The sequence below is a fragment of the Diceros bicornis genome, chromosome 36 (assembly GCF_020826845.1).
Source record: "Diceros bicornis minor isolate mBicDic1 chromosome 36, mDicBic1.mat.cur, whole genome shotgun sequence".
NCBI lineage: Eukaryota > Metazoa > Chordata > Mammalia > Perissodactyla > Rhinocerotidae > Diceros > Diceros bicornis.
The window spans coordinates 71,788-211,025 of NC_080775.1; the positions used below are offsets into that span (position 1 = coordinate 71,788).

Consider the following 139,238-nt stretch of genomic DNA (forward strand, 5'->3'; position numbering starts at 1 on the left):
TTTCAGATGATATCTTTGGGACAGATTTCTAAATATGGATGTCTGGGGTCAAAGATATAAATATTTCTAAGGTTCTTGGTATTTCAAGAGCGTTCATACCAATTCAATTTCCTATCAATAGTACATGACAGAGTGTCCATTTCACTAATTCTCAATAGCATTATCATTGAAGAAGAATTGTGCCATTCGAAGAAAAGCAGTGTTGTGTTGTTTTGTCATTTTGTTATTAGTGAATTTGAACACTTGTCAATATTTATTAATAGTCTATATTTCTTCTTTTGTAAATTATCCATAGCCTTTGTCCTTTTGGGGGGGGAGGATGTTGGCATTTATCTTATTAATGTGATATAGCTTTTTTATATTTAAAGACTATTACCCTAGTTCTTATTTCTTACATATATATACATATATATATATACATATATATATATATGTATATATATTCTCCCAATTTGTTTGCCTTTTAATTTTATTTGTACAATCTTCCCCACCTTACAAGGGTAATTCGTTATGGAAAAACCATTCTTGTAAATTGAAAATGCAGTTACCATTACTTTAAATTAGAAAAAATGCTATGCATTTCTGAGTCCCCATAAATGAAAAACACCAAGTCTCACTGAAATGGACCTGCTTACTTTACTAGTTTGCATTACTTATAATAACCCAACATAACACTTTCTATTCACTAATTTCTCTATAATGTGATGCTCATCTGCATTCCTGAAGATTTTTCACAGTTATTCTGCCTCATACACTTAAGACTATGTTCTCAAACAAAGCATACACACAGTACTCAATGTTTATGTAATTTAACCTTTGATACAAAACAAAAACATAAAACCAAACATAATAGTAAAGGCAAAATAAAGAAACAAAAACAATGTATTTTAGGAGCATGTGTAGCAGCTTATTACTGCTACATATTAGCAAACCAGAAACACCCTGAGAGGAGAATTTAAGAGAAGATCCCTACTCTATACAGCTGGGAAGCCAGGACTAAGAAATCCGAATTGGTCCTCATTATGTGAAGAAAGTGGGAGAGAGCATATTAGAAAAAACTCCTTATAAGGCGTAAAAGTTGTAACCCTAATGAACATATTTTAATGTAAGTCTATATTTGGTTTTGACATATAGGATTCATAAAATTTTATATAGTCAAATTTATCACTCTTTTCTTTTGTGATAAAAATCATTGCTATAGAGCTTAGGATATTCTTCTCCACTCTCAATCTTACTAATATTCACCTATATTTTATTCTACCTTTTGAAAAATGATTTTCGGTTTTTACAATTATAGTATTTAAGTCATTTGAATTATTTTTAAGTGTGAAGTGTACAGTAAGAATATAATTTGATTTATTTTTTAAATAGACAAATTTTCCAGATCAATTTGTTGAATAATCCATGCTTCTCTATTTACATAACATTTCTTAAATCAGAATCTGGAAAAAGTGATATGCTGATCAAGTCAGGTATTAGCTAAGTGTGGAGAGTGCTGGTTGGGGTTACACAAGAACAGGAATGTTGTGTGGGGTCCTTCCTTGGGTGGTGCAAAGTCTCTGAAACGTGTAAGTTGATGCAAACCATTCCTCACTGCCCACCACTCTTCCTTTTCTTCTCTTATCCCTCACACGTTGGCCCCTTGCCTCTTCTTGGCAATCTGACAGATAACTTCATGGTGTAACTTAAGTTGTACAGAAGTAACTATTTTGGTCTTCTCCGCCTCCCCCCAACTCCCAACCCCAAACCTTTGACCTCCAGACCACCTCCTGTCCCCCATATTCACTCAGATGAGGGAAAAATGAGGTAAATAAAACTGTTCTGAAGGGAAAATAGAGCCAAGGGTTAAATTCTAGGCAACACCAATAGATAAGCTATCTAACTTACCTTAGATAGAATTAGAGACAGTATCTGGAGACAGTACAAAAATTGATGCCTAAGAAATTTAATTGGAGAAAAATGTAGAGTTATGCAGTCACTTCTTTCCTAAAAAGTAAGCTTCGTTTTATACATACATGATGTTGTCTGACTTGAGTGGTCTTCATGAACTATATAGAACCATGTAGTCCTCTATTTTATAGATGACTGAAAAAGAAAAAAAAAGGTGATTTACTTAAAGCTATTGTTAGAATTCCTGGTCCAGCATTCAAACCAGATATGACTTGATTTTTTCTGACATCCTTTAACCCCTCTGCTGGATTTTAATGGCATATGTTCATCTCCAAAATTAAAATGAGTTAAAATTATTTCATGATGTCCCTTGAGATAAGCAAAAACTCTCAGGGCTATAAATGGCTGAAAGATTATGTTTCTTTGACTCATGTACATCATAGAACACATATTCAAGTACCACCCATTTCTAAATTCTAACTTAGTCTTAGAGAAGATTGATGAATTGGATTAGAATCCCAAAATTTCTTGGACAGATTCTTTCCAATGATTTTCAGGTACATATGTCCAATGAGAATCAGAGTAAGAAATTTTGGCTGATAGGCCCTTCCTTCCAAACTCCTAGTAGAGAAAGGTCATTAGGGAAAATATGTGAAATCCATAAAAGTATGCTTATCTCTGAGACTTCTCTAGTTAGATCTAGCATCAAACTAAAAAAGATAATCTACTTTTCCTTACACAAATTTGTAGTGTTTTCGCTAAATTTATAATGGGTGGTCCCGTCCTTTTCGAAGTCCTATTTGTGTACGTATGGATGAGGAATTTAGCATACCCCTGCAATTCCTTTTGATGACAGAATTAAAAAGATATTAAACCACTTTACCAATTTTGTTAATTCAAAAACTAATGCTTCTCAAAGACTTCGCATTCCCGGACGGTGCACATTACAGAACAGGTACGTCCCACGTGAAGACAGCCGTCGGCCGGGCACTGCCCTCAGCCCCGCGGTCCGAGCCTAACAATGCTGCGAGCGCCGGGACCTTTGTGCGCTCGGCTCTTGGCTCCCGCGTGCCGGCAGTACGTCGCTTTCACGTGTGTACTGCCATGAATGCCTGTGTGGATATGTAGGAATATGCTGAAACAAATCTGGGGAGGCACGGAGGACAGGACCGAGGGAAGGTGGGTGTGGGCGTGCACGGCGCCGGCCCGGCCGGGAGGGAGCCCGCAGCCCGCGGCCCGGCGGGCCCGCGCCCGCGCCCGAGCCCCGAGCCTTCGGCGCGGCCGGCCGGGCCGCACAGTACACTCCGGGGGCGGGCGGAGGTGGAGGAGGCCGGGCCGGGCGAGCGGCCGCCCCGCGCAGACACCGCCATGTGAGCGGGCCGCGGCCTCGCAGGACGCAAACTTTCCCGGCGGCGGCGGCGCCCCAACTTCCCGCCCCCGCCCGGGCCCGCCGCTCGGCGCGGAGACACCGTAAGTGCGGGCGGCGGCGGGGCCTCCTGCGGCCGCCGCGCCTTCCCTAGTCCGGGCGCTCGCGTGTGATGTGGTGGAGGGTTGTAAACATGGCGCCCCGGCCCCGCCGGGCCGGGCGGAGGGCGGCGGGGAGCCGGCGGGGCGACGACGGAGAGCCGGGGAGGGCGGCGGGGAGATGAGGAGGCCGGGCCCGCGGAGCCGGGGAGGAAGGCGGGGAGATGAGGAGGCCGGGGCCGCGGAGCCGGGCGGAGGGCGGCGGGGAGCCGGCGGGGCGACGACGGAGAGACGGGGAGGGCGGCGGGGAGATGAGGAGGCCGGGCCCGCGGAGCCGGGGAGGAAGGCGGGGAGAGCGAGCCCGCAGATCCGGAGGCGGGGAGGCCGGGAGACGGGGAGCCCCCCCGCGCCCCGCCGGCCCAGGCCCGGGAGGAGGCGGCGGCGGCGGCGAGGAGGAGGCGGCGCGGAGGGGGAGGGCCGGGCGCGGCGGCGGCGGCGGCGAGGACCGGAGCATAATGGTGGGCAGAAGCTCGGCGGGGGCGCGGGCGGGGGCGTCTGTGGCGGGGACGCCGCCGCTTTGTGGAACCCGGGCCCGGCTGCAGCCTCTCGGGCCGGCGGCACGGGTGTGACCGCCGCTCGCCCTCCCGCGAACGGCCCGAGTTGCCCGCGGAGCTTTGTGAGGGGCGGCCGGGGCCTGCGGGGCGGCGGGGCCTGCGGAGGTCCGCCCGCGCCCCCTCGCCTTCTGCGGGCCCGGGAGGGGGAGGCCCCGGAGGAGGAGGACCGCGCGGGGCCTGCTCGGGCCGGGAAGCCAGGGAGTCGCGTGAGCGCCGCCCGCCGGCACGGCCGTCCCCGCACGGCCAGGCCTCGGGGTCCGCGGCCGCGGGTCGGGGTCCGGCGGAACGCGGCCCCGTGAGTGTGGGGAGGGCGGGAGGGAGCTTTCGCGGCTCGTTGTTTGGGAGCGGTGGCCGCAGCTGGGCAGGGCGGTCCCCCAGGACCAGGCGCGGCTCGGTCCGCGTCCCCCGCGGCTGGAACCGGCGGCAGCGAGGCCTCCACCTCCTCAACAGGTCCTCCCGGGCCCCTGGGACCGCCTGCGGGGTCCGCCCTCCTCCCACCCGGCGTCCCGTCCGCAGAGGAGCTGCTCTGCGGGGCCCAGCAGGCCGGCTTGGGATGCGGGGCTCCTGGGGGGGCCCGGGGACCCCAGCTTCCACGTAGACTGTCCTTCACGTCTCTCTGGGTCAGCTGTGGAGGCGCTTACGGTGTGGGCCTGGTGCTGTGTGTCCGTGGTGCCCAGTGTGCGCCTGGTGCTCGGTGTATCTACGGTGTGTCCATGGGGCCCGGTGTTATATACGGCGTGCTCATGATGCTTGGTGTTACATATGGTGTGCCTGGTGTGATATATGGTGTTTGCGTGGTGTCCGGTGTGCACGTGGCACCTGGTGTTACCTACCGTGTGTGCATGGTACCTGGTTGTCCGCGGTGCCTGGTGTGCGCACGGTGTCGGTTGTCCGTGGTGCTGGTGTTAAATACGGTGTGTACATGGTGCCCGGTGTGCGCCTGGTGCCCAGTGTTTATATACGGTGTGCTGTTGATACCCGGTGTTATATGTGGTGAGCCCAGTGTTATATATAGTGTTCGCGTAGTGCCTGGTGTGCACGTGGCACCCGGTGTTACGTACGGTGTCTGCATGGTAGCCGGTGTGGGCAAGTGATACCCCGTGTTACTTAAAGTGTGTGCATGGTGCCCCGTGTGCACATATACGGTATATACTTAGTACCTGTGAGCTCAAAGCAGGTGGCCAGGTAGCCTCTTTAGGGAAGGGTGCCGGAAGGTTGGAGGAGCCCGCTGGGGTCAGATTTTTAGGGACCCACTGGGCTTGCTGAGGTTTAGGTCTGCGGTCCTCCGGTCTGCCTCACCTGGGTGTTCTGCATCCTACAGTAAACCGTGTCCTATGGAGGCAAGAGCCTGCTTAAAAATAATTTAATGTTTGTTGAAAGGCAGAAATTGAAACGTTTACTTGTTTTCTTTTAAACTGAGACATGTAATAGTTGTAGCTTAGTAATTATGGGATGCATAACCTTTTCAGGTTTTCGGGTCATTGATTCTAATGAATGGTTGAAAGTTGTTGGTGCGATAGTCTTGATTGTACTTTAAAAGTTTGAGTGCTTTCTGGTAAGCAAGGTCACCTTCGTGGTTTTTCTGAATTCTTATTGTACAAGCAAGAGATAAAATATGAATTTTGTACAGTTGTGTTATCGGCTAACTGGTGCTGGTTACGGTCATTATTTTGGTGGACTCTTCTTTATAAAATGGCCAGGCTAGAGAATCAAAGATCAGAAGATATGGGATGTGATTAGGACAGAATCAATAAAATATTTTTCCTGCTTAACTCTATCTGTGGTTAACAGAGGATTTCTATCTTTTTTACGTGGTAATTTTTTCATAGATGTTCATATGAAAACTGAATCTCCCTTTTACATTCTGTCAATTGGGCAGTTTATTTTACAGTTACCTATGGCAAGGTGTTTAAGTAAACATACATGTAAGTGCTGGCAGCTTTACGAAGAAAGGTCAATTAAAATGTTAAAATTTGGCTCCTTAGTTCATACTGAATATTCCTAGGATATCATTATGTTGGCACTTTGAGTGGATGTCATCTTGCGTGTTTCTGAGAATTGACATGTGTTTGTTTGAACTCATACCCTTTTGTAACCCCTTTTCATTTAAAGGGTGTTCAGATAGTCTATGATTGAGACATTCATACCCTTTGGCATACCTTAATTGAAGCTAATTAAGAATTTTAACATTTTAATACATGTATCAAATGCTGTCCTAATATTGTTTAAAGCCCTAAACCTCTGGTGTCATTTTCTTTACTTGCCTTTACCATCCTTCGGTTGAATTCTACATGGAATATATCATTTAAACAAAGAGGATGTATCTTGAAAAAAAAATTAAGGAGAAAATGGACAGTCAGACTTAGTCTTATGATAGTTAAAAGCTTTTCACTGTTTGAAAACTTTAACTTGGACTTGACATTGCATTTTTTGCCCAAAGGGTAATTAGATTTTTTGTTCTTAGAGAGGTCCATGGCAAAATGACTTTGCGGCCAGATGGCTTGGGTCTGAATCCCACCTCTGTCATTTACTAGCAGAATGACCTCAGGCAAATTACTTAAACTTGTCATGCCTGGTCTCAGTTTCCCCATATGAAAAATAAGGATGATAGTAATTGTACCTATCTCACAGAATTATTGACTCATAAACCACTATTAGACTAATTCAATTCAGTTGAGTCAAATTCAATTCAGGTTAATAATTAAACTAGTATGGAAAGGGGTGAAGCTCTGAAATTACGGTTTGGCATGCTCACATATGCCTTGTCTTACTAAGTTGTGTTTGACTGTCGTAGCTACCTCTGAATCTCTGGATTTTCACTTTAGTTATCTCAGAAGGTTGGAAAATAAGCATTTGTTATATTCCTCAGGGCTCATTTACTTGAAGCAATTTAAAGGACCTTTCTATCATTACTTTTTTTGTTTTTTTACTTTATTCATTGTGGTAAAATATATATAACAAAATTTACTATCTTAACCATTTTTAAGTGTACAGTACAGTGATATTAAATACATCCACTCTGTCATGTAGTCATCACAACCATCCATCTCCATAGTGCTTTTCATCTTGTAAAACTGAACCTCCATACCAATTAAACACTAACTCCCCATTCCTCCCTCCCTCCAGCCCCTGGCAACCACCTATCTTTACTTCTTTATCTTTGATGAAGAATATAGGTAGTTGAAGTACACAATGTGAGAGTTCTTATTTTAACCATTAGTTTTAAATTAATATTTTTATCTTTTCCCACATGTCACCCTGTCTGTAACTGCTTCAGGTTGTATGTTTTATATTTGCTTGAAGCAGATAGACTTTCTGAATAAAGAAACACTGCTGGTCACCTGTTCATTTGATCATTATGGAACTAATCCCTCAACAACATGTTTATTAGGAATTTTGACAAGAAGTAAAAAATAACTGATTTGAGTTTAATTTCTACCTGTATCTCTTGCATGATAACTTTCAGTTACTTTCCTGCAGTGGCATTGTCAACATTTCAAAACAATTGAAATCTGCTTTGGTGCAGTGATTCTGTGAAGATCATTAGTGATGTGAAGGTTCTCCACATCATCAGTGGTCTGTCCTCCTTTGGTCTTGTTGTTGTTGTTGTTATTATTTTTTGCGAGGAAGATCAGCCCTGGGCTAACATCCATGCCAGTCCTCCTCTTTTTGCTGAGGAAGACTGGCCCTGGGCTAACATCTGTGCCCATCTTCCTCTACTTTATATGGGACCCCGCCACAGCATGGCCTGACAAGTGGTGCACCGGGCGGCCAGCAGCAGAGTGTGGGCACTTAACCGCTGTGCCACAGCGCTGGCCCCCTCCTTTGGTCTTGATCTTAGGAATATTGGTATCCATAAGTTTATAACATAAATGAATACCATGATAATATGTATCATATATCGTATGTTTACTATGTCTGAGCCACTGTGCCAAGTTATGTATAAAATCCTGCACATGGAAGGTCCCACCTCCTCATAGCACACCCTTAACCCAACACACACACACTCCCCCTCCCTCCCTCCCGTTTTCCCCTCTCTCTCCCCTTTTCCCCCTCTCCCTTTCCTTTTTCCCTCTCTGTCTCCCTCTCCCTCCCCTTTTTCCCTCTCCCTCTCTCAAGGAGAAGTGGGTAAACTAGGAGTTTTGTGTGATCCATATAATGTAAAAGTTTGAGAATCCCTGTAATAAGAGGTAAAATGATAGAAATGAAGATAAAGGGAGGGAGATAAAAATCCAAATCCTAAATACCCAGTAGTATACTCTTTTTGAATAATCAAGTCTTAGCTGTAATATTTTAAACATATGAGCTGCCTTAAGGAAATATTTCTTTGAGTGTGTGTGTGTGCCTGCTGTTACTGATTTTCCACTTAGAAAATTCTTAAAAAGGTATTTATTAAAATACCTTAAAATATCTTAAATACATTAAAATATCTTAAAAAGGTATTTGTATTGTGAAAATGCTGTGCAATATTTAATATCAAAATTACTTAGAAATGCAAGTAAATAGTCTGTAAAATAAAAAATATTTATTTGGAAATTAAAAAAAAAAGTTTGTATAGTCCATTATGTATTTAGTAGGGAAATTTAGCAAATTGTTAGACTTAGATATTTAACAAATAATCTAATTTATGTGGCACTACTAAATATTTAGACATTTAGTTAATCTTTTATTGTATTTTTAGGGTATATTTTCTATTCAGTAAATAAATGGCTAACTTTCTGTAAATTAAAGAAATAGGAATGACAAAGGTGATGGGATACTGTTATATTAGCATTTTTAAGGGATCATATTGACTCTTATCTATTCTTCAGAGATGAGAGTAATATATTTAGCAGATCGCCTCATGTGTTCTTACACATTAGGAAAAATGTGTTGCTGAAAACTTGTACATGGTGTTTTATTTTTTTGTAAACTTAGCAATATTTAAGTATGGTAAACTAGTTTTGTTTTGAATAAAAGCTTTTATAGTTCAAGTTACTCCATAATTAATCTGTTCCATAAGATCATATTAAAATATTATATTTATTTTCTTACAATAAGTAGCATATGTTTTAATATCTTGAGTTCATTTATTAAACATTGTTGTTTATTGAAACTCTACTATGTACTAGACACTTGCTAGGTAACACAGTTACTGAAGCAAGCTCAATAAAGTGTAACAGGAGAAAGTAAGTACAGGTGCTGTGAGCAATGTCTGTGAGTTAAGGTACATTGTATTTGAGCTAAGATTACTTTTGATGTCTTAACACTGATGATTTCAAATTTATTCTAATTTGTGACTTCATGATTTTACTATATTAACTGCCTGAAGATTTTTAAAAGCAACTTTGTTATGATTAGTAATTTTTTATGTTGTCCAGATGTTATTTAAGCATTTAATTGAAAAGTAGACCAAATTAAAATTTTTAATATATTTTCCTAGTTTTATCTGCTTATATGCTAAGTAAATTTAAAATATAATGAAGAAAGAATCTTCTTTCCCAGTTCAAGCATTTATCATGTAAACACAAGAGAAACATATATACAAGTATTTTTAAGCGGATTTGTATTGAGAGTTTGTCACCTAATACTAACTCTCACAATTGGGATTAAAAATGCTGTTTTTTATTTATTTTTTTACTTTTTATTTTTTCTGTTTTTTTATTTTTGTGTGTGTGTGGAAGATTAGCCCTGAGCTAACATCTGTTGCCAATCCTCCTCTTTTTGCTGAGGAAGATTGGCCCAGGGCTAACATCTGTGCCCATCTTCCTCTACTTTATATGGGATGCTGCCACGGCATAGCTTGAGAAGCGGTGCGTTGGGTCTGCGCCCAGGATCTGAACCTGCGAACCCCGGGCTGCCACAGTGGAGAGTGCGAACTTAACCGCTACACCACCGAGCCGGCCCCAAAAATGCTTTTTTTTAAAATCAGGTAGATACTGTGGTTTATTGCAAGAGAATCTGTCATAAATGCATTTTGACTGTGTATGCACGTTAGGTCCCTTTAGAAGTTTACTTTGTAAGCGGTTTTTAGAAAGCAGAGTTTCATCATAAACATATTACTTCTGACAGCACCGTTTTTTAAAAGAAGGTGTCACTCATTGAGCACCTGCTCTACTAGGTAATTTACATTCTCCGTTTAGTCCTCACAACAGCATAATGAGGGAAGCATGATTATAATATTGTAGTACAGTTAGAAGTATTATGTAACTTATAATAAGAGGACAGACTCAGAAGGGTTAAGTTACCAGTACCTGAGGTCACGCAGAATACATGATTAAATGGATATTTATTTGAATTCAAGTGTATGACTACCAAACCTGAACTCTATTTGGCTACTTTGTAAAACTCACAACTTCTTGGATCTTTGTACTGATATGTCTTCATCTTCCAAATGTACATTTAAAAGTCTGCAAAAGTATGAAATAATAAAGGAATGTAAAACTGTGCTCATTCTTCTGACAAAAGTAAGAGGTGGAAAGAAAGAAATATTAGAGACCTCCTGGTAATCAGAACGTTCCATATATAAAGTTCTAGTTAATTCTAGTTTCACTGGTGATGACAGCTAGTAATCTAAGAACAAGCATCAGTAATTGGTTCATTTTCTTCCTGTCATGATTGGCAGCTCACATTGTGAAGACAACTTGTGCAGGGTCAGGGCGGGGGGACCTTCAGTCTTTATTTTAATACTTATGTATATGAGAAATGTTTGAAAATATTCAGAATTAACTCCCACACTAAAGTATTCTTGTTGTATTGGAAGGGGAAGTCCTTGTCATGAAGAATCTGTTAGCATTCCCTCTGCTGGATAAGTTCAATTTGGATTCAAATAGCTAATTTCTTGAAAGTTGCTCTAAGTGCAGAGGCTTCAGAATTCGGTAGCTGTTGACTGTCATCTAAAATAATATGAGAAGCATATGGTGAAGACAGAAATAGATCAATTGAGTTGGAGCATTTACAGATTCAGACCATCCTGATACTCCATCAGTGGGGATGTTGCAATGGAATATTAAATATGGTTTTCTCATATTTGGTAGCTATGGAAAGACTTTTAAAAAGAAATAATCTTTTAATGAAGGTTAAGCATGGGGAAGGCTCTGCATGGGGAAACTATCTCAACTTAAAAGCCATTATGAACTTTTTAGCTTTTTTGTAGATTCTTGATTTATCTGCCTCTTGATTGCTTTTCTGTCTCAAAACTGCGTCTGAGGAATGCTGTTTGGGAGATCGTCTTTAATTTTCAGTTGAGTTTTGACATGATGCCCTTCTTGAGTAAATATAAAATATACCTACTTAACTACCAGTTCTTATGGTAGAAGAAACAAATGAGATTAATTTATTTGGGATTTCCATTGTTATTTAAAAGATTTTTCGGGCATTTTATTCACCATTAGAGATGTTGTCTTTTTAAATTATAGAGGATATAAAGTTTAAGGTGATTTATTTTTCTACTGTACTTAAAATTTAATGTTTTTCTTATGATTAAAAATATCACATTTAATATCACATTGTCAAAATACCGAATATCTTTTATTTTGAAATAACTACTGATTTTATTATTCTCCACATATATATTTTACACACATAGTCTTAAGAAGCCTTTCGCTTGTCATCAATATTCATGATGGATTGTTTCAGGTAAGAAACTTCCATTTGAATAATTTGAAAGTTAAATTTATTTTCTAAGGATTATTAAAATAAAACTAGCTTTAGTCTCAGTTATTTTCAGGTCAATTAAAAGCTGAACAACCACCAGTCCAGTTTAAAGTTAGACTTTCTCTTGGTTCATTTGCCTATTTTAAACAAATACTAGTTAAAATTATACTATTGCAGGGGCTGACCCGGTGGCATAGTGGTTAAGCTCGCGAGCTCCACTACAGCAGCCCAGAGTTCGCAGGTTAGGATCCTGGGCGCAGACCTACGCGCTGCTTATCAAGCCATGCTGTGGGAGGCATCCCACATATAAAGTAGAGGAAGATGGGCATGGATGTTAGCGCAGGGCCAGTCTTCCTCAGCAAAACGAAAAGGATTGGCAACAGATGTTAGCTCAGGGCTAATCTTTCCCACACACACACACACACACACACAAAATATATATGTATATATACACACACTATTGTAAGCCTTAGTTGCAGTAGTACTTAGATCTTATTTGTTCTTTTAAATAAATTCTTTGGGATTTTAGATAGCACATTAGGAACCAAGAGTGGCTTGGCGTACTCTTGATAGTACACCCGTTCTCATCGTGACTGAGCATCTGAATTACTTTTTTTTTTTTCCTTAAGAAAAACATTAAATCAGAATCTCTGGGGATGGGTCTGGGCTCCACTTTTTAAAATTCTACAGTTTTCTTTTTTTAACTTTTCAAGTTTCAAATTTTTATTTTTATTTTATTAAGTAGGCAGTGGTTATATGCCTTTTAAAAAATATTTCTTTTTGGAATAGCTCATAGAAAATGCAGCCCCTAGACTTGGCTTATAGAAAATGTAACCCCTAGATGTTTAGCTCTGTGTCTCAGAAATTCTTTCAAGAATCACATTTATGAAGTTTCCTAAAGAGGCTAATCAGAACAGCTTGAAAAATAAATGCATCCCAGAAGAAAACCTGAAGTCTTTTCAGGTTCCTCAAAAATGCTCCTGTATTGTTGGTCAGGGAGGGTAGCTATCAAAGGTAGGGTTGGTTGGTGTTTCCTGTTGGTCCCACGTCATGTCTGAGATAAAGGGTGTTCCGAGGATAGACTGCCATCCGGTTTCAGTGTCTCTGGGCTTTCCCGTAATTTGACTGAGCAGCGGCCTCTTGTTCTTGAGGGTCCTGGAGAAGCTTGCAACCCTGACAGGTAGGGGAAGAACTTGGATGTCTTTCCATAGGCAGTCATGCAACCCTTGGTGGGGTTGCGTCTGCAGGTGAGAGTGAGACCACCTGAGAAGGTTTTTTGGGTTCTGTTTAGCCATCTGGCTAGCCATGGCCTTTGTCTGGATTTCAGGTTATTCTTGATACTTCCAGATTGGGGGTGTCATTTCCACTTACAGGTTGTTCCCCAGAGATAGGGCCATCACAGGAGCAGATGCAGTGTCTGAGCTGAGTACCAGAAGAGTATGAGGAAAGAAGCTCTTGAGCTCTGAGATTCACTGTGACTCTGACCACTACTGGCCAGTATCTGCATTCCATCCTCAGTTACTGTATTTCTCACTCAAGTGTACTGAGGCTTCGTGGTGGCCCCTGGGGACCTGTAGAGTGCCTGATGATTTCCACGGGCTTCTCTTTGGTCCTCTCTAATGCGGTGTCCGTTAGCTCTGCAGAAGCCAGGGTGCCTGGCAGATGGGCTTTAAAGGAGGAGGGAGCCGCCCGGGGAAGCCTCACTCGGCCTGGTGCTGCCTGTGGGTGGTGTCTCCACCTCGGTCTAAGCAGTGTTGCATTTGCTCTTCTGATCATATGGCACAGCCCCATCCACAGTTGATTTCCCACTGGTATCAGTCTCTTGCTGTTTTTTCTAGTTATTCCTCAGGTGATAAAACATAACGTCTTATCTGTTTTTCAAGTATGTCAAGTCAGATTTTCTTAAATATACATAATTTTCTGTTTTAGATTACCAGGTACATTCAAGAGTTATATTAATTGCTGTTGTGAGAATTGCATTTTAAATAGAATATTCTTATAAAATTTGACTTGAAAGAATAGAGTGGAAAGTGTTAGATGGGCTTATTATTATGAGTCATTATTTGTTCTTAAATAGAAGTACCATTTCATAGAATGATCCTAAATATTGTAAATAATAGGAAGGGAAGAGGATCTGATTCTGGATATGATTCTGATTCACAGAAAGTAGCTGACAAATTTGAATTCTACCAAATGAAATAGTAAACTCAAAACCAGCCAGTTCAGTCTCTGCTCTCAGTCTCATCTCAGGGAGACCGCAGGCTCCATTCGGATTCTCTTTCCCTGCAGTGTGGCCTGAAATTTGCTACTAGGCAATAAGCTGAGATAATTGTAAAGCTCTCCTCATTCATTTTCCTTCTGTCAGGGATTATAATCCTGTCATTCAGGAAATTTTGGAGTCTTTTCTTAGTCTAACTTTCTAGTCTAATCTCCTCCTGTTCTCCTAAGTAAAACTTTTACTTCAACCAGTCATTCTGTTTATTCTTTCAATAAATATTTTTAATACACAAGTAGTACTAGTTGTATTAATATTTTATAAGTTTTGCTCTGGTATCCTTCTTTCCCCTCCTCATTCCACCCCCAGTGCTGAAGTCAGTTTAAAATTTGTTGTCATTTGAGATCTATCAGTTTTCATCTTCTCCATCTTATTGCTCTCTCACAGTGATCTGTCCCCTCAAATTAACTTCTACAGCATTTAGTTTGCCTGACTTATTGCCTTTTACTGTTATTTAAACTTTACCCCTATAATTATTTTCCCAGTTTCTTGAACTAAGAACACTGACTTTTAAAATTTCTTTATAATAGCTAGTACAGTGCTGTACATAAAGTAGGTCACATAAGTGTGTATAGGTAGACAAAAGAATGCCCCTTATCTTTTCAGTGCCAACACGGTATAGGCAAAACCCAAATATTTACCCTAACAGTCTCCTTGCCTGTACACTGGTGGAGGAAAGCTATAGAGCTGGTCGGTGACACTGTATAACTGTATATGGGTTCTTGGAAACCAACATACATGGTCATCTGGATTCTCAGTCATACTTTATTTCTCGGATCAGCTCATCTTCCTCTTTCATAATGACTTATTAAACTTTCTTCAGTTTCCTTACCCCCCTCTCTCCCACTCACTCACGTAGACCACTTGGGGCTCTTTTTCTCAAGAGACAGAAGGCATCTTGTGGGAAGAAACAAACTACTCCAGATCTGCTCTTGCCATTCCCTTTTGTCATTCTTTTGATCTGCCTTCTACAGATCATTCCCTCTAGCAAACTCTTACCTATTTTCTTGTTATCCCTTCCATCTGCATTCAGATATACTCAGACGTCTCCCACCATTCCAAGCAAACAAAACAAAAACAACAATAATCTTTTCCTGAACTCCACACCCACCTGGGTTTCTTTGCTCTCCTTTATAATCTTTCTCCTTTCTGAACACTCATCAAGAGAATCATCTCTCCTGTTGTTTCTCCTCTTCCCAGTCCAGCTTCTTCCTCCTTGGGATGCTTGAAGCTTCTTCAGAGAGGTCACCGTGACCTCCCAGCTGCCAGGTCCAGCAGAGCCTTTCTGGCCTCGTTCTTGGCCTTTCAGCAGTTGTCCCCTCCTGGAACACTCCTTTTTTTTTAAATTTTTTTGTGAGGAAGGTCAGCACTGAGCCAGCATCTGCCAATCCTCCTGTTTTTTTTGCTGAGAAAGACTGGCCCTGGGCGAACATCCATGCCCATCTTCCTCCACTTTATATGGGACGCTGCCACAGCATGGCTTGCCAAGCAGGGCATCAGTGTGCGCCCGGGATCCAGACCGGCGAACCCCAGGCCGCTGCAGCGGAGTGCAAGCACTGAACTGCTTGAGCCACCGGGCCGGCCCCGGAACACTCCTTTTTGTTTTTCGTTTCTGTAATGCCACACTCTTCTGCTTTTCTTGAGAACCTTTGGCTGTTGCTTCTCTGTTTGCCAGCTGCTCTTCTCCTACCTAGAATTAAAGGTGAGGTGCCCCACGCCGTGCCCTAGGACTCCTATTCTTACGTTACTGTCTGCCTCCCTCCAGAGTTTCATCCCTGCTCATGATTTTAGTTACCACCAACATGGTAATAATTATTACATCACCCTAGATGCTTTCAGCTGGAACTTAACAGAAAATCTTGACTCAGACTAGCTAATGCAATCTTCTTATCTCATCTAACTAGAAGTCCGGAGAGAGGATGGACTCCAGGTGATACAGTCAGCAGCTCGAAGGACCGTCTTTCCTTGGTCAGTCCACCACCATCAGCATCAGCTTTATTCTGAGGCTAGTTCTCCTCGTGGTTGCAAGATGGCTGCATCAGTTTTGGGCATCTTATCTAGACCTAGTGATATTCAGAGAAAGAAGAGACTATTTTTTAGGAGCTAGGACATCTGTCCTAAAAGTAGCCCTAGCACACTTCTCCCTCATTGAGTCACATGGCAGCTGCTGAACCTGATGTCAGCTGATAAGGAAGATGGAATTACCATGATTGGTACAGAGACAATTCTGAGCTAAATAGCTGTTGGGAGTCTAGTTACTCTCTTCTGCTGAAAAATTCTTCAGTGACTTTCCATTGCCCTTAGGTTAAAGTCTCAAGTCCTTTATAATGGCTTATGAAGCTCTACATACTCTGGTCCCTGTGCACTGGGCCACCTTTGTCTGGTGCTACAGTCTTTCTTTGCTTCAACCTTGCTGGCTAATCCTAAATGTCCTAGAGGCCTCAGGTTAAGTGTCACTTCTTCAGGGAAACCTATATTGATCCCCCAATTAAGATAAGGGAACACAACCTCTTCTGTAGCATTATTAGCTCTCATAGCACCTGTACTCAAAACAAGCAAAATTTTTGTTTAATGTAAATAGAAGTTGACTGATTAAATGGCCTGGGTATTCTAACATAGAATAATCAAGAGAATTGATGGTATGGAGCTATAAAATGCCTTTCACTGTCAGTTAATTATGGTTAAAACTAGTATTACATGTGCTCAAATAACATTTTTATTAGCTCATTAGGTTACTATTTTTTAAATATAAATACTTATAGAGTTTACTTTTGGAAGAACAATATAATAGTAAAGTATAACTAAATATATTGTTAGCTTACTCTTTTTAATATTTCTATATTAAAATCTGGGTATGTTTTGGTATATTTGGGAACAAATTTTATACTTTATCAAGTATTATACTTTAAATAGATAATGTATCCTTAGGAGGAGGGCAGTTACTTTACTGTGGGAGAGAAGAAAGGCTAAAGCAAAATCTAATAAAGTGAATTATTTTCACCCTTATTTCTCTTCCTTTCTATGGAACCCTGCTCCTCAGACTAGAGAGTGATCTCTAATTACCCTGCCTGCCCCATCTTCAAAGAGAGAGAAGGAGAAAGTTGAGAAATGTAGTCATTTGAAGGAAGTTGTTTGCTAGTTTGCACCTAAAGTTAGCCTGAAGGCATTATGGATATGAGCTAGCTCAGTGCCGTTCTGGCAAGTTTTAAAGGCTAGCCATGTCTCTGGCTGTGGCCATTTTTAATCCTGATGAGACGGGATTATTTTAGAAAACTGTGTGCCTTCATAAACTACAATTAATAATTATATACATTTTTTAGTTTCCTGGAGACTTACTCCCTCCTTCCCAGTAATCTGTAAATTTACGCCTTGACCTCAAAATCCTTCTTAACACAGTGCCCTAGGCAGTCGTTAGAAATCAATTAGAAATGTGAAATGAGACCAAACTTTTTTGACACTCCTTTTAAAGATTACGAGAAACATATTTTAACCAAATCAAACTCAATCAGATCAATTTTTTAATCAAATCAAACTTTATAAACAGACATTGTATTAAAATAACAAGTACTTGGCAATTTAGCTATAGAAAGTGCCAGATTGATTGGCAAATGTAGTCGGCATCCACGGTTGCCATCCACTTTGCGAAGTGTGAGATAATTGTAAGATTTCAGACTTTCCTGCATATTTAATAAAATATTTGATATATTTTCAAAGATAGTGTAAACTTTGAGATATTATATCAATTCAATAAGATAATATAGGAAATAAAATAAGACAGGAATGTGTATTCCCCAGTCCTGCTCAGAGGTTGAACGTCAGCCTAAACGCGTGCTGTTCTGGATGATGTTTGCCATGGGTGCAGGAGTGAGGTCGGGAACCCTCATGCTGCATGTCCTTGTCACCCCTTGAGTGTATCTTTGGTCATGTAATTTCTTAGTTCTTTCTTCTCTGGCTCATTTATTATAGTAAAATATATATAATAAAATGAGATTTATTCCTTTGTTGTAGTAAAATATCCTTTTTATTGACTGCTAAATAATTGAGGGTTTTAAAAAATTATAATTAATTCTCATCTAATCAGAATCTAAATAATGGAAAAATTCAATTGCAAACTTTGGTCTAATTTCATAAATTAATGAGATGATAATTTTAAAGATAAATGTATTAGGAAAAAGATGTCAGATTGAGATACCACCTAGATCTTGTCTGTAGAGGACAAGATTGTCTTTGATTATTAATGTACATGAAAGTATAAACCATTCTTTGAGTTGTCTACCTTTTAAATTCATTCACACAGTTATTAAAGCAAGATACATTACTTTTAGTGTGAACTATTTGCATCGGATAAAATTGACTTATTTCCTGTTGTGTCTCTGCTGTTGAATACTTTCAGTGTAGTGCTAATATGTACTCTTAAGTAACTCATATTCCATCAGTTCTGAAGTATAGAATTGCTGTTTGTCGTTTTCTTCAGATTTGAAGTTTACCATTACACAATCTACAAATTATGACAAACTCCTCTTGGAAAAAAAAAGTTTGAGAAATGAAGCATTCTGGTTAACTTAGCATGGGCTAGTATGGTTGCTATGTAATAAAGGAATGGCTAATTAATAATTTTTAATGTAAACATTATATACCTTATTTTGTAGATGTTTAAGTTCCAGGAAGACAGCAATTGTGTCATTTTAACTGACTTGTTAGGAAATAATGTTATGAGCAAATTATAGAATCACAGTAATCCTTGTTCTACCATGCTGGCATTTATCCAGAGTTGACTATATTTAACTGGAAATATCGTAAAAGCTTCAGTTTTCTTCATCTCCCTTCTTAAAATGGTTTTTAGGATGTTTATTTTATAATGTTATTAAAATAGCTATTCACAACATTTAAAAAGTAAAGATCACATTTTGTTATAATTACAGTCCATTCTTGTTATTTGCTGTAGTTATGTTCTGTAGTTGCCACAAACACTGAGTTAGCCAATAACTGACCCTTTGCCCCCAAGGGAAATACAGGGTTAGGTTCCTGTGAGCCTCTAGTCACAATATTTTTATAAACCAAAATGCCGTTTCCATTATATAGGTTTGTTTGCCAACATCCTTGTAAAAACAAGCCAGTCTCAGCGTCGAAAACCCGTTCTTATACATAATCTTTTTCCTGTATAACATTTGCCTGAAATTTAACATTTTTCACATAGTATCACCATTTGAAACATGTGAGCCAGCCAACACTAGCTGAGAAGGGTTTAGCATTTTCCTGACCCTGGGAAATGTGGCTGTAAATGTCTTTGGCTTTGAGCCTCATGACAGTGCTGTCTGCTACACTCCTTATCAGTTGTCATCTCATGAATCCATGAATTTAGCGGCTTTCCGTCTTCTCCGTAGCTTGAGCACTTTCCAAGTGGCCCCAGGCACAGATTGGTTCATCTCTTCGTGCACCATAACTGCCTGAACGAAGATCCTTATTTTCTTCCTCAGGCACATGACAGCCTTCCCATGCTCAGGAAAATAGACAGCACCTCAGCACTACACTTGGGGCCATTTTAAACAGTGAAATCACCCACAAAAAGCACAAAAATATGAGAAATGTGGCACTAAATAGGTTGAGAAAGGACACTGTTTGTAGTCTGAGCTGGACCAAGAAGGCGGAGCAACACCCTGTTCCACCTCAGCTGGGAACCTGCGTATGTCCGCCAGTGACCGCGAGAAATCCATGAGTATTGATTTTGGGGTTACAGATAATTTTAGTAAGTAGGTGAAGTCACAGATATGGAATCTGCGAATAATGAGGATCAACTGTAGATACAGTAGGTAAAGTTTTTCTGTCAGGGATTTTATGATGTTTTTCATTTTCGTATCTTTTAATTCTTATTTCATTTTATAAAAAAATTTGTACTGAATTTCATGGCTAGAAATCAGATCTAAGAAAATTCCTCTTATTTTGTGTTCTAGTAATTGGACATTTTTTCCCTGTAGTTTTATGTGTTTTTCCAACCTAGGTAAATTTGGCTTTACAAGAAAGATTAGGATTTTTTTTTTCGGAAGGCATTTCATATGAGTAAAAAATTAGATGTTCTTTAAAGAGACTGAAATTGTTTTGGTATGTGTTTTTTAAATTTTAAGTTGAGAAAGGTGATTGATACCAAGGGCAAAAATCTTAAAGGAAAAGATTGATGAATTTGATTATGTAAAAATTTAAAACTGAAAAAAACAAAGAAGGAAAGTGGAACAATATTGGCATCATAAATAATAACCCAAAGGGTGTTATTCTTCAGGTGTATAAAGAATTTTAAAGAATCATTAAAAAAATGGCAAACAGTACAATAGGAAATAGAGAAAACAAACAAGCACTTTTTTAAAGAGCCACAAAGGTAAAAAAAACTATTTATTTGAAAAGATGTTTGGCCTCAGTAGCAATCTTAAGAAAAGCAAATTAAAACAGGTTACAATTTTTGCACTTTTGGTTTTGGCTAAAATTAAAACAAGACTAAAATATCTAAAAAGACCACTTAGTTATATCTTAGTTAATATCTGTAATACAGTCAGGTACCGCGTAATGACGTTATGGTCAACAACGGACCACATATGTGACGACGGTCCCATAAGTTTAGTACCACATAGCCTAGTTGTATAGTAGGCTATACCATCTAGATTTCTGTAAGTACACTCGATGATGTTTGCACAACCACACACTTCTCAGAATGTATCCCTGTCATTAAGTGACACACGACTGTAGTTATGATCTAAAAACTCTTTATTCAGAGGAGAGCTTCCACCCTCTTCCACCATGACCAAACAGGTCCTCCCTGGGAGACTATCTGTCATCAGAGTGGTCTGATATTTTGGTGGACAACACAAACAGTTTTAAAAGGAAAAGGGAGTCATTTGAGAAACGTGCAAACTAAAAAGAAATCACTGTGTCATTGAGTGGTAAGCTCAGGGAGGGGATAGGAAATTACAGAAATCAAGCACACAAATGCAGAAAGCCTGACCCTTTGGTTTACGGTGGTGAGTTTGCCCCCAGGGGACATTTGGCAGTGTCTGGAGATGTTTTGATTGTCATGCCTTGGGGGATGCTATTGGCATCTAGTGGATAGAGGCCAAGTATCCACATCCTACAATGCACAGGACAGCCCCACAACAGAGTCCCACGACAGCCCCCGGGTTGGGAACCCTGGTGTAGGGGCAGGCAGCTCCTTTGTAACTCAGTGAGGTGTTGATGTACCACTGCGTTCGATGATGACCCTGGGTTATTAAGAAAATATATGTTTGCTGTACATGCTGTTTAAGCAGCTGTGGCTGTGTCTAATATATGTTAGATTTCCAATCACATTGTATTAAGAAATGTGTAATTCTTAAATCACTTATTTGGAAGATTTATACATCTTATTTTTAAATAAGGATAAACTAGGCATTACTGTATTTTAGTGTTTTACTTATATGAGTCATATAACTGGAACTTACTAGAAAATCCTTTTTTGTTTTCATGTGATTAATTTTTTAACATAAATATGCTAATCACAAATATGATACATACTTGAGCTTAAAGGCCGTTATTTAAGTTAAACAAAACAACTAATTTCCTAACCTTCAGATAATGTGAAAACCATAAATTTGAAGGTAGACTGGTGGATTATATTCATTTGAGAAGTAGGATACTTGTGGAGTGGAGATTTCTGATTGATTGGTCTGGGTTTTGGTAAATGTCCAGGAAATGATTCAGAGTACTTATTTAATAAAGCATAAAATAATTTGAGTCAAATTAAGAATACAAACAAAAAATACCTTTATATTATGTAGTCGACAGTGATTGCCTTAGGGTAGTGGAGTTGGGGTAGGAAGGGTTGTGACTATGACTTTAAAAAAACCCTGTACATGTATTATTTTAATTAAAATGAGAATAAAATTTGAATAAACCACAGACCTTCATGTGACCTCTCATCTCTTTCCAGCTACTTATCCATCACCCCCCTTTCCCTTTTTTTAGTTATTTTCTGGAAGGAGTTCTCTTCTCTATTTCTAGTTCTCCATCTCCCACTTACTCCCTAACCCACTCCAATTTGGTTTTGGGCTTTATTACTTCACCAAAACAGGTCTCGCTAAAGTCATCAGTGACCAAGATTTTGCTAAATCTAGTGGACATTTTCCAATTCTTTTTGCTTTTTGACTTCTCAGCATCACTCCGCACTTCTTGAAATCCTATCATCAATGACTTTTGTAAAGATGGCTCTCCTGGATTTGCTCCTAGTTCTTTGGGTTGTCTTTCTCTCCTCAGGCTAAATCTTCTTAATCTAGTCGTCTCATCATTAGATGTTGGGTTCCTCAAGACTTGTCCAAGGTCTTTCTCTACTGTGTCCTCTCTTGGACCATCTCTACAATGATGGTTTCAGTTAGTGTGCTTATGGAGGTAACTCACACGTGTGTCTTCAGCACATGCTCTCAGCTCCTCAGCACCCTCTCCATGTGCCTATTTGATACGTCCCCTCGAATGTCTAAAAGATAATTAAAACTTTGTAGTTCCAAAACCAGTGCCACACTGCTGCCTTCTGCAAACTGGGTCTTCATCCTGAATTCCTTATCTCAATTGAAAACACCCCAAAACAAAATGTGTAAGCCAGAAACCTTGACACTCACCTCTCCCTCATTCCCCATCCAAAATCCAGTCTGTGTCATCTTTTCTCCTCTCTGATATATCCTGCATGCTGTAGCCAGGGGTAGCTTTAAAAAAACCATTATATTCTCTTTTTAATTAATTTTTTTATTGCAGTAACATTCGTTCATAACATTATATAAATTTCAGATGTACATCATCATGTTTCGATTTCTGTGTAGATTACATTATTTTCACCACCCAAAGACTAATTACAATCCATCACCATACACATGTGGCTAATTACTTCTTTCGCCCTCCTCCCTCCCCCCTTCTCTGGTAACCAGCAATCCAATCTCTGTCTCTATGTGTTCATTTGTTGTTTTTAATTTTCTATTCATGAGTGAGATCATAATGGTGTTTGACTTTCTCCCTTTGACTTATTTCACTTAGCATATTACCCTCAAGGTCCATCCATGTTGTCATAAATGGCAAGATTTCATCCTTTTTTATGGCTGAATAGTATTCCATTGTGTATATATACCACATCTTTATCCATTCATCCTTTGATGGGCATCTAGGTTGCTTCCAAGTCTTGGCTATTGTGAATAATGCTGCAGTGAACATAGGGATGCATATATCTTTATGCATTCATGTTTTCATGTTCTTTGGATAAATACCCAGCAGTGGAATAGCTGGATCATATATTAGTTCTATTCTTAGTTTTTTGAGGAATCTCCATACCGTTTTCCATAGTGGCTGCACCAGTTTGCCCTCCCACGAGCAGTGTATGAGAGTTCCCTTCTCTCCACATCCTCTCCAACACTTGTTATTTTCTGTCTTGTTAATTATAGCAATATCTCATTGTAGTTTTCGTTTGCATTTCCCTGATAATTAGTGATGTAGAACATCTTTTCATGTGCCTTTTGGCCATCTGTGTATCTTCTTCAGAGAAATGTCTGTTCAGATCTTTTGCCCATTTTTTTTTATTGATGTCTTAATAGTTTATAACATTGTGAAATTTTGGTTGTACATTATTGTTTGCCAATCACCATATACGTGTCTCCCTTCACCCCTTGTGCCCAACCCCAACCCGTTTGCCTCTGGTAACCACAATACTGTTTTCTCTGTCCATGTGTTGTTTTATAGTCCGTATTTGAGTGAGATCATACGGCGTTTGTCTTTCTGGCTTATTTCACTTAACATAATACCTTCCAGGTCCATCCATGTTGTTGCAAATGGGACAATTTTGTCTTTTTTTATGGCTGAGTAGTATTCCGTTGTATATATATATATATATACACCACATCTTCTTGATCCAGTCGTTAGTCGAGGGACACTTAGGTTGCTTCCACTTCTTGGCTATAGTGAATAATGCTGCAATGAACATAGGGGTGCATAAGCCTCTTTGGATTGTTGATTTCAGGTTCATTGGATAGATTCCCAGTAGTGGGATAGCTGGATCATAGGGTATTTCTATTTTTAATTTTTTGAGGAATCTCCATACCGTTTTCCATAGAGGCTGCATCAGTTTGCATTCCCACCAGCTGTGTATGAGGATCCCTGTTTCTCCACATCCTCTCCAACATTTGCTGTTTTTTGTCTTGGTGATTATAGCCATTCTAACGGGTGTGAGGTGATATCTTAGTGTTGTTTTGATTTGCATTTCCCTGATGATTGGTGATGTTGAACATCTTTTCATGTGCCTATTGGCCATTTGTATATCTTCTTTGGAGAAATGTCTGTCCATTTCCTCTGCCCATTTTTTGATTGGGTTGTTTGTTTTTTTGTTGTTCAGTTGTGTGAGTTCTTTATATATTATGGAGATTAACCCCTTGTCAGATACATGTTTTGCAAATATTTTCTCCCAGCTGGTGGATTGTCTATTCATTTTGATCCTGGTTTCATTTGCCTTGTAGAAGCTCTTTAATCTGATGAAGTCCCACTTTTTTGCGCATTTTCAAATTGGGAAAAACCCGTTATTTTCCAGAGCTCCTGTTGGCTTTGCTTTTCTTTTGCTGCTTTTTCTGAACTTTCCTCCTTCTCCTCCCCCTCTTCTCCCCTTCTCCCCTCTCCCCCTTTCTCCCCTCCCTCTCCCCTTCTGCCTCCCCTTCTCCTACCCCTCCTTCTCCTGCCCCCACCCCCTCCCCTCCTGTCTCCCCCGCCCCTTCCCTCTTACCCTTTGCCCCTTCCTTCTGCCTCCCTTCCTTCTTCCTTCTTCACCTTAGTGGAGTCAGGTTTGCTCTTCCTGGTTGTAGATGGCCACAGCTGAAATTCATAGCCAGGATATTTTATTTCCTTTCCTGGCTAATAGCAATTGGGGAAGATTTTTTGTGAGTATCATCAGGAATGGTTTGGGTTCTGACTGTGGCTTATGAAAATGGTGGAGGTAAGGATTTGTGATAGAGAGATAGGAATGAGAGGACTGTTTCAGGTTTTGTTCTGAACACGGCCATTGATTTTTATGCAAAGTGAGAGTAAACATAGAGCATAAAGATGATTGTGACTACTCCCTTGACTCTGCAGACTCAGGTAAGAATATTAAGAATTGGTTTTGAATGTGTTTGGCTGAGGACAGTTCTGCAAATACAGTGTTTATCACAGTCATTTTTAGGACTTGACTGGTGTTGACATGAAATTTCAATGCAGCCAGCCCTTCTTTCCTCACGCTGCCCTCAGGATAAGTTGCCCTCTGTGGCTCCCTTGTGTGGCCCCTGCTTATAGCTCTGTCCACCAGCACCAGCCGTAAGCACCTTGAGGGCTCGGCTGTGCCTGGCACAAGCATCTGTATTTCCAGTGTCTAGCCTAGTGCCCAGAGGTGTGCAGTAAGTGATTGTGACCAAATGAATGTGGATGAAAGGTGTAAGTAAAATAATAACAGTGGTATAAAGCCTTGGCTAATGGACTAAATTAAAGCTAAACTTAGTAGGACACACAAATTCTGACATTATCCTGGCACTGACACAGTTTAGTGTTTGATGTATTTTTTATCAATATAAACAGAATTTATATAGACTCTACATTAGTTGCCCATCAGAATTTCTCATTTCCTGTCAGAATCCTTTGTGAAGTTAAAAAAATACAAATATCCAGACTCCATCCCCACGGTCTTGGGCAGGACATGTCATTTAAAAGGAGTCTTAGATTCTATATGTATTTATCTTTATGGCTAAGTATTCTTATTATTTCTCTTATAAGTGGACTGTTAAGTATATCAAATTCCATGAGGCATAAAATCAGGAAAAATATTTGACTTGCTGCTTCTTACATGTTTTCTGCAAAGATCGTGTGCTCCTTTTCAAATTGTGGGTAAATCTCATTGCAGTTCTGGAGGTGCCTTGTTGGCTGTTGTTGGATGATGCATCTGCCCAAACTTGGATCATGATTTTGCTAGTAATGAAGACTAATTAAATGTCATAAAAGTTATACTACTTTAAAATAGGATTCTAAAACTCAAATATAATCATCTGTACCTTTAACTTAATAAAAAAATGAGTCTACGGGGGCTGGCCCGGTGGTGCAGCAGTTAAGTATCGCACTCCGCTTTGGCGGCCTGGGGTTCGCCGGTTCGGATCCTGGGCATGGACCTACTCACCGCTCTTCAAGCCATGCTGAGGTGGCGTCCCACATCGAAGAACTAGAAGGACCTACAATTAGGATATACAACTATGTACTGGGGCTTTGGGGAGAAAAAAGAAAAAAGAGGAAGATTGACAACAGATGTTAACTCAGGGCCAGTCTTCCTCAAAAAAAAACATGAGTCTACTGACAATAAATGATTATTGCAGAGACTACTGTGAAAGGCATTTAAAAAAAAGAATCTATTAAAAGACTCCTTTTTTGACTAATAGACTCCTTTTTGACACCAAAACTGTTACATTAAAAATTTTTTTTATTAAAATACACACAAAATTTACCATCTTAACCATTTTAGAATGTATACTTCAGTGGTGTTAAATACATTCGCACTGTTGTACAGCCGTAAACATCATCCATCTCCATAACTCATTTCATCTTCTAAAACAGAAACTCTATACCTATTTAACAATAACTCCCCATTCTCTCCTCCTCCCCAATCCCTGGCAACAACTATTCTACTTTGCTTCTATGATTTTTGCTACTCTTAAGTACCTCATATAAGTAGAACCATGCAGTGTTTGTCTTTTTGTGACTGGCTGATTTCTCTTAATGTCCTCAAGGTTCACTCATGTTGTAGCATATTGCAGAATTTCCTTCCTTTTTAAGGCTGAATAATATTCCATTGCATGTTTATACCACATTTTGCTTATCCATTCATCCATCGACGGACACCTGGGTTGCTTACCTGTTTTAGCTATTGTGAATAATGCAGCTATGAACGTGGGTGTACAGATATCTCTTTGAGACCCTGCTTTCAATTCTTTTGGGTGTATACCCAGAAGGGAAATTGCTGGATCATATGATAATTCTATTTTTAATTTTTTGAGGAACTACTATACTGTTTTCCACAGCAGCTGTACTATCTAACATTATCACCAGCAGTGCCCAAGAGTTCCAAATTCTCCACATCCTCACCAACATATGTTTTCCGTTTTTTTTTTTTTTTTGGTAGTAGCCATCCCATACGGGTGTGAGTTGGTATCTCATTGTAGTTTTTTTTTTTCCTTTTTCTTTTTTGCTGAGGAAGATTTGCCTTCAGCTAACATCTGTTGCCAGTCTTCCTCTATTTTGTATGTGGGTTGCTGCCACAACATGGCTGACGAGTGGTATACGTCCATGCCTAGGATCCCAACCAGTGAACCTGGGTGGCCGAAGTGGGGTGCGCTGAAATTAGTCACTATGATGCGGGCTAGCCCCCTCATTGTAGTTTTGATTTGCATGTTCCTAATAACTCCATTACATTTTTAAGTGATAGTCTGTTAAATTAATTGGTCCATTTATAGATCTAGCAATCATATGCCAGGAATTAAGTGCAATGTGTACATTTTGAAGGCTTCACTTTCCTTTTAGGCATGGATTCAGATCTTAGAACATGAAGCCAAAAGATTAAATGAACCCAAAGCACCTTAGTGTGAGGTTTTCCGTGTAAGAGCTGTGTGGTGTGCAGATCCAAGTTTCTGGAGGCTCCTGCCATCATCACTTGGCACCTTGCTCTGAGCCCACATCTCCCTTCTTTGTGGTGCATTTCGGTTTTACTGAGTAGAGAAAGGGAAGCACCACTTAAAGGGTACATGCACTATTATGTTAATTCAAAAATTTCTTGAAAGTAGAGTTTTGGATTCCACTTGAAGTAGTATAAAATACAAAGATAGGTGGAGGACAAACGAGTCGATTTGTCTTTGCCATTCCATAGCTGCCCTCACTGTGGAGACTATTTTACCCTCTTTCTTTAGGCACGTATTTCCATGGAATGTGTCGGGTAGATAGCAATTCTGTTTGTAAAAAGCTCAGACAGTCTGGGTTAGCTTTAAAGCCAGTAAGATATACAGACTTATACGCTTTTATTTGTGTATGATTCAGTGTCTTTTTCTTTTATTTTAACATATGTTGTAAATAGATTTCTAATCGGCAAATATACAATCTAGATGAAATGATTTAGCACTATTAATGTAAATTTTTAAGGCATTTTGCAAGGAATACAGAACTACCAATAGCTCTTAAAGGTTTATAAGGCCCAGTTTCTTTCCTGCAGAGTTATGTACAAAGTGCTGTGCATAGAACTATTTCTGATCTACTTAAATAACAAATGTTTTCAATGGATTAAATATAGATAAGGATATTAATTGTTTACATTGTGTGATACTTTCTCCCTCTTTTAAAAACTTTTAGATTGAAGAATAACATCCATATAGGAAAGTGAACATGTCTACATTATCATAATGTATGGCTCAATGAATGATCACTAAATAAATATACTCATGTAATCACAATCCAGGTGAAGACGACTCTTAACAGCATTGCGGAATGTGCCCCAACCCAGATAGTGGGATAGTTCCCTAGTCTATTCATTTCTGTGGTCTTAGAACTTCTCTGATGTTCAGTTATTTTTGAACTTTATGTTTGGTATCATGTATTATTTTGTGAGTGGCTTTAGGGAGAATCATCTACATATACTGCATTTAGCTAGTTCATTCAGTTTCACTGTTATGTAGTTTTTTGTTTTTGTTTTTGCTTTTGTTTTTAGTGAGGAAGAGTGGCCCTGAGCCAACATCTGATGCCAATCCTCCTCTTTTTGCTTGAGGAAGATTGTCCCTGAGCTAATATCTGTGCCCATCTTCCTCTACTTTATATGTAGGACGCTGCCACAACATGGCTTGACGAGCAGTGTGTAGGTCCGCATCCAGGATCTGAACCTGCGAACCCCAGGCCGCTGAAGCAGAGTGCACAAACTTAACTGTTATGCCACTGGGCTGGCCCTGTTATGTAGTTTTTATTATGTTTCATGGTATGACTAAACCACAATAAATTTATCCAGTCTACTGATAGTGAATGTTGAGTTGCTTCCAATTGTGGGTAATTACAAATACTGCTTCTTTGAAATTCTTGTACCTGTCTTCTGGTACCAGGTACATGCATTTCTGTTGAGTATATATACCGAGGAGCAGAACATTCAACTTTTATAATTCCAAACTGTTTTCCACAGCAGTGTACCAATTTACATTTCAATTAGCAGCGTATGAGAGTTCCCTTTGCTCACGTCTTGCTTGTTCTTGGTATTGTCTATAAATTTTTACTGTCCTAATGATATGTCTTTATAAACAAATTCTTAGTTTTAATGTAGTTCTATTTACCAATTTAGTGTTTGTATGTATCCTGTATAAGGAGAACTCTTTTCCTATTTCAAGATCATGAAAATAGTCTGCAATTATCTTCTCTTCTAGAAGCTTATATGTTTATATCTATAATCTACGGAGAGTTCATTTTGTTGTGTGTGGTTAAGAGTTGTCTGATTTTTTTTCCCCCATATGGATATCTAATTGACCCAGCATTATTTATGGAACTATTGCTCTGCAGTACCATCTTTGTCACATAAATCAAGTGTCCATATATGCGTGGGTCTGTGTCTGGATTCTCTATTCCTTTCCATGAATTTATATGACTGTTTTTGTCCCTATTTGACACTGTCTCAATTACTGTAGCTTTACAATAAATCTTGATTGATGTTATCACATCTTCCAATTATATCTTCTTTGTTACTGTCTTATTTGTTACTTATTTGTTGTTTATATCTTATTTGTTAGTGGCTATTCTTGGCCATTTACATTTCCATATAAATTTCAGAATGAGATTGTTAATTTTCACACTAAAAATTCCTCTGGAATATTGATTGGAGTTTCACTGAATTTGTAAATCATTTTGGGAAAGAATTAACAATTTTTGCAGTATTAATCTTTTAATCTGTGAATATGATGTATCTGTCGGTCATTTTTACTTTTTCTCAATAATGTTTTATGGCTTTCTGGAGAGAGATCTTGAGTATTTTTTGTTAGATTTATTCCTAGATCTGACTTTTTTGGGTGACATTGTAAATAATATCTTAAAATTTTTTTTCATTTACTCATTGTTTTTTACTAGTATATAGAAATAAGTAATTTTCTGTATAGACCTTCTGTCCACTAATGTTATTGAAGTCACTTATTAATTTTAGTTATTCATCTGTAGGTGTGTTTTGGAATTTTCTGTAGATAGAAACATGTTATCTCTGAATAATGACAGTTTTAATTCTTCTTTTCCAATCTGTATATATCTTATTTCTTTTTCTTGCCTTATTGCACTGATGAGGTCCTCCGGTACAGTGTTGAATATGGTGAGTATGGGTATCTTAGCTCATTCTCATTTGCAGAGAGAAAGCTTTGAACATTTCATTGAGTATGATTTTTCTGCTGTTGGTTTTATATGGCTACCCTTTTTCGGATTAAGGAGTTTCCCATCTATTTCTGTTTTGCTTTGAGTTTTTGTTATGAATGGATGAAGAATTTTATCCAGTGTTTTTCTGCATTATTGAGCTGATTATATGATTGTTTTCCTTTATTCCATTAATAGGTGAATTGCTAGGAATGTAACAAACTTGGTCAAGCTGTATTTTTCTTTATGTATTGCTGGATTTGATTTGCTAGTATTTGTTTAGTATTTTTGCATTCATGATCATGAATGAGATAGGCGTACAACTTTGTTTTCTCCCAATGTCCTTTGTCAGGTTTTGATATCAAGGTCATTTGTCAGGTTATGACATATTTCCTCTTTTTCTGTTCTCAGAAAGAGTTTCTGTAAGATTGGTGTTTTTTCTTCTTGAAATGTTTGGTAGAATCTAAGGTGAAGCAATCTGGTTCTGGAGTTTGTGGGAAAATTTTAAATTATCGATCCAACCTCTTTAGTAGTTATAGACTTATTCAGGTTTTCTATTTCTTCTTGTGTCTGTTTTGATAGTCGTCTGATAGTTTCACCAGGGGTTTATCAATTTTGTTTGTCTTTTCAAAGAATCAACTTTTCTTTTTATTGAATCTCTCTTTTGTATGTTTCCTAGTTCTTTGATTTCTGTTCGTTATATATATGTGTCTATATACATATATATGAAATTTCCTTCTTTCTGTTTTTTTTTTGGTTTCATTTTATAATTTCTTGAGATAGATGCTTAGATCATTGCTTTTCATCCTCTCCCTGCTTTTCTTCTATATGCATTTAAGGTTATAAATTTTCTTTTAAGTACATTTCAGAACTTTTGATAATTAGTATTTCCATTTTCATTACTTTCATTATATTTCCTGATTTTTATTGTGATTTTTTTTCATTGACCCATATGTTATCCAGAAGTATGTTTTTTAGCTTCCAAAAACTTAGAATGTTTTTGGTTATCTTTTGTTACTGATGTCTTTTTCAGTTCTAACGTGGGCAGAGAGCAGAATGTATAATTTCAATCCTTTGAAATTTGTTGAGACTTGCTATACTCAGTATGTGATCAATTGCATAAACATTCTGTGTGCATTTGAAAAGAATGTGCATTCTGTGGTTATTGGCTGCAGAGGTTTATATATATCAGTTAGTCAAGTTTGTTAAGTATTTTTGTAATTCTTGTATATACTTAGTAATTTTTCCCCTTGTTTTATCAGTTGTTGAGAGAGGTATGTTAAAATCTCCTGCTATGACTGTGGATTTGTCTATTTTTCCTTTTAGTTCTGTCAGTTTTTGCTTTATATGTTTTGAGATTTAAGTACATAAAATTTAGGATATTTCCTAATTAGTTGAACCTTTTTTTTCTTACGAAGTGACCCTCTTTTTCCTTAGTAATAGTTTACGTTATTGCCCTCTTGCCAGCTTTCTTTTTGATAATAATTTGTCATGATTCTTTTTTTTTACCCTTTTCTTTACAAACTTAATGTGTCCCTATATTTAAGATGTGTCTTTTGCAAAAAGCGTGTAGCTAGGTTTTTGTTTTATTGTTGTTGTTTTTAATCCAGTCTCAAAATTGCTATCTTTTATTGAAGCTGCTCTGTTTAGATTTAATGTAATGACTGATGTATTTGGGTTTAAATCTATCATCATAATATATCGTTTTTATTCATCTTGCTCCTTTTTCTTTCATCTTTGTTGGTGGTGGGAGGGTGTTGATAAAGCATTTTGTATTATTCTTTATTCCACATCTAATAGCTTGGTAGTTATGCATCCTTTTACTTTTATTGATTACTCTAGAGGTAGTAACCTGTGTCCTTGATGTATCAAGGTCTAACACAAATTCTTTTATTCTTCCCAGATAATGCAAGGAACTTAAAACAGGCTATTAACCCCATTTACCTCAGTCTTGACTTTAGGCAATTGTGGTCACCTATCTAAATTCTGTATGTGTTGTACACCTAGGAGATGTTGTTGTTGTTGTATACAATTAGTATTTATTTAGATTTACCCACATGTGTACCCTTTTCATTGCTCTTCATTGCTTTTTGCAGTTTCTCAGTTTTCCTCTGGGATTCTTTTCCTTCTGCTTGAGAAACATCTTTAGTTTCTGTATTATGGGACTGCTGGTTATAAAGTTTTGGTTTATATAAACTATATGTTATTTACCTTTCATTTTTGCAGGCATAGAAATTTTTATTTGCAGTTATTTTCTCTGAGCACTTGGAAGATGTTATTTCATTGTCTTCTGACTTGGGTTGTTTTGGTTGAGAAGTCAGCTTGCAGTTGTATTATTGCTCCTTTGAAGGTAATATGACTTTTCCTCTGGTAACTAAAAGTTTTCTCTTTTTCTCTTTGGTTTTAGGCAGTTTTACTGTGATGTGCCTAAGTGTAGTTGTCTTCGTATTCATCTGGTTTTGCTTTCTGGTAATGATCCTTGAATCTGTGGCTTGATGTGTTTTATCAGTTATGGAAAATTATCAGCCACTCTCTCTTTGAAAGTTAATTCTGCTCCATTCTTTCTTTTCTTTGTTTTTGGGATTGCAGTGAAATATAAGTTAAACCTTATTATCATATCCGTGTATCTCTTATGAACTTGTTTCTCCGTGCTTTCTTCTGGATACTTTCTTTTGAAAATAATCTTCAGGTTTACTAATTCTCTTTTCATCTGTATCTAATCTGATGTTAAACCCATCCATTGAGTGCTCTCATTATTGTGGTTTTTTAACTCTCTCCTTTCCATTTAGCTTCTTTATATTGTTTCTTGTTCTCTGCTGAAATTATCAATCTTTTCTTTTAATTTCTCAAACATATCTAGCATAGTTTTTGTTTTTGCTGAGGAAGATTCAACCCAAACTAACATCTGCTGCCAATCTTCCTCTTTTTTTTTTGTTTGAGGAAGATTAGCCCTGAGTTAACATCTGTGCCAATCTTCCTCTATTTTGTATGTGGGTTGCCACTACAGCATGGCTGACAAGTGGTATAAGTCCACGCCGGGGATCCCAACTGGCAAACCCCGGCTGCTGAAGCGGAGCACACGGAACTTCAACCACTAGGCCACAAGGCTGGCCCTCAAGCATATTTTTAAAGTCCACGTCTAATAACTGCATCATCTAGAACTTCTCCTGTAAGTTTGTTTCTATTTTTTTTGTTTTGTTTTCTTAATTTTTGGTGATACTGCCTTGACTCTTTGTATACTTGGTTATTTTTACTTGTGTTCCGTATACTATATATGAAAAATTATAGGAGTTTTAAAAAATTGAGATTCAGGATGATGTTATCTAGAAAGGATTTATGTTTGCTTTTGACCAACAGCCAGGAGTACCAGTAATCCTAGATCACATTAATCCCATCAACAGCTGAGCTGATTTGAAGTTTAAGAATAATGGTAGTTTATTCATTTTGTAGTTAATTATATACTTTTCATTTATTACTAGGTAATTATATGTAAGGACTGAATTCTTTGCAGTTCTCTCTTACTCCTATGGTACAGCCTTTCAGTTTGTCAACTTAAAGTTTGAAGGGGTTATAATATCTCCCTCCTCCCATAGTAGGTACTCAATTCTAATTTTTTTATCCTCTTAGCCTTGTGTCTGTTGAAAGCTTTGCTCATGTTCTTAGCTGCCTCTTATAGAATTGCCAGCTGCCTATATAGGAGAAATGTGACCAGTTTTTCTCTATCTTAATTCTGTAAGTTTCAGCACCTTGTTAGTTCTTTTTTGCTTTCAAAAAGATATATATATCTTTTTTGGTTCAGCTTTTCAAGTTCTCATTGGCAAGTACTCTGCTATTACCAGAACCTGACATTCTGTATAGAAATTTTTGTTTCAGATTTTTAACAATTAATGAACGTGTACCTAACTAGTCATGTACAACTTGATTTTATTCAAAGCACAGTAATTACAGTGTATATTTTTATAAAGGATAGGTATAAATTACTAAGAAAAGTTCATGTATCTCAATTTTTATGGATTTCTTTTTCATAACGTCCAAATATTGTTAACTAAAATATGACTGTAACTCCACAGTTTTTATAATTTTAAGGCAAATATTATTTCTCTGATGATTTATTGCAAACACCTATCCAAAGACTAATAAAGGTCAGAGATAAACTGTGAAATGAGAAAAATGAGAAACAATATAATGAATACTTTTTATGAATCTAAATCTATTCACTTTAAAGGACTTATTTCTGGCTATATGACCATTTTACTTTCTTATTTTAAAATATTTTTTTATTTTATGAAATGATGGTAAAACCAGTGTCTTAGTCTGTTTGGGCTGCTATATCAAAATACCACAGACTGGGTGGCTTATAAACAACAGAAATTTATTTCTCACAGTTCTGGAGGCTGCAGGTCCAATCAGGGTACAAGCATGGTTGGATGAGGGCTCTCCAACAAGTTCCAGACTATTGACTTCTCCTTCTGTCTTACATAGGAGAAGTTGCAAGGGATATCTCTGGGGCTTCTTTTGTAGGGGCTCCAATCCCATCCGTGAAGGCTCTGCCCTCATGACCTAATAACCTCCTAAAGGCTGCACCTCTTAATACCATCACCTTGAGCATTAGGTTTTCAACATACGAATTTTGGGGCGACACAAATGGACACCATGACCAAGTGGGCTTTATACCAGGAATGCAAGGGTGGTTTAACATAAGAAAATCCATCAATGTACTACATCACGTTAGTAGAATGAAGGGAAAAAAATATGATCATATCAGTTGGTGCAGAAAGGCATTTCACAAAATCTAATACCTTTTCAAGTTAAAAACTCTCAGAAAATTAGGGCTAGAAGGGAACTTCCTCAATGTGATAAAGGATATTTATTAAAAACCCAAGCTAATATTATAATCAAAGGCCAAACAGTGAAAGCTTTCCCCTCTAAGATCAGGAACAAGACAAAGATGCTCGCTTTAATTACTGCTATTTAATATTGTACTGTAAGTTCTAGTCAGAGCAATTAGTCAAGAAAAAGAAATAAAAGACATCCAAATTGGAAAGGAAGAAATAAAACTGTATTTGGAGATGACATGATCTTGTTTTAGAAAATCCAAAAGAATCCACAAGAAAGTTATTAGAGCTTATAAGTTCAGCAAAGTTGCAGGGTACAGGGCCAACACACAAAAATCTGTATGTTTCTATATACCAACAATGAACGATCAGAAGAGGAAATTAAGAAAGCAGTTCCATTCACATTAGCATCTAAAAAAAACAAAATACCTGGGAATAAATTTAACCAAGGAGGTGAAAGACTTGTACACTGAAAATTAAAAAACATTGCTGAGAGAAATTAAAGACCAAAATAAATGGAAAGGCATCTTGTGTTCATGGATAGGAAGACAATATTGTCAAGATGTCAATACTACCCAAAGCAGTATAGAGATTCAGTGCAGTCCCCATGAAAATTCCAGTGGCCCCCCCCCCTTTTTTTTTTGATAAATGAAACAGGTGATCTTGAAATTCATATGGAATTTCAAAGTGCCCTGGATAGCCAAAACAGTCTGGAAAAAGAACAAAGTTGGAGGACTCACACTCCCCTATTTCAAAACTTGCTACAAAGCTATAATAATCAAAACTATGTGGGACTGGCATAAGGATAGACATATGGACTAATGGAATAGAATTTAGGGTTCAGGACTAAATGTACAGCTATGGTCAATTGATTTTTGACAAAGATGTCAAGTCTATTCAACTATTCTATTCAAAGAATAGTCTCTTCAAAAGATGGTGTTGGGGTAACTGGATATCCACATGTGAAAGAATGAAGTTGGGTCCCTCCCTCACACCATGTACAAAAATTAACTCAAAATGGATCAGTGACCTAAATATAAGAGCTAAAACCATAAAACTCTTAGAAGAAAACATAGGACTTAGTCTGCATGACTTTAGATATTACATAGGATTCTTAGGTATGACACCAAAAGCAGGAGCAATAAAAAGAAAAAATAAATACATTATACTTCATCAAAACCAAAAACGTTTTTGTGCATCAAAGGACATTATCAAGAAAGTGAAAAGACAATCTACAAAATGGTAGAAAATATTGGCAAAACTTATATCTGATAAGGGATTAATATCTAGAATATATAAAGAACTCCTACAACTCAACAACAAAAAGACAAGCCAATTTAAAAATGAGCAAAGGACTCAAATAGACATTTCTCCAAAGAAGATATACAAATAGCCAATAAACACATGTAAAGATGTTCAACATCATTAGTCATTGGGGAAACCACAAATAAAACACTACTTCACACCTACTAAGATGGCTATAAAAACCCCAAACAAACAGAAAGTAGAAAGTGTTGGCTACGAGGTGGAGAAATTGGAACTTGCATACATTGCTGGCAGAAAGTAAAATGGTGCAGCCACTGTGGAACATAGTTTGGTGATTCCTTAAAAGGTTAAGCATAGGATTACTATATGGTCCAGCAATTCTACTTCGTGGTATATACCCGAAGGAATTGAAAGCAGAGACTCAGATACTTGTATGCCAGTGTTGATTGCAGTTGTTATTCACAATATCCAAAAAGTAGGAACTACCCAAGTTTCCATCAACAGATGAGTAATGCCACTGAACTATACACTTAAAAGTGGTTGGAAGGGCAAATTTTATGTTAAATATACTTCACCACACTTTTAAAAAGTTGGTATTATATACCAAAACCCATGAACTGTACACTTTGAATGGATGAAATGTGCGGTATGTGAGTTATATCTCAATAAAGCTTTATAAAAATAAAAGATTAACAGCCTTTATTTCCCCACCCCTATTTAGTTGTTTAAACAACTATTCTGTCAAATCCAGAAGTCTGGAAACACCCTTTTGCTTTACTATGATAGCTAATAAAATAACTGAAACATGGTTTTAGATATAAGGAACTTTGATCAGTATTTTACATAGTGTGATTTTCTGTTCTTAAACGAATGTAATTTGTTTTTTAAAAAACCCACTCTAAGAAATCTACCTTAAGTGCTGTTTTGCCAGTTCTCCACATTCTGTGCTTGCCACGTATGGAAAGTGGGCAGCAACTGATTGTTTTGGAGGTTCTTGATGGAGCATAGTTGTTCCTTAGTCTTAAGACCTTAGCCAACCATTTAGCATTATTATAGACTAGCTTTATTCCTTCTCCTGTTTTTTTTTTTTAAATCTCAGGACTTATTAGGGAATGTATTCAATCAGTAAGTGTTTGTTTATACTTTATGATAAAAATTGTTAAAGGCCAGCCCGGTGGCTTAGTGGTTAAGTTCGCAGGCCCTGCTTCAGCAGCCCGGGGTTTGTGGGTTTGGATCCTGGGTGCGGGCCTACACACCACTCATCAAGCCATGCTATGGCAGCGTCCCACATACAAAATAGAGGAAGATTGGCACGGATGTTAGCTCAGGGACAGTCCTCAAGCAGAAAGAAGAAGATTGGCAACAGATGTTAGCTCAGGGGACAGTCTTTCTTACCAAAAAAAAAAAAATTTGTTAAGGACATAAGGTAGGTTTCAAATATGGCCTGCTTTCAAAAAAACTGCTAAGATTGGGCAGATAATAACTCATGTATGAAATAATTATAAAGCAGTCAGTGACAACATGAAATTAATTATAACTTTTATACATGTAGCTTATTATAATAGTGGAATACAGCTTAATTATAACTTTAATAACAACTAATAAGGAAACAAGCTATTGTAAATAAAATTGTGCGATACTAACAAAAGACCAAACACCTCAAAGGAACTATTGCTAGTATAGATAAGAATTTAATAAATGATTAGGAATGTATCACATTTCATTAGAGAAGAAGGAGATCCTCTTTGGGAAAACCTATATTTTCGTCTAATGTCATATTCAAAAAGTAATTCTACAGGGGCCGGCCCAGTGGCGCAAGCGGTTAAGTGCGCGTGCTCTGCTGTGGCGGCCTGGGGTTCGCCGGTTTGGATCCCGCGCGCACACCGACACACCACTTGGCAAGCCATGCTGTGGCGGCGTCCCATATAAAGTGGAGGAAGATGGGCACAGATGTTAGCCCAGGGCCAGTCTTCCTCAGCAAAAAGAGGAGGATTGGCAGATGTTAGCTCAGGGCCGATCTTCCTCACAAAAAAAAAAAAAAGTAATTCTACAGTTTCTGGTTGGGCATGTCAGATGCTTGGAAGTTGCCGCTCTATCCTAATAACAAGTAAAAAGCTGAACAACTGAAAAATCAACAGATCTACTGAGGTCCGTGAGAGAAGTGAGGCCACAGGTCAAACTGCCACCACAAAAATTGGAGAAACAGAAATGCAGATAGAATCACAGCTTACTGGAGCAAAAGCCCACCAGCAGAAACCTTCGCAGGAACCAGTGCTGGGTAAGAAAACCTGATTGTGATTGGCAGATTGCTGGAGGCTTAGGGTGGACAAGTCTGAGTTAGAGCTCTAGGGGACCCAGTCATAGGGATCCCACGCTCACTTTTGTGAGGTTTACCTCTAGGAGCTCTACCAGGTCCTCATAGTGAATATTAGGGAAAAAAATCCCCTCATGATTCCTTCAGGGGGAGGGGAAAAAGAACTATTTTAGATACACCAGAGCATTTTGTTCTTCTTAATAAGGTCAGCCGTCAGGTCAGCCCTCAAGAGAAACTATTTTACCAGAGCCTAACCTGCTGGAGTTTTAGCAAAGCCTGACTGACCTGGGGAAGGGAAATACCCACACCAGCCCCCTCTAGCCATCTTGTCCCACCCAATGAGGGAAATGAAAACTGAGAAGCACTTGAGAAGTTCACAGTGCAGGGGCACAGCTCAACAAAACTCTGAGACCTAATCATAGGACTGTAGAAAGCATCTGCTCCCACGCCTTACTGCTGCATTACTGAAGGCCTACTTGCTGCAGATACTCAAAGGCAAAAACACAGTTTGAAGAAACTAAGCATCTGAACCTAAGTCAATAGGGCAGGGATGTTGGAATATCGGAACAGGAATTTTTAAAAAACTGATTAATATGCTAAGAACTTTAATGGAAAAAGACAACGTGCAAGATTAGATGAGTAATGTCAGCAGACAAATGGAAATTCTAAGAAAGATCAGAAAAATGCTAGAGAGCAAACACACTAATAGAAATGAAGAATGCCTTTGATGGGCTCATTAGTAGACTCGACACATCTGAGGAAGGACTCTGAACTTGAGGATATGACAGAAGAAACTTTCAAAACTTTTAAAACTCAACATGAGGAAAATGAACAATGTGATTTAAAAATGAGCAAAAGGGGGCTGGCCCCGTGGCCTAGTGGTTCAGCATGCTCTGCTTTGGCGGCCCGGGTTCAGTTCCCAGGTGCGGACCTACACTGCTCGTCGGTGGCCATGCTGTGGCAGTGACCCACGTACAAAATAGAGGAAGATTGGCACAGATGTCAGGGCGGATCTTCCTCAAGCAAAAAGAGGATAATTGGCAGTAGATGTTAGCTCAGGGCAAATTTTCCTCAGCAAAAAAAAAAAAAAAAAATGAGCAAAAGACTTGAACTGACACCTCACCAAAAATGGTAAAGATAGAAAGTAAGCATATGAAAAGATGTTCAACATCATGTGTCATTAGAGAATTGCAAATTAAAACAACATCGATTTACTATATATCTATTAGAATGGCTGAAATCCAAACCATTGACAACACTGATTGCTGTAGAAGATGTGGAACAACAGGAACTCTCATTCATTGCTGTTGGGAATGCAAAATGGTACAGCCACTTTGGAAGACAGTTTGGCAGTTTCTTATAAAACTAAACATACTCTTATCATACAATCCAGCAGTTGTATTCCTTGGTCTTTACCACCCTAAGAAGCTGAAAACTTACACACAAAAGCCTGCACAGGGATGTTTGTAGCAGCTTTATTCATAATTGGCAAAACGTGGAAGCAACCGAGATGTCCTTTAGTCAGTGAATGGATAAATAAAGTAAGGGTCATCCAGACAGTGGAACATTATTCAGTGCTAAAAAGAAACGAGCTGTCAAGCCATGACAAGGCCTGAAGCAACCTTAAATGCGTATTACTAAGTGAAAGAAGCCAATTTGAAAAGGCTACATAGATCCTATGTGATTCCAACTATGTGACATTCTGGAAAGGCAGAACGATGGAGACAGTAAAAAGATTAGTGGTGGCCAGGGATTGAGGGGAGGAAGAGATGAATAGGGGGGTGCAGAGGATTTTTAGGACAGTGAAATTATTTGTATAATACTTTAATGGTGTATACGTCTCTTTATACATATGTGAAAACCCATAGAATATACAACGCTAAGAGTGAACCCCAAGGTAAACTGTGGACTCTGGGTAATAATGGTCTGTAGGTTCATTGGTTATAACAAATGTGCCCTCTGGTTTGGGATGTTTATAATGGGGGAGGTTGTGGGTGCAGGGACGTGGGACTCTGTATTTTCTGATGAATTTTGCTGTGAACCTAAAACTGTTCTAAAAAATAATGTTTATTAATACTTTTTAAAAAGTTATTCCCAGACAGATTAAGAAGTCAATATTTTAAAAAATTATAAAAAACCAGAGGAAAATACAATTGAATATTTTTCTGACCTGAGTGTGAAAGGAGTTCTAATCATAAAAGCTATCATAAAGGAATACATAGCTAGATTTCAGTATAATTTCACTTAATGTTTACTAAAAGACAAACAGGAAAGTACTTTATGAATAACCTTAATATATAAAGAAATTAATATGTAAGTGGGAAAATGGTATGACTAGACTATCAGTAAAAAGTAATCTAAAATTGCTAATAGACTTTGGGAAAATTTCAACCTAACCTAAGTAGCAAAGAAATGCATGTTATACAATGAGATTAATTTTTAAATTTTATGTAATATTTGAGGTAAATACTTCAAAATACTTATTTATATTTATATTAGGCAACATAATAGTAAAACAGACTTGAACCCATCACCAAAAGTAAAATCAGAAGATGTTTGATGCTATGTACTCTCCCAGCGTGTTCCTCCTTGATGCAGTCTCTTCTCCCTGCCACCAGCTGTTCTCTGATCTCCTATCATGTTTATCATTTCCTTGCAATAAAAAGTTTTCCCACATAGGTATTTATCACCAAGTAATGCATTGTTTAAGTTTTCTTATTTTTAAGTTTTTCCTGACTTGCTTTCTCTTTCATTCTTCTTTTTTTCTGTTTGTAGCATTTGTGTGATGTAAAACAAGATACTTGTATAGATGGAAGAGATTGCATTAAATCTGGATTTGTAGTGATAGAGAGTATCAGTATCACCTGGGGCCTTGCCAAAGTTATTTGGACCAATTGACACCGATTAGGATTGCTAGTATCAAAAAACCAGAAAATTATAAGTGTTGATGAGAATGTGGAGAAATTGGAACCCTTGTGTACTATTGGTGAGAATGTAAGATGGTGCAGCCACTGTGGTAAACAATATAGTGGTTCCTTAAAAAATTAAAAATAGAATTTACCATATGATTCAGCAACTCCACTTCTGGGGCTATACCCCCAAAAACTGAAAGCAGGGTCTCGAAGAGATATTTGTATACCCATTCATAGCAGCATTATTGACAATAGCTAAAACGTGGAAGTAACCCAAGTGTCCATCCACAGATGAAAGAATAAGCAAAATGTGGTGTATACATGCAGTGGAATATTATTCAGCCTTAAAAAGGAAGAAAATTCTGCAGTATGCTACAGTATGCATATTGAGGACATTATGCTAAGTGAAATATGTCAGTCACAAAAGGGCAAATATTATATGATTTCACTTCTGTGAGGTACTTAAAGTAGTCATGATTGTCAAGACAAAGTATAATGGTGGTTACCAGGGGCAGGGAGAGTGGGGAATGGGGAGTTAGTGATTAATGGGTATGGAGTTTCACTTTTACAAGGTGAAATGAGTTATGAGGATGGATGATGGTTGCACAACAATGTGAATGTATTTAATACCACTGAACTGTACTTGTAAAAATGGTTAAGATGGGGCCTGGCCCGGTGGCATAGTGGTTAGGTTGGCACACTCTGCTTCGGTGGTCCAGGGTTCGCAGGTTCAGATCCTGGGTGTGGACCTATGCACCGCTTATCAAGCCATGCTGTGACAGGCGTTCCACGTATAAAGTAGAGGAAGATGGGCACAGATGTTAGCACGGGGCCAATCTTCCTCAGCAAAAAGAGGAAGATTGGCAACAGATGTTAGCTCAGAGGTGATCTTCACCAAAAAAAAAAAAAAAAAAGGAAAAAATAGTTAAGATGGCAATTTTATGTTATGTGTATTTTACCACAATAAAAGAAATAGGGAAAAAAATTTACTGGGAACTTTTGGTTTTATATTTTTATTTTTTAAACTATAGCCCTCTTGAGAATCTCTGCCCAAAGGAGCTACTGTTCCTGAAGGGAGTCTATCAAATTCCTCAGATGTGTTAGAGCCAAAAAAAGATTGAGGCTTATATTAAATATCTCTACAAGTCTTCTGATCTTTCTTTTTGGTGTCTTAATCTTTGATGTAACATAAAGGATGGCTTACTCTGGGACTCTGTTGTTTATATAACATAGCTGGAATAGTTGAATTTCATAATTCCATGTCAAAAGTTTATCATGTTCATAACTATGTTAGGCACCTTGAAAGATAGATGAAAAATAAACAAGACGTGTCCTTTCCTTCTTGAATTAATGGCTTCTTTTGAGGAATTTATAATTATTTGTACAAGGCAATAAATTTCTGCCTGATGTATAAACAAATTGCAATTAGAATACCCGGGAGAGTGAGTTTGATTGAGTTGATTCTGGGAGAAAGGGCTGGTCAGGAACAAGTGCACTGGGGTGAGTCCCAGAAAGAACAACGAAAATTTTAACAGTTAATAAAGGGACGGAAGGGAACATTCTAGGCAGAGAGAACTGTTTATGCAAAGGGATAGAGGTATGAAGTTTTTGGACATATTTAGGAATTTTGAGTACTTCAGTTATACAGTATACATTCAGGAAAGAATGGACTGAAAAGTTTGATTTGGCCACATCAATGCAGACTTTAAATGATAAGCTGTCTGTACAGAGGATCTAAGAAACTCGTTTTCTAAGAGTTTCCTTTTTATTGACAAACACCCAAATTGCTATCCTTGTCTTATATGAAGCCACATTATGAATCATATTTACTAGATATTGGAAGGATTTTTGTCTGTTTTGCTTATTGCTGTATTCCCAGAGCATAGAAGAGTACCTGACATATAACAAGCATGCCTGAAATATGTTAAATGAATGAATGATTTTAGATTTCATAGGAAAGGAGAATTCAATGGTTGTACTTTAAAGAGATCTTGTCCTGATAGGTCAGGTTGTTTTGGGTACTTGTATAACGTGCCTTAGGCTTCATTGTATTTGCCTTACTTGGGCTGCATTCTTTGGGCTTGGGCTCCTATAGCTATGAGCATCTTCTTTACGGTGCACCTTTTTTACAGGGCGTGTCTACCTGTGTGACTTGGTTCAGGTAGATCTCAAAAATCTGTAGTTTTAACTTTACATCTGTTTTCCTGAAATGTAGCATTGGTTAATTCTTTAATCTTGATTTTAACCATTTCTAGGAATTAAGACATCACTTTTAGAGTTTCTGCTACTAGTCCCCACTATATTCTTCTAGTTGTTATATAGTTATGTTTACTATTTACTTAGGTATTATTTTTAAATGTTGGCTTTGCTTTTATGTATTTTATGTAGTTCTGAATAAATTATTCTTAATTTTACATATATGTATTTTGAAAAAATATTTTATAAGTTGAATTATATGTTAACTCTGTACCTGTTTCTGTTCTTTAATGTTTGCTCTAGGGATTATAATATGCTCCCTCAATTTACCGTAGTCCTTGAATTAATATAATACTACTTCACGTCAACTGTAAGAATTTACAATGATACACTTACTGCCCCTTCCCCTCCTTAGTGCAATTTCCTTGTCATCTGTTTTACTTCTACATATGTTATAAACCTAATGATACCTAACAATTATTTTTATCTTTGCTTTAAACAACCAGTTATCTTATAAAGAAATTAAGACGTTTTCTCTTATCTTTTCTCACATGTTTACTATTTTTGGGGTGTTACCTAAGCTAGTGTCTCCCTTGTCTGGCTTTTCACAGCACAGAGTTTGGACCATTTATGTCATATATGACTTTACAATTAGTAGTTCCATGTATATGTCAAATTTCCTCTGTCAGTTTTAGGTTATGTTCTGGTAGAGACTACAGTGTGTACATTTTTAAATACTTCATTGTGTCTAGCACAGTGCCTTACACAAAATAGGAAACTATTTTTTTAAGTATGTAAGAATGACTGAAATTTTGTTCTTTTATGTGAGTATTTGTATAATCTGACAAGTTGTATTATTATAGTTCACCATTAGATGTCACTAACATATTTTATGTTCTTACCAATAAATATAATGCTTATCAAATTTGGAAAGTTGGCACTCCTGTACAATTGCACATAAACTGAGAAATTCATTTTAAAGTGGCTGCTTTCTAAAACAGACACATTCATAAATTATCATTGTAATTTTTATTATCTTTTAGTTATATGTCTAAGTTTATACCGAACCAACTGATTTTCCCTAAGTTTTCTTTAAAACTTGAATGCTGGCATTTTATTTTATTTTTTTATTTTTGGATTATTCTCTCTATGGGGCAAAGTTTGGAACTATTATAAGTAGTAGCAGGAAGAGGTAGGATGTTCAGGAATCCTAAAACATGTTCAAAATTCTTCTGTTAGTGTGATTCTGAAAAACACCTTCTTATTCCAGGAGCCTAACGACAGGTTCACCGGAAGTGAGTCTCTAGATGAGCTTTGATGGCAGCTGCTGGTTTTACTTGGGTTTGTCAGAGAAGGAGGGAGAACTGACGTAGAGGTAGAGAAAAGTGTAATTCACGAGGCTCCAGTCATGGAACACAGTATGAAGTGATGAGAGTGAGTTTCCCTCACTCTTTCTCTTCCCTTAAAAGATAGAAAAGGTCAGCTCAAGGAGACTTCAGCCCTCCCATAAGGTTTAATGTTTACCTGATGCCTGAGATCCTCAGCATCCGAGCCTGTGTGCTTTAGGGATCAGGTGTCTCAGTGGCCGAGGACATCCCTAACAGTCAGGTCCCTCCCCGAGTCGAGAGTCCCCGTGTGCAGGTGGCCTCTTCCTGCAGGGCCATCGATCACCAGACCTGCAGACTGTAACCTCATGTTGTTCCTCAGTCTTGCCAGGACACAGCTAGTGGCCATTTTCCTCAGTTCACTTAGGATATTGAAATTTGAGTAAAATAGCAATGTTGTTTCTTAAAAATGTAATGAACAACTAACACCTAATCCAAGCATGTGAACATTTCTGATCTGGGTCCACCCATGTCATCCTCTGGTATACCAACCCCCAGCCTTTCACACCTAGCCAGAAATAACTGTCTTACATTTTCCGTTAATGGTTTTATTTAAAAAAAAAAAAAGAATGTTGTTTCATTTATCAATATGTCTATATAAAATTGAAATTTTTAAACCATGAGTATAGTAAACTAAAGTACCAAAGAATCAGGGCATTTAAATTCCTTTTTGTATTAATCTGTCAAATTATGCACAGTGTAATACCAAAAAATGAAATATTATGTTGTAATATTTTTGCTTTAGAATAAAATTTAAAGGTATATTTTTTTGATATATTGGCATAAGGTGGCCACTTGTCCTTCTTGGGAAGACCTTTTCAACTTTTTGGTCTTAAAATGTCATTCTTCATGAAGTAATGAAGTGAATGATAATTTTAGTGAAGTAATTGGTGATGTAGATGTTAGAAGTTAAAATGTCATTCTTCATGAAGTCATGAAGTGAATGATAATTTTTATGAAGTAATTGGTGATGTAGATGGTAGAAAATAAAAAGTTGGCCATACTACCTGCTATGTCAGTGTACTCACCAGTAATCAAGAGGTGCTGAATAGTGTTACTCATTTACATTGATAATAATGCATTTTGTAATTCATGCTTTTTTTCCTTATGTTTTTGTGTATCCCTACAGCTAAAGCAGTAAACAGGTCATGGCACGTTTAACAAAAAGACGACAGGCGGATACAAAAGCTATCCAGCATCTTTGGGCAGCCATTGAGATTATACGAAACCAGAAGCAAATTGCCAACATTGACCGTATTACAAAGTAAGTAAACTTAAACAAAAATATCCCTGTGAAATTTCTTGTAATATGTTGGGGAAAAAAGGTCCCCAAATAACTTATTTATTATGCTAAACAACATATGTTAACAAAGTGCCAGTCACTCTTTGCCTTGCAGAAGTATGTAATTGTTAGAAAAACAAATGCAGAAACATACACAAGCAACTTGTGTTTAGAGGTTTTATAAATAAATATTAGATAAGTAAAATATCAGTGTGTACTATTTATAATAGTTTTTTAGTTGTCAAAAATATTTTTTAACTCTTGGAAAAAATCTTTAAGTGTTTTATTAAGAAGGCTTTTAGTTAATCACTTGCTTTTATGTAAACTTTCTGCAGTCTACTGTTCATTATCCATTTTAATATAGGACAAGCATGGTTTGTATAGTAAATAACATCTTATTAGTTCATAGTGCACTAACCAAGAACTTTTAACAATTTCATTCCAGTTTTTAGAAGTTATATTAAATAAATCTTCAGTTAAAAAAAGAAAGTTCTTTTTTCTTTAGTTTCCAATGCTATCTTGGTAGACTAAGATTTAGGATAGAAAAAAATCAGACTACTTTATGAATACTCTATTTACATGTTATATACTAATTATAAGGGCATCTCCAAATAGAACGTGATTTTGTTTTGTTTTATTTGTTTCTCTGGGTAATTTTGAAGGAATAAAGCTAAATTGACCTTTTTTTTTTTTTTTTTGTGAGGGAGATCAGCCCTGAGCTAACATCCGTGCCAATCCTCCCCTTTTTGCCAAGGAAGACCAGCTCTGAGCCAACGTCCATTGCCAATCCTCCTCCCTTTATTTTTTATTCCCCAAAGCCCCAGTAGATAGCTGCACGTCATAGTTGCACATCCTTCCAGTCGCTGCACGTGGGACGCGGCCTCAGCGTGGCCGGAGCAGCGGTGCCTCGGTGCGCGCCCGGGATCTGAACCCGGGCTGCCAGTAGCGGAGCGCACGCACTTAACCGCTAAGCCACCGGGCCGGCCCCTAAATTGATCTTTTTTAAATGTTTGAATATTTTTTGGTAATTTAGGTATAATTTCTTTGTAGTTATTCCTCCCACACATTCTTGAGTTGCTATCTGTAAAAGTGGAAAACAGATGATTTACAAAGGCTCATTTAGTTAAATGCTTATGCTTTGCCCTTATTAATAAGTAAAAAAATTGAGTATCGTATATTTTTGTCCCTTACCGATATTCTGATAGAGAAGATTATAAAGGTTACTTAAGAGGGAAGGGACAGGAGAAAGAGAAAGGAATGATGCTGTGTGTTGCTCTAACTCTGTATTTACCCTTTGAATATTTTAAAGTTGCCCATGTACACCTCCTGGATCCTGTAGGCTAATGGAAGAAAAAAGTAGGTAACACCTATGTGTTAGTACATAATTAGTACATAGTACTAAATAGTACATAATTAAGTTACTTTATTATGTTTCTAAATAAAGCAAATAATTTGAGGTATGGTAACTAAACACAAGCTACAGTGAGGTGATATTGGTATAAGCATGTTTTTTAAAAACCTCAAAGATTAAAAAGCTATAAGTATTTACCTAGAGTTGGGATTTTTTTAAAAAACCATAGTTTATAACAAAATTACTTACGGAAGAATATGGAAATAAAATACTGTTCTTTGGATTTAATTTTTTAAATTAAAGTCATTTAAGCTGACTAAACTATTTCAATTACTTCTTTCTAACACATAGAATCTTTCTCTAAAGGCCTTGGGGACATTCTCTAGGAAGCTATGGGACTCTCCCAGTGTGAGTTTGGCCGTCAAGGTGGCTGTTAGATTAGATTGTAGCAGCCTGCTAACGTGGGAGTCAGAGCATTAACCCCCACAGTAGTGGGTGCAGGTGTCTTTTGGATGATCATAAATCTGTGTGTGTATACATGTGTATACGTGTTAATTTCTAGTAAAAGATTCAGAGGTTGTTAACAGGATTGCATACCTCTTCTCATTTTGCCTTCTGGATTATTAATAAGCATTCTCTTTTCCCCTTTCTTCATCAGTACAGCCTTAAGGGTACCAAGGCTTATTTTTCTTCATGTCCTAAGGCTCATTAAGATAAATATGAATAAATTTATTTACCTATCAAATAGTCATTGTTTTATCAGAATCATCTAAAGATGAAAACGAACTAAGAAAATCAGAGGGTGAGTGAATGGTTTCCAGTGTTTCTTCTGCCTCTTTTTATCTGAGAGTATGTCATATTCCTTTTTATTACAAGAATGTACTTCATAGCATCCTGTACTTTTTTCATAACATTAGTCACATGTATAGTTATTTCCCTGCCAGACCATCAGCCCCAAGAAGAAGCTGAGACAGTTGCCTAGCCCAGTGCCTTGGCTTCTCAGTAGTGTTAATGTCCTTGCTCCTTACCCTTGCCAAGGTAAGTTAGGAATAAGCATTGGACCATGACAGGAAGTCAGATCTTTTGCTTTAAAGCTTAATATTCCTATTCTGTATTCTAAATAGGTAAATACTTTTCAAGCCTTAGATTAATTTTAAATCAAGTTGCTCTGCTTAGTTACAGCCAGGTCTGAACATAGAGGTATCTTTTAATCTTTACAAAGATCTTAAGTTACTGAAGGCTGTAGTAGAGTTATTGTAAAGAATGCATATGTAGTCATTAAGTTTCATTCTATATTATGACTAGTGAGTGAGTCCATTATAAAAATAAAAGCTACATAGCTTCAGTCACACATTAAAAGTTTTGGGCTTTGGGGTCGTGGTTCTTGATAGTATTCGGAAGCCTGGCACACCCTAAACACTGTAGTTTACTTCTGTGTAATGTTTTAGTTCTGCTTGTTTTAGTTTGATATGTCTTTTAAGTCACTTTTAATCTATAGGTTTCTCATTCATCTTTTTTTGTTGTCTTCCTTTGCAATTTATTTATTGAAGAAACTGATTCCTTTACTCTGTGGTTTTCCATAGTCTGGCTTCTGCCGATTGCATCCGTGTGGTGTACTTTAATCTATTGCTCATTCCCCTGCATTTCATGGAAATTGATAGTTGATCCAGAGGCTTGGGAGTGGGGTGAGACTCCCTCATAGGTGGTGATGTGTTCTGCTCTCCGGAGGCCATAATGTCTGTTGTTTCTCATCTGGTGGGGTTAGTAGCCTTGATGCACAGTGGCTAAATCGTCGTTCTTTAAGGATTGCAAAATGGTGATAATCTAATTTTATCTTTCCTTTTTTAACTGGAATACTTCTATAAAGATATAAACTTCCCATCACATACTGTTTGGTTACCCTGTGGTATGGTTCATGTCAGAAAAGTAGAATAACTGTTTCTTTTCCTTTACTTACCGGTTTTCAAAATAGCATCCATTTATGGTAACCAATTAGTTTTTTTAAAATGTCATTTGGAATTCATGCATTTAAATATATTTGGTATATTTCAATCCATTTCTGACATAATTCTTATTGAAGCTCAAATTTTCCCGTCTTTGACTGGTCGGAACTTCTTTAGGTTGGCTCTTGGAGTTCCTTTCTCCTTTCTGATACAGCAGGGCTTTTCAGGCTCCTCTTGTATATGCCCTTCCTCAGATCTCTCCAAGGGGCTCTGGTTTCTTTCAGTTAGAAATTGTATTTCAGGGGTGCTTTCTTGCCCTCAGTGTGCTCATTGCTGCTAGAGTGGTCTCTCTTTCTAGGCCTTTTAGTGGACAGAGTTAGGAAATATATTACTTGAATTTATGGCCACTGAGTATTACTTAAATCTTCTATCTAAAATCTTTATCTCTTTTCTTTCACAGTAAGGATCATGGTTTTCAAGGACATCGTGAATGATAACATTTTAGAATCTCATATAATTACTCAGTTATTTTATCCAACATGATATACCAAGTTATTTGAGAATAACGCCACCCACAGTATAACCAATAATGTGTTTCATGGAAACCACATAATTGCTTTATCCGTTGTTTTTAAATAATTGGACTGATTCTAAACTCTAAGACAATATAGCAATTACATATTATACTTTCTTCCTTACGACTGCCATTTATTCTTACAAGTATGTATGTATTTTATGCTTACCACTAGTCCTTATGTTGATATCTGAAGTTCATTCTCTAGTAGATTTTTTTTCTTTTTTCTGTTTTATTGAGATATAATTGACATATAACATTGTATTAGTTTAATGTGTACAACGCAATGATTTGATACATGTATGTATTGCAAAATGATCACCATAAGTTTAGTTAACATCTGTCACCTCAGGTAGTTACGCATTTTTTTTCTTGTGATGAGAACTTTTAAGATTTAATCTCTTAGCAACTTTCAGACATACAGTACAGTATTATTAACTATAGTCACAATGCTGGACATTATATCCCCATGACTTACTTATCTTATAATTGGAAGTTTGTAGCTTTTGACTTCCTTCACCCATTTTGCCCACCCCACCCCCCACCTCTGGCAAACACCAATCTGTTCTCTGTATCCGTGAGTTTGGTTTTTTTAAATTTCACATATAAATGAGATCATACAGTATTTGTCTTTCTCTGTCTGATTTATTTCACTTACCATAATGCCCTCAAGGTCCATCCACATTGTCACAAAATGACAGGATTTCCTTCTTTTTTATGGCTGAAGAATAATTCCATTGTATATGTGTGTGTATATATACACCATAATTTCTTTATCCATTCATCCATGGATGGACATTTAGGTTGTTTTCATGTCTTGGCTCTCGTAAATAATGCTGCTATGAATGTGGGGGTGCACATATCTTTTTTGTGTGTGTGAGGAAGATAGGCTCTGAGCTAACGTCTGTGCCCATCTTCCTCTATTTTGTATATGGGATGCTGCCACACATGGCTTGATGAGCCGCGCATCAGTCCGTGCCCTGGATTCGAACCTGCGAACCCCAGGCCGCCAAAGTAGAGCGCATGAACTTAACCACTGTGCCACTGGACCAGCCCCTGCAGATATCTTTTTGAGACAGTGATTTTATTTCCTTTGGATGTATACCCAGAAGTGGAATTGCTGGATTATGTGGTAGTTCTATTGTTAATTTTTTGAGGAACCTCCATACTGTTTTCTGTAGTATGTTTTCAGCACCATCTAGTAGTTCTTAATCAAGACTTCATGGGTACAGATTTTTGAGTTCTTGCATGTTAGTAACAGTCTTACTGGTCTGCAGCCTTTTTACTTGAAAGCTAATTTGGCTGGATATAAAATCCTTAGCTTATATTTTCTTTCTTTGGGATTCTTATGCAGTCATGTGCCACATAACGACATTTCAGTCAGCAACAGACCATATATATGATGGTGGTCCCATAAGATTAGTACCATATAACCTAGGTATGTAATAGGCTATACCGTCTAGGTTGATGTAAGTACACTCTGTGACTTTCACACAATGACAAAATCCCGTAACAGACACATTTCTCAGAACGTATGCCCGTCGTTAGACAACGTATGACTGTTATGTATATATATAACGCATTGCTGTCAAAAACTTTGATGACAACTTGATTTTCTTTATGTTACGACTTTATCTTTTTGCCTAGATTCACAAAGATGATTTTTTTCCTTTTTCTTTAAAGTCTAGTAATTTTATTATGAGTCTCAAGGTTGGTCATTCTAGATTGTTTTTCTTGGGTATACAGTGTCCCTTTAATAGGTACTTTGAAATCATGAAAATTTTACTTAAAAACATTATATATATATCATATAAGTAATTATTATTATGTTAGTATTTTATTATATACACACACTTGTTTAGTTTTTGTTAATTAGGGCCTTCTCTTATACTGTGTTGGATCTTCTTTTCCTGTCTTCTGTATTTGTAATTTGCTATTGAATTCTTGTCATCTTTTTTTTTTTTTAGACTTTATTTGTTAAAGAACAGTTTTAGGTTTACAAAAAAATTGAGAGGAAAGTACAGAGATTCCCATATATGTCCTGCCCCCCACACATGCATAGCCTCCCTCACTATCAAGGTCACTCACCAGGTGGTACATGTTTTACCAAGGATGAACCTACATTGACACATCATCACCCAAAGTCGGTAGTTTACCTTAGGGTTCAGTCTTGGTGTTGTACGGTCTATGGGTTTAGACAATGTATAATGACATGTATCCATCATTATAGTATCATACAGAGTATTTTCACTGCCCTAAAATTCCTCTGTGCTCCATCCATTCGTCCCTCCCTTCCCCCAGTCCCTGGCAACCACTGATGTTTTCACTGTCTCCGTAGTTTTGCCTTTTCCAGAATGTCACATAGTTGGAATCATACAGTATGTAGCCTTTTTGGATTGGCTTCTTTCACTTAGTAATATGCATCTTATTAGGATTCCTCCATGCCTTTTCATGGCTTGATAGCTCATTTCTTTTTAGTGCTGAATAATACTCCATTGTCTGGATGGACCACGGTTGTTTGTCTGTTCACCTACTGAAGGACATTGTGGTTGCTTCCAAGTTTTGTCAATTATGAATAAAGCTTCTGTATATATTTTATTTTTTAATATTTTCCTTCTTTGCAACTTCTATTTATGACGTTTTCTGTATTCGCTTTTGTGTACCTTCTAATTTAGACTTCACTTCTGAAGTGGTTTTTTGCGTTTACTTCTAATGTTTAACTCTTTTCTGAGTTGTTCTAATTCTGATTTATATCTTTCCTATGTCTTATGTCATTTTCTTAATATCTTTTCTCATGTTTTGAAATAGTAGTTATAGTTTTCATCTGTCTTGTGGCCATATCTCTCGGACATACTTTCATCGTACGGATGTTATTTTCCTTAGCCACAGTCCTTTCATGTTGGTCATTTTGATGTGAAATCGATTTTCCTGAAATTGTGTCATGGAAAGGTGGTTCAGAATAGATTTTCTAGATTGATGGCTCTAAGCTCCTCCTTGTGTCACTTTTTTTTTATGAAGTGCTAAAAATATGGCCTCATATTACACATGATTTCCTGCTTTTTCTTTACTTACTTCCCCACCACTTTTTTCTGGAACCACCCTTTGTTTCGTACCCATTGCCCTTACATTGAAGATCCTTTTGACTTGACTCCAGTAGTGTTTGATACTTTTATTACTAGTGATTTCTCTACAATATGAGGCTCTGTCCTGGAAGGGAGCTTTGGCTGATTAATTTTGAGCGTTCATAGGGCCCATTATGCTCTAGCTCCTTAAGACTTTGCCGTGAATTCATGAATTACCATGAATCACCTGCAAGTGCAAGTGTGTAAAATCCTAAACAGTTTCAGCTGCTGTTCTCAAATTGGCCCACTGTACTTTCCAATTACTATCTGTTGGCTTTGTATCCTCTTATACTCCCTTCCATTAGATACATTAGATACAGTATCTAATGTATAGATAAGAGGGACTGTAGGGTACAAGTCCCTCTGCTTGTCCTATACAGGTGTCAATAACAATTGGGATTGTAGCTCTTGGAGATTCGTCCTCACCTGCTTCAATTTTGGGATTCGTGGGGATTCCTCATCACTCAATTTTGTTGTTTATGTTGTCCAAGGGTAGAGTTTTTTGTTTGTTTCTTTGCTAACTCTTCTAGTAACTCTGAAATAGAGGTTTGGGACAGATTGAAAACTGTTACCATCTTCCCAGCTCACAACAGACCTGTGATTTTTCTTAAAAAAAAAAAAAAAAAAAAAAAAAGGATAGTTGCTAAAGGTACTGGATGTTTTCTGAAATCCAAAAGCAGAGCTAAAAGCAATAAAAATTCCTTCTAGAAGAAGCAAATCCAAGGAACATTCTTCATGTTTGTGTATAACACTAAAGACATCAGACTCTACAGCAGTATCATCTTCAAACATGGGATTGTTACAATATTAAGATTCATGTAATTTAAAAAGAAATTCCATGAGTAGAAGCCTCAGATCCTCAAAGTTAATTGAACATTTAGAGACTAATAATAATTTCCTTATCTCGGTAGCAAAATAGAATTTTTCTGTGTTGCCAGTGTTTTCTTCCACCTAATCTGATGGTATCTAACTTTCAGGTATCATATCAATAGGCTCCTATTGGTTGTCACTACACACCTTCCTAGGAAAGAGTCCTGAGTCTTTTTTACTACTTTCTTTTAATTTTCCTTTTTTTTTAAACTGCTAGTGTTCTGCTTAGAAAAATAGTATAAACGATACTATAAATTAGAGAATCGCTGCTGAGATTTATTGAATATTTCAAGTATTTAAAAACTATAACTAAAAGAAACGTTTTTAACAAGTTCTGTTATTTGGGGATGGAGAGTATTTTTACAAAAAGAGTCAATTCGAAATCAAAATACACATATGGGATTAAGTTTGATTTTTAATTATCGGTTAAGCTGTCCTGATTTAAAAGCTCATGTTTATAAAATTGATTTAATGATAATATAAAATTCCATAGGTATCCTCATTTGGGAGCTAAATAAGCACAAATAAATTTTCGCCTCAGTAAAAACATTTTACATTTTTAGAAACTGAATGGTGTTTTGTGATGTTTCATCATCATAAAATTGGAACAAGTGAGTCATTTTATCATAAAAAAGAAAATACAGTAATGCAGTTTAGATGAAGATAAGCATAGGCAAGAGTAGCTTCTCTTTTAGTTTATAAGCTATAAATGCTAAATTATAAGTAGCCCATATGAATTCATCAATTTTATGAAATTTGGATAGGTGTCTTGAAATGAAAGCTTTGAAATATTTGATTGCTTATGCTTAAGATCATGATGTTAGCCCTCATTTTACAGTTTTTAAAGCAAAGGAGCTTTAAAAGAGCAAAGAGATGAAGAATCATATGACAATAAAATCAGTAACAAAAATGAAATTTAAACTTTCAATCCCGGAGATTCACAATGTTTCATAACTCATTGTCATACTATTTTTCTAAATGTCACCTATATTTTAGTATTCAATAGAAATAAGTTACATATATCACTTCCTTTTCCTCTTTAAGCCAAACAAATTATTCACATCTGATTTGGTTAATTATAACATGGCATTAGAGTTTCATAAGTATTCTAAGTAATAGTTATGAGATAATTTGAAGACATGCTTTGATGAAGGTATGGATTTTATACCAGTCTCCACCAGCATCATGAGCGAGTCAGTGTCATCATTGTTTGTTGACTGCTGGAAGAAGCAGTTGAGCCTTCATGTTTGTCTTGAGTAACTTGACTCTGTGTTTCTAGAGGTGGTCACATTTGTGACTAGCATGATTAGACTAACATTAGATTGGTAGACTAGTCTTATCAAGTTAATGTTTCAGATTAGGGCATCAATTAATTACGTGTATTGCTTACTTTAGGGTCAAACCCCAGTTAGAAAATGTGACCTCTGACCTCTTGTGACATGTTTGGCATTGAAATTTCTGAGTTCTCCTGGAGTTCTTCCTGTCACTACAGACAGACATAAGCCCAAACTGTAAGTCTTCTTTGTGTGTAGGTTGCCTTTGAAGTTGTAACTAGGTACACATTATTTCTTCCTTTATTTATTACAACTTAATTTTATGAAACCCATCATTTCTAGGAACTGTTTACTTAAGTTATAACTTTGCTTTGTCTCTGTCGATTTCTGTTCCCTCACTAGATTTATTGTAGAGGAGGAAAATGGCCATTGCCTAAGTTACTTCTTTGGAAATAAGTTAGTTTTAAAAAACTACCAGTTAATATGCTGTATATGTAATCCTAAGAATTCTTCACAGAATTACTAACTATATTCTCATTTCACTCTACATTGATTTATTCTTTCTTATGTATCTTCTTATGGTAGCAGATTGGCAGGTACACTTTACCACTGTTACCATTATTATTTTATTTTACATAATAACAATCTTACAGAAAAAGTAACTGATTCTGAATAACCATAATCCATAGTGGGTTTCTTCCAGTATGCCAGATTCTTAAGGCACTCATCTTGGCTGGGATTGTTGTCTAGCTGTTTTCATGTTTGACATTTCTCTGCAGTTCTATGAAGGAAACATAACAGACAAGGCACAGAAAAGTTTAAATAGCCATTGAAGAATAAAACAGTAGTACCAAAAAATAGGAGAGCTATCACAGACAGAAAATGGCTCAGCCTCACGTGGGTGGGATGTCTTAATTAGTAACACTACAGGCCTTATTTGAGGGGGTCACTGTGCGAGTCAGGAAGGCCTCGTAAAGGGTATGGAATTAGTCGGGCCTTGGAAGTTAGATGGGATTCAGTGAGGCAGAGAGGAGAGTCAAAGCAGAGGGCCTGTAGGGTTTTAAGGGAAAGGGGATAAAAAGGCAGAGAGAGCCAGACTAGGAAGGCCTTTAATGCCAGCATTGAGATTTTTATCCTGTAACTAGAGGGGAATGGAATGTGGAAATGGTAAAAGTGAAATACACTCATTTTTTTCCTCCCCAGATAGAGTAAATGGTCTTAGATGTCTCTTGAGTCCACCTGCTCTTTCTTATCCTGCCCTGGGTTTTAGCCATTGTCATTTCCTGCCTGTGCAGTAGCAGCAGCTTCCTAGTTGGGCTTCCAGCCTCCTGGTCTTGGTAGTCTCTGTTTCTTCGTATCACTGGTGTCAGAGATGTTTTTCTGAAACACCATCTTATCAAGTGCTCCATGATTGAAAGCCTCTTTCTGTTGCCCATGAAGTCCAAATTCCTGTGCAAGGTATTAATACCTCGGCTTTCCTCTTCTGCATCATCTCCTCCTACTTCCCGCTTACTGTGCTACAGTCCAGACACAGGGGCTCTCCCCAGGTCCTCAGATCCACAGTTTTCTACGCTCTGCCTGAGATGCTGATACTCCTGGACTTGTCTACTAGGCCTACTCCTCTTTCAAGTCACATCTCCTAGGAAGTTGTTCCTGATACCTTTATATCAACCTGTGTCAACCTGTGTCCCACATTTTATCAGTTTTTTTTCTAGATTTTAGGTCTGATTATGTTCTTAAAATCTTCTTTTGATTTCCCCATTGTGCATAGTGTGCAAATACCTGAACAGGGCATTTGTGCAGAGCCCTTCACAATTAGACCCTGCCCTGCCTCTCCCTACTCAGAGTTCCATCTGATGAGGCTCTTCTCAATTGCCTGAGCGCTCTATTGTTTTGATTCTTTATTTTATATTTTTCCTTTATTAATAGACAGAAAGTTCCCTTTCTTTTAAGATACAACTCAAGTATCATCTCCTTTGAAATATTGATTCATTCCTTACTAGAACCAACCCCATTCCCCTTATTCTTTGCTCATGTAGTAATACATATAAAATATAATTTTATTATTTATTACAGCTTCTTATGATCTTTAAAAAATATTTCTGCTTACTTTGCTCATTGTGAGCACCTTGAGGGTAGGGCATCCATCTTTCCTGTCTTTGGATCTTAGTGTGAAGCATAGTAGCTGGGAATAGGCACTGAGAAAAGTTTTCTTCAGTTGCATTAACTGCGGAAGTAGTTTCAGCGAGGATTATAATAATTCATAACACTGAATCATTATTTTGTGACAAGCACTGTGCTTTATATGATATATCTCATTTAATTTTCACAACAATTCCATGAGGTCTATTGTCATTATCCTCATTTTGCTGGTGAAGGTGGTAAAGCTTAGGCGGGTGAAATAAATTGCCTAAAGTCACACAGGTTGTCAGTGACAGAACTGAAATTTGAATATAGATCTATCTGGTGTCATAGTCCAAGCTCTTAACCATTAAAAGTTTCCTTTTGATATTTAGTAAATTTATATTTGTATCCTTGCAAACTTTGAAGTTTTTCAAACACTGTCATCTACATGATGCTTCCATGTTATTTCATCCTAATGGCAACTGTGACATTCAAATTATAGGTGAGGAATATGAGGCTGTACGAGTAAATTATTTGTCCCAGGTTAAGTGTTAGAGTTAGGAAGAACCTCGTTCTTCATAGTACTTCAAAATCTTTAAATAAATTCATTGATGAAGGATCGACAAAGATGTTGTTTAGGTTTTTAAGTTTATTACTATTTGTTCAATGCAATTTTAAAATAAAATATTTGTTTTGTACCTACCCATCCATAAAGCAACTAGTGGCAGATCATTATTATTATTTTTTATCTTTTGATTGTGGTAAAATTCACATAACATAAAATTTACCGTCTTAACCATTTTTAAGTGTATCGTTCAGTGCTATTTAATACATTATCATTGTTGTGTAACCATCATGACCATTCATCCCTATAACTCTTTTCATCTTGTAAAACTGAAACTTATTACCTATTAAACAGTAACTCCCTATTCTTCCCTCCCCCCAGTCCCTGGCAGCCACTATTCTACTTTTCTGTCTTTATGATTTTGACTTTTCTAAGTACCTCATAGAAGTGGAATCAAGCAATATTTGTCTTCTTGTGACTGGCTGATTTCTTTTAGGATGATGTCCTCCAGGTTCATCCATCTTGTACAATGTTGTAGAATTTCCTTCCTTTTTAAGGCTAAATAATATACCATTATATGTATGTACCACATTTTCATTATCCATTTACCCATCAACAGGCACCTGGGTTGCTTCTCTGTTTCAGCTATCGTGAATAATGCTGCTATGAACATGGGTATACAAATTTCTCTTTGAGTCTCTGCCTTCAATTCTTTTGGGTATATACTCAGAAGTGGAATTGCTGGATCATATGATAAATCTATTTTCAATTTTTTGAGGAGTGTCCATACTGTTTTCCATAGTGGCTGTACCTATTTACATCCCCACCAACAGTGCACGTGAGTTCCAAATTCTCTGTATCCTTGCCAGCACTTGTTTTCTGTTATTTTGATAATAGCCATCCAGATGGGTGTGAGGTGGTATCTCATTGTAGTTTTGATTTGCATTTCCCTAATGATTAGTGATTTTAAGTGTCTTTTCATGTGCTTATTGGCCATTCATATGTCTTCTTTGGAGTAATGTCTATGAGAGTCCTTTGCCCGTTATTGAATCAGATTGTTTATCTGTCGTTGAGTTGTAGGAGTTCTCTATAGAGTTTGGATATTAATCACTTACCAGATATACGATTTGCAGATATTTTCTCACGTTTGTGTGTTGCCTTTTAACTCTGTGGGTAGTGTCTCTCTTTTTTTTTTTTTTTTAAGATTTTTTTTTTTATTTGTTTATTTATTTTCCCCCCAAAGCCCCAGTAGATAGTTGTATGTCATAGCTGCACATCCTTCTAGCTGCTGCACGTGGGACGCGGCCTCAGCATGGCTGGAGAAGCAGTGTGTTGGTGCGCGCCCAGGATCCGAACCCGGGCTGCCAGCAGCGGAGCGCGCACACTTAACCGCTAAGCCACGGGGCCGGCCCGGTAGTGTCTCTTGATGTAAAAAATTTTTAGATTTTCATGAAGTCCAGTTTGTCTGTTTTTGCTTTTGTTGCCTGTGCCTTTGGTGTTATATCCAAGAAATCATTGCCAAATCTAATCTCTTGAAGCTTTTGTCCTACGTTTCCTGCTAAGAGTTTTATTGTTTCAGGTCTTACATTTAGGTCTTTGATCCACTTTGAGTTAATTTTTGTATATGGTGTTAGATGAGAGTCCAACTTCATTCTTTTGCATGTGGATACCCAGTTTTCCCAGCACCATTTGTTGAAAAGCCTGTCCATCTCCCATCAAGTGGTCTTGGCACCTTTGTCAAAACTCTTTTGACTATATATGCAAGGGTTTATTTCTGGGCTCTCTGTTCTAGTCCATAGGTCTGTATGTCTGTCTTTATGCCATACCACACTATTTTGATTACTGTAGCTTTGTAGTAGGTTTTGAAATCAGGAATTATGACTCCTTGTTTTTTCTTCTTTTTTCAGGTTTTGGCTATTTAGGGTCTGTTGAAATTTCATATGAATTTTAGGTTGAGTTTTTCTATATCTGAAAAAAATATCGTTGGGATTTTGATAGGGTTTGCAAGATCGCTTTGAGTGATATTGACATTTTAACAGGATTAAATCTTCCAAACCACGAACATAGGATGAGTTTCCATTTATTTATGTCTTTAATTTCTTTCAGCAATGTTTTGTAGTTTTCATTGTGCAAGTCTTTCACCTTGTTGATTAAGTTAATTCCTAAGTATTTTATACTATTTGCTGCTATTGTAAATGGAATTATTCTCATAATTTCCTTTTCCTATATGGAAATACAGCTGATTTTTGTGTATTAACTTTGTATCCTGCTATTTTGCTGTATTCATTTATTAGTTACAACATCTTTTTTGTGGAGTCTTTGGAGTTTTCTACATATAAGATAATATCATGTGCAGAGATAATTTTACTTCTTCCTTTCCAATTTGGGTTCCTTTTATTTCTTTTTCTTTCCTAATTGCTCTGGGTAGAACTTCCGGTACTATTTTTAATAGGAGTGGTGCATCCTTGTCTTGTTTCTAATCTTAGAGGAAAAGCTTACAGTCCATTGAGTTTGATGTTCACTGTAAGTTATTCATATATGGCTTTTATTATGGTGAGATAGTTTCCTCTATACCCGATTTGTGGAGTGTTTTTATCATGAAAGAGTGTTGGATTTGGTCAAATGCTTTTTCTGCATCTGTTGAGATAATCATGATTTTTATCTTTCATTCTATTAATGTGGTGTATCACAGTTATTGATTTACATATGTGGAACTGTCCTTGCATCCTTAACGCATCTAGTGGCAAAGCATTATTATTAAAAAAATTTTTTATTTATAAAACATAACCATATTGCAGGATACTTGGAAAATAGAAAGCAGAAAAATAATCACCTCTTAATTTCTCTACCCAAATTCAAGTCAGGGACCCATTTTTGATTTATTTCCTTCTGGTTATCTTTCACATGCTTGTTTTTTTCTCAACATTATTTAGCCTTTTTCCATGTTGTTATATGGTCACCATAAATTATTAGAAGAAGTGGTTGCACAATATTCCATCTGGTGAGACTGTTTGTAATATACTTTGGGAGGGAAGAGGGATAAGAAGCAATGTTTATTGTAAAGTTTATATTACATTATCTTATTTGCCTTCAAAACAACCATGTAGGGTTGACACTATTAATTTTATTTTATAGATATGCACATTGAGATGCAGAGAGGTTAAGTAACTTGTCCAGGGTCATACAGCTAGTAAGCTGTAGAGCTGGTGTTTGAACTGAGATCTGTGTGACTTCAAAGGCCATGCTTGTTCCACTGTACTTTCGTATTGCCTCCATATGTCATCTGTTGAATTCTTATAACAACTCTAAGTGTTCCAGTTATACAAATGTCCAGTAATACAATGATGAGACTAAAGCTTAGAGGGATAAACAGTAATTAGTGCAGGAACCATTTATTTAGAATGTATTAAGTGCTAGGCACTGGACTGAGCACTTTACTTTCATTACCTCCTTTAGCTTTTATTACAACCCTATATCTATGTATTATCATCTGCCTTTTGATCATTGTGCTGCCATGGTTGTGTTCTTGGATAACTTGGCTATTTCCCGTTTTTGCACTGAGTTCACTAATGTCTTTGCATTATAGCCTTTCCCTGTGTTTGAGTTGTTTCCTCACCATAGACACTCAGGTTGTCTCCTGTTTCCCTCCACCACAAATAACCATGCGTTGCTCCAACTCTTCACTACGACAGGTAACAGTGTTTTCTTTTTGACCTGTATGAGGAATTCGTTGGTGTCTATTTTCAGGAACAGAATTCCTCCTTGATTACAGGATACGCGTATATTTAATTGACTACCCTTTCAAGAGAAGATGTTCACTCTGCGTGTTCATTAGTGCACCAGGGTTCCCTTTTCGCATATGTCTGCATACACTTGACGTTGTTCAGTTGCACAGATTTTGTCACTCAGATATTTTAATTTGCATTTCTGTGTTTATTAATGATTTTAAGCAGCTGTTGGTATTCTCAGAAGGTTTTACCTTTCTTTTCTGTGAATGCGTATTCCTATCCTTTGCCCCTTTTCCCGTTGGGGTTGTGGTCTTTTTCTGTTGATTTGCAGTAGCTCTTGTTATTCTAGACATCATTCATTTATACACTTCATGCTTTGTGAACATCTTTTCTTATTCTGTCACCTGTGAATTTACTTCGTTAAACAGAAATTTTTAATTTTGATATGATCACATTTAATATTTTTTGCCTAATGTTTTGTGCTTTTGAAATTTTATTTAGGGAATCCTTCTTAATAAGGCCACAAGAACATTCTCCTACGTTTTCTTTTATTAACTTTATAGTTTTTGTTTGTTTTATGGGGAAGATTCACTCTGAGCTAACATCTGTTGCCAGTCTGCCTCTTTTTTTTGCTTGAGGAAGATTAGCCCTGAGCTAACATTTGTGCCAATCTTCCTCTATTTTGTATGTGGGTCGCTGCCACAGCATGGCTTGACAAGTGGTGTAGGTCTGCACCGGGATCCGAACCCGCAAACCTGGACTGCCAAAGCAGAGCACACCAGACTTAACCACTATGCCACGGGACCGGCCCCCAACTTTATAGTTGTACGTTTCACAGTTAGGTCTTTTTTTTTTTAAAGATTTTATTTATTTATTTTTTCCCCCCAAAGCCCCAGTAGATAGTTGTATGTCATAGCTGCACATCCTTCTAGTTGCTGTATGTGGGACACGGCCTCAGCATGACCGGAGAAGTGGTGCCTCAGCACGCGCCCGGGATCCGAACCCGGGCCGCCAGCAGCGGAGCGCGCGCACTTAACCACTAAGCCACGGGGCCGGCCCACACACAGTTAGGTCTTTAATTCATCTATCGTTTTCTTTTTATTTGGTGGCAGGAAAGGATCCAGTTTTATTTTTCTCTCCATAGTGAGTCTGCTGCTTCTTTAGAATTTAAACATTAGAGGCAAAACTTCTTGTGGGAGGTATTTTAGGAGCCCTTATAACATGCCGTTCTAGTTTAATTTTGTATTCGCAGTACCATTCTTTGTTTGCCCTCGGCCCCTGCAGCCTCCTCCCACCACTATGTAAGCTTAATAGGTAAGGATCTTTTTTTTTTTTAATTTATTTTTTATTTATTTATTTAGTTAGTTAGTTAGTTACTTAGTGAGAAAGATCAGCCCTGAGCTAACATCTGATGCCAATCCTCCTCTTTTTTCCGAGGAAGCTTGGCCCTGAGCTAACATCTGTGCCCATCTTCCTCTCCTTTATACGGGACGCTGCCACAGCATGGCTCGACAAGCAGTGCGTTGATGCGCCCCCGGGATCCGAACTGGCAAACCCCGGGCCGCTGCAGTGCAGCGCGTGCACTTAACTGCTTGCACCACCGGGCCAGCCCTAGGATCTTTTTCTGTTTGGTGTATCAGTGTATGCCAAGCACCAAAAAACAGTGACTGGCACATGATATTCACTTAGCAGTCTTCAACGATACTTGTTGAATGTTGAGTGAATGTAGGCTCTTTTCTTGCAGCCAGTTGTCTTTTCAACCAAAATCTTTAATAGACCTAGACTGATTCTAATATCAGCTCTCCTATAACTAGCTGTGTTTTCTTGAGGAAGTCGCTTTCCTTCCTTCATCTGCAAACTAATGCCCCTGTGTAACCAGCATCTTAACCGAGATGTAGCAGTTGCGTCACCCCTAGACGTCCTCTTGTACTTTTTGTGGTCAGTCCACCTGACCTAAGCCCCAGCAATCATTGATTTGCTTTCTATCACAGTGATGAGCTTAGCTTGTTCTAGGATTTTATATAAATGGAATCATACAGTACATTCTTTTTCATGATTATCTTTTCTTGGTCAGCATGTTTTGAGTTTTTTTGTTGCATATATTGGTAGCTCATTCTTTTTCCTTGCTAAGTAGTATTTCATTATATGGACATAACCACAGTTTTTAAAATCCATTCACCTGCTGAGGAACATTTAGGATGTTTCCATTTGGGGGCTATTCTGATAAAAAGCTGCAGTGTGCTTTCATGTACAGGTGTAGATGATGTGTATTTGGATAAACACCCAAGAGTATAAAGCCTGTAACTGGGGTAAGCGTGAGAGGCACTATTAGTAGCTGTACTGGTACAACATACGAACCAGACAATCCAGGAAAAACGGGTGGAAGGTAGGCGGTGTTCAATGTGTGTGTACATGGTTTTCATGTATGTATATCAAATAAATATACATGGTGTATTTTATTAAAACTTCATTTGTTCTGAAAATATTTTGGTGACGATTAGAAAAAGATATGAGTAGGGTAAATAGAGTAAGGTAATGTATTAGAAGGGGGAGAAGGCTGAGGAAAAGAGAAATGAGGTTTGGACATAAAGTTGAGCCAGGAAGAAAGCTAACAGAGGAAGGTTTTCCATGAAGCCCCATAACTTTTTAAGGATGGGTTCCAAACCTGGCTTTTCCTTTTCTAGAAGCTGTTACAAAGAGGAGCCTCAAATGTTAATAATGCCCATTAGGGAATCAGTTGCTTGGTGAACCATAGCTATTTCTAATAGTACTAAAACCAGAAAGAAATTTATTCCTGGAGTTTCCATAATGTTGCAAAGCTCATGGCAGATGGCAGAGGCCAGTCCTGTCTGAGCTCAGAGACAGCTTTAATGAAAGTGTTCCTGTTGTGTGAAGAGTGTGCCAGAATGGTACTCTGGTGCTGCTTGCGCTGTTTTTCCCAAGACGAAGGAAATTGAAATGTAAAACTTGCACTATATTTCCATTTCAGGTGTGAAACAACTACATTATTCTCCAACCTGTGGTGATTTTTTGCATAATTACACAGATAGTATTTTCATTAGTTGTATCATTGTTATAAACTAGTAACATTTTTAAAAGTTGGTAAAATTTTGGGATAGGCCTGATTTAATAATGTAAAAAGAAGGAGCAAGCTGTAAAATGTGTAATTCATCATTATTGAAATTGAGACTTTTTGAATTTAAAATATTTCCCTTTTTATAAAATGGAACCAATGTTAACAATAAAATAAGTAGTATATGTATCATAGGAAAAATGTTTTTCCCCTCAAATGAAAACTTTGCCTGTTATGGAAGTGATATCTAAGTTTCCACCTAACTTTAACTAGATTTTATTTTACTGATTTTAGTTAAAGTCATCGCATAAATAATAGAGGTCAAAATCTAAGCTAATAATTTATGGTGTGCCATTTAGGGTAATCAAAATAGAGCAATTTTTGAAAGAAAAAGTATTTTTAGTGCCTTTACTGTTAATAATAAAAATAATGGAAAGGGACTTTTTTTGGTTATTGTTCATTAATCCCCCCAAATCTTCTGAGTGTGTTTATATTCAGTAAACACTGTGAATTATTTTTAACTAGTTCAGAGATCAGGGGAATTAAGACTTAGCAGTTATGGTTACACAGGAATTATGAAAAGGGTATAGAAAAACTACTAACAAATTTCACCTCTTTGTTGGCTTTTTTCCTAGATGGTCACTCTGTAGGTCTGTGATGAATAAAGAGTTTTGTGCCTAGTGTTTAGCGAGAGGGACAGAACTATGCAAGAAGGATTATTGTATTCTAGCCTAGGACCTGCAAAACAAATAGATGCTTGCATATTGCATGTTCTTGCAGCTTCAACTTCTGTATGCCTGTTTTTATTGTGTGCCAGGTACCCATGTGAAATAGAGATAGATAGAGACGCAGGCTCTAGGGTGATGCTGTCTTCCTCTAGAAATTTGTGTTTGCTTCTGGTGGGCGCACCAACAATTAGAGTTACATTAAACTAATCAGAAGTTGACTTGATCTGGTGCCTTTGTGGACTGGTCTTTTTCTAGCTTCACCCTAAGCATAGTCCCTCAGAATCACAGCCCCAAATCTGGGCTTTTGCCAGGACTCCCTCTCCTGGTGGGCCTGAACTATAGTTTTTGTCTGCCTGGCCCCACAAGGCTGTCGAAAGCTCCGCCTAGCTTCTGCAAGTCTCAGTTGCCTCTTGTAGAATTGGCAGATGCTCCTAAATTAAATGAATTATTTTTTAGTGTTTTGTTGGGTTTTTCTAGTTTTCAATGGAAGGATTGATCTGAATAACCTAATCAACCATCACTAGTAGCAAAACTCTCTCTCTGTATGTATATACCTATATATACTTTAAAATCTTGTCCTTTTTTTTTTTATCTGTAATATTATACTGTGAGCATTTTCTCACAGCATTATGTTTTTTGAAACAAATTGATTAACTGCATTGTATTGTATTGGGTGAATATATAACTTATTTTATATCCATAATTTATTTTACTATTATGGACATTTAGATCCTTTTTTCCCTATAAAATTTTATGATGTGAGGAATATTTTTCTATATAAATCTTGTGTCCCATCTCAGATTATCTCCATAGAAGTGGAATAACTGAGTCAAATGATAGAATCATCTCTAAAGTGTTGATACATAATCCAAAAATGCTTTCCGGAAGATATCTTCAACAGCATCGTGTTGAGATTGGCTGTCTTAATGCATCCTTACCATCACTGAGAATCATTTTAAGTATCTCGCTCACTTGACAGGTGAAAATTTCCTTATTGTTCGAGTTTTGTGTTTTAAGGATTTAAACTCGTTATCACATCTGTGACAAATGCTCTTCCATTTTGTTGTGTGCTTTTAATTTGCAGAATGGAAGTTAACGGTAATTACTCTGGAGGCTAGAGAAAAATGAGTTTGGGATTTTTATGTCGTGGAGAAATTCCACATTTCTTATCTAGTCAGATATTTGGATCCCCTGTTATTTCCATAGCTTTTATACTCAGAATGTCCTTTAACATCAAGAGATTAAATCAGTGTTCACTTAAATTTTTATATCAAATTTTATGATTATGATGTTTTGATTTAGTCTTTTTTTAGCCCCTGAGCCAGTGCACCGGGGCCAGTTGGGAGCCATTAGGTACTGAAATTATGAGGCAGTACTAACTTTATCCAGATCCTCCAGAGTACACTTAACATAAGTGTGTTATATTTCCATCAAAATGAAGGCCTCTAGACTCCGTGATGGTGTAAAGTTGTTGTAAGGGACGAGAGGACAGTACAGGTGTTCATCATGTTTTTTAATGAACAGAACACATATCAGTGCATTTTGTGTTGGTTTTTTCTTCCAATGGATATGATCATATTTATACTGTTTTCATTAGTGCGCCCATCTGCCAATACAGTCATGCACTACATAATGACATTTTGGTCAACGGTGGACCACATATATGACAGTGGTCTCGTAAGATTAGTACCACACAGCCTAGGTGTGTAGTCGGCTGTACCATCTAGGTTTGTGTAAGTACACTCTATGATGTTTGCACAATAATGAAGTCACCTAACGACACATTTCTCGGAAGGTATCCCTGTTAAACGACACGAGACTGTGTATTCATTTCAAACAACATGACAAAAGTTTTTGAGATTGAGTCTTTATTAGAAAGGTTAAAGATAGATAATTACTTTTAGGAAATTATGATGCATGAGATTTATTACTTTTGTAAAAATCTGAAATCAGCAATGGCTGTTACCATTAACTATATTTTCTTGTCTTGAAACAAGCAGAATTATCTCAGGGGAGATGAAGCAACTTAGGGTTTTGCATTCTATTGTTGGATACACTTCAGTGCTCAGCAACACTTAGAAAATAGTATCTTAGGAGAGACATTGGGGGCAAAAATCACAGGAAAGGAAATGGATAAGATGGGAGAAAATTAAAAAGTTATTGAAAAAGTTCAGAGAAATTGAATATAACATTTAAATATTAGACATTTATATACTATTTCATGACTTATGCTAAGTGAAATTAAAATAGGAGACTAGATGGCCACTGTGAATGCATCTCAAACCCAAATTGCTATTTTTGCCTCTTTATTTGAAGAAGAAAAGTCCCTGTGATGGATAAACAACATGTAAGAAAATGAGAGGCCTGGAATAACCTTCACCTGAATTATTAGCATAAGTATTTTCACATGAAGTTAACCTGCCTGAGTTCTTGATGATCTAAGGAAAGGAGTAATGGATTGGGACCTTTTGTGACATTTACGGTATCATATAAATCACTCAATCCTTCAAAATTTATTTATAATTAACTCAGGGCGATCTTAAGGCGATCTTAAGGCTTATCAAACACTAAGCCTGTAATGCTCAGTGAGATGACGTTACTCTTCGTTCACCTACCACCTACAGTGCTCTGGCTCAAGTCTCCTTTTTAGAAAAATGAGTGAGAATCAGTATTTTTTAAAAAGAATAGAAGAGTAGGAAAACCTAAGGAATTCCTCAAGTTTAGGCATTACTTTAAGAGCTTGTGTTTGTTGACACTTGCCACTTTATTGATGGTTTCTGTCATAGTAAGTATTAAACCCAAGGTCTTACTTTGCTCATATAAGTTTTGGGTTTATTTCATAGACCACACATACAAAAAGAAACCTCTGGCACCTCAGCTGTGGTGATAGGTATGTATTTAACCTTTGTCATACTGAGTATGTCTTTTTGCTACTTCATTGTTTCCTGTTTTAGTCTTTTTACTCTTATATTTTGCAATCTTAATTTTATGTGTTCAAATCTATCTTTACTTTGTTTCTTCCGTTGTTATACTTCATAATTGGTCCCCCAAATAGCTGATAGTTTGTTCTAACTTATTTTTCTGTTATATTTAAATCATTCAAAATTTGAATGTGATGTAGATCTAAATTATTTTTCTTCAGATTACCATTTAGTTATTCCACTATTACTTGCTAAATATTGTTAAATTTTCCTTTCTTTTGTAATGCTTACCTTTCATGTTTAGGTTTTTGTGCTTTTGGATCTACTTCTAGATATTCTGAGCTTTTGTATTGCTCTTTTGTTTGAATTTTTGTGTCATACTACATTGTTTTTAAATTGTTAGTACTGTCAGGGACAATCATATTTCATACCAGCCTCATTATTGCCACTGTCCTAATAGAAAACTTTATTATAACGATTTCTGCTGAGCAGCATTAGTCATTACTCACTTTTCTTCCTTATTAAAACATTTTTTATGATATCATCTGTTTAATTTGGGGATGTTTTTTAAACTCATTACATATTGAGAAATCCTGAATTGGTCCCTGAGACAGAAAAAGATCAGTGGAAAAACTGGTGAAACCTGAATAAAGTCTAGTTTAAAGTACCTACGTGCCACATTGTACCATTGTTAATTAAGAAATGTTTGGTTGTTAACTAGACTTACTGTGGTGATCATTTCACAATATATACAAATATTGAATTATGTTGTACACCCAAAACTAACATAATATTATGTCAGTTATATCTCAACTTAAAAAAATAAATAAAATTTTTTTAAAAATTAAGAAATTTTGGTAATTGTACTATTTTATATAAGATGTTAACATTAGGAAAAGCTGGGTAAAGGGTATATGGGAACTGTACTATGTTTGCAACTCTTCTGCAAGTCTAGAATTAATTTAAAATAAAAGATTTTAAAAGATCACATTGAAATTCTCTAATACTCATTTATATAGTCAGCAAACATTTATTGAGTACCAGTTTTATGCAAGGCACTATCTAAAATAATTTATCATCTGCTCCCACTAGTGGTTCCTAACATTGTCTGGATGCAGTTGCAGATAGGTCAGCAAATAGTTCCTGTCAGTCTAAGGCTTTAAAGGGAAGTAAATAGTACCTACCTGTATTTGCAAAAAATTCAAATGCATAATAACAACTATTTTAAATAATGAATACGTGTTCTTAGCCTTTAGACGACACTTTTTTTTTTTTTTGGTGAGGAAGATTGGTCCTTAGCTAACATCTATTGCCAATCTTCCTCTTTTTGCTTGAGGAAGATTGTCCCTGAGCTAACATCTGTGCCCATCTTCCTCTATTTTGTGTGTGGGACGCTGCCACAGCATAGCTTGATGAGCAGTGTGTAGGTCCGTGCCTGGGATCTGAATCCGTGAACCCCAGGCTGCCAAAGCAGAGTGCGCAAACTTTAACCGCTATGCCATGGGGCCGGCCCCTAGACGACACTTTTTAATGCATACTAGATCACTTACTCTTTATTCTGATTTGCGAAACCCAGACTTTTTATTCGGAAAATCAAAGCTCTTAACTCAGATCTATTGCATTTCCAGGTTGAAGCAATACTAGGAGAAAGCACTTCTTTGCGTTGCTGTGGTTCTCATGTTCTAGTTAGTATGAATCCTTCATCCATACCCCCTCCTGATCATCATATCCTTATGAAAAGGGTTCTGAGTCCACCCTGAGTCCTTCCTTGTGTACATCTTTTGTAGTCCTTCAAGACCAAAGGACCAGAATAAATAGCTTTGGTTCTTCATTCTCTTTGAACTAAGGAAATTGAGCCCAACGTGCTATCCTTGAAAATAAAGTAAAACTCTTCTTGTATTGTGTCTTAATCCATGCTCTGTAGCTATTTGAGTGCATAGTAGCTAAGAAGAGCCATTTGTGTGGTGAAATTCAGTGGATTAAAACATATCAAGCGATAATAAAATGTAATGCCATTCTTGTTAAAAAACAAAACAAAACAGCAAACTGGGACTGGAATGGAATTTCCTTAATAAATGATAGCTACCTTTATCCTATAGCAAGCATCCTATTTGTATTTATATTTATCAGTTTACATCAATAAAATATGTCTACCGATAACCTTCAGCAAGTGTCACATTTAATGGTGAACTATTATAAGAATCTCTTGTAAAATCTGAAACAAGGATGCCTCCTATTATACCTAGGGTGTACGTTGTACTAGAGGTCCTAATCAGCACAAAAGGAAAAGACAAGTTCAATAGACTTCACTTAAACAGACACACTTCAAACTACCGAGAGTTTAGCAAAGTTTCTCAGTATATACTAACCACCAACAACCAGAAAATATTATATAAGATAAAATCTCGTTTTCAAAAGAAACAAAAAATATGCAGTATCTAGGAAAAACCCAAAAGATATATAAGAATTTTATGGAGAAAATTATAAAACTTTATTAAGGACATAGAAGATATAAATAAATGAACGGATGTACCAAGTTCATCAGTGGAAAGACTTAATGTAACGATGTTTCTTCTCTTCAAATAAATTAATCAAAATCTCAACAGTGTTTTTCATGGATCTTGACAGACTGATTCCAAGAGCCGAGATGAGTTTGAAAAGGAAGGGGGGAAACTGCCCAAGATTCGCAGCTTGAGGGGGAGAAAGGAGCTATCATGTGTTGCTGGAGAGATGGTGAGGGTAGCTACTTTTTAAAAGTAAAAATAGTTTTTAGCTAATAAATGCCCAAACAAAATTCAAAAGGGCATGCTGTGAAAAAGCGTCTCCCTCCTACCCCTGTGTGCTGAGCCACTCAGTTCCTCTTGGAGGTAACCCCTTTTAACAGTTTCTGGAGTATGCCTCTAGAACTCTTGTGCATATATGGAGATAATTATATAATGGTTTTGAGAAATTGTACCATTTTATACCATCATGTTTATCACTGATTTTCTTTTTTCTATTGAAGTATAATTGGCAAAGAACATTATATTAGTTTCAAATGTACAACATAATGATTCGATGTTTGTATATATTGTGAAATCATCACCATGGTAAATCTGGGTAACATCCATCACCATGCGTAGTTAAAAAAAATGTCTTATGATGAGGACTTTTAAGATCTGCTCTCTTAGCAACAGTCACATATGCAATATAGTATTATTAACTATAGTCACCATTCTGTACATTATATTGCCATGACTTATTTATTTTATAACTAGAAGTTTGTACCTTTTGACTCTCTTCAGCCATTTTGCCCACCCCCGACCCCCCCACCTCTGACAACCACCAATCTGTTCTGTATCTATGATAGCGTATGCCCTCAGGGTCCATCCGTATTGTCACAAAGGGCAAGATTTCATTCTTTTTTTAAGGCTGAATAATATTCCATTGTGTGTGTGTATTGTATATATATATATATTTTTTTTTTCTTTATCCATTTGTCCATTGATGGACACTAGGTTGTTTCCATGTCTTGGCTGTTATAAATAATGCTGCAGTGAACATGAGGGTGCAGATATCTTTTCAAATTAGTGCTTTTGTTTTCTTTGGATAAATACCCAGAAGTGGGATTGTTGCATCATGTGGTAGTTCTATTTTTAATTTCTTGAGGAATGTTTGTACTGTTTTCCATAGTGGCTGCACCAGTTTACATTTCCACCACCAGTGCACAAGGGTTCCCTTTTCTCCACATCCTCTCCAACCCTTGTTATTTCTTATCTTTCTGATAATAGCCATTCTAACAGGTGATATCTCATTGTGGTTTTGATTGGCATTTCCCTGATTAGTGGTGTTGAGCACTTTTTCATTTATCCATTGGCTATCTGTATGTCTTCTTTGGGAAAATGTCTATTCAGGTCTTCTGCCCGTTTTTTAATCAGATTGTTTGGTTTTTGCTATTGAGTTGTATGAGTTCTTTATATATTTTGGATAGTAACCCCTATACCATGATTTTTTAAACATAATATATCTTAGAGCTTATGTCATCTTAATGTCTATAATACTGCTTCATTTCTTTTAATGATTCTAGAATAATCCTTGGTATGGTTATATTATAAATTAGCCAGTGCCCTAAGATGTATGTTTGCATTGTTTCTAGTCTTTTCTTGCTGCCAACAATACTAAAATGAATTTTCTTCCTCATATATATATTATTTCACATGTGTCTAAGTGTATGTATAGGATGAATATCTAGAAGTGGACTTGCTGGTTCGAAGGGTATGTACATTTCTATTTTTGGTAGATATTACCAGGTTGGCCTCCACAAGAGTAGAGCTTATTTACATCTCACCAGCACTGTATTTCCCATCGAGCCCCATCCACCAATGCAGTGTGTCAGACTTGATGAATATGACAGTTAGAAAATGTTATTTCATGGTCTTTCTTATTAATTGGTAGGAGTTCTTTATATACTAGGAATATATATAGGATTTAAGTTAGGTCTTTTGGTTATATGTGTTACAGGTATATTTCCCAGGTTATAATTTGTATTTTGACTTTGCTTATCGTGGTTGTTTTCTGTGTAGAAAGTGCTGATTTTATGTAAATTTTTCAGTCTTTTCTTATATCACCTGGCTTGTGTTTCGTACTGAGAAAGGTTTTTCTCACACCAATACTTTCCAGTGTTCTGTTTCTAATAATTTTGTCGTTTTGTTTTTAATAGTTAAATCTGATTTATCCAGAATTTATTTATAGGTGCAGGCTAAGGTAGGGTTCCATCTTTATGTTTTTTCTGGTTAGCTTGCATGTTGTCCCAACATCATGCATTAATCAATCTTTCCCCCACTAAGGTGAAATGCCACCTTTATTATAATCAAAATGTGTATTTGGGTGTCTTTCTGGACTTTGTGTTTTGTTCCATTGGTCTGCCCTTCATGCACTAGTTCCACAGTATTTTAATTAGGTTGGCACTATAATGTTTTATTTTGTGATATTACTCTTAAAGAATTTTCATGGGAAGTTCTTGTTTAATTCTCTACAGAACTTTGGAATCAACTTGCCTACTTTGTGGTGGTATTTAATTAAATTATCTTAGAGGCAATTCGGGTTTTGTTGTCTTCCATCCAAATGTAGGGCATGTCTTCCCATTTGTTCATCTTCTTTCGTGTCAGTACCATTTCAGAATTTTCTTTATACAGATCTTGTCATTTCTTCTATTTATTAACAAGTATTTTATATTTCTTATTGCTGTTGTAAATAATTGGGGTCTTATTTTAAATCTCCTAACTGGAAATAACTGATTAAATTGTTTGATTATTTAAAATAGCACATCAGCTGATTTTCTTGGGTTTTCTGAATATGAGATCTACAAGTAATGATCATTTTACTTCCCAACTTTCATACCCAATTTCTTTCTCTATTTCAGCTGTGTTGGTTATTATCTTGAGCAGAGGTTACAGACATCTTTGAACATTCCTGATCAGGTTAAGGAAGTGTTTACGCATTCCTATTTTGTTAGGGTGTAGAATTTTACTAAATACCTTTTCAACATGAGAAATCTTTATGATTTCTCACTTTTGATTTATTAATGAGATGAATTATATTTCTAGATTTCTTGATATTAAATCTTCCTAGAAATCCTGGAATTAACTACTTGGTTATGGTATATTCTAATATTTGAGTGTATTAATGTATTAACATTTATTAATTTATATTAATATGTTATATTAGACTGTATATTCGAATATTTTACTTAGGATTTTGCACCAGTATTTCTATGGGACACTAGTTTTCTTTTTTTATGCTGTTTTTGTGGGAGTTTGTTACCAATGTTATGCTAGATTCCTTGCTTCTCCTTCTTTATTATGCCCTAGAAGAGTTTAAATCACATTGGAGTTATCTGGTCATTAAAAGTTTGATAGAATTACCTTGTGGATCTGTCCCTAACTGATGTTTTTCTGGGGATGCTGTTTCTCAACTTCCTTTATTTATTTCTTTGGAAATTGTCCTTTTTAAGTATTCTATTTTTTTGTGTGTTCAGATTTTGGTCATTTATATTTTCCTAGAAAATCATAGTGTTTATCTTATATTTTTGCACAGAAATGAACCAAGTAGTTGCTTATGACTATTTTAATTTCCTCTTTACATACGGTTGTGTCTCTCTAAACATTTCTTAGTTTGTATATTTTTGTGCTTTGTGTCTTCATTGTTGATTGGATTAGCTAATCTCTTTTTTATTTTTCCCTAAGAAGGAGCTCTTGGATTAATATTGTTAGTTTTATAGGTTTTTGTGTGTGTGTGTGTGTGTGTGTGTGTGTGTGTGTGTGTGAGGAAAATTAGCCCTGAGCTAGCATCCATGCCAGTCCTCCTTTTTGCTGAGGAAGACTGGCCCTGGGCTAACATCCATGCCCATCTTCCTCCACTTTATATGGGACGCCACCACAGCATGGCTTGACAAGCTGTGAGTAGGTCCGTGTCCAGGATCTGAACCTGCGAACCCCGGGCTGCCAAAGCGGAGTGAACAAACTTAACCGCTACGCTACTGGGCCGGCCCCTATAGTTTTTGTTTTTTAACTATCGCTGCTTTAGCTTTTTAATTATTGTTTTTAGATTTTTTTTTTTTTTTGCAATTTTTAGATAACCTTTTTGATTCAATGGTTTACAAGAGTTTTCTAGTTTTGTTATTATTAATATCTGATTTAATTTCAGTGCAGCTAGCAAATGTCTTTATCACTTTGGGATTCTATTAAGGTCATTTTTGTGGCTGATTTTATGCTAAACTTTAAAGAATGTTTCTTGGACCTACTGAAGGTATTTTTTGGGTTTCAGAATAAATTCAACTAGATCTGTCTTATTAATTGGGTCGTCTGTATCCATACTTAATTTTGTCCACTAGATGTTTTTGTGGACTGAGAGAAGTGAATTCAAGTCTCATAATTCTGTATTCTCATCAGTATTTCCTTTATTCTTATAGTTTTTGCTTTATAACTATCTGTGCTCTGTTTGTCTTTTTTAAAGTGATTTTTGCCCTCGATTCCAAATGCTCGGCATTGCAGTGTTGACCTGCTTGATTTGGATTGTGTTTTTATGATATGCCTGTGCCCATTCTTTCTAAATCTTTGAGTCACTTTTCAGTGTGTCTCCTGTAGACAGTGTATTTTTTGTTTTGTGATTCAATCAGTTTTTTTCTTTTAATTGTTAATTTTAGCCAATTTGTGTTTATTAAAAAGACAGACTTCTTTGGTTTTAGTCCTCTCATCATATTTAATATCCTTTTTGTTTTTATTCTTTCTTTTTTTGTTTTTATGTTTCACTACATAATGTGTTTTTTATGAGTTTATTCAGATAATTCAGAAGGTTTGTATTTTTGTTCTAAGGGTTACCTTTATAAATTTAAATAGTAAGCTTAATTCCTGAGGTAATTCTATTGGCTCCCTACTGTGAACAGTGAGGAAATTAGTACATTTTCACTTTTGCGCATCTTCCTTCCCCACATTCCAAACTTCAGTTGGTTATTTTTGTTAGTGTTGACCTTTATGTATCAAAATATATCTATACCTGTACTGCATGATTGATCACCTTTGACTATCAGTCAGCAGAGATGACGGGGTCACTACATGGACTAACTCCTTGTCCTCTCTGCCCCGTTTGTCCTTACGGCCAGCGTGACGTCAACCACAATCCCCATCTTTTTCTTCTTAGCCCTTCAGTTAACTGCATGGGCAAAGAAAACAGGCCCTTGTGTAAAAGTCAGTCATCTCCTAAACAGAAAACAGTTATCTTCCACAGACAGCAGCACAGAATGCTCACCATCAGTCCTTGTGCTGGGGATTACTACTTTTCCTGTTGAAATGCACCCTCTGAGCTTGGAAGGTTCTTCAGTGATGAGTTCTTACATCTTCAAGATGATTTGTTCTTTGCTTTGAGACTTAAATAACAGATTGATTGGATATAAAATTCTCGTGTCCTGCCTAATTTCCTCGAGGACTGTTGGGCCTTGCTTCCCATCTTCCAGCGTGGAACGTTTCTCTGGAGAGTCTGAGGCCAGCCTGGTTTGTCTCATAATATGTTTTTGTGTCTGGATAGCCAAAGGACTCTTTGATGTCCAGAAGTTACTGGTAGAGAGTCTTGGAGTTTGGAGGGGAATGGAAAATGGCACAAATTCAACTGTATCTATAACGTTTTATTTCCTTATAAAACAAAAAAATATATGAAACAAATATGCCAAAATGATAACACAAGTTCAATATAATTGATGAACACGAGAGAATCTTCACCATTATTCTCTGTGGTCCAGGGTATGTTTCAAATATTACATTTTTTAAATTAAGAAAATACCGTGTAACTCAGGGAACGCTTGTATGCTTTAGTGATCCAGTCCACAGCATATTTCACTGAAAAGCACATTCTTGCCTTATTGATCACAACGTGCGTTCTTGTTTTCTTTATATGTTGACAACTACTCATGTAATTCCTATATTTTCTTTGGTGTCATTTTGTAAGTTTTGAGTAAAAGTCCTGTGGCTGGAGATTATCAACTTCTAAATTTAGAATCTGTAGAGTGAAAGTTAGTGTAATTGCTCCAGAAGCTAGAACTAAATTGGATGTTTGACAAAATCTGTTAAGTGATTTATATTAGCTGATTTGGGACTATATTGAACAAATATTCCTCTAAATATACAAAATAGAAGATTTAAATTAATTAAGGTTTAAACCACCATGATAATTGAAAGAGTTAAGTATTCTGGACTCTCCCTCCCTCTCTCCCTTCCAGCACGGCTCTCATAAGTACAAGTCATAATAAAAGAAATCAGTCACCTCTATTTTCTTACTTTTTTTCATTTTTATCTTTTAGTACTAAGATATTTTTAAATTTGTTTTCCCTCTGTGTTCAGGTATATGTCTCGAGTCCACGGTATGCATCCAAAAGAGACCACCCGTCAGCTGAGTTTAGCTGTGAAAGATGGTCTTATTGTGGAGACTCTAACAGTGGGCTGCAAAGGTTCCAAAGCTGGTATTGAACAGGAAGGATATTGGTTGCCAGGAGATGAGATTGTAAGTATATTTTGTTCAATAAATTTGGAGATGCTGACTTTAAGTTTTTGAACATTAGTTAAAAAGAACCTATAGAAATTTATTTTTAGAAGATAAGTAATATCTCACTTTAACACTGTCTATTAACATTTTTAAGGACCTGCTCTGGTAAGATGGATACTTTCCTCCCTGATTCTTTAGGAGAAAACTCACTTTTACGAAAAGCTTGATTTTTCTGTCTAGGTTATCTTGAATCTGAAAAACAAAACAAAATAAACAAAAACTCTTTAAATGTACACACAGTTAATGGTATTCCTAAGTGTTTTCTTCAACAGATATTAGTAAAAAAGATTTCAATGCAGGATAATGTTGATGCTGTCTGGACAGATTGAAAGGGATAAACCGTCTTCTCAGGGCAGCGTCTCACTTCAGGGTGGATGACCTCAGAGCCAGAGCCGCCCTTGAGCATGGTGTGCCGAGCACAGCGGTTCCAAACAGTAGACTCCCCTGGCCACTCTCTCCATTGACAGTGACGACAAATGGTCTTGTGGCACTTGAACGGAACTCATAGGAAAGACAGACAGTTAATTTTCTTTATATTTTTACCTAGTTCTTACTTTGACTCTTAAGTTATGATATTTTAATCTTCTGTTTCCTCTTAGTACATACTTTATACTCAGGGGCACATAGAGAAGTGCATTTTGTTTTTATGTAAAAATTGGTTTCATATGTAATATTTCTATATTCCTACCTTATTTGCTTTTGATATTTCTAATAGTTTGATTAAATTAAGACTGACTTTTGCAGAGGAACATCACTTAAGATGATAGTTTTCAAATATAATAGGCTTTAAATTTTTTAGTTTCTGAAAGGAATGGATTTAGTAATTAGGTATTTTGAGGGTGTTTTGTCATGAATTCATTAAAATCTAAAATTATGAAAAGGAGACAAAATCTTAAAATTGGTTCTTTGTGGAAACACTTCCCCCAAATTTTGAATTGTGTTTCCCTTTCCCAAAAACAGAAACACAGCACATGAGCCTGCCAACACACACTCACCTGTCAGGTCTGAGAGCAGTAAACCAGTAACACATCTCTGTGGTGAGCTGGTCCACAGAGGCAGCTGTGATAAGTTATAAACTAATGGAGTAGTTGTTCCGTTTTAACATTGTTTTTGTCATTTTAATTTCTGCTGTCAAAGTTTCAGGAAAGAAAATTCACTTTATCCACAAACAGAAAGCATGGAAGAAAAAATGCTTAATTTCACTGGTATTATTTGATTTGTGCAGTAGAAGTGTTTTTGAAAACTTAAGTGAAAGTGTTTATATCAGAATAATTTTTCTGTTGACTTCCTTACAGAAAGGTAAAGCTTTGTTACCAATAAAGAAACTTTGGGTTCCAAGCCATAATAATAATAATAACAATAATGTCAAGTGATATAAATCTGTCTACATCAGACATTTAAAGGAGGGTCACTGATAATTGATAGCTTATTATATACTCAAAATAGTCCAGATAATATAAAATTTCTAATTCCCAAACACTTGGAAACTTACAGATTTAGTGTAGAAGGCTATACTGATAATTTCTGAAATTTATAAAGTAATTAACCAGTAGTAAATGCAACTTAATCTACAGGATTTTGGTTTGTCGATCATGTATTCATTTTTTCATGAAACTGATTTTATTTCTCCTTGCTTTTTAGATTTGTGCTTTTCCATATGCTTTCTTCCTCTTCAAGTTGAAGTTTCTTTGCTCAGTTTAATTCAGCAAGCATTAATGAGCTATTATACGTTCGCCACTAATTAGGTTCTGTATAATATTTTTTATTTTTACATGTTCTTACTGCATGTATTTGTAGCATAATCTTTTCTTTTTTCTAAATGAAATCTTATATGTAAATCATACAACCAGTATACAGATTTTATTAATTCTGGTTGGTTCTTATTCACAAACATCTTTATATTAAGTATGCATGTATGATATAATACAACTGAGTATATAAAATATGTGCCTTGTTTATAAAATATGCTAATATTAGAAATTCAAAAGGCAGTATAGTGTAGTAGAAAGAGGTAAGGTCTTATATTTTGCAGTAGATAGGGCTTTCACTCCCATCTCAAGCATTTATGTAGTTGTATGACCTTGAGGAAATTTATTAACCTCTGATCCTCATTCCTCAGTTGTAATATGAGCATATTAATATCTATTTCATTTGATTGTTTTAAGGATTAAATGAGATTGTCTACATAAAGCATATAACTGTATACTCAGAGCAAATTTTTGACCAGTGAATAAATATACTTAAAACAAGAAATGCCTATATATAGTGTAGCAAAAGCACACAAATTTCTTACTAACCATACAAGTAAAAATTCTCATCAGGGTCTTTTTACTTTTCAACCTGTATCCTCAAGTACAAGGAGATTTGTAAAGAGGTTTTCTTTTAAGACGGTGGATCTATATTTAAGGTGTAACTATAAAATGATGAGACTAATTATATGTGTATCTCATAACTGTGGCTGGTATGCCACCTGGCTACCCAGGGGCTGACATGTGCTACAATTTTCGTTCCCTAAGAATACCGTAAAAGGACACATAACTGACGTGTGTCGCACTTGGCACAGCACAAGCCTCTCACACTGGCCAGCTCTGTGTGTTTGTAGGGACTGTGTGGCCCCTGCATGCAGGCTGTTGTGTACGAGGGCCAGTTGTGAACTGTACAGCTTAGGAAGTGCCCCTCACTTCTCAGATATAATATAGTTGTATGTTTATTCAGTTCTCTAGCATATTGCAATAAAGTGTCTTATTCTAACAAAATCAGTCTCAAGGAAGGATCGCCTTTTCTAATTTGCACAAAGGTTCTTTGTGGGCTAGTGACAGCCCTTTGTGCTGGCATTTGAGTCTGGGACCCTTCTTTATAGTTTCTCCACCTTGTATACGATATGATGCCTCTAAAAACTTGAGTTTTTAAATTGAAAGATGTACGTTATTACTTACGTTGTTGACTTTCTGACCCCGTATCAAGAGAAGAAAAAATTAAGTAGGTATATATATATGGCCTTGGGAAGGAAAGGTATAGAATTTTTTGTGATTCATTTTTAAACCATTAATTCAAAGTTACAGATATTCTTTATTCAGGAAGTTCTGTCATTTGAAAAACGGGTAGTAAAGCTCCTCTTCTTTTCCTTCTGTAGCCTCTAAAAGTAGTAGCTATAGCTCAGAGGTAGGGAAAAAGTTGATTTCTCTTGATAAGTCCCACAAGTTGTATCCCCTGAAACACTCTGCATGAGCAAAGAGGCTGGTCTCTGTCTTCACCTCCACAGTTATGGTGAGAAAGAGTGTAGTTTTCTTTATGCCACTCAGCTATAGTTGAGCGAGGAGTTTGTTGGTGTCACATTTTTATGCCACCTCTGCTACCTTTTTTCCAATGGTGATTTTTGAAAACTTGATACAGTTGAAAAATAGGCATATCTTGAGCACATTATTTTTGTTAAATCCAGCAATCGTATAATAAAAGCCTAACTCTAATAACATGTCAGGATATAACTCTATATAATCTATGTAAAAGGAAGCCTGTATAAGTCAAAGACAGTGGCCTCCATTTTACTGAGATTCCTTCTACTAGACTGCAGTGATTTTCAAGACGTTTTGAGATGCCAATCTCACGCATCATTTATAGCCCTTTTGAGGTGGTAATTCATTTGGAGAAACTATGATAAAATTAGGCAATAGATAAGCATCTTCATGGTGATATTTTAAATATGTCCATTTGAGATAGAATGAAAAATGAAGCCATTCTCAATTTTAAATGGTTTGCTTAAATATTAGTCAGTAAACAAGCAAAAGTGTATGAACCAACCAATTTTTTAAAATGACAAGCTTGCTGAACCTGGGAAACACTGTTGTAAATTTTCTGTGATCATCTTAAACTTCCAGATTTATGTGTCATTAATATTCACTCATAGATCCAAATAATTCTTTTAGAGATGATTTTCATAACTTTTGAAATTATCTTGGTAAAAGGCCAATAGACCAGGGCACAGAGTGAAACTCTGTGATGTGTGACCATTCAACATTTTGTTATATCAAGTCTTTTTTCTTTTGATTTTTTAAAGAAATACTACATGTTCTCATAGACTGCTTCATCGTCTGCTTGCTCTAAAGAAATGTACATGGATATCTACATTCAATTCATATCTGATCACAGTATTTCATGTCTTTTATTCTAACAACTTGAGAAATATATTTCTTAGGCAGAATTTTACCATTTGCTGGGCTAAGTTTGGTATTTAATAGCACCCTTTGTAATAAACAGTTAATTTCTTATGAGTTAAACTCTTTACTCATAAGGTGCTCACTAAAGATAGGAAGCTCTTATAAAAATATTTAATGTAATATAGTAGGGCAGGTAACCTTAAGTTACAGATCATTTGCAGGTAATGCATATCAAATATGTGTTTTGGTATTGAAGTAGTTATTTATTTGGTGACTTCCAACTTGATTCACCATCCTTGGCACAAAGCTATCACTCTGTCCTATTATTTGACAGATACTTTTGATCTGACATTAAATAATTTGGGCACCAGTGTAGAGGATGACTTAAAATTGTAAAAAAAAAAAAAAATGACATTTACGTGAAACTACTTCTTTCGTTACTTACCTGACGAATCTGGACTCAGGATCTCATTTCTTCTTTCATAGGTCATGCCAGTTCAGAAATCATGTATCAGTGTAGGGACCACACCTGCACCCTCGGTTAGACTCCAGAGCAGCTGCAGACGTGAGGGCAGGTCTGACTGGACTGTCCAGCTTCAGTCTGAGTACTTTCTCTTCACATAACCCAGTTTGTCCTAATGATAAGCAGGACCTCGTACGGCTTTTAAGTTAGGCCTAAATGAAAAGGTAGAATTCTATATTTTTTCTTTTTCTCATTTATTTAGGGTTTTGACACCTTTTAAGAAGCATAATGAAAATACACATTTTGTGATTTCTTGAAGAGATTAACATGTGATATTGGGGATCAATGGATTTAGTCTTAATTTACGGAGGGTCAAGATAGACACGTTTTCCCGTCATCATCTGCTTTTCCCAATTCAGGATGACCAGTCTAAAAGGGACGCTGGTTTATATACCTCTTGAAACTTAGCTCACATCTTTTAGATACAAGGCAGGATTGGATTCATGTCTTATTTCCCAGAAGTTACACCATTAAGACAGCCATGGCAAGAAGTGTTCCCTTACTTTGTTCTTGAGAAAGTAGTCAGAGGCCTGAGGAATTCAATCAGCTTGACTCTCCCAGCCCACTTCATAAATATAGCATAGTGAAGTAAGATTTTTTTAAGTTGAGATCTTTGCATTTTTCTTATTATAATTATAGTCATAAGTTGATCGATCACGTTTTAAATACCCTAATTGCAAAACTTGATGCCCCTGGGATGCCACTGATTTTTTTTAAATGAAATATATTTTATTATATTTTTGTTCATTGTGTGCAGAACTACACATTTTTTCCAAAGGTCTTTTACCTGTCTCAGATAAAAAAGTATAAATAATCATTTATTTACTAAGCAAAGTATTGATGGTTATTAATTAATTAGAAACCAATTATACTCTGGTTCTATGTGTATTCAAACTGTAAAGTACTTAGAAATTATTCTTAGAAATTTCCATTTTGTTCAGTAGAACGTTTTGGGTCATGCTATCCTGTTAGACTGTTTTCAGCTTATATTGATTGTGTGTGTGTGTGTGTGTGTGTGTGTGTGTGTGTGTGTGAGAGAGAGAGAGAGAGAGAGAGAGTTCTTTCTTTATTTTTCTCCTTCTGTCTAAATTCTGTTTTACTAAGCAATGTTGTAATATTTTTATTTAAAAAATAATATTTAAAATTACTGGAAATGTTTAATCGTCAAATTCTCACCTCTCAATGATTAACTGAATTTATTAACAGAATTAAACTAAACCTAGAGTTGTAGAGAATTTTACATTGTATTTATGTTAAAAATATCATGTCAAACACATATTTGATAATGTAAGGTTTATCCCTATGTAAATCGGGAATTATTTTAAAAGCGAGAATCTCTTTTGAATATGATGAGGCTGAATTCTAGTTCGAGAGGCCCTACTTCCAGACACAGTTCCTCCACTGAGCCCTCTTGCTTCGGTGTTGTCTCTAAGTTGAATTCATGATATTTCTTGCTCCATCTAGCTTACAGAAATGTTGTGCGAGTCAGCTGTCGTAATGAACTTAAAGTCCTGAAAAAGAAATCACATATGTATGGTTACAAGTGTCGTATCATTTGTGACTTGTTAATTCCTCTCTTTTGGGCTATAGCAAATAAACCATATTAATAACACCAGCTAAACATAGTAACTTACTGAGCATAGTAACTCATTTGATCCTTACAAAAAACCTGTACAGTTGGTTTATAGGGTTTTTACAGGTAGAAAGTGGTACACAGAGAAGATAAGTACTCTGCCCCAGATCACACAGCCCATGAGTGCCAGAGCCGGAGTTTGAGCCAGTCTGGCTCCAGAGTCTTAACCACGTGCTGTCAGTAGTGACGGAGATGTGGGTCAGCAGGCTGCTTCTGCTGGTAGAATGGCATGGCTAGGTTTTGAGGATGGCCTGGGTAAATTTTACACCGTGGTGTGAAGTAGTGAGTTTACCACATTCACACTCATCACTCCCAATTTTTTAAAAAATCCACCTGGAAACAGTTTCAGACCAATAAGACATGCATTCATGGTCTTGTGCAAATTTATAATGGGCACCGAATTTATTTGTTAGTAAAATGTTTTTCTAACATCATTATAGGTTTCATGGAGCATGACTTCCTAGAGAGGGATTTTTCTCCATGTCCATTGGTAGCTTTTGTGTTAGTCTCAAAAGTTTACTCTTAAAATAGTAATGACTCTTGAGTTTGCATGCTACTGTCTTCTTATTAATGATTAGCACATTCATAGATTATCGGTTGATATCATCTGCAAAATAACATAAGTCATATAGCAAATAATAAACAGTTTGACCCTGTATGAAATCCCTTTAGCTCTGTGTATTGCCTGATATTGAGCAAAGTTATAGTAGAGAGACCAAGATTATTCTGTTTTTATTTTGAAAGGCCTACAGTATGCAGCCTTTCTCCAGGACAGCAACCCCAAAAAAGGTGAACTAATTTTGCACTATGTTATTTTACTTTAATTCTGCCTTTTTTTTTTTTTGTATTACATTTCTATCTTTCTTTAGGCTAGCTTAGTTAACTCTTGCTAGAATTGTTCATTAAAACCATACTATCTTTACATTGCTTCTAGTTTTGAACTTCGTGCTAGTAGGTTTGCTTTTTAAAAACTTTCTCAAAGTATTGAAGTGGTATTTCACATAGTATGCTGTTGATCAGGCTGTTTCTAAAGTAGTTACTGACATTTGGTGAAATCCAGTGAAAATACAAACTTAGCTTTTCGGCATACATTATTGAGTATTAGTCAAAAGCACTATGTAAATGAATTCTGTTTACAAGAAGACAAATTGTAGGCAGCTCTGCCTGTAATAAACATGCTTATATCATTTATACATCAGAAAAATGTTTCTTGGATTCAGAATCTAACAACTTTTGAACATGACTTTTGCATGTTTTATATATTCTAAACAGTGATGACTATGATTAAAAGAATGAACAGCACATACATTCCCAGCTCATATATCAGATAACAGAGTTAGTCATATACCGTTGTATAAACATATATCCAAATGTTTCTCTACTTTTACTTCGTTTGAATTATACTTTCATTTCTATAATTGTTATGAAAACCTAGGTGTTAGTATTAAACACTCCATCAAACAAAGATCCATTTTCATCTTTGTTTCACGGGTGGGTGAGAGAGGATGGGATAGGAAAAGGTAGGAGGTAATGTGGAGAGGCTGGAGCTATGTACCAGATTAGACTCTTTTGCTTCCTTTTCTTAGTTAACCTAGTAACTACCATTTTGGGAATCACAAGAAGATGAATTAATGTAAAAAAATTCAAATGATGAAGGATGGCCATTTCTTTTGTTGATAATGAGTCAAATACAAGCCACCAAAATCCTTTAAGATGTTTCTGAACAGCTATGAGGAAAATATTCTGAAATACTTTGTGTTAAACTTGGAAAGAGTTCTGTTAATTAAAAATAGAACAAAGTATCTTATTGCCACTAAAACCTAATTTGTCAATGCTTTTTGATACAAAAATTAAAATGCTAAAATGCAGCTTGCATATGAGCTGTGTGCAGTGGGTGCACAGTGGCTGTTGTTTTAGTACAGCCAAGCGCCACATGTACATTGTGTCTCTGTGGTGCCTCTATGTCAGACTTTTTGAGGTAGATTTTTTCCTACCATATACAGATTAGAGTTTTATGTCAAATCTATATATTATGATTTTTTAAGCAGTCTGACTGAAATTACTCCACTTAAGTAAGTTTGCAGAGTTTTTACGTCTGCAGCAAGTAACTAAAAATGGTCATGCTCTTTTCGTTATTTGGTGGATAAAAACCACCAATTTCTTAATAAAAATCAAACCAAAAGGTTTACATTGTTGCAGAATTTACTAATGTACTCTAGCCATGACTCTAAATGTGGGTTGGAAGGTGTGAATTTTGGAACACTGGTGACTCTCTTCCCTTTTGAAGGAGTGGGTAGCAGCGCCTCATATGGTCAAGCAGTAATACTGTCAAACCTGAGGCGCCAGAGGCACGCTTACTGAACAAGTGCTGTGTCGAAGCCCGTTTATTGGGGAAGTTACTGATGTAAGAGAGAAAGAAGAAACTGCTCAACCTTGGAAACAGTGTAGACAGTGATTTATAAAGAGAAAAGTGACGGCAGAGCCCAAGTTTGGAATTTCAGAATCCCCCCATTGGAAGTGGCCTTGATTATCCTAAATGTTCATTTAGTTATCACATCTACAAAAGAAGATTGAGAATTAATCCATCACTCTTAACACAGATATTTTTTGATAAAAGCTAAGAGTGATAGTTAATGAAGAATGAATTCTACATTAAGAGAACTTACACCATCTTTCTGTTTATGTTTAAATGGTTTTGGCTGTACAAAAAAAGAGTAACAAAAAATAAAATGTTGAAGAACACCTGTATACCTGCAGTTATGTTCTTTTATTTCCAGGAATAGTCCCAGTAAGAAAATAAGCCTACTTCCTTTTTTGTTCTTTATCGTAATGTCCTTTGGAGAATGTGATTAAACCTTTAGTTTCACATTTTCAATTTATTTTTCCAAATTCAACAGACCCTGAAAATTTGACAACCTATCAGAACATGGACATTCTGATTAATGGTTATTTTCAATAAAGCATCCAATACCATGGATGAGAAGATAAGAATAGTGAGCATCACCATTTATTACTATTCTCTCTTCCCCCAGTGTGCTAAGTACTTACTATATATTTTTTAAAAGCAGAACAAAACAGAGGTTTGAAATACTAAGTTATAGATGTTGGTTTGGGGTATTCAGTTTACTGAAGCAGTTTTTCCATAGATAATATAAAAAAATGAAAGATAACGTTAGAACTGGGATTGGCTTTGGAATTATTTCCTTTTGAACTGGTTTTGCTATCAGATCATCTTAAGATATTTTGAATATTAATACTGTTTAGGAAAGAATTTAAAATTTAAAGAAGCAAATTTCTAGGTATTTTTCCCTCTTGTTTTAATACAGTAAATGTCTAAAATTGTTTATAATGCCTAACTTCTGATGGACTTTAGTTTCACTTTTGTTCTTAGTCATTGCAGATATTGACAAAATGTCATACGAAATTATTTTGTATTTTTTGTAGGACTGGGAAACAGAAAATCATGACTGGTATTGTTTTGAATGCCATTTGCCTGGAGAGGTGTTGATATGTGACCTGTGTTTTCGTGTGTATCATTCCAAGTGTTTGTCTGATGAGTACAGGCTTAGAGACAGCAGTAGTCACTGGCAGTGCCCAGTTTGCAGGGTGAGTACCTATGAGCTTTAATGTGCTGGTCAGAGGGTTGGAATTCATTAACAACAGCTGCACAAAGATACCCCAGTGGTCTTGCCAGGTTAATGGATAAACTGCTGGAGGGTGGGGGTTACCTACTGAAATGATGGTAAATGAATATAGCGGACTCGTAAATGGATATCACAGAACATATAACATACTCAGGGTATGGATTTTAGAAAGTTTTAATCACATAAAAATATACTCTCTTCCCTTACTTTACACTTGTCTCTGGATTGTGTGACTCCTTTAATGGATCAAGAAACACTCTCCCATACCAAGGTCTGTTCAGTCAGTCCTCTCTGCTACTCAGAAAACACAGCTAGCAAAAGGCACATGATTGGAAACATTCTTGTCTACTTCCTATTTTTTATCCATGTAATGTTGCCTTTATTTTTTGTCATATCACGGGTTAGTTTATTTCTTACTTATATTTTATTTGGAGGGTGGAGGGATGGGACAGTTGTGTATAAAGAATTCTAATTATTTAAAGCAAAATGAAATAGTCCGGTAGGTAAAATAGGTACTTTCCACAATTATTTTCATTCATATTATTTCCCCATTGAAAAGTGCACATGCTGTGCTTTTTGGTTGCAGAATGTGGCGTGTGTGTGTGTAGTGATGTGTGGTGCCTGAATACTGCGTTACATGTGGCGTTGGTGGTGATTAGTGAGAAATGATTCGATTGCAACCTCTATTGTTTTGTACTTAAAATTATTAAGATACTTATTTGGAACCCTGCAAATTGCCCAGCTTACTCGTGAGTTCAGTTTGTGAATATGCTTTATAATACTTGAGTAACTTAAGTATTCATTTATTCTTCCAAAAAATGTTTGTCTTCATAATTTTCCCCTTTGATGTCAGCCAAAAATTTCCTGCCAGTATGATGAGGAAAATACAGTGTACATTCTAGTTTCCCTTCATAACTATGACTTTGTATTACCTAAGAATACTTCATCTTACCAGCACTACTGTACATATTCAGTAGGCAGACAAAAGACAGTTGGGATAGCATTTTAAAAAAAAAGTGTAATGATGACATAATCGAATGCCTAAATGCTGGATTAGTAGTGACAAATCCCTAAGTCTGAATATATCAGTATCAAGCCTCAAGTTGTAGACTTCCTCTTTGAGGTCTATGGGAATTTATGATGTCTACTAGAAATTAGTGTGATTGGTGGTGTGGGAACTGCATTAATATTCATGTTTTATTCTCATGGATTTGGATTGTGCACTTTACAAGTGAATATATATCTCCTGTGTTCTGGTAACAATTTATACTAGAGAAAGTAAAAAATTAATGATATCCTGAGAACAAAATATATAAAAGAGGTGAGGTCACTGATGAAATAATATGCACTCAGGAATTTAGGAAATACAATTCTGAACACACCTGTGTCTTTACAGCCATAGCTTTTTAATATTTAGTTCTTATTTTCATAGTAAAGAATTTAAGGAAAACCACTGGGATTTTTGAGTATGGGTTAAACTTTATCATGGATGTTTTATATTCCTTACATGAAGAATAGAAATTGAATAGTTGTACCTTTGAAGAAAACATGTAATACTTCTTCCATCAGAATTCACTGTCAAGTTGTCAGATTCCCTTCTCTTACATGTTTACCCAACTCCTGACTGATTAGATGAGGTTTTCACTTGGGAGAGTCACTGGCTCACACAGAACCAAGGTTCCCAGAGTGGGACTTAGGTCGCCCTGTCCTAGTTTCCTTTTCTTCCTTTTGTTTCCTTTTGTCCTTGTCTGTCTGGATATCCTCTCCTTGTGATGTAATTAGGCTTAATGAAATGATGCTATGAGTCAATAAAAAGTCATGGCTCACACATTCATTTATAGACTCTGAGCTACTCTCTGGTTAGGCTCAAAAAGCCTGTGTCTGGGGTGGGGATGGTGATTTATCTTGAACTTTAAAACTTCCAAAGAAATAATTGTTTCTATGTTAGATCTATTCTATTGTTTTAATTGTTACGTTCAAGAAAAAAATGAGTGCTAACAATTCCTTTCGTGGGAGAAGGGGAATACTAACCTTGAAATTCAAATGGAATTTTAAATATCTTTAAGGTAAAGTTTGTGGTTGATTTGTTTTTTTAAACTTCAGGTAAAGCCATTTTTTATAATCTAGCATAAGAGTGGCTGACCAGATCTAATGTTTTTGGACTAAGAGAACTGAGAGTCTATAGACTGAAACTTAATAACTGTGGTTCCAAATCAGAATAATGATCTTCTCTATTTTTCTTTTCAATTAATGTTTGGAAAGAATATAGATTAACTAGATACAGTAATGAGGAAATTTGAAGATAAGATGCCCAGAGCCAAATTTCAATGCAGGCAGAAGTAGTAGATAGAAGCCAACCATTACTACCTAAAATTGAATATTAAAATATTTCTAATATTTTATAGTGATTAGAAGACTAGTTCTACATACTCTGTCCCTTACAGCATTGAAAAAGTCACTGAGAGTTGGTTCTCTCTCACCCATCTCTCAACTGTTACCAGATTTACTTCCACTCAAGCTTTATCTCATGTATCTGATTATTTCCAAAATATTTTAAGAGGTAATGATATAAATTTTTCTCAATTTAAAATAATTTTATCAATTTCCATAGTAAATCGCAAAAATCTCAGAACGCTGAGGATATTTCTTTGCAATATCTGCCTTTCTAAAAAATAAGTAAACTATTACTTTATGGACACAGTAAATTGTTATTGAAAAAAGTAGCCTATGAATATCAGATTAGCATTTGCTTTGAAAAAAATTCAAGTAATGTCCTGTTTCACACTCTTGTTATGAGAACTCTAATTAAAAGAAAAAGGATTAAAATAATTTTTTAATATTTGTTGTAAACAATTCAAATAATTTAGAGGAGGATAAATATCTAGAAAAAATTCCCGGAAATGCTATCACATAGTAGCTGAATGTTCTCACAGACCTCTGTCCTGTGTGTATGTGTGTGTGCGCTTGCACATGTATGTGTCCATTTGTATCTATATCTATGTAACTTGACATACATTACTGGATGTAGCCAGTTTATTTCTGTTCAACAATGTCCTAGACATCTTTTTTCTACATATCATAATTTAAAAGAGCATGCTATAATTTTTTCAGACGGTTCCCCATTGATACACATTACATTGTTTCCCCCGCCCTGTCTGATCAATACTATTGCAATGAAACTTACCTGTCCAAGGGAACATTGATATTGCAGTGTCCAGAATCATGCCACACTTCCCACTCTGAAGAGCAGTCTTCTCATTATAATTTATTCCTGCATGAAACTCAAGTTTATGTTTTGCTTTATTTGGATATATTTGAGTTTTATATTCTGAAATAGCCATGAATTTTCCAGGAAAAATGAGAAAATCATAACTTTTAAGTGAAAATTGCTTTTAAGATTTTATTCACCTGAAGAATATATCTTTAAAACACGATGTAGTCAATTGTATTTTTTAAAAAGAGAGAAAACTAATTGACATATATCTATGTAATTCTGTCTGATCACCTTCATAGGATAAATTCACTGAAGTGGAATTCTTAAATTTAAAGGATGGGCACAGTTCAATTTGTTATAAAAATAACCAAATTGTGCTTCAGAAGATTATACCCATTTATACCAACATGAAAGTATTTTCCAAATTTTTGTTACCAATTTGATAGCGTGTAAATGGATGTCTCAATTTAATGTTGCTTCATTTTCATATGTATAGTTTCCAAGTTACAGAGTTATTTTATCCTTTGATGCTGTGGTTACTGAAGGCAGGCTTGTTTGTGCACAAGCCTCTGTGTTTGTGTCTGTGTTGTGTATGAGCACACATGTGTATGCATGCATGCATGTCTGGTGTGTGTATATACATAGGTCTGTGAGCATGCATGTGTGTATGTGCATGTCTGTGTTGTGTGTGGGCAAGCATGTCGGGCAGAGGGTGTGCCTGTGTTGTATATGTATGTGTGCATGTATGTGTATATATGTGTGTGCTGGCAGCTGTGTGCACACGCATGTGTGTGCATGTATATGTGCATGCACTGCACGTTTGCTAGCCTCCAGTCCTGCTGGTGAATATCGTAATAGGGCTTAATAATAACTACTTGAATTCTTTTTTTCATACGGGCAAGGTGATGTGTTATAAGAAACCCTGGGACCACCCTGTCAGTTGGCACCATGTTGCCTTTTAGAGCAGTGCTTTCTGGTAGACCTCTCTGTGGGGGTGGAAATGTTCTGTCTCTGCTGTCCAGTAGGAGCCACTGGCCACATGTGTCTGTTGAGCACTTGAATGTGGCCTGTGAGACCCAAGAACTGGACTTGAATTTGGCACTTGTGGCTTATGGCTCCTTATTGTATGAGACAGTGCAGTTTTAGAACGGCACATTCTAAATGCCTGTACTACTCCAAGGAAAGCATCTTTGGTATAAAATGTCAGCCTCTTGAGTGTACTGGCATTTGTTCCCCCTGTGGAGCCATAGTTATGACTTAGAAGAATTCTAAAGGAAGGATATAAGTCAGTTTGCTCCCCATTGCCCCTCTTTTCCCTCGTGTAGTGCACAGATCAATGGCTATAATATCTGATAGTGCTGGATTTGCTGTGAATATGATGCCTCATAAAAAGTCAGATTACCTTTAGGGGAAAAAAAACTGTAGCAAAACAGAATAGTTGGCACTTTCCAGCTTAATAATTTTGAGATGTATTTTGAAAGTGGGCCCCTATTTCCTCTGTTCTCTTAATATGTTCATGGTTGTTACATAAATGAATTTTGTCTTCATAACTTGGAGGAGTGGTAGATTCATATTACTGCTCCTTTTAATTTCAGGTAAATGAAAATTTTATATTTGGACTAAAATATGTCATTAGGGAGCAGAATTTAGTGCTCTAAAGTGTGTATTATGTGCTTTTACTGTGAGCACAAAGAAGATACTAGAATGGGAGGACCACAGTGACCTGCTTGTCTCTTTTTCCTTACTTGGGTCTCTGAAATGGAATATTGCTCCAGTGAAATCTATCGAAAGATTTTTATCCTAGGCTTTTATAATTGTTTTATATTACAATATAAAAATTTTATATTACTGTTCTTTTTATCCTCTAATAAACTTTGGTTCACTTTAATCCCATTTATGACATGCTTATTGTGACTTTTATATGAAAGGGTCAATTTAAGTTACAGAAAAAGTAATTTATTCAAGGTAATGGATAGGGGATATATTATTCCAGTATATATTTAAAAGCTAGAAAATACTCATCCTCCCACAATTATTTCGGGTAGCATTTTTGTCTAAAGATCACAAATTTTAAAATTTGTGTTAATATACAAATTGTATGGTGAATCAACTTAGCTCACTGTTAAAATACAGAAACACAAGAGAATGTAAATTAGGAAATGATGAAGAATCTCTGTGGGAGAATTTTATTAATAATTTAAAAATATTTTGGTTCTACATCTAATCCACATCTAATCCAAAAAACTCTCTCAGATTTGCAGCCCCTAATCCTCTGACCCTTGCTCTTGTCTACAAAGATCCGAAGAAGAGAACCCCTTAGTGGTACTTCCACACTAATAGAAACTATTCCTAAAATTTCCCTACTACCACGGCTTCTCTTTAAAATATTTAGAATGAAGACATATATTTTACAGGAAACTTAATACTTTAAAAATAGATATACAGAAAGAAGTCCATAGAAAGCATCTAAAATTAACTTTTAAATTGGATGTTAAGCCCCAGGTACTATATATTTTTTTGCATGGGTTATAGTATACTCATTAGGCAGATAGTGAAAGTGAAGGAATTTAACTAGTCTACTAAAACTAAACTAAGACTAAATCACCATTGAGAGGCCACCTAGAGTTTTATCAATTGGATGTGTAGTGACTTAATGTTGATGTAGTTCTGGGTGAGTTATATTTGAGTCATTGCACTGTGACTTTTTGTTGTTGAGGTAGCTAAAAAAAACCATGATGAAAGCTATTTCTTGAAACTGGAGATAGAATTTACTTCTGAATTCATTTTGCATTCTTTTGGGTATGTAGGCAGTACAATTTTTTTAAATTCCAGAAGTAGGGAGAATGCTCACTTATTGTTCAGAATGAAATGGGACAAAATGCTAAATGAAAATATTTTGAACATAAATTCTTTATTATGTATCTACTGTGAACTTTCTTGCTTATAACTGTTCTTGCTTTCTGGTCAGTCTTTTTTGTTAATATGGGAAATTTATTAATATTTTCACCTTAACAGTAAGTACCTTTACCTTCAAGATACATATTAACAAATCTGGAATGGAGACTTGATTTTTAAATAAAATAGAAGTAGAAGCCATGTTTTTGTTTTTTATGGTAGACAATCATAGTATTGAAAACTATAAATGAACATTAAATATTTTTACGATTTTTAAAGACAACTGAATCATATTTTTGTACTAACAAAAGTAGAAAATTAATTTTAAACAGATCTTTGTCTGGACCAACTACTTTTATCAGGTCATTTTTGGTTCATCACAGGCTTGACTGGAGGAAAAAGAAATGGGAACATTGATAAAGCCAGAGGATTTTTAAAATTGGATCTAGGATATAAAACTATAAAATCTTATGTATTGTTTTCTAATCTCTTTATAAAACTAGACCCAAGCAAGAAAGAAAAAATGCACATATTTTGTACATTGCCTTCCCACGTTGAATTGAACAGTGTTACTGTCAGAATGGCTGGGATCTGAGTGTAAAATGTTTTGGGTGGCGGCGTATTTGGTCTTCATGGTGTATCTTTTGGTGATTTGTTTAGAATCTTAATTGAACTTTATCTCTTATTTTGAACTCTAAAGGATTAAGGAGATAGTAGTTGGGCTGGTGCCTACATCAGGATGGTTACAATTTAATCTAGATAAATAGAAAGCTCATTTAGTGTTTCCATTATTGATAAACTGAAATTATGTATGAAGCATGCACAGTTTCCTTTTATTGTCTCTACAAATGCCCAAGGTTGAGGGGCAGGAGTGGGGAGGTAGGCAGGTAGTAATCCTGATGGCTGGTTGTCAGCCTCATTAAGTAGAAAACAAATACTCATTCCATCACCCGAAAACAGAGACATGTAACTTATGTTCAGAGGAGAGTGGAAAGGCTGGAAAGGCTTATTCCACTAAGGAATACATTCTGCCTCTGCCTTTTGAATCTTGTTCTTTCTTTAAAGACTGGTGTTGTGTAGAAAGGGGAAGGAACAAGTAGATACAAAGCTCACGTTCCATAAAATTTTTCTGAATGTCCCTTTCCTATTCTCAGATTCTTATAACATACTACAAAGGAGCTTCAAGTTACCCCCAAAAGTGCATTTAATATTAAACGATGAAATTCCTGATATACGTAACACCGCTCTCTCTGTAGCTAATAATATTTTAGCAATTTCTTTGTGAATATATGGATGTGTGGTGGATTTAGAAACACTACGTTTTTTACAATGCCAGTTGGTTTTGTGGCCTATAGAATTAATTTGAGGCTATGCTTTAGTAGTTGGTAAATCACCCTAGACTGGCTGCTACAAAGCTGATTATATCATCTGACTTAGTCAAAACTTGCCAACCTCAATCAGAGAGGAAAGACTGACTTAGTAAAAATTAATAAATACAGATACAGCTGGAGTAGCATTCAGTGCTGTTGTGTAAATCTGGATGAACAAGTCTGGAAACACTGTGCATTAGTGATTTTGCAGGACCGACTTCCTAGCTGGGGAGGGGTGTGTGAGCAGTCATGTCTGCCAGCATGCTCCAAGAATCTACCTCAAGATAGTCTTAGCAGTGTGAATTACCCTCGCAGTTCCAACCTTGACCTGCAAGTGAGAAGGCATATTTGTGACAGTTTAAGGGAAGTTTTTAAATTTAAATTCCTTTAACTTAAATTAAGTTTAAAAAAATCTATTGCCAGAGACAAGTGCAAATGACTGTTGCTGGATTGGCTGTGGGAGGTAGGATGAAGCTATAGGTACTCCACATACAGAAGTGGGTAAGCCAAGTTTTCTACCATTAATACTGGCAATAGATGTGGTGTTCTGCTCATCTGGTCTTGTAAAGGAGAGTTAATTTCAGTGACGGTACTGGGGGTTAAAAAGACTGAACATAGGTATATTGTTAGAAAATCATCCTAGAAAGTGATGGTCATCTGATGGGCTTCTTGGGTCCCAGTATGGGAGGATAAATGGCAGGACTTTGGGCCACTTCCCCAGATCAGCTCTACTGTTAAAGTCTCGAGTATTGGGCTTTCTTATAAATTCCTTATGATTCCGTCCTATTCCATTGTTGCAGGTGGTTGTAGAAAATATTGTAGAGCCTCTGATTTCCATAACAACAAATGCAGTTCATGTGCAGATAAAATTAATTGTGATGCTTTTCTGTTCTGTGATTACGGATAGTTATAGGGGAGAGCCTGGAGCTTCTTGATTCCTCAAAAAATGTAGGTAATTTATATGCAGATTAATGTTTCTCCAATAAAATCCAGAGGCCACCTGTGCCAGAATCACCTGGTGTGCTTGTTTAGAACACAGCCTTGGGGCCGAGGCGCAGGAATGTGCTTTCCAGCAAGTACCCAGATGATTGTGAACTCACTATCGTTGAAGTCGGGCTTGGGTTGTTGGAGGCCAGCAGCGAGAGATAGGTGTCAGCTGGCAATGAAATGGTCCACATACCAGAAGTAAACAAAATGGTTTATAGTGGCCAAATATCCTAACCCAGCTTGAATGTGAATACGTGTTTCACATTTTGGAAGGATGTTGTATTGCTGAGTTCAACTACGTGGAATAGTGTTTCTAGTAGGCAGTGAAGTTTCTAGTAGGCAGTGAACTCTGAGCCCTGAGCTAGACCACTAGACACCCTGTGTTCACAGGACTCAGAGTCCAGTCAGGGGTAGGCAAACTGTGGCCATGGGCCAAATCAAGCCTGCCACCCGTTTGTACTGCTCATGAGCTAAGAATGGGTTTTACGTTTTAAAATGGTTGAAGAAACAAGAGGAATTATATTTTGTGACGCATGAGAATTATAAGAAATTCAGATGTCACTATCCAAAAGTTTAATTAGAACACAGTCAGCGCTAATGGAGCATATGCATTAGTTATGACTGCTTTCTCACCACAGTGGCAGAGTTGAGTGGTTGAGACAGACACCAACTGTGTGTCTTCAAGGCCTGAAATATTTACTTTCTGGCCCTTCACAGAAAATGTTTGCTGACCTCTGGTCTAGCCTGCTGTGGGAAGAACGTTATGGGTATTGAGAATCCCCCAGAAAGTATGAAGCCCTTGTCTTGTTCAGTCACACACTTGGGGACTTGGATTTGGTGAACTCTAGCACCAAACTGTAGCACAAATATATTGTCTAAGGAAAAGACACCTGGATTTCTGATTTCAGACTCTTCTTTCTTTTGGATGCTTGGTGTACTGAAATGATGTTTCTACAAGTTCATTCTCTGCTAAAGTATGTTTCTACAAACTGAAAAGCTGGGTCCCTGGGGAACACTGAAAATTCCAGACCATTTAATCCTGAATGTTCCTTCAAATAATGATGCTTGGGCATTGTTATCAATAACCAGCTGTGGATAAACCTTGACAGGAATAAAAGTCGCTCGTATTTCTTCCAGCCAGAATCACCATAAGGCACCAAGAGTGGCTGAATTACTTCATTCATGTTTTGTCTGTGGCATCTACCCAGACTCGTCTGATTTGCCTATAACCCAGCAATTATTTTTAACAGGCTTAAGAATCCCTTACTCAAGAAAATGTTCAAGACTTTCTATTATATTTCCCTTAAAGTAAAAGAAAGCAGCCCCTCAGTTATCTGTAACGTACTTAAGATGCTTCTTACTTCAGTATCTTACACACATTTGTAACACAGCTTCAGCCATGTGATGATTGTCATGGAAAATGGTTGCAAAACTTTGGCCATGTAATAGAAAGTTTCTTTCTTGATTATTTGTAGATATTGACCACAGTCACTCCTCTATGCTGCCAGGTGATATGAACAGTTACCCAGACTTGCTGGGCTGCACTCTGTTGGATTCTGAGCTGTGCACTGTTACAGAGAGGCCTTTACTGAGGAGTCCTGAGGTCTGCAAGTAGAAAATAGGTACAGTTCTTCAAAGCCTGAGAAAGAATTGGATCTGAAACAATACGCAGATATTTTACAGTATTATTTTTATGTCTTTCTGACCGTGTTGTCAAGAGCTATCTGCTTATTTATGTTACAGACAGAATAGCGTTGACCTTGGAAACTGCTCCTTTAGTTTCTATTAGTTACATTGGCTTTTTCTCAAGCCATAATAAATGTCTTGGTTTGGTTGACAGGCACCACCTGAAGCACTCTTCTGTGAATGTCACAGAAGGCAGCTCACAGCGTGTTGCCTAGGAAACCCCACAAGTCTTATGGTGCAGCCCTGGGACAGAAGCTGCAACGCACTGTTGATCTTTTGTGAAATACCGAATCTCTAGATTATTACTGGAAAGTGTCAAAAAGAAAGCCCACAAGTTTAGCAAACGTGAAAGCATCTTACAGCAAGTGTTTTGTCTGTTGAGAGAGATTTTGTATCTGTTCAGGGTCCTCTGTTTGCTGCAGTTCTTTAAGGGATCAGCAGGGTCTGGGAAGGAGGCTCCTACCAGCCTCCTGGGCATGCCTGGAGCAGCAGGAGGTCCAGACACAGAACTCTGTGTCATCCAGGCAGCTGTTCACTTACCAACCCAGATGCTTGTGTGCATTTTATTTCTTGCCCTGCATCTTCAGTAGAATCCCATATTTGTCACCAGAGAAGATGTATTGGGCAGCAAGTAAAAAATAAAAATAAACAACATAAAGGCTTTCAACAAAATGATCCTCTTTGGCTTTGAAACTCCTTTTGGCGAGTCCTATATAGCCCAAATCATTAAAGTTTCTAATACAGTAACTGCAAAGAGCCAACAAAGAGTTAAAACAGAAAGAGATGCATTCCTGTTTGTATGAGCAGATAGAAGGAGAAACTTAGTAGATCTGGTATCACTTTGAAAGAGAACTTGTGAAAATATACCACTTGTCGCTTCTCAGTGCAGCAGCGAAGGTTTCATTTGGAACCACTGCACATGTTTGTGTAAGTGAACAGCCTCTTTTATGATACTGGGCCCTGGTTCTTGGTCAAGACTGCATGTTAGAAACACCTGAGTGTTAGGATTGCGAAAGCCCAGGCCCCTCCCTACACCAGTGTTAGCGAGATCTGCGGGGGGACGTTGATGGGTTTTTCCTTTGGGGTAAAATGTATACTGCAGTGATTTGCAAAGTCTTGAACCTACCATTGGATGAATAAACAAATGCACACACACCTGTGCACCCAGGTGCCACTGAGCACAGATGTGATCGTTGAATCCCCTCCCCCCAGACAGCCATTGTTCCCGTTATTTTCCATCACAGATAGAATGTTGTATAAATGGATGTTGGTGTTTCTTAAAGTCTTTCCCAGGTGGTTCTAGTGCACAACCAGAGTTGGTCAACAGGGAAGTAGGCTATCCCAGTCTGAGTAGCCCTTTATTCAATGGGTAGAAGGCCGCTGGGGGAGTATGTGCAGGTGCTGTTTGAAGGAACTGTGGCTGTGGAGGAGGGTCCTCTCCATTTAGCCGTGGAAGTTGTGTCCCCTTGTCTCCTTTGATGTTTTGCTGAAACAGTGATTTTTCCAACCTGCTGTCACCAATTTTGGCTATATTTGGAAGAAAGATCCTCTAGCAACTTGACTCTGAGCAACTTGAAACACGATACGAAATCAGATTTTCAGCCTCTATTTTGTTATTTAGTTTTGTGAAATTAAGGCCCTCAGCCTGAACTCTATGCATTTAGAGTCTTCTTGAAAAGAAAGAAATGTTGCTGCATGTGGTTACATTCAATTAGCACTTCATTTGAAAATGTTTAAACAGATGAAACCAAAGTGAAAGCATTGTGAGTGCATGTAACACCCATGTTATGTGTAGATTCTCTGTGAAAAGGAAGTAGGAACTGAAAATGGACCTTCCTCTATTTAAACTGGGGAATTAGATGAACAATTTAGTACACAAGTTCCCTAAACTTAAGCAAAGTAAAATAGTGTTTTCCCGACTGTTTCAGAGTGTGTCAACGTTTTTGTTTCCAACAAGGAATGATCTAGTTAGGATGTTCTGATTCTCTCTGGGCAAAATTTATGCAGTGCTGGAAACATTGAATTCCTTTATTTTCTAAGGCTCTAAAGACAAAAGAGGTTAGATTCTGATTAACAGTGAAGTACTTCATAGGTTGATGTTTAGAGCACAGACAGGAGAAACACATGTTTCTGCACATGTGTGAAATACACAGCAACCCGGAGACAGGGCGCTGTATGTGGTGGGTGCAATGGGACACCCATCCTGCTGTCACTGTCAGGTCACTGTAGCCGTTCCATGCTAATGGACGTCGGCTTCCAGTGCTGTCATCCCCCAGTGCAGCCTGACGTGTTCAAAGACCCCGAGAGGAGAGTATTCCCACCCTGCTTAGTTGAGGGAAGGTTTGGGCACAATATTTAGTGAACATTAAAATTATATTTCAGCACTATGTAAAGTGTTGGTGTGCATTTTCTCTAAATGATATGTTACCTATTAAAAGAACTATAACCCCACAGATAGTATTATAAGACTTCTAACCTGATGTAGATTGCTATTATATCTGAATTTACACACATTTTTGATTGAATGATCAGTTTGATAGTTGGGATCAGCAGTTTTAGTAGTTCCCTCAGAATATTTTGGAGTTGGCATGATAGAGCATGTAGCTGGAGGCATTTGTTTTTATTCTCCTCTCTTTTTAAGGGAATATAGGTTTCCCAAGAGGTGAGAAAAAAGCAGCCTTCTTGGCGCTCTTCTCCTTTCTCTTCCCTTTGTGCAGCAGTTCATCAAACTGTGTATTTAGTACAAAAAGCAGTGCATGGGAAGATGTCCCTGTGGCAAGAATATTTGTCCAAAAGCAGTAGTAGCTGACTGTGCTTCAGATCCTGTGTGATTTGCAGAATGCAAGAACAGAACGTCATTCTCTGTTGTGCTCTTACAGGAGGGAGCAGCTACTAGTTCTCACGTTTGTGTGCATGAGAATCACTGGGGATCTTGTAAAAATGAGAATTTAGAAGCTACATTAAAGCTCCCCTCCCCCAAAGATTATAAACCTGGGGTCCAGGAAATGTTACTGCATTTTAAGCTCCCCCTCTACACCGTTGGTACTCGGTCTTGGCCGTGTGTCCCCACCACCTGAGGCATTAACTGATGAATGAAGAACGAGATACAGAGCACAGGAACTTCCCCCAGAAATTCTAGCTCAGATGCTTGGGTGAAGCCCACCTGCATTTCACAAACGTTCCACCAGTGTCTCTGCGTGTGGCCAGGGGTGAGGAAGACTGCTCTGTAATTAGCATAAATTTAGAAGCTGTGTGCACAGTTCGTAAAATAAAGCTCAGGAAGGAGAGAAGCATTGACTGTGCGCGTCACCAAAGAATTCAGGGTAGAAGTGGAGGGAGGGGATCACTTTAAACGTGAAGTAGATGAAACTAAGTCTCCAACTAAGAAAATGTTTTTTCCATTTTTTATTCAGATATTTTAACGTTGTGTGTATGTATAATCAATTCGCTTAAGCCCTAGCTAAGAATTCTCAGTTACATGAGAAATGTTTGCTCCTTCCTCCACTTATGTAGCATATTAAGATGACTTCTTGCATGTAAAGTTCTTTGGGGAGTAATAACACCACTGGGCTAGTGGCCTGAAAAAGTTAAAGCATTCATTGAATAGTGGCCCAAACCTACTCGTCCTCTGCAGTGCCATCTGCTGACGGTCGAGTGTCTGCCATGGTGTCCTAAGCTTGACAAGGAAATGGGAACATTTGTCCCTGTTTCCTAGCTGTCTAGAAATGACATAAAAGGTAGAATCCTTTTTTTCTTCATGTAAAGTTAGATTTCCTGAGAGATAAATTGAAGAGCCTAATTAGCTTTTAGGCTAGACTAATAGAAGTTGGAGTTATTAATGAATAGATCCATAGATCCATAACATTTTAAAATAGGTATGTAAGTGTGTGCAGCTGCACTGTACATAATTCATTAATGATATAAACTTTTAATAACCTTTTTAGTGAAAAAGAATTATGTTGAAATTTACCATTCAATATTGCTAATTTGAAATGCTCCCTAAAGGACTTCAGCCATCAATTTTTTTTATTTTTAGCAAAAGAAGTGATTTTACATTATGTCATCATCATTATTATCATTATTTCTTTTCATCTGAAAATTGGTTAAAGTTTTAAAATACCAAGAAAAGAAAAAATGCATAATTCTCTAAGGTATTATGTCAAGTATAACATAATATTTTCCGATTCTCACCTTGTTACTTTAAATGCTATTTTGCTATGCAGATTTCAAAGATTTTTCAAATCTTTACATACTATAATCTTTTACATATGGAAGTCTTTTACATGAATATAGACATATAAATGATCAGATTTTACATTTGGCCTTTTCTATTTTTAACAGAGCATCAAGAAGAAAAATACAAACAAGCAGGAGATGAGTACCTACCTGAGGTTCATTGTCTCCCGCATGAAGGAGAGGGTGAGTCCTGTGGAGAGGTCTTTCATTCTCCCCAAATATATTTTACTCTGGTTCATTCTTTAAAAGTTAATGACTGACAAGTAACAGACATGTATAGAGCCCGTGAAGGGTGGAGACCATGGCTGTCATGTTTCTTTTGTGCAGTAAATGGTTCTGTAAAGGCTTTTGGGTTATTTTGTTTGTCTTTGTTTTTAATACAGGCATTTCTTTAGCTGCCTTAAGTTAGAAACATTTACATTTTTTAATTCCATTTATCAGAATGAACATTTTCATTGATAATTAGTGTTTAAAATGAAACAGAATTTTCCAAAATAACTGTTCTTTCTATCGAAACCTGGAGGAATGCCACAGTAAATAATATAGTGCATGCACATTTTTCTGTTAGGTTCTAAAGTACTTGTTTAGAAATTGATGTTTACCTGACTCTCTCTAGCCACGTTTAAACTGTCTCTAACAACCTTCCAGGCTATAGACCTTAACAAAAAGGGGAAGGACAGCAAGCACCCGATGTACCGGAGGCTGGTGCACTCAGCGGTCGACGTCCCCACCATACAGGAGGTAAAGCGGCCTTCCATCCTGCTTCAGATACACCCCGTAGCTCCCAGGTGACTGAGCGACTCGTAGCGACCGTGATTCTGGTTGCCGTTCCTCCTTGACAGTGCACCTGCCCACTCTCTTACTAAAAGAAAAACCGTAGCGACCAAACGAGCACTGCTGTGGTTTTAGATTTCATGTGCTTGCTCTAGTGCAAGTTAGCTGTCATCTTTTAAAAGGCCTGGTTTTAAGCAACCTGTAGGTTCTTGATACTTGTTGATTAAAGAAAATGTGTTGTAGCCTGGTCAATTTAATATTTCAGATGTCGAGCATTCATATCTGGGTGTGGTGGCCTAGTCTTGGCAGTGGTAGAGGAAAGTCTAGAGCAAAGAGATCCAGACTCTGTGGACAATGAAATAAACTTGAACAAAACAAAGATTATAACTAGAAAACTTAATTATTCTTAAAGCTCTTAATTTTACCTACTCTAGCTGAGGATTCTTAACGGGTTTGCTAATATTTAATTACAAATTACAATAATATCCAATAGAACACATAGACATATTTCCACTTAGGGTTGCTGAATTACTATTTCTGTACCTTATGTGTCATTTTGAAATTTTAAAATCTAATTGTTGGCCGCAGTAACTAATAGGGAGACCATAGGAATCGTTTTAAATCATCTCACAGGTTTTCTAATACCCTTAGCAGCTGAGAAAAACTAAAGGTATATCGTTTCAGTGGAAGAAAGGGGGAAAGGAAGGTTGTTCCCTTCAAGTGGCTGGCAAATCCTAGAGTGAAAACAAGCACCCAGCTGGTGTGGCTGCAGGCACAGCCTCTTTTCCTGAACTCTAGGGCCTCTGGAGAAGGATGAAGAACCAGCTGCCTGTCTTTCCCCCACCTTTGCCCACGCAGCTCCTTCTCCCTGCACGGCACCCTCCCAGATCCCCCGTCTAATGCCTCCCGCTGGATGCATAGAGAACACTGGCTGAGTTGATGGTGTCTTGGCTGTGTGCTTAGCGAGTGCTGACCATGGAAGAGCACCGTAAAGAAAATAAAGAGAAGACATGGTTTTTGTGCTTTCAGGAGCTTACAGTCCAGGCCATGATGGTGCAAACCTCAGAGATCACAAAGGTGCTTTGGGAATGCGTGGTGCAGTTGTCCTCCACCTGGGTGTGTATTGGGTTACCTGGACAATGCCAACGCCTGAGTGTCCCCACGCCCAGTGCAGTCAGAAGTTCAGGGTGGAGCTCTGGTATCGGTATTTATAAATAAGCCCTGTGGCCCTAGGTGTCAGACAGGAGGCAGGCACCTCCAGCCAGGGATATCTGGAAAGCCTTCATGAAGAAAGGGCAGCTGAATTGGATCTTGGAGGATTTCAATAGAAAGTGGTTTGTTGATATTCTTTAGAGGGCTTAGCATTTTAGCATTTACAGGCCAAGCTTTTTTCAAGCTGATTTCCTAAAAGTATCACCAGGATAAGAAAATACCTCTTAGCTACTTCTAGGTAATTTTGTCATACCCCTCTTCCAAAAATTTGCCTCCCCCGCAAAAAACCTTCAAATTTCCCCCATAATCCTTCCCTTTGGCAGCTAAAGGCAAAGCTACAGAGAATCCAATGGTGGAAATCTTTACATGTAGCACTCTGATATAGAAGAAACCCTGGCATTGCCTTAGTGCATCGAGGAACACCTAGGACTTTATTTTTCGATTATTTATAAATCGGTACCTAGTCCTAATTCAGAATTATAAACATATCGTCTTCATAGTTATGATAAACTGTCCACAGAGGCTAACAGTCCTTTTTTGTTTTTTTAGTCTTTATTCTCCTGTGTTATAAAAATGGTAGGTGTGTAGTTAGGGTCTCATCACACACGCTCACCAAAGCTTTCCTTGCTTACAAAGCTTGGCAGCGGCTCTTAACACTGTTGTAGAGTGAGATGCTCAGGCTGCCAAGTGCACTCTAGCAAATAGCATAGAGGACAACAGGGGCCCCAGGACATCGGACCGCGCTTCCCCGTCATCTTCTAACTGCAGGTGAAGTTGTGGGTTTCTTTTACGTACGTTTCATCGATACGTGGGACACAGTAGTCGTGATGTCATTCTGGAAAATTCTGCTGTGTCCGGTATCTAACCCTGTTGGCGTAATGCAGACAGATATTTTCACTAGTAACTGTCTTGCCGTCTTGTTTTTTGCCTTCTGCAGAAAGTGAATGAAGGGAAGTATCGAAGCTATGAAGAGTTCAAAGCTGACGCTCAGCTGCTTCTCCACAACACAGTGATTTTCTACGGAGGTTGAATATTTTTTGTTTTTTCTTTTGTGTGCTTTTTTTTCATACCATTTACGTTCCATGTTGTGAATACATTCAAAAAATTAATACTTTAATGATCTGTAAATAAGTCATAATGTTAGGGTTTAAACTTAAAAATATTTGGTAATGTAGTTATAGCTTATAGAACTGACTGGCCAAAGACAAAACTCTAGTACACTAAATGATGAAAATATTATTACTTATAGTTTTATATATAAACTTATAAACTTAGTTGAGAGGCTTTTTAGAAGCACTTTGGTTAATTCTGATCATTTCCCAGGTAATATCCCATCATTCAAAGGTAAAGAAAGAGGCCACTCTATACCTATAGAATTAGTGTTACACTGGACATAAAATTAAAGCTGCCTACAGAATTTTATTTTGCTGCCTGAACTTTATTTAAAATATACATTTTCATTTTAAATGGTATATGTCCACTTTTGTCAAACTGAAAGGAAATTTAAATAACTGTGTTAATTTTGATAGTCTTGTGTTTCTAGATTACTGGTAATGGATATTATCTGTCTTTAATTACAGCAGAAAGTGAGCAAGCTGACATAGCAAGGATGCTATATAAAGACACATGTCATGAGGTACTATCCATGCCTGATAATTAAACTCTTGCTATATTCCAAATTATTTCAGAATTCCACTCTTATATACATTTTAATTTTGCCATTTCCTTTAAATATAATTTTATTTCCATGTTTAACATACATGGGAAATAATGTAAACAGAACATACATGGGAAATAATGCAAACAGAAGGGACAAAAATTCTGGCAGAACTATTCTCAGAGAAATCCTGGGAGTTAGATTTAGTTACTAAGTAACTTCTACAAAGAAACTTTGTTTTCTCTTCTGTACTGATACTAATACCTTAAGAGTATTAGTTACACAATGCATGTAAATGTGTTGTACTGGGCAGACACTCAATAAATGTTACCCTCTTTGAATGAAAGATTCAAATTTGAGTTCCTACTAGACTACACAGGCACAAAACCAGCCAGACAACAAAGTTCACATTTATACAGTAAATGGAATACAGGTGTCCCCCGCTATCTGAAAGTTTGAGTTACACCACTTTGCTTTCATGAAAGACCTACATTAGTACCTGTTTTCGCTAACTGAAAGAAAGCCGAAGAGGATTTTTGCTTTTACAGAAAAAAGGTGAAAATAGCGTCTAGCGCGTTTGTTTTGCAGTGAGCCCTTATTGAGGCAGCGCCTACCCCAAGCAGCGAGAGTGGCGCCGCCAGGCTCCTTCCCCGGGAACTACACTCACCATCAACTGCCATAGCTTTGAGCTGTGAGCATCTGTGCTTTATCTCGGTTTATTTTGGTAGGTTATTTTTTGGGTCTGGGAATAGTCAAAAATTTTTCCCGTATAGATTAGTGGTACTTGCTTCTTCACTTTACACCATTTTGGCCTGCAAAAGGTTTCATAGGAAAGCTCTACTTTCAGATAGCGGCGGTGGGGGGGGGGACCTGTACATATTAGGGAGAGGTTTTTTTGTGTGGTCTTTCTTTTTTGAAGCACTCATCTGTAACCATGTTGTCTTTGCAGAAGTGTCTCAATTTATATAAAAAATTTTATTTCTTGAATTCATTTCAAATTTGACTTTTGTTTTTTTATTCAACAAATATTTATTGAGTGTCAATTATATGCCATGTGGTATGTTAGGAGGAGTAAAATAGTGATCCATGGTACTGGCTTCCTGCTCATGGAGCAGTATTCTGAAGAGGGAGACTCAAAAAAAGAAACAGACAAAATATATATAAGTTGTAAAAAAATGTTATAAAAGAAAACAAGAGCTAAAATGGAGAATGAGGCAAAGTAAGGATTGCTGTTATTGGTAATCAGGAAGACCTCTCTGAGGAAATAGCATTAATCTGAGTGCTAAATGGTGGAAAGGCGGCACCATCTAGGCTAGGAAGGTCAGGCTTGCCAGGCCTCCTAATGAATTTGTCTTCTATTCTAAGTGCAATCTGGGACCACGGGGATGGTTCAAACAGGAAAATGGCAGGCTCTTCCAGTATTATTTATTGAAAACTTAGCAATTTAAGTTTAACGAACAAAATTTAAGACTATGTACATGAAAGAGAATGTTAATTTATATGGATCTATTTTATATAATTTAATGCCCTCGTATATTTTATGTAGGCTAAAATAGTTGCTTTTCTTTTTCAGCTGGATGAACTACAGCTTTGTAAGAATTGCTTCTATTTGTCAAATGCTCGTCCTGACAATTGGTTCTGCTATCCTTGTGTATGTGAAATTTTGTGATTTTTGTTTTTTACCTCTTAAGTATGTGATGTACTGCCCTAAGGAAGTTTATTTCCAATGTGCTTAAAGATTATAATCCTTCCTAAATAGTCTTCTTTGTATCACGGCATATATAGTTTTAATGAGTATAAAAACTGAAACATGGGAAAAACACTTGGATTGTTATCCATTTCTTGCTTTAAAATGAGGATCTGAAGAATAAGAGTAAACACTGGGTCCTTTAATATATAATAAAGTGAACTTTTGCTTTTCCTCTCGTTCTTTCGCAAGAAATGTAAGGCTTTATGTATGTTTATAACTGTGTAATTTCCCATAAAATGGTGTCATTTCAAGGAGGGTGCTGATAAGAAGCCTGTGGGTGTTCTGGGGCAGCCCTCAATGATGTGGGCAGAAGAGGCCACCTGAGACCGTGGTCTGGGAGAGGTGCTGTGCTCCTCAGGCTCTTGAGGGTCTCATTAAAATGTGGATTTCTGATTTGGTAAGCCGGGAGCAGGGCGTAAAGCCCTCCTCTTTCTCACAGGCTCCCAGGCGTTGGATTGCACGGCCGGGGCGATCTGTTGGCACTGTTTTCACACACCTTTGGTTTCAGCGACCACCTCATTCCACAGTGCTACAGGCTACCAAGAGAATATTTTTCCTGTCTCTACTGAGAAATGAATGTCCTTATTGCTAGTCTTATGCAAATGTTTATTTTTTTGTGTTTTTCTTGAGGCAAAATCAGTTCCAGAAAAAAAACAGGTCTATGTGTTTAGGAGTTAGAAAAGAAATATTTTCAAAATAGTAGATTATACTTGACTAAGTAGTTCAATATTAATGATGTACTTGGATTTAATACTTTAAAAGTAGTATGACATGGTAAAACATTTTATTTCCAGATACCTAATCATGAACTGGTTTGGGCTAAAATGAAAGGTTTTGGATTCTGGCCAGCCAAAGTCATGCAGAAAGAGGACAATCAGGTTGACGTCCGCTTCTTCGGTCACCACCACCAAAGGTAATCACGATTGGTGCGCTGCAGTCGCAGCTGAGCTGTTGAGGAGTCGCGCCGCTACCAGTGTCCTGATGGCTTCTCCCTCAGAAACAGGATGAAGTCTCTTTTAAATTGAGGAAACAGATCAGCACATAACTGGACTAGGTAGCTAACAATCTGGGTATATTTCAGGTGTTGTTTACTAACCAGGACAGTTTCAGTAGCTGACACTGTTGAATTCAGAGGCATGTTAATGCGCTGGGACTGACTTCCTAGTGGCAGTGGAGTGGAAGGTTCTCGGAGTGTGTGCATTTCATAGTATTGTGATGACATGACAGTTGTTTCCACCATCTTTTCAAGGCGCTGTTGTTAAAGCCATAGACAAAAACCATCAACTGGAAAGTAGAAGGGTGTGTCAGTCTTGTGATGGAAGCAAATATGTGAATACTGTACATGTGCTTAAGAATTATATGCATCTAGGGGCCAGCCCAGGGGCGTAGCGGTTAAGTGCTTGCGCTCTGCTGCTGGCTGCCCGGGGTCGGATCCCGGGCGTGCACCAGTGCACTGCTTGTCCGGACATGCTGTGGCAGCGTCCCACATGCAGCAACTGGAAGGATGTGCAGCTGTGACATGCAGCTATCTGCTAGGGCTTTGGGGAGAAAAAGGGAAAAAAAAAAGAAGGAGGATTGGCAATAGATGTTGGCTCAGGGCCGGTCTTCCTCAGCAAAAAAAAAAGAGGAGGATTGGCATGGATGTTAGCTCAAGGCTGATCTTCCTCACAAAAAAAAAAAAAATTATATGCATCTAACTCCAATCTAGGCATTGTTTCCAATCTAGATTTTAAAGTTTCTGTTGCTAGGGAGATGTATACAGCAAAGCTTAAAAATTTACATTTTCATAATATAAGAATATATGTATATCCCAAGAAGAGAAACTATTTTTGTTATTATAAAATTATTTGTGCATAGTTAAGTATTTCATATAAAGAATGCTGAACTATACTACTATAAAATTATAGCTACCTCCTTCATTGTGATGTGAAGGCCTTAGCATTTATTGAACACTGAAAATTAGAAAGCCTAAAACATTGACCTAAATGATGTTATCACTAATGCCATCAACTCTAAAAATGTGAACTCAAGTTTTGTGAACTGTGATATGACTTAGAGATTAATGAGTCCAGCTAATCAAGCCACAATAAGAATAAAAATTCACATGTGATTTCTTAGGGTTCATTTAACACAGATATTAAAATAAAGGGAAAAAGTGCCAAAAGTCAGCTATCTGATCTAAAAGTCATACTTTGAAGGACTTAAATTTACAATCCATGAAGTGTCTTCTATCATGCCAGGAGGATAAGGGTCTTGTGCAGCTGTCATTACTTTTAAGAGAAGCTATAGAATGCGGGACTTTATTCCTCTCCATAGTGAATTTTTACTTGGTCTTCATTTAATTTAAATAGAAGTTTAGTTACAAGAAAACTATGAATAGTATAAATTTCCAAAAAAGTAGTTCTGTTCTTTCATAGATAGATGCATACTTAACTGACATTGCTATCATGGCAAGGAACATTAATTAAATAATCATACCATAATTCAGTACAAAATGAATGTTTTAATTGTGTGATTATTAAGTGGTAATTTTTAATCTTCCATGCTCAGTGCATCATATTCAGTTTGTTTCAGTTTCCCATCAGAACAGCAGGGAGGCGGTGCACACTCCACAGTTGGGGGAAGGGCAGTCTCTCTGTAGAACCACCCATCTCTGAGGTGACACCAGGAAGGTCGAGTGGTGAGACTTGTGTCCTGGTGCCATCATTTACTCCAGTCTTGGACAAGTTATTTGGTCTCTCTGAGCCTGTTTCCTCACTTGTAAAATAAGGGCCTCAACAGTACCTATTTCGTAAGAGTTTTTGTACGGTTTAAAGAAATTGTTACATAGGAAGGCCTAAGCATAGTGCCCATTGTGGAGCAAAGACTCAGTAAAGATTAGCATTATAATACGAATGTGCAAACAACAGGGAAAGTTTGATTCAGTTTTTAAAATTTCACTAAATAAAACACAGTTAACTTAGAAAAACCAAGAATTCAGTAATTTTTTTTAAAACCATACTACTAGGTAAGAGCAACTGATAATCAGAATTTTTTGCCTGTATGTTTTTCTTTTTCATCAATTTTCAAACAGCTTTACATTATCTTCGACCGTGAGTGATTTTTATTAATGAGTTAATTTATGTCATTCAGTGTACTATGAAGAAAAAATTTTAAAAGACTATTTGAACTAATCTACTTGAGGCCTTTGAGTTTGTCATCTGAAGAGAGAATTAAAACATAAAATACACTTGCAGAGGGTTTTTTCCTCCACACTTCTTATTTTCTGGAAGATTTTATCTAAAAAATTCTGGACAGGTGGGACTGTAAGGACTTGACTTTAGAAAATAAAAGATCTGCAATTTTACTATCAATCCAGAATCTTTTCCTTTGCTTTTCCCGGCTACAGTGTGTCCAGTAAGATATTTGAAGTGAATGGGGGATGAGGACAGACTTAAAAAATTATACTCTGTCATATTGGAATATTTGATTTATTGAAAAACAAACTTCATAAAACTTATAATCATGACTTTTAATTACTTAAGCAACGTTATACACCAAAAGGAGGTGGCCAGTAAGGGCCACCAGTGGCAAGTTTTCATTTATAAATATATATATATGTATTTTTTTTTACTGTCATAACCATTTTTAAGTGTATAGTTCAGTGGTATTGAACATATTCATGTCGTTATGCAGCGATCACCACCAATAAATATTCTTTTGCCAGTTCATCATCTCTTTACATGTAGGTGGGAGAAAAAAATTTTAAACAAATAAGTGGTTTCCAACTAGTCCCTTCTGTATGCTTAAAACATACTGTTCCTTCCCTGGACCCTGAGCAAATTGTAACACTCTAGGAAGAAAGGCGACTGTGATCCCACTAAATATAAGTGGGGTTTTTGTGGGATTTGCAAGGTTTTACCTGCCAGAGGAAAAAAAAATTTGCTGATAAAGTCTGATCATGTAAACAGAGCTTAATCTTTGTGCTGCATGTAGTTGGAGATTGGGGTGGCACAGGCCAAGAAGAGCTGGCAGAAAATCAGGTGCAGGCAAGAAAGAAGTAGAACGTTTTGAGTTAATTTGCCGTCAGATCACTGAGTCGTTTTATTCTGCATATATTCCGAGCATTCGGGATTGACAGATGTATAGATATAGCCAAATTACACTATACCTCTTTTTATTAGACTCGATCTAAATTGTGGGTGTTTTTTGCCTTTTTCATTTTTATTTTCTTGTAGATCGGATTGCATATCCAGTGAACTGAAATCTGATTATCTATAGTAATGGAGTTGATTACTCTACTACATTAGAAAAGAGAACAGGAATGTATGTATGAATAGATGTGAATCAGTCTTATTATATCCAAGGGATAGAAAGATAATTTAAGTTAAGGGGAAAAAATAGTCTCATAGGTCACAAGTTCGTTCCCAGTAGTCAGCACGGCTTGTAACAGAAGTCTCTCTCAAAAACACACTGCTTTTAAAAAGTGAACTAAAATGCTTGTATTGATTGCCTGGTACATAATAGGCACTCAATAAATATTTCTTGACTGCAAGAGTAAATACAATATTAATTTAAAGATCTAATGGCAAGGAACTCTTCCACAAGCAAAATTTCATTTGCACTTTTTGCATTAGTGTTTAGTTTTTCAAAGTGTACGTTATGAATCACCTTGACTACATGCTGCATTGCATTATCGTCTCTCAGTCCCTTCTGACAAAAATGTAAGACCCTTAAAGGCCGAGGCAGTGTACGTAGAAGTGCTGTCCTCATAGTCAGGCACCGTGAGTGCCCTCACTGGGCTCCCACTGTTGTTAACAGCGTACCTTAACCCCGTCTGGGCAGCGTCTCCTCCACTGTCAAATGAGGCAGTAACACTTGAGGCCCCATTCACTGTCGTAGCTTTGTGGTGCCTTCCACTGGCACACAGTGAGCATCTCTTGAGTTAATACAACACACTGGATGGATGCTAATTAAAGTCCCGTCAAGTGATTAGTGCCCAGGAAAATTGTATTGAATTTTTAGCATTCTTCCCAATAGAACCAAATAGTTTTCCATTCTCTAGTTTTAGGTCAATATTACACATAATTCAGAGACACTTAAAGCTGCATTCATGGCTGAGCACTTTGTTGCTAAATGGTATAAACACTTCTTTATTTGTCAGTCATGGTTCATCTAATGACTAGGGACGTGATATAAATATCACTTACTAGGTAAGAGTTTTTAGATGCCCTCTTTTTATATATATGCATCTCATAAAAATTTCTGGGCATTTTCAAATGATTCTGTAGTTCTAATATGCAAATAGCTAGATTTTGAGTAACTTATAGTATGCAAAACAACAAGGGGTAACATTCTGAAAAGGACTTATGAAGAATATAGATATGGGCCAGCCCAGTGGCATAGTGGTTAAGTTCACACACTCTGCTTCAGCGGCCCAGGGTTCACGGGATCAGATCCTAGGCGTGGATCTACACACCGCTCATCAAGCCATGCTGTGGTGGCATCCCACATATAAAAAGAAAATAGAGGAAGGTTGGCACAGGTGTTAGCTCAGGGCCAATCTTTTTCACAAAAAAAAAAAAAATGTAGATATGAACTATTTCAAGCTAAGCTGGTTAAAGAAAATCGTGAATAATTCTGAGGTGTTTGTGAATCCCTCCAATTCTGAGAACTTGGCTTTGATGACTGTGAAAAACAAAAGTCACCTCACCTGTTTTCTACTTGGTAAGAGATTTTATTCAAGCTGTAACTAACAGCCTCAGTAAATGGAATTGCTGCAAATCGTACTTTACCGTGGACAGAGTCCACTACCGTTTTGGAAGTTTCTGACTATGCCTTCAAATGTTGCTCGTAGGGCCTGGATTCCTTCTGAAAACATACAGGATATCACAGTCAATGTTCATCGGCTGCACGTTAAGCGCAGCATGGGGTGGAAAAAGGCTTGTGATGAGCTGGAACTGCATCAGCGTTTCCTTCGTGAAGGACGGTTTTGGAAGTCCAAGAATGAGGACCGAGGGGAGGAGGAGGCAGAGTCCAGTATCTCCTCCACCAGTAATGAGCAGGTGCGTGGTGTCCCAGAGAGAAGCTGCCCGTTGATGGTGTTCTAACTGTGAACATCATCAGTTCACACTCACTGTAATGAGATTCTGACGTTTCTCCTTCCTTTCATATAAACATTTGTAAAGTGCTCTGCAAAAGAAACCAGTTCAAATAACAAACAGATAAGCCACCAACAACCCTGATCCTGACCCTGCCATTGCGAGAGAGTAAGTGCCCTGCTCCCTTCCGAAGGCACATTAGCTCTTTCAAGCATCCGCGCCAGAGCAGTAATTCAGTAAGTGCTAACCGCGTGGTTTTGGATGAGCTAATGCAAAAGGCAGCGAGTTACTCACTTTTGGCCTGTGGGTCCATGGCTAGTATTTTCAGCAGAGAAGTGTTTCATGGTGTCTGGAATAATATGCTGTTACTTTTATGATGCCCACAGCTAAAGGTGACTCAAGAACCAAGAGCAAAGAAAGGACGACGTAATCAGAGTGTGGAACCCAAAAAAGAAGTAAGTTGCCCGCCTTGCAGTGTCCAGGTGGCGTTGAAACGGGAAATGTTTTCAGTTATGGTCAAGACAAATGCTCCTGAACGTGAAATGCCTTGCCATCAATCAGATAATATCAACCAGGTTTGAACCCAGTCTCCTTCCTGTCGTTATGTGCCGTCACTAGAATAACACACGTGTGCTGAGGGTCTCCATGTCGATTTAGGATCCACTGGCCAAGTCTGGCTAAGTGGGGGGCACCTTGCTGCATTTCCTGGAACTCTGATATGTTCTCATAGCATTAAAAACAAAGTGTTTATCCAATGAATCAGGCCAACATTTAAAAACTGGAGGAAACTATGGTTAAGCTCAGCCTTTCTAAATTATGTAATCTGGGCATGTTTTAAAACCAAGTGTAAATCTGGGCATAGTGCAAACACATATTCAGTGAGAAATGGTTTAGGATATTAGGAAATTTATTAATCTAGTCCAAAGAAGTGACCATAAATTGATAATGATTTTATATTTTATATGATAAATTTTTGTTTAGTCTATTTTAAAAGCAAAAACCATAGTATTATGTAATGAAATTGAATGAAGTTCCTGTTTAGAATTATTGTAGCTATTAATCGCATGGATTTTTTCATTTTTTTGTTTATTTTTAATTGTGGTAAAATACACATAACAATTTACCATCTTAACTACATAGTTTTTGATAGCACCTTATTACGTGGCTAGTTATGTATAGCACTGTGTTTTATCCTGCTGGAGCTTGTTCTTGAACTGGTGAGTTACATGGCCTTGTTTTACATCTAAGTTCTTTCCTTATCTTACAGGAACCAGAGCCTGAAACTGAAGCAGTGAGTTCCAGCCAGGAAATCCCCACCATGCCTCAGCCAATCGAAAAAGTTTCAGTGTCAACTCAGACCAAGAAGTTAAGTGCCTCTTCACCAAGGATGCTGCATAGGAGCACCCAGACTACCAGTGATGCAGTGTGTCAGAGCTTGTGCCACGACAAGTACACCAAAATTTTCAATGACTTTAAAGATCGAATGAAGTCTGATCACAAGCGAGAAACTGAAAGAGTTGTTCGAGAAGCTCTAGAAAAGGTAGAGCAGCCCCTGAGTGGGTATTGCCTTCTGACACCCCAGCCTGATGCGTGATTAGTTTTCCTGAGTGATTTAGCATCTTTCACTTATGCATCAACCAGGTCACTGCCTTTTAAAACTAGGAATATGATAAATCATCTTTTGTAATAGTTCAGGTAATAATAGTACTTTTCTCACCTGAATCTTTTTTTTGTTTTTGTTTTTGTTGTTTTTTTTAGTAAGGAAGATTAGCCCTCAGCTAACATCCATTGCCAATCCTCTTCTTTTTGCAGAGGAAGATTGGCCCTGGGCTAACATCTGTGCCCATCTTCCTCTACTTTTTATGTGAGGTGCTGCCACAGCGTGGCTTGATTAGTGGTGCATAGGTCCGCGCACGGGATCCAAACCCACAAACCCTGGGCCACTGGAGCAGAGCACACGAACTTAACCACTACACCACCTGGCCAGCCCCCTTCTCACCTGAATCTTTTATAGCTCTTAATGAAATAAAGGAAAGAGGCACATCATTTAAGTAGAAACTGTGTATGAAGGTTTTAAGTGTAGCTGTCTGTATAAATTGTGAGCTGACATACTATGAGTTAACTTTTTTTCATTTCAGCTGCGTTCTGAAATGGAAGAAGAAAAAAGACAAGCTGTAAATAAAGCTGTAGCCAATATGCAGGGTGAGATGGACAGAAAATGTAAACAAGTAAAGGAGAAGTGCAAAGAAGAATTTGTGGAAGAAATCAAGAAGCTAGCAACACAGCACAAACAACTAATTTCTCAGACCAAGAAGAAGCAGTGGGTAAATATCAAAATTTTCTTAGAATCCAGTCTCTGAAAATGTGCTACAGGTATGATGAAGGTCAATTCAGAAAGATATGTGTAGCATATGCAAAAATTATCCCTGAAATAAATGTGAAATTGTCAGCTTTAATTAAATTTTAAAAATTTTATTGAAAGTCCTATAATCTCAACTCCAGATCCCACATTACTCAGTGTACTGCTCAGAGTATTTTGTTAAATTGAAGTTATGATACTTTAGTACGTAACGTATTTAGTACAGCTAACTGATATAGCTTCTCCATCTATGCCAGTATTTTATTTGGATAAATTGGCTGGCCCTGACTTTTGCTTGGTAACTCCTGATAGGTAATATCTAAGTTGTGAAATTGTAAATATAAATATCACAATAGCAAATTAAGGATTTTCAGATTTTACTTCACTTAACATCTACACATTAGATTCTATTTAAGAAATGGATTACTCGTACATTATAACAGTCACATCTCACTGGTCTCTAACTCCACTTGGAATCTGGCGAATAGTTCACTTTTCGTTGTGTCCTGTTTGTGACTCTTGTCTTCCACCACCAAGGTTCTCAGTTAATTGGCAGGGAAGAAGTTTTGCTCACAAAAGCTCATAACTTGGTTTTAATTTTAATGAATTACTGTATGAAGTTTTGTGATTCTTCATTTGATCCAGACTACATTCTTTTTTTTTTTTTTTAATTTTTATTTATTTATTTTTCCCCCAAAGCCCCAGATAGTTGTATGTCATAGTTGCACATCCTTTTAGTTGCTGTATGTGGGACGTGGTCTCAGCATGGCCAGAGAAGCAGTGCATTGGTGCACGCCCGGGATCCGAACCCCGGGCCACCAGCAGCGGAGCGCGTGCACTTAACCGCTAAGCCACGGGGCCGGCCCCAGACTACATTCTAAAGACAGTCCTTAAATACATGTAAAGTAAATGTTTCATGAGGGAAGTAAACATTATAAAAATTGTGATAAAGAAAGCTTTGGCAAGAAGGAAAAGGGAAACTTAGCATATAATTTAGAAGAATCTATGAAGATAACTTGGTAGGAAAAACAAATGAATAATGAAATAAATATCACTAGATGGGCATTAAGGTATGCTGAAGATAATAACAAGCACAACGCCCTAACACCACATCTGTAATTCTACCTTCACGCAGAGACAAGAAGAATCTAGAAAGTGGGCACTAGACTTTCTAGAAGAAACCCCGTAAGTTTACTAAAGAATCAAGGAAATGAAAGAGGAGGCTATAGTAAAGAATTATAATACTGCTCTTTATAGCACTTAACCATTTGTGAAATCGCTGAAGTTGGTACCATCATACCTATTTGTTTATTTGATTCTGCATATGAGTGACACCAGGCAGTGTTTGTCGTTCTCTGTCTGACTTATCTCACTTAGCAAACGCCCTCAAGGTCCATCCATGTTGTCACAAATGGCAGGATATCCTTCCTTCTTGTGGCTGAATAATATTCCATTGTGTGTATATATATATATAGATGATCCTTTGTACGTAACAATTCATTTTTGTCTTGCTGCTTTCTTGATTCTTTTTTTTTTTTTTTAATTTGTGAGGAAGGTCAACTCTGAGCTAACATCCATGCCAATCCTCCTCTTTTTGCTGAGGAAGACTGGCCCTGGGCTAACATCCGTGCCCATTTTCCTCTACTTTATATGGGACGCCACCACAGCATGACCTGACAAGCAGTGTGTTGGTGCGCACCCGAGATGTGAACCCGGGCTGCCAGCAGCGGAGCGTGCACACTTAACCGCTACACCACGGGGCCGGCCCCCCCGATTCTCTTTTAACTTTGGTTTTCAAAAGTTTGGTTATAATGTGTCTTGATGTGGGTCTCTTGGAGTTCATCTGATTTGGTATTCGTTGAGCATCTTGGATATTTTTTTTTTTTAATGAGGAGATCAGCCCTGAGCTAACATCTGCCAGTCCTCCTCTTTTTTTGCTGAGGAAGACTGGCGCTGGGCTAACATACATGCCCATCTTCCTCTACTTTATATGGGGCGCCGCCACAGCATGGCCTGACAAGTGGTGTGTTGGTGCGTGCCTGGGATCCAAACCGGCGAACCCAGGGCCACTGCAGCGGAGCGCGCGCACTTAACCGCTTGCGCCACCGGGCCGACCCCTATCTTGGATATTTATATTCGTTATCTTTCATCAGATTGTGAAGCTTTCAGCCATCATTTCTTCACGTCTTCTCTCTGCCCTTCTCTCCCTCTCTTCTCCTGGGACTCCCACAGTGCATATCTTAGTCCACTGGATGGTATCCCGTGTCCTGCAGGGCCCTTAGGCTCTGCTTTTCTTGAATCTTTTCCCTTCCTCAGACTTGTCAGTTTCCGTTGTCCTGTCTTCTGCCTGCAGAGATCTGCCTTGGAATCCCCTTAGTGGATTTTTCATTCCACTTAATGGGCTTTTCCCCTCCAGATTTTCTTTTTTGTTTCTTTTTATTGATATTTCCATTTTGTTCACATATTGTTTCCTTGACTTTCTCCACCTCTTCCTTTGAGCATCTTTAATAGTTGTTTTAAAGTCTTTGTCTAATGTATCTACATTAGGGCCTTTTCAGGGACAGTTTCTGTTGATTTATTTTTTTCCTTGCAATGGTCATACATTTCTGTTTCTTGATATGCCTTGTGATTTTTTTGAACACTGGACATTTGAATCTAATAATGGGATACCTCTGGAACTCATTTTCTCCCCCTTTACAGGGTTTGCTAGGTATTTTTTTTTTTTTTTTTGATTGTTGTAGGCTGTCTCTGCGCCAAGGATCAGCCTGAGATGTAAACAGATGTCTTCCTACATCTTTTCTGAGCCTTTCCTGGGGCATGCACATTAACTTCCTAATTTTCCTCTATATACACTTGGTTTTGAATGTGCTAGTCTTTAATGTCTGGCTCCTGAAATACGGAATTAAAGGGCCTTCAGCAGACTCCCGAGTTCCACAATAGTTACGGCAGACAGATTCTACCCGTGCATTGTGTCCAGGTGAGGGTCAGCGCTTCCCTCTCTGCCCTCTTCCCAGAATCTTCTCAAAACTTATTAAAGAAAATAGAAATTATTTATGTTTGTGTGCTGGTGGGAATGACCGAGTAGAGATGGAAAAGGTTGATGTTGTGCCAGGTAAGCTCGAATTTGCTGACTGACTAGTCCACTGTTTCCTGCTGTGCTGCTCGGTGCATAAACTAACATCACCAAGAACATCAGAATGTGTTTTAAGGTTGAGCCAAAAGGATCTTTAAGAGCACGACTTCAGAAGTCTTCTGTTTTCACCAGTTTCCTATGCGTTGAACCCCGAGTGTAATGCTGGTCCCGGTCTCTCGCCTGCAGTGCTACAACTGCGAGGAGGAGGCCATGTACCACTGCTGCTGGAACACGTCGTACTGCTCCATCAAGTGTCAGCAGGAGCACTGGCACGCCGAGCACAAGCGCACCTGCCGCCGGAAGAGATGAAGGCAGCCTCCTGGAGTCGCCGACGGTCCCTCTCCTCAGACACAGCGGTTTTTGTTTCCAAGAAGCCAAAATTGTTTAGAATTTGCTTCCCATTTTGCACCAGCCTTTAAACACTTTTCGTGAAGAAATTTTGCACAGTAGTTTAAATCTTTTGTTAATGCTCCTCCGGAGTTTTTCAGGGGGTAAAAGTAACATCAGTGGAGGGTATTATTTTAAATAAATTTTAAGTGAGAATTTGTTGCATTTTCAGCAAATTTTAAAACATTTTTAGGTTTTACAGAGATTTTAACCTTTAAACAACAGATCTTTAAAAACCAACAGGTGAATACAAGTAAGTTTAACAAAGAAACATTTAAAGTAGATCTGAATGTAAGAACTACAGGACTGTTTCAGAAATAAAACGTACTACCTTGATGTGAGATTTATTTCTTACCCTTGTTGAGCTGGTTTTGTTCAGCTTACTTTACTGTTTGGAGGCATTGTCTGTCGGTTATGCCGGTGGGCGTGTGACTGAATTTAGGGGACAGGGTTGACACAGCAGGTGCTAGTCCTGCATATTTTTTCGTAAATATTTCCCAATTGTGTTTTTCATTATTTCTTTTCAATATATAACTTTTATAACAAATTATTAGCTTTGATCTTGTAGTTTAAAATTGCAGGGAACTGGGGTAATCTTTTACTGAGCTGGATCTTAGAGAAAATGAATATTTAAATTTTAAAGTTTGCACATTTCATCTTTGTCCTACCGTGAGTGGTTGTATCAAGATAAACAAACAATATAAAATAAAAAGCCAAAAACTACCTTTCTCCATACATGAAATGATAGATGAGGCATACAAATTTCTTTAATGCTTCCCTTCCCTCCCCAGATACCATCTGATTGCCTATTATCTGGTGTCACCTCATATGTTGTAAGTTAATACTGAAAGGAGAGAAAGCACTTAAGTTTCACAGAAGCCGTTATGTTTGTAGTAATGGGTCATTGCCTACTAATGAACTCCATCACTGTACACAGATTGAAGAATAATGCATGTTAATTTTCTTGTATTAAAGATGCCGTGATTTGTAAAAAGTCTGTATTTTGCGGAATGTCTGGATTAAGAAGCATTACCAATAGGAATGGATCGATAGTTGAATAATGATTTTTTATACATAGATATATAAAATATAGCCAGGAAAACTTAAATTACTTTTTTTTTAAAAAAAAAATCTCACAATTTATGTTTTTTCAAAGGCTGATCTTAGACCAAGTCAAATTGCCATTTATCATTTAGTTATTTTTTAAGGTTAGAGAAATAATTTGTAAATATTTATTTAGACCTTTGATATTTATTAAAGCAATTACACACAATGGAAGTGAAAGAAATCAGGAGAAAAACCTTTTAAAAAGTTTTCTCCAGGTTTGTCAGGGTCACTCTAAAGATAAAAATGTAACTCAGTCTTCTGTGAAATAATCGTCCATCCAGTCCTGATGCTGTTGCAGATGGTGGTGACACACGTTAGCCGACAGGCCACTGCCCGATGGTGCCCGGGGGCCCCACTTCAACCCGGCCCTGAATCGGGCAGTGACTTGGCATCTCCTTCCCTCCTGTTGCTGTGTGGTTAGTCCGTGTTGCCACGGTGCTGTGGTCTGATGGAGACGTCGTAACCAAGAACACTTACCTTCTCTGATTGTTTTTCAAGTTTTAAAACTTCGATCCACCCCTATGAGAGCAAGTTATTGTGGAAATATTTTTGGTGTAAAATCATTCCAGAATATGTACTATTTAACTGATAGCTGCATGAAAGTAAGATTCGTGTTACTTTGGCTTTTTTGTCTCCGTTGACACGGTTGCACATTTCCAATCTACTACAGCGTGAAAACTGTGTGTAAAAAAAAAAAAAAAAACAAAATTAAAAAAAGAGATTGTGGCCTGGTTTTGTAAAAGTTTTAGGTAAAATTACAATTGATTGTTTTAGGAATCATTATAAAAATTTTTCTGCAAATCATAAAGCTATATCAAGGTGTTGAGCTTAGCCACTATGCACATTGTAATTATTCATTGTGGCTGTCCAGTTCTATGATGCATTCTGGCATTTTGTAAGCTGCTCTGACTAGCAATATATAGATTCATTTAATGTGTTAACATTGGTTAATAAATGTATTTAAAAAGACCAACTTTAATAAATTGTTGATTTAGTCCATTCCCCTACCAAACCAAACACGACTGTATCACATGATGATCATATACTATGGGTTATCCACTGGTGACTGTTTATATAAAATCAGTGTGTTAAAAATAATTCATTCACTTAAACGTTTATTTAAGTTGAATTTACTTTTACCAGCTCTCAGAAAGACTCAAAATACTCTCACCAGTTCTCAAAAAATTCAGGTTTGACTATAAAGCCCATTTCCTTAACCCTTATGCTAGGCTGAACATACAAATAGAAAATTATTCAATAAACATTTGAACTTAGTCAATATCATCAATTTCAATACATCTAGAATCAAACCCATCATCTCTCCCTGCGTCACTCCATGTTTCCACCCAGTTCACATGATGCCAATCTCAGTTCAGGCAAGCATCACCCTCCTCACCAGACCATAAAGCAGTAAGTGGCTCAGCCCTCTGCCTTCAGTGGGTCTCAAACTTTTCACCTCAGGGTCACAGGAGAGCTTGTTAAAACATTGCTGGGCCCCACCTCCAGCATTTGCATTGCTAACAAGTTCCCAAGTGTTGCTGATGGGGCCAGCCTTTCATAACCATTGTCTTACTCATGAAAATAAAAAATCCACATACACATAGATGCACAAAATACAGTGCATAAAATTTGAGTATTTTACAGATTCCTAGGGCCCATCTGTAGACTCCCCACCCCCAGAAGGATTTAGGTCCCAAAGGTTAAGAATCCCTGCACCAGTGGGATTAGAGAAGCAAAAATATGATGGGTAAGGAGGCAGATGGAGTCCAGTTACTGTGATCAGAGCCTGTTAAACTTGTGTGTGCACAGACCACCTGGGATCTAGTTAGAATGCAGAATCTGACTTAGCAGGTCTGGGGTGGGTGGAGCTGGTGATTCTGCCATTTCTCATAAGCTTCCGAGTGATATTGGCTCTGCTGGCCAGGAATCACACCTGAGTGGCAAGGTGTTAAAGGGTATGTAAATTTACAAAAGGTGACCGGTACTGTGCTAAATTATAAGTTGCATAAAACAGTGCTGTCAAATGGAAATATATAATGGGCATATATGTAATTTTAAATTTTCTAATAACTATATTAAAATGTAAAAAGCAAGAAGTGAAATTAATTTAAATATATCTTAAAATATCCAAAATATCATTACAATATTTAATATAACAATTACTATTTTACATTCTTGGTTTGCACTAAGACTTCAAAATTCAGTCTGTGTTTTATGCTTTCAGCACATCTCCATTCGGCCTAGGCACATTTCATTCACATATGGCTAATGACTACTCATATTGGACAGAGCAACCTAAAGACAAGAGCTTTGTCTTGCCAGTGTGTGCCCCTATCGGCACCCTACCAGTAGTCAATATTCATTCAGCAAATGTGTATCAGAGGGAGTACGTGATACCTAGGAGCTGACAAGAAAAGTTAGTTATTGCCGGATTTTGAGCTCTCTGAGGGTAGGCTCTTGGTCTGTTTCACAATCTGAGATTTGAGAGTTTAGAAGTCATCTAGTCAGCAAGTTCTAAACTGACGTTTCAATTAGGTAGCCCTGGGAAGAGATCCTAAGGATCCCTATGGCTCTACAGGGCAGTTTGAAAACCTTTGTGTAGTCCAACTTCTTATTAACCTCATACTGGAGAGAAAGCTGACACCCAGAGCTGCTCACGGTTAAGAACCACATTCCTAACATCTCCTCTTCTACAGCCCATTGAACACCAGGGGGTTTAACAAAGTCTTGCAATGGTATGAAATAGTCCCTACCCTCCAGGAAGAGGGCAGAGTATAAGTGAAGTTATAGAATGCTAAGGAAATTCAGAACACTGTGTAAACATCATTGATTTATTCATTCATTTAACAAATATTCGAGCTCCTACAGCATCTGTGTCAGATGTTGAGTATATAATAATGAGCAGAACAGACATATTTCCTGTCCCCATAAAGCTTACATTCTAGCGGGCATCAAGCAAATAACTACAATATTTTACTTATAAATCAGAGTTAGGTACAATGAAGAAAAATACAGGACTACAGGGTACAGAGAAAGGATAAAACTTAGGAGGGGAAAGAATTAGAGAATTCTTAAAAAATTTATATAGAAGCTGAATCTTGAAAGGCGAGCAGGAGTTAGAGAAGAAAGACACTCCAGAGGACCCAATATTGATTTTGGATTTTCTCCTTCATATTTTTACTATGAACATTACTTTTAAAATCAGGAGAAAAAGTTGTAACAGAAAAACAAAAGTCTTAGCCAGAGAGGTCTACAGGTTAAGGCTTATAGGAGGGTAATTTTTTTTCAGGTAATGCGAGAGATTTGACATGGTTAAGGAAGGCAACAAACAGGAAGAAGGAATGAGGGTGATGCCGTGAGATAACATCTAGAGGAAGCTGGTGCAGAGCTAGATGTGATTGCACAGATGGTAAGAAGAGAAGATTACGACTCAAGAGAAGTTTGTTAGTGAATAAAAGAAGAAAAACATTGAGGGAAATCACATCTAGGACAAGAAGAGGAACCTGGGTGACGTCAGCGTTGTGGCAGTGTAAGACGTTCCTCCTTTTTCAACAAAGAATTAGACATCCATCTGTGAACGAGCACACCTTTGTGGTTGCTATGGAATCCAGCAATACACACCATGGAGCCCAGGAGGCGGCTTGCCCACCTGTGCACCTGGTGATAGGCAGACACCTCGATGTGGGCTGTGGAGCCGTGGCGCAACAAATCTGCCCCAACCTGTCTCACTGCAGTCAGGAAAAAACCTGGAGAGTGTTGACCTGGAAAGATACCCACAGAAGATGATGGAGAAATTATAGAAATCCAGCCTTCTCTAGGGGAGATTCCAGCAGGCCACTGGGGGGAAAAGAAGTTTGGATGCAGTAGAGACCATAAGAAGAACTTTCCCAGCACCACACCTCCCCAGGGAAAGACTGCACAGGGCTATCTATGCAGCAGTGGTGACCTCTCTCACAGGAGAAAAGGAGAGCAGCAAGTGAGTGCCTGGCTACCCGGTGCTGAGGGACAACGCTGGAGAACCAGTTTCTCTCCAGCAGCACCCGGAGGACTGAGGCAGGACCTCCACAACTGGCAGAAAGGAGGTAATCAATCAGGAAAGAGGCAGATGATAAGAATATCAAAGGGCATTAAAGGGAGGCAGTTCCTGCTAACTGTGCTCAGCAAGAAGTCCACCCACCAGCCTCTGGGAGTACCACACCTGGGAATCTCCCTACCAGGTCTGTGGGCACCCTCAATGCCTCCAGAACTAAACCCACACCTCCCCCACTCTGCAGGCAGCTCCTTATGCATGCTCCTGAGTGCAGGAGCAAGAGCAAGCTCCAGTATCCAGAGAGCGTGATCAGAAAACAGGCCAGGGTCTGTGGGCAAGGGAGAACCACAGATGTGAGCTATAGCGCCACCTTCTGGAAAACAGAAGCGAGGTTTCTAGTAGCCAGTCTGGTGAGTTCTAAGAACCAGAGAAGACGTAAAAGCTTAAGAATTCTGCCAGAAGAGAGAACAAGAAGAGTAGAATAGTGGTACCCATACAAAGGCAGAGAGAACCCCAGTTAATAACAACACCCATGAACAGAATACCCCATCTGAAGGCAACTGGCAAAGATTTGAGGAGGAATCTGCCACCTGAAATGTGAAAGCAGCAATGCAAAACTGCAAGGAAGATGAAAAATCAAGGAAACATCATCATCAAAAGATAATAATCCCCCTTGGGGCCAGCCCAGTGGTGTAGTGGTTATGTTCAGCATGCTCTGCTTTAACAGCCTAGGTTCGTGGGTTCAGATCCCAGGCACAGACCTACACCACTTGTCAAGCCATGCTGTGGTGGTGACCCACATACAAAGTGGAGGAAGATTGGCACAGACATTAGCTCAGGGCCACTCTTCCTCAAGCAAAAAGAGGAAGATTGGCAAGAGATGTTAGCTCAGGGCCAATCTTCCACACACACACACACACACAAAATGATAGTAATCCTCCAATAACCAAGCTTAAAGGCATGGAATTTTGTGATCTAGTTGATAAAGAATTCAAAATAGCTGTTTTGAAGAAACTCAACGAGCTACAAGAAAACTCAGAAAGACAATTCCATGAAATCATGAAGACAATACACGTTCAAAATGAGATATTTACCAAAGAGATAGAAAGCATGAAAAAGAACCAGGCAGAAATTCCAGAGCTGAAGAACTCAAGGAGTGAAATGAAAAATGCAACAGTGGCATCTGCAGTCGAGCAGAACAATTGGAAGGCTGAGTAAAGGGGTTAGAGGACAGGGATTTTGAAATAACCCAGTTAGAGGAGAACTAAGAAAAAAGAATGAAAAGAGTGAAGAAAGACTATATGATCTATGGATTCCATCAAAAGAACAAATATTAGAATAACTGGGGTTCCAGAAGCAGAAGAGAGAAAGCAAGGGGCAGAAAATTTATTTAAAGAAATAATAGTTAAGAACGTCCCAAACCTGGGGTTAGAATTGGACAGACAAGTTCACGAAGTTCAGAGATCAGCCTGTTATCAGAATGCAAAAATCCTTCTCCAAGACACGTTATAAGGAAACTGTTAAAAATTAATGATAAAGAATTCCTAAAGGAGCCAGTGGGGTGGGGGGGCAGATTATAACCTGCAAAGGAACCTCCATTATGTTATCACTGGATTTCTCAGCAGAAACCCTATGGGCCAGGAGAGAGTGGAATGACATATTCAAACTATTGAAAGAAAAAAATTGAGGCCGGCCCCAAGGCATAGTGGTTAAGTGCGCGAGCTCTGCTGCTGGTGGCCCGGGTTCAGATCCCGGGTGCACACCGACGCACCACTTGTCAGGCCATGCTGTGGCAGTGTCCCATATAAAGTGGAGGAGGAAGGGCACAGATGTTAGCCCAGGGCCAGTCTTCCTCGGCAAAAAGAGGAAGATTGGCATGGATGTTACCTCAGGGCTGATCTTCTGCACAAAAAAAAAAGAAAGAAAGAAAAAAAAATTGCCAGCCAAGAATGTTCTATTTGGCAAAGTTATCCTTCAGATATGAAGGAGAAATAAAGATTTCTCTAGAGAAACAAAAGAGAGAGTTCATCACCACTAGACCTGCCTTACAAGAAATGCTGAAAGGAATTCTTCAAGCTGAAATGAAAAAATACTAGTCAGCAATATGAAAATATACAACACACCGGTAAAAGCAAATATATAGTCAGACTTAAAAGACTCTAATTCTGTAATAGGATGGTGTGTTAACCACCTAACTATAGTATAAATGTCAAAGGAAAAGAGTATTAAAAATAATTATACCTACTAGATATATAAAGAACTCACACAACTGAACAACAAAAAAACAAACAACCCGATCAAAAAATGGGCAGAGGAAATGAACAGACACTTCCCCAAAGAAGATATACAGATGGCCAATAGGCACATGAAAAGATGTTCAACATCACTAATCATCAGGGAAATGCAAATCAAAACAACACTAAGATACCACCTCACGCCCATTAGAATGGCTATAATCACCAAGACAAAAAACAGCAAATGTTGGAGAGGATGTGGAGAAACAGGAACCCTCATACACAGCTGGTGGGAATGCAAACTGGTGCAGCCTCTATGGAAAATGGTATGGAGATTCCTCAAAGACTTAAAAATAGAGATGCCCTATGACCCAGCCATCCCATTACTGGGAATCTAGCCAACGAACCTGAAATCAACAATCCAAAGAGGCTTATGCACCCCTATGTTCATTGCAGCATTATTCACCATAGCCAAGAAGTGGAAGCAACCTAAGTGTCCCTCAACTGACGATTGGATTAAGAAAATGTGGTTTATATATACAGTGGAATACTACTCAGCCATAAAAAAAGACAAAATCGTCCCATTTGCAACAACATGGATGGGCCTGGAGCGTATTATGTTAAGTGAAATAAGCCAGAAGGAGAAAGACAAACACTGTATGATCTCACTCATATGTGGAATATAAACCAACACATGGACAGAGAAAACTATACTGTGGTTACCAGGGGCAGTGGAGGTAGGGGGTGGGCGCAAGGGGTGAAGGGAGTCATATATATGGTGATGGACAAACAAAAATGCACAACCCAAAATTTCACAATGTTAAAAACCATTAAAACATCAATAAAAAAATAAATAAATAATTATACCTACTAGAATTTGTTACTGAATACACAACATAAAAAGAGGTAAATAATGACATAAAAATTAAAAAGGGGAGAGTAAAAAAGTGAAGTTTTTGTAGGTGATGGAAGTTAAGTTGCTATCTGCTTAAAATGGACTGTTCTATCAATGAGATGTCTCAAGTAAGCCTCATGGTAACCATAAAGCAAAAACCTAGAGTAGATGCACAAAGATAAGAAAGGGAAAACAGAGAACACTACCACAAAAAAATGACAAATTTACAAAGGTAGGCAGAAATAGAGGGAAAAAGAAACAATGAAAACATAAAACAACCAGAAAACAATTAATACAATGGCATTGTAAGTCCTTATATATCAATAATAACTCCAAATGTAAATGGATTGAATTTACCAATCAAAAGGTACAGAGTGGTTGGATGAATTAAAAAAACAAGACCCAACCATATGCTGCCTACAAGAGACCCACTTCAGCTTTAAAGAGACACATAGGCTCAAAGCAAAGAGATGGAAAAAGATATTCCGTGAAAGTGTAAACCAAAAGAAACCAGGATAGCTATACCTATATCAGACAAAAAAGAGACTTAAAGCCAAAAACAGTAACAAGAGACAAAGGTCAATATATAATGATAAAGGAGTCAATTCATCAAGAAGATGATAAAAAAATTTGTAAATATATATGCATCCAACAACGTAGCACCTAACTATAGTAAGCAAATAGCAATAGATCTGAAGGGAAAAATAAAAAACAATACAAAATAGAAGGAGGATTCAATACTCCACTTTCAGCAATTGCTAGATCATCAAGACAGAAAATCAACAAGAAAACATTGGACTTGAACCATATATTAGACCAAATGGACCTAACAAACTAAGAAAAAAGATAGAAGACTCAAATAAATAAAATGAAAGAGGAAATACTAAAACTGATACTACAGAAATACAAAGAATCATAAGAGACTACCATAAACAATTATATGCCAACAAATTGGATAACCTATAAGAAACAGATGAATTCCTAGAAACGTACAACCTACCAGGACTGAATCAGGAAGAGACAGAAAATCTGAACAGACCAATAATGAGTAAGGAAATTGAATCAGTAATCAAAAACTTCCTAACATAGAAAACCCCAGGACCAGATGTTTTCACTGGTGAATTCTACCAAATATTTCACCAATCCTTCTCAAACTCTTCCAAAAAATTGAAGAAGAAACACTTACAAACTCATTTTACAAGGCCAAATTACCCTGATACCAAAGCCTGATAAGGACATTAGAAGAAAAGGAAACTATAGACCAATATTCCTGATGAATATAGATGCAAAAATTCTTTAAAGAATATTAGCAAACCAAATTCAACAGCACATTAAAAGGATTATACACCACAACCAAGTGAGATTTATCCCTGGGATGCAAGGACGGTTCAACATATGCAAATCAATAAGTGTGATATTAGTAGAATGAAAGATAAAAATCATGCGATCATCTCAATAGATGCAGAAAAAACATTTGACAAAATACAACATCCTGTCACAATAGAAACCATCAAAAAATTGGGTATAGAAGGAACATACCTCAACATAATAGAGGCCATGTATAACAAACCCAAGCTAACATTATACTCAACTGTGAAAAATTGAAAGCTTTTCCTCTCAAGTCAAGAACAGGACAAGAGTGCCCACTCTCACCACTCTTATTCAACACAGTTGGAAGTGCTAGCTAAAGCAATTAGGCACGACAAAGAAATAAAAGGCATCCAAATCAGAAAGGAAGAAGTAAAATTGGCATTATTTGCAGATGATATGATCTTAAATACAGAAAACCCTAAAGACTCAATCAAAAAACTGTTGGAACTAATCAACAAATTCAGTACAGTTGCAGGATATAAAATCAACATACAGAAATCAGTTGCATTTCTAAATACTAACAATAAAACATCTGAAAAAGAAATAAACTATCCCATTCACAATATCATCAAAAACAATAAAATACTTTTAGGAATAAATTTAACCAAGGAAGTGAAAGATCTGTACAATGAAAACTAAAAGATTTTGATGAAAGAAACTGAAGAAGACACAAACAAATGGAAAGATACCCTGTGTCCATGAATCAGAAAAACTAATATTGTTAGACTGTCCATACTACCCAAAGCCATTTATAGATTCAGTGCAATCTCAACCAAATTTCCTGGCATTCTTACCAGGAAAAGAAAAAACAATACTGAAATTTGTGTGGAATCACAAAAGACCCTGAATAGCAAAGCAATCATGAGAAAGAAGAGCAAAGCTGGAGGCATCACAATTCCTGATTTCAAACTATACTACAAAGCTACAGTTATTAAAACAGTGTGGTACTGTTATAAAAATAGACACATAGACCAGTGGAACAGAATAGTTAGCCCAGAAATAAACCCCCACGTTTATGGTCAATCAATATTTGACTAAGGAGCCAAGAACACTCAATGGAGAAAGGATAGTCTCTTCAACAAATGGTGCTGGGAAAACTGGATAACCGCGAGTAGGAAAATGAAATTGGACCCCTATCTTACATCACTCACATAAATTAACTTGAAATGGATTAAAGACTTAAACATGAGACCTGATACCATGAAAGTCCTAGAAGAAAACATAGAAGAGAAACTCCTTGACAAAGGTCTTGGCAACGATTTTTTAGAGACGACAACCAAAAACACAAGCAACAAAAGCAAAAATCAACAAGTGGGACTACATCTAATTAAAAAGCTTCTATATAGCAAAAGAAACAACAAAAAAAATGAAAAGGCAACCTATGGAATGGGAAAAAATATTTGCAAAACATATATCAGATAACAATTTAATACCCAAAACATATAAAAAACTCATACAACTTAATAACATAAAAACAAACAATCCAATTTAAAAATGGGCAGGGGAACTAAATAGATATTTTTCCAAAGAAGATATCCAAATGGCCAACAGGTACATGAAAAGATACTCAACATCACTAACCATCAGGGAAATGCAAATCAAGACCACAATGAAATAGAAGCCAACACCTGTTACAATGGCAATTTTGAAAAGGACAAGACAAGGGTTGGCGAGGATGTGGAGAAAAGGGAACCCTTATGCACTGTGGGTGAGAATGCAATTTGGTGCAGTTGGTATGGAAAATAGTATGAAGGTTCCCCCCAAAATTAAAAATAGAACTACCATATGGCCCAGCAATTCTATTCCTGCATATATATCCAAAGGAAATGAAAACAGGATATCAAAGAGATATATGCACTTCCATGTTCATTGCAGCATATTCAAAATAACCAAGATGGAGCCGGCCCCGTGGCTTAGCGGTTAAGTGCACACGCTCCGCTACTGGTGACCTGGGTTCGGATCCGGGTGCGCACTGACACACCTTCTCCGGCCATGCTGAAGTGGCTTCCCACATACAGCAACTAGAAGGATGTGCAACTGTGACATACAGCTATCTACCGGGGCTTTAGGGGGGAAAAAAAAAGGAGGAGGATTGGCAATAGATGTTAGCTCAGAGCCAGTCTTCCTCACACACAAAAAATAAATAAATAAATAAAACGTCTAAAAAAAACAAACAAAATAACCAAGATACGTAAACTACCTAAGTGTTCGTCAACAAATGAATAAAGAAGATGTGGTATATATATACAATGGAATATCATTCAGCCATGAAAAAGAAGGAAATCCTGCCATTTTTGAAAACGTGGATGGACCTTGAAGGCATTATGCTAAGTGAGATGAGTTAGACAGAGAAAGACAAATACTGTGTGATATTACCTACATGTGGAATCTAAAAAGCCAAGCTCATAAAAACAGACAGAAGAATAGTGATTACAGGGGCTGGGGGATTTGGGAAGATGTTGTTAAGAGCACAAACTTGCAACCAGTAAACAAATGAGTCCTGGGGGGCTAATGCACAGCATGGTGATTACAGACAACAAGACTGCATTATAAACTTCAAAGTTGCTAAGAGACTAGGTCTTAATTCCCACCACAAAGAAGAAATGATAATTATGTGATGTGATAGAGGTGTTAGCTAACACTATGGTAGTAATCCTATTGCAGTATATAAATATATTAAATCCACATGTTGTACGCCTTAAACTTATACTGTTATATGCAGATTATATCTCAATAAAAATAAGTTAAAAAGAAGAAGAGGAACACATTTATAATCTAAGAGGAAGAGCCACCTGAGAGAGATCAAAGTTGCACATCTTCTGCAATACTGGAAGTTTTTCTTTAGCTTTGTTTGTGGTTCAAAATAACTACTGAATAACAAGATAATAGTACAACATCTTATTAACAGACTGTGGTCTGAATTCCATTGTTTATGGAATACAACTTCGTTAAGAGTTTCTGTATATTCACTACATACTTCTTTTTTTTCGGCCAAATAACTTTTATTCCACTGAACTATTGTGGGTTTTTTTTTTTTTTTTTTGCATCTTTTAAGAACAGTTTTAGGTTACAACAAAATTGAGAGAAAGGTACCAAATTTCCCGTATACCCTCTGCCACCACACATGTATAGCTTTCCCCATTATTAACATCACTCACCAGCAGGGTACTTTTTTTTTTTTTTTTAACAGAAGATGAACCTACATTTACACATCATAATCACCCAAAGCCCATAGTTTACCTTAGGGTTCACTTCTGGTTTTTTACATTCTATGGGTTTGGACAAATGTATAATGACCTGTATCCACCATTATAATATCATACAGAGTATTTTCACTGCCCTAAAAATCCTCTGTGCTCTGTCTATTCTACCTTCCTCCACAACCCCCAGCAACCACTCATCTTTTAATTAACTCCATAGTTTTGCCTTTTCCAGAATGTCACATAGGTGACATACAGTATGTAGATTCTGATAGGCTTCTTTCACTTGGTAATATGCATTTAAGGTTCCTCCATGTCTTCTCATGACTTGATAGCTCAATTTTTTAGCACTGAAAAATACCCTATTATCTGGATGTACCTCAGTTTACTTATCCACTCATCCACTGAAGGACATCTTGCCTGATTCAGAGTTTCGGCAGTTATGAAGAAAGCTGCTATAAACATCTATGTGCAGGTTTTTGTGTGGACATAAGTTTTCAACTCCTTTGGGTAAATATCAAGGAACGTGATTGTTAGATTGTATGGTAAGAGTATGTTTAGTTTTGTAAGAAACTGCCAAACTGTCTTCCAAAGTGGAGTACCACTCTGCGTTCCCACCAGCAGTGAGTGAGAGTTCCTCTTGCTCCGCATCCTTGCTGGCATTTGATGCTGTCAGTGCTTTGGTTTTTGGCCATTCTAATAGGTGTGTATTGTTATCTCATTGTTGTTTTAATTTGCATTGCCTTGATGACATATGATTATGGAGCATCTTTTCATATGCTTAATTGCCATCTGTATATCTTCTTTGGTGAGGTGTCTGTTTAGGTCTTTGGCCCATTTTTTAATTGGGTTGCTCATTTTCTTATTGTTGAGTTTTAAGAGTTCTTTGTATATTTTGGATACCAGTCCTTTATTGGATGTGTCTTTTGCAAATATTTTCTCCCAGTCTGCAGCTTGTTGTCTCATTCTCTTGACATTGTCTTTTGCAGAGCACGAATTTTTAATTTTAATGAAGTCCAGCTTATCAGTTCTTTCTTTCATGGGTCATACCTTTGATGTTTTATCTAAAATGGCATCACCATACTCAGAATCATCTAGGTTTTCTCCTAAAAGTTATCTTTTAGAGTTTTACAGTTTTGTGTTTTACATTTGGTGTATGATCATTTTGAGTTAATTTTGGTGAAGGGTATAAGGTCTGTATCTAGATTCATTTTTTGCATGTGGATGTCCAGTACCATTTGTTGAAGAGATTATCTTCACCCCATTGTATTGCTTTTGCTCCTTTGTCAAAGATCAGTTGGCTATATTTATGAGGATCTGTTTCTTAGCCCCCTCTTCTTTTCCATTGATCTATTTGTCTATTCTTTTGCCAATACCACACCGTCTTGATTACTGTAGCCTTATAGTAAGTCTTGAAGTCAAGGAGCATAAGTCCTCCAAATTTGTTCTCCTTCAATATTGTGTTGGCTATTCTGGGTCTTTTGCCTCTCCATATAAGTTTAGAATCAGTTTGTCGATACCTAAAAAATACCTTGCTGGGATTTTGATTGGGATTTCGTTAAATCTTTAGGTCAAGCTGGAAAGAACTGACATCTTGACAATATTAAGTCTTCCTGCCCAAGAACATGGAATATCTCTCCATTTATTTAGTTCTTTGATTTTGTCCATCAGAGTTTTGTAGTTTTCCTCACATGGATCTTATACATATTTTAGATTTATACCTAAGTATTTCATTTTAGTGGTGCCAAAGTAAATGGCATTGTTTTTAATTTAAAATTCCACTTCTTCATTGCAATTGACTTTTGTATGTTAATATTAATATTTTGTATGTTCGCCTTGTATCCTGTGACCTTGCTATAATCACTTATTAGTTCTGGGAGTTGTTTTGTCAATTCTTTCAGATTTCCTACATACACAATCCTGTCATCTGTGAACAAAGCAGTTTTATGTCTTCCTTCCCAATCTGTATACCTTTCGTATCCTTTTGTTGCCTTATTGCATTAGCAAGGACTTCCCTACAATGTTGAAAAGGAGTGGTGAGAGAGGGATATCCTTGCCTTATGCCTGATCTTAGTGGGAAAGCTTCGAGTTTCTCCTCATTAGATGTGATTTTAGCTGTCAGTTTTTTGCAGATGTTCTTTATCAAGTTGAGGAAGTTCCCTTCTGTTCCTAGTTTACTGAGAGTTTTTATCATGAATGGGTGCTGGATTTTGTCTAATGCTTTTTCTGCATCTATTGACAGGATAATGTGATTTTTCTTTTTTATTCTGTTGTTATGATGGATTACATTAAATGATTTTTTAAACATTGAAGCAGGCTTACATACCTAGAATAAATCCCACTTGGTCATGGTGTATAATTCTTTTTGTACTATTTTAGATTTGATTTGCTAATATTTTCTTGAGAATTTTTGCATCTATGTTTATGACAGATATTGGTCTGTAGTTTTCTTTTCCTGTAAATTTTGCCTGGCTTTGGTATTAGGGTGATCTGGCTTCATAGAATGAGTTAGGAAGTATTCCTTTTGCTTCTATCCTATGAAAGAGATTGTAGAGAATGGGTATAATTTCTTCCTTGAATGTTTGGTAGAATTCAACAGTGACCCCATCTGGGCCTGGTGCTTTCTGTTTTGAAATGTTATTAGTTATTGATTCAAATTCTTTAATAGATATGGGCCAGTTCAGGTCATCTAAATTCTTCTTGGGTGAGTTTTGAAAGATGGTGTCTTTCAAAGAATTGGTCCATTTCACCTAGGTTATCAAATTTGTGGGCATAAAGTTGTTCATAGTATTCTTTTATTACCCTTTTATGACCCATGGGATCTGTAGAGATATGTCCTCTTTCATTTATGATATTAGTAATTTATGTCTTCTCTCTTTTCTTCTTAATTAGCTTGGCTAGAGGCTTATCAATTTCATTGATCTTTTCAAAGAACTAGCTTTTGGTGTCATTGTTTTTTTCTTATTTAGTTTTAAAATTGATACAAAAGTCAAAGGGTTGTAAAGGTGACACAGTGAAAATATCCCAGCCATTTAGCCATTCTCAGAAGCAATCACAGGCCTCAATTTCCCTAAGATACCATTCCAAAGAAATGCAAAGACAAGTATATAGTGCTACACTGGCATTTGAGAAAAGTCTAGTTCATTTCTTAAATATGTTTTTAATGTGATTTACACATGTATTTACACATATAATACACATATATGTACACCAATCTGTAATCTTTTAAAGTTTTTAAAATAAAGTATAACCAGAAAGTAGAATAAGTTAAGAAAAAGAGATAATTTCTTTCTTTTTCTCTTTCTTAGAAAGAGAATTTCTTTGTCTTTCCTAGAAGAGACTTCTAGGAAGATGGCAAAGTAAAAAGCACCAGGAAACTGTCTCCCCACCTACAGAACAATTGCACTGGCAGAATCTGTCTAATGTTACTATTTCAGAATCCAGAGTCTATTGAAGGCTTGCAACTTCCAGGGGAAGGCTTGAATGGCAAATGCATTTAATTTCAGTCCATTTCTGCTCATAGCACAGAAGTAGCTACTCATCTCCCTCCCCTAGCCACGTGTGATCTTGAACTTTAAATCAAAAAAAGATTACAAGAGACAAAGAAGGATACTATACATCAATAAAAGGTTCAATACAGCAAAAGATATAATACTCATAAACATTTATGCACCTAATGACAGACCATCAAAATATATGAAGAAAAAACTGATAGAATTGAAGGAAAAAACAGTTCTACAATAAGAGTTGGAGACTTCAAAACCTCACTCACAATAATGGATAGAACAACCAGACAGAAGATGAGTCAGGAAACAGAGGACTGAAACTACACAATAAACCAACTTAACCTAACAGACATATACAAAACACTGTACCCGACGACCAGAGCCTTCTCCTCAAGTGTGCATAAGACATTTTCCAGGACAGACCATCTGTGAGCTTACAAATTAAGTCTCAATAGATTTTAAAAGGTAAATATCACACAAAGTATCTTCTCTGGCCATAATAGGATGAAGGAAGAAATCCAAAACAAAAGTTAAATGGGAAAATTCACAAAATCGTGGAAACTAAACACTACACTTGTAAACAACAAGTGGCTCAAAGAAGAAGTCACAAGGGAAATTAGAAAATACTTAGAGATGAATGAAAACAAAAACATAACCTACCAAATCCTGTGGGCTGCAGCAAAGCAGTGCTCACAGGGAAATTTATAGTTGTAAATACCCACTCTAAGAAAAGAAGATCTCAAATCAGTAACCTAAAAGTCCACCTTAAGGATTTAGGGGAAAAAAGCAAACTAAACCCAAAGCTAACAGAAGAAAGGAAATAATCAAGATTAGAGGAGCAATAAATGAAATAGAGAATAGAAAAACAATAGAGAAAATCAGTGAAACCAAAAGTTGGTTCTTCAAAAAGATCGACAAAATTGACAAACCTTTAGCTAGAAGGACTAAGAAAAAAAGAGAGAGTCAAATTACTTAAATCAGCAATGAAAGCAGGGACCTTACTACTGATTTTACAGAAATAAAAAGGATTGTAACCATGCACTATTAACAATTATACACAACAAATTGGATAACCTAAATGAAATGGACAAAGTCCTAGAAACACAAAACCTACCAAGACTAAATCACGAAGAAATAGAAAATCTGAATATACTCAAAAAAATGGAATGAAAAATATCCCAATTAAAAAAACCCCTTGGGGGCCATCTCAGTGGTGTGGTGGTGAAGTCTGCATGCTCTGCTTCAGTGGTCTGGGGTTCGTGGGTTCAGATCCCAGGTGCAGACCTGCACATCACTCATCAAGCCATGCTGTGGCAGCATCCCACATACAAAATAAAGGAAGATTGGCACAGGTGTTAGCTCAGGGTCAATCTTCCTCACCAAAAAAAAAAAAAAAAAAAGCGCTGGACCTGATGCCTTCACTAGTAAATTCTACAAGACATTTAAAGAACTAATACCAACACTTCTCACACTTTCCCCAAAAATGGACAAGGAGGGAACACTTCCTAACTGATTCTATGAGTTCAACACTTTTAGCATTTTTAGATTCTATTTGCTAATCTATTTTTGAGGCTTTTGCATCTATGTTCATGAGAGATATTGGTCTGTAGTTTTCTTTTCTTTTAAAGTCTTTGTCTGTTCACCAAAGTCTTTGATGACAAAGATGCTACAAGAAAACCACCACCAATATTCTTTATGAACACTTATTCAAAAATTCTCAGCAAAATATTAGCAAACTGAATTCAGCAGTATATTAAAAGGATTGTACACCATGACCAAGTGGGAGTTATTCCTGGAATGTAAGGATGGTTCAACCTACAAGTATCAATCAATGTAATGCACCACATTAACAGAATGAAGGGGAAAAAACACATGATCATCACAACTGATGCAGAAAAGGCATTTGATAAAACTCAACACCATTTCATGATAAAAACACTCAACTAATTAGGAACAGAGGGAAACTACCTCAATATAACAAAAGCTATATTAGAAAAAAAACCCACAGTGAACATCATACTTAATAGTGAAAGACTGAAAACTTTTCCTCTAAGATCAGGAACATGACAAGGAGGCCCCCCCTTATCACTTGTGTTCAACACAGTACCAGAAGTTCTAGCCAGAGCAATTAGGTAAGAAGAAGAAATAAAAGGCAACTAAATTTGAAAGGAAGAAGTAAAATTATCTCTGCTCACAGATGACATGATCTTGTATTTAGAAAACACTAAAGATTCCACAAAAATACTGATAGAACTCATAAATGAATTCAACAAATTGGCAGAATACAAAGTCAATACAATAAAATCAGTTGCATTTCTATACACAAACAATAAAAGATAGAAAAAGAAAACTATGAAAAATTCCATTCACAATATCATCAAAGAGAAAAAAATACTTAGGAATTAGTTTAACCAAGTTGGTGAAAGACTTGTACAATGAAAACTATAAAACATTGCTGAAAGAAATTAAAGAAGATATAAATAAATGAAAATGCATCCCATATTCATGTATTAGAAGACAATATTGTTAAGATGTCAGTGTTACTTAAAGCAATCTACAGATCCAATGTAATTCCTATTGAAATTCCAAAGACTCTTTTGCATAAAAAGAAAAACCCATCCTAAAATTCATAAGGAATCTCAAGGGACCGCAAATAGCCAAAACAATCCTAAAAAAGAAAGTTAAACCTGAAGGACTCACATGTCCAGATTTTAAAACTTACTAGAAAGCTACAGGAATCCAAACAATGTGGTACTGATATAAAGACAGACATATAGATCCAAGGAATAGAATAGAGAGCCTAGTAATAAACTCTAGCATATATGTTCAACTGAATTTGACAAGAGTGCCAAGATCCTTCAATGGGGAAAGGACAGGTTTTCCAACAAACAATGCTAGAAAACTGGGTAGCCATATGTAAAAGAATGAAGTTGGAGCCTTACCCAACACCATATATTGAAATTAACTCAAAATGGATCAAAGACCTAAATATAAGACCTAAAACAATAAAACTCTTTGAAAAAAACATAGAGCAAAATCTTCATGACATTGGATTTGGCAATGATTTCTTGGATATGACACCAAAGGCAGAGTAAACAAAAGAAAAAGTAGAAAAATTGCACTTCATGAAAATTTAAAAACTTTGTGCATGAAAAGACACTATCAACAAAGCAGAAAGCAACGGAGAATGGGAGAAAATATTTGTAAACCATTTATCTGATAAGGAATTAATGTCTGGAACATAGAGAACTCCTAAAACTCAACAATAAAAAACCAAACGACCCATTTCAGAAATGGGCAAAGGACTTGAACAGACACATCTCCAATGAAGATATAGAAATTGCCAACAGGCACTTGAAAATATGCTCAACATCA

General features: G+C 37.2%; 1 protein-coding gene across 15 annotated transcripts; it reads left to right on the forward strand.

Annotated features, from left to right (window-relative positions):
- Positions 1 to 2,914: 2,914 nt before the first annotated feature.
- Positions 2,915 to 121,625, forward strand: ZMYND11 (zinc finger MYND-type containing 11). 15 transcript variants are annotated; one of them, XM_058532320.1, is made up of 17 exons: positions 46,413 to 46,463; positions 47,791 to 47,837; positions 68,677 to 68,723; positions 77,625 to 77,784; positions 84,881 to 84,925; positions 87,581 to 87,742; positions 102,274 to 102,351; positions 102,817 to 102,909; positions 105,092 to 105,179; positions 105,735 to 105,790; positions 107,385 to 107,462; positions 108,356 to 108,474; positions 113,398 to 113,605; positions 114,028 to 114,096; positions 114,909 to 115,181; positions 115,780 to 115,965; positions 119,320 to 121,625. In XM_058532320.1, exons 4-17 carry the CDS (start codon positions 77,629 to 77,631, stop codon positions 119,440 to 119,442), a joined length of 1,734 nt encoding a protein of 577 aa, XP_058388303.1. In that variant the 5' UTR covers positions 46,413 to 46,463; positions 47,791 to 47,837; positions 68,677 to 68,723; positions 77,625 to 77,628; the 3' UTR covers positions 119,443 to 121,625. The 15 variants fall into 15 exon arrangements, with proteins under 15 accessions (XP_058388298.1, XP_058388300.1, XP_058388293.1 ...); XM_058532315.1 differs by lacking the exons at positions 47,791 to 47,837; positions 68,677 to 68,723 and adding an exon at positions 2,915 to 3,069 and having other exon boundaries at positions 46,329 to 46,463; positions 105,738 to 105,790; XM_058532310.1 differs by lacking the exons at positions 47,791 to 47,837; positions 68,677 to 68,723 and adding an exon at positions 2,916 to 3,069 and having other exon boundaries at positions 46,329 to 46,463.
- The last annotated feature ends 17,613 nt before the right edge of the window (positions 121,626 to 139,238 follow it).

Excerpts from the sequence above, each read along its gene's own strand:
- ZMYND11 (XM_058532310.1), top strand. The coding sequence starts at position 46,348 with ATGGCACGTTTAACAAAAAGACGACAGGCGGATACAAAAGCTATCCAG. Across the intron at positions 102,352-102,816 it reads TCTCCCGCATGAAGGAGAGG|GCTATAGACCTTAACAAAAA; the intron begins GTGAGTCCTGTG and ends ACAACCTTCCAG. Across the intron at positions 113,606-114,027 it reads CCTCCACCAGTAATGAGCAG|CTAAAGGTGACTCAAGAACC; the intron begins GTGCGTGGTGTC and ends TGATGCCCACAG.